Below are 144,179 nucleotides of genomic sequence, written 5' to 3'. Positions count from 1 at the left end.
AAGATGATGATGATGATGATGATGATGATGATGATTCTCCCACTGCGCCACCGGGTTGCATCTGCACAGCGGAATTTATGCAGTTTGACAACACTTAAACTGACATGGCTCAATGCTATGAAATCCTGGGATTTGTAGTTTGGTTCAGTACCAGCACTCTTTGACAAAAAAGGCAAAAGACCTAGTAAAGCAACAACTCCTAGAGTTCCAAAGCATTAAACCATGGCAATTAAAGTGGTGTAAAACTGCAATAACTTATAGTATAGATACACCCTTGGTTTATTTCGTCATAGTTCCCCTTGTTTCTCTTGCCAGCTGAGATCTGGTGAATTTGTGTGTTGTGGAGGGCCTGTCTTCCCTTCAGATTGGGAGATTTTCAGCCACGGACAGTAATTGCCCCATTTCAGCTAGAAGGTTCAGCTCCTGCCACCAGAAATAGCATTTGCTCCTTTCTGCAGGACAAACTGTTTACAGCTCTGAGGTTGCTCTCATGTGGATCTAATGAACGGTGTCTCCTGTTAGCAGCTGGTGCCGCACCGCTAATAGCAAGCCTCTATTCGGCAGCAATAGCAGCATCCCACTGTTCGCTCGCAGTGTGTAGGCTGGCAAGAGAGGAAAATAAAAAGAAAGAAAGAAAAGCCTCGGCTCGGCGAACTTGTTGGATTTGAAAGCTAGCCTCCAGTGAGCACCTGCTGGAAAGGATGCCAAAATCAAGAAAGAAAATCCTTTCTTATGGCCTTGAGGTAGTACAGCCAGAATTGGAGTTGGTGGCTGAAATGGAAGGATGCACAGTCTACGTGACGAGTAGGCAAATTAGGTCTTTCCAAAGAAAGTCTTAACCACACTTGTCCTGTACACCAGGCATGGGCAAACTTGGGCCTTCCAGGTGTTTTGGACTACAACTCCCACAATTCCTGGCCTCGGGCCCTTTCCTTTCCCCCCTCAGCTGTGCTGAGGGGGGAAAGGAAAGGGCCCGAGGCCAGGAATTGTGGGAGTTGTAGTCCAAAACACCTGGAGGACCGAAGTTTGCCCATGTCTGATCTACACTGTAGAATAAAAGCAGTTTCACACCACTTTAACTGCCATGGCTCAATGATATGGAATCCTGGGATCCTCAAAATTGGCTTTTTAAAAAATTCAGTTTCCAAGATTAATAATATATTTCATCTGTTTCAATCTTTACAATAATGTTTCTAATAGATTATTGTTAAATAATTCGATGTGAAATCTGCTGGAGCATGCAAGGAATCAGTGAGTGTATGTGTGTCAACTGCATGAAGCTGATTGGTTGGGCAATGCCCGGGGAGCAAGCTGAGCCTGGGGCTTTTGGATACGGTTACATTTTTTCAGGCTTGAGCTGTGTAGGTGCAGAGTGAAAAGAAGAGAGAAGCAGAGAGACAGAATTTGGAGTGTGCTATCGCTTCATGAGTTGATGGAGTTTATCCACATGAACAAAGAAAGACCATTTTAAATCTCTCGTAAAAGGACATTATGTGAGTTGATGCAACTGATCACATTGTATTTGTTTATTGTGGGAGTTGTAGTCCAAAACACCTGGAGGTACGCCCCATTCTTTTCTGAAATTCTATCTTAATTATATTTCACCTGGTCTTGCTCAGCATTATTTTTAATTTTTAATTATTACATTTGGCCCAGCCACAGGTTTTTAAATGTTATTGTGTTATTGTTGATGCTTACTGCCTATTTTCTGTTTATGAGTTTTATTTTTTTGTTTTGTATTACTGTTGTTGTTGTTTTTTTGCTGATGTATTGTGGGCTCGGCCTCATGTAAGCTGCAACGAGTCCCTTGGGGAGATGGTAGAGGGGTACAAATAAAGTTTTATTATTATTATCTATCTGTCTGTCTGTCTGTCTATCTATCTATCTAAAACATTTATATCCCGTTCTTCTCAACCCCCGAAGGGGGACTCAGGGCAGCTTACAATTGGCAATCATTAGATGCCGACAAAGAACAATTATAGCACAGCAATTAACATAAACAGGTCAACAACAGGAAAAATACATTTAAATACATTAAAAATAATGGCCCTTAAAATATTAACACAATGAAGTCTGAAAATCCAAATCTTTGTCCAGAGTTCCAGTCCAAGATCTCTTCACTGACAATTCTCACATATGTTGTTCTACAAAGAGTAAACTATTTGTTCTTTATTGTTCACCTGCATGGCATATTTTCTTTCTCTGACAAGGCAGTGTGTGGGCTGATCAAACATGAACTACATGTGGTTTATTTTACACTAGCTGTCCCCTACCACGCATTGCTGTGTGTGTGTTTGTGCATATATTTACGTGTATGTGTGAATATGCGCATGTGTATATGTATATGAGTGTATATTGTGTGTGTGTGTGTTTTTAGGGGTGATGGACACTTGTTGGACTGTTAGGTGTATTGTATCCAAATTTCGTGTCAATTCATCCAGTGGTTTTTGAGTTATGTTAATCCCACAAACAAAAATTACATTTTTATTTATATAGACTAGCCATCCGCTGCCACACGTTGCTGTGGCCCACATGGGGGTTCTGTGTGGGAGGTTTGGCTCAATTCTATTGTTGGTGGGGTTCAGAATGATCTGTGATTGTAGGTGAACTATAAATCCCAGCAACTACAACTCCCAAACGTCAAGATTCTATTTTCCCCAAACTCCACCAGTGTTCACATTTGGGCATATTGAGTATTCGTGTAGAGTTTGGTCCAGATCCACCATTGTTTGGGTCCACAGTGATCTCTGGATGTAGGTGAACTAAAACTCCAGAACCAAAGGACACTGCCCACCAAACCCTTCCAGTATTTTCTGTTGGTCATGGGAGAACTGTGTGCCAAGTTTGGTTCAATTCCATCGTTGGTGGGGTTCAGAATGCTCTTTGATTGTAGGTGAAATATAAATCCCAGCAACTACAACTTCCAAATGACAAAATCAATTTTTTTGAGTGAAGGACATACATTGGGTTGTTAGATGTCTTGTGTCCGAATTTGGTGTCAATTCATCCAGTGTTTTTTTGAGTTCTGTTAATCCCACAAACGAACATTACAATTTTTATTTATATAGATTACACCATAAAGTTGACCAGAAATCTTCAGATTTGGATTTCACCTGGCAAGTCCTCTAGATCTGGCTACTTTCTGAGGACATTTTTGAGACATGGAACCAATCCTTCATTAGCATCTTCTATGAGAAACCCTGGCATTCCTTTAGTTCCTAAATATACGGAGCAGGAAGAATAGCTGTGAAATGCAACCTACGGGGCAACCAGATGGTGTCCTTAATGGGACACTGAAACACCTGCCCGACAACTTTTCAGCCTATTCTGGTGCTACGAACAGCTGTGTGTGAATGCCAAACAATCCCCAAGGACTCACACAATAGCAAAACCCCAAGTGGAAAGACACATTGCTGAGAGCCAATTAAGACTAAGTGGAGATATTAAAGCATTGGTACTGAGCAGATCCAGACCTGAAGGAGAAGTGGAGGATGACAGGTATAAAAACCCCATCCTGCTAACCAACTCTAGAAAGATGTAGATCAAGAGCGCATCTACGCGGTAGGATTGATGCAGTTTGACACAACTTTAAAGTCATGGTGCAAAGTTATGAAATCCTGGAAGTTGTAATTTGGTGAGACATCAGCACTTAGGAGAGAAGGCTAAAAACCTCATAAAGCTACAACTCCCATGATTTGTTGTCGAAGGCTTTCACTGGGTTGTTGTGAGTTTTCCGGGCTGTATGGCCAACAAATTTTAGAGTTATTAAAAATACTGATTTTGTTCATTTTCATGGTTTCCTCCTTTCTGTTGAAATTATCAATTGAAATCCACAAGTATGTGGACAATTTCAACAGAAAGGAGGAAACCATGAAAATGAACAAAATCTGGCTACCAGTATTTTAAAAAACTCTAAAATGAGAACAGTAAATAAAGAACAACACTCTGAAAACAGGGGAATTCCAGACATGAAACAATCAGGGCCAGCTAACATATCAGGGCCAGCTAACACATCATGTATAAATATGTGAGAGGAAGCCACAGGGAGGAGGGAGCAAGCTTGTTTTCTGCTTCCTTGGAGACTAGGATGCGGAACAATGGCTTCAAACTACAAGAGAGGAGATTCCATCTGAACATTAGGAAGAACTTCCTGACTGTGAGAGCCGTTCAGCAGTGGAACTCTCTGCCCCGGAGTGTGGTGGAGGCTCCTTCTTTGGAAGCTTTTAAGCAGAGGCTGGATGGCCATTTGTCAGGGGTGATTTGAATGCAATATTCCTGCTTCTTGGCAGGGGGTTGGACTGGATGGCCCATGAGGTCTCTTCCAACTCTTTGATTCTATGATTCTATCCCAACGAAGGATTCCTCCAGGCAGGAATCATCCAGGTCTTGAAGCTGCAAGGATTTGCAATGCTAATCAAGGTGATTAGATATTGCACAGATATATAAACCTCTCTTGCTTAGTTTCCAGTATACCGCACAACCACTGGACAGATTGACACCAAATTTGGACACAATACACATATCAGGGCAACAAGTGACCATCATTCATAAAAACACTGAAAAACACACCAGAAGAGACTTAAAAAGCAAAAGAAATAAAAACTACATTACAATGCATTCACAAAACCACACTCACGCACACACACACATATAGATGCAAACACACATATACATACATATACACAAAAATATGCACACACTTATACACACACAAAACACATTTACACAGACTGGACCACAGCAATGCATGGCAGGGGATGGCTAGTCTAAATAAATAAAAATGTAATGTTTCTTTGTGGGATTAACATAATTCAAAAACCACTGGACGAATTGAAAACAAATTTGGACACAATACACCTATCAGGCCAACAAGTGACCATCACTCATAAAAACACCAAAAACACAGTGGAAGAGAATTAAAAAGCAAAAAATAAAATACATTACAACGCATGTGCAAAACCACACATATATACACATATACACATATGCACACAGAAAACACATATACACAGACTGGGCCACACATTATAATGCATGTTGAAAACCACATATATAAACATAAACATAAATACATACACACATAGATACACACACAAAACATATATACAGACTGGGCCACAGCAATGCATGGCAGGGTGCGGCTAGTTTCATTTTAAATATATATGTCTTGGTGTGTCTATATGTATGTGTGTGTATAGATGTACACACATGCAAATGTATGACTTTTTTTGGTTACAGGTCTCTACAGAAAATCCAGCACTGTCAGTTTTCAAAACAAGAATGCGTGTGGGTTCCAGATCAGGTTACATGTATGATCTATATAAGCTTGTTTTTTAAGTTTAGAGACTATAAATACTTGCTTCAGCTGCACCAATATCCCCTCATCCTTCTTTCCTTGAAGGCACCTGTTGATATTAATGCTGTAAGTTAAGATTAGCTGTGCAGGAGGGAACAGAAGCACTAAATCGGCAGGCACTTGCAGCTACGAGCTAGAGACAGTATTTGCAGAGCCTGACTTTCAGCTGCAACATTTCAAAAGGCTGCATTGGTTAGAGAAAAGGGGGCAACCCAAGAAGTATCAGGGTCCATTTAAACTATAGAACTGATGCAGTTTGACACCACTTTAACTGCCGTAGCTCAGTACTATGTAATCATGAGAGTGTGGCAATGTGCCAGCATTCTTCGACAGAGGTGGCTAAAGACCTCATAGAGCAATGGTTCTCAACCTTCCTAATGCCGCGACCCCTTAGTACAGGTTCTCACGTTGTGGTGACCCCCAGCCAAAACGTTATTTTCATTGCTACTTCTTTAATTTTGCAACTGTTATGAATCGTAATATAAATATCTGATATGCAGGATGTATTTTCATTTACTGGACCAAATTTGGCACAAATACCTGATACGCCCAAATTTGAATACTGGTGGGGTTGGAGGGGATTGATTTTGTCATTTGGGAATGTTGGAGTTGCTGGGATTTATAGTTCACCTAAAATCAAAGAACCTTTTGAACTCCACCAATGATGGAATTGAATCAAACTTGGCACACAGAATTCCCATGACCAAGAGAAATACTAGAAGAGTCTGGTGGACACTGACCTTGAGTTTTTGGAGTTGTAGTTCACCTACATCCATAGAACACCGTGGACTCAAACAGTGATGGATCTGGATCAAACTTGGCACAGATAATCAATATACCCAAATGTGAACACTGGTAGAGTTTGGAGAAAATAGACCTTGCCATTTGGGAGTTGTGGTTGCTGGGGTTCATAGTTCATCCACAATGAAATAGCATTCTGAACCCTACCAATGATAGAATTGGACCAAACTTCCCATGCAGAACACCCATGACAAGGAGAAAATACTATGTTTTCTGATGGTCTTTGGTGACCCCTCTAACACCCCCTCACGACCCCCACAGGGGTCCCGACCCCCAGGTTGTGGACCACTGTCATAGAGTTACAAGTTCCATGACTTCTTTGCATTGAGCCATAATAGTTAAAGCAGGGTCAAACTGTGTTAATTCTAAAGTGTAGATCAGGCATGGGCAAACTTGGGCCCTCCAGGTGTTTTGGATTCCAACTCCCACAATTCCTAACAGCCTCAGGCCCTTAAGCGTTTCAGTCTTGTATGTACCTTGATACAGTTATCATATCATAGGCAGTTACTCGTGGCCAAGTATGATTGTCTCCCAAAGGTAGTTGTGGCCCCGACGAGAACAAGGAGAATGAGCCTTTTGAATTGTCTCCAAGAGGTAGAATATTGGTGGGGGTCTTTCACATCAAGGACATATATTTACAAACAATGATTTGGTTGATATGCTTTCATCTCGACAGACTGGCTTTTTTCTAATCAATATGTATTAATTTATTATTTATTTACAGTATTTATATTCCGCCCTTCTCACCCCGCATGGGACTCAGGGCAGATTACAATGTACATATACATGGCAAGCATTCAATGCCATTTAGACATACAACATATATAGACAGACACAGAGGCAATTTAACATTCCAGCTTTTCCAGCTTCATGAGGGTATGCTCCATTCCAGCCACAGGGGGAGCTGCCACTTCACCGTCCCACTTGTGACACCGAGTCACTTGATGGAGTACTTCCTCACTCTTCTACATGCTGCTGGAAGGTTTTAGGGCATTGTAAACTAGTTAAATTAGCCTCCCCACATAAAGTGGTATCTAAATTTCCTACTTGACAGATGCACTGTCTTTCGGGCTACATAGGTCAACAGCAAGCTAGACTATTAATGTTTGGGAGCTTATTCCAAACTGGGCTGGCTTCAAACTCATGACCTCTCGGTCAGTAGTGATTTAATGCAGCTGGCTACTAACTAGCTGCGCCACAGCAGGATCTGTTAGTACCAAACTGCTGTTACCAAACTCAGAAAAACAAACAATGTCTTTCTCAAATAATCCAAGCACCACCAGAAATTAATACATTTCTGCTGAAACAGTACACAAACATTTTATAGGCAGTTGTTTTTGTTGAGATTAATTTCACAATTCAGCAGCAGATCAGTTGCACAACTTCAGCACTTTCCAGTAGCTTCTTCCTGCACAGTATTTTCAGTCAACTGCTTCCACAGCCTGCAGTCACTCTGGAACCTTTTACAGACACTTGAGCATATGCCCGGCCATTGTCAGTTTTACCATTGTCTTTCCCCCAGTCTAGATGATATTACAAACTTACCACAGCATACAGTTATATCTTGTCTTAGCAGACAGATTCTTTTTATTACATATAGCCTTCGACGAGCAACATCACAGCACAAGGAGAGATATACACTGTACATGACTTCCTTATATACAATTCATTTACACATAGCAATCACTGATTGGTTCCCAACTCATTGACTCAACTCAAACCCAGGATTACATCATTCACAATCACCTGGACTAGACCAGAACACATTCCCCAAATGAAGTTCTATATACAGTTAATGCATGACTCAGCATTTCCAATAGAAGCCCATTAGCAGTGCATGACTCAGCTATATTACATTACAATACATTGTAAAACCTGACAGTTTTGGTGTCACCCACTCTGACAGAGTCACCAATGTGGATTGTGTTACAATAAGTCATAGAAGGATCAAGTGTGTGTGTGTGAAAGAAAAACCTTATGTTAATTATTATGTGCAGCTGGTAATGTAGATTAGCCAACATGTTTGAGCCACATCTGGTGGGGTATAACTGTATGGATTTTAGAATACAGCTTGGAGATGTAATATTCTGCTCAAAGGGGAGAAGCAATATTCTGCTCTGAAGGAGATGCTGCAATGCTGCTATCTCTAACAGCGATGCTCTTTGCTATGGTGGAATAGCCATTTACTCAAGCTTTATGTTTTGCTCTCTCATTTGAATGAAGATGAAGAAGCCTTATTCTGTGTTACTTACAAGGACTGTGTAAGTTTGTTGCACTGTTTGATCTTGTATGCAACACTGCAAGTTTATTACTTCTGCTTATTTATTTCTCATGTCAGGGCAGCCAGTCAATTATATTACATTTCTAACAGAACAAAGCAAACAAACAGAGAAAATACAAAATGTGTGAGTTTGGTAGTTGATTAAATGTCCTTTGACCAGTATCTGGCCACTTGGAGTGCTTCTGGTGTTGCTGCAAGAAGGTCCTCCATTGTGCATGTGGCAGGGCTCAGGTTGCATTGCAGCAGGTGGTCAGTGGTTTGCTTTTCTCCACACTCACATGTCGAGGATTCCACTTTGTAGCCCCATTTCTGAAGGTTGGCTCTGCATCTCATGGTGCCAGAGCACAGTCTGTTCAGCGCCTTCCAAGTCACCCAGTTTTCTGTGTGCCCAGGGGGGAGTCTCTCATTTGGTATCAGCCATTGGTTGAAGTTCTGGGTTTGAGCCTGCCACTTTTGGACTCTCGCTTGCTGAGGTGTTCCAGCGAGTGACTCTGTAGATCTTAGAAAATTATGTCTGGATTTAAGTTGTTGATGTGCTGGCTGATACCCAAACAAGGGATGAGCTGGAGATGTCACTGCCTTGGTCCTTTCACTATTGGCTGCCACTTCCCGGCGGATGTCAGGTGGTGCGATACTGGCTAGACAGTGTAATTTCTCCAGTGGTGTAGGGCGCAGACACCCCGTGATAATGCGGCATGTCTCATTAAGAGCCACATCCACTGTTTTAGTGTGGTGAGATGTGTTCTCTGCTGATAAGAGTAAAGATTTTTTTCTGTTCCTTTTTCCTCTTCCTTGTGTGTCTTTTGCAATTGGACCTGGCTAAAATCCGCTTCTGTGTAACAGACCGCACCTCCTGTACATCCCTAATGACAGTGGTGAGTGTGCCACAAAACATTGTCCTTTGTCTCAGGAAGCACAATATCATAAGCCAACCCCAGCGTTGAGGACAGAGGTGCTGTTTCTTGTGCCCTTGCTAATAATCCCAGCCCGGGGTGTGCGTGAGAGTAAGAGTGGGCTCCAGGATTGGAAGTAACACAGAAGAGCCCCGATTGGTGCTTTACCTTCGCAGTTGCTGGTGGAGCTGCCCGGATACAATATTGTGATTGATGCGCAATTGGTGAGGACTCTGTGGCAGCCAACGATGTGTAACAGTTCATAACATTGAATGTGTCTGTCCAAGCCAGACGGTGGGTTTGTTCAGCCCATTTTTCTTCATAATGTAAATAAATCGTACCTCTTAAGAACAAAGAGACGGTTCCTGCAACTATGTGGATCTTTTTTTGCTTCCTTTGAAATGAGTGCACGTGACAGGTAATGCCATACAGGTGAAATTCAAAAGCCTTTATTTAATGTAAAGCCTTTGGGCTTCACTGATGCACTTCAAATGCTGCATTCCAGGTTTTTAGATCGTCTTAATCTTTGAAACCTGTTTTAACTTGTTAATGCGTTTTAATATGTTTCGGTCATTTTAAATCATTTTCATTGTTTTCACCTATTAGTTCTGATTTTATCTGCATGTTGATCTGAAATCTTTTGATTAAAGGAAGGATGCCAATGTTTTAATGAAGGAATAAATAAATTTAGAACATGGACTTATTTGCAATTTTGGTATTTCAGTTTCAGTATTTCCTAGAAAACACATCCCTACTCTTTATTCGGCAACTTGTAGAAGACCTGTCATCTTCAAATATAAATAAATCAGGAGCAGAAAATGGTTAACAGATCGAAAATGCTGGAAATATTGCACACATCTTACATCTTATAGCAATGTAAGATATGAAAATGAAGATCCATTATGTTCCTTTAAGTTGCTGGATCGAAGATGGGTGGGTGTGTGAGTAGGAGAATGTTCCCATAAATTAGAACGTGGTTGTTTACAAAAGTTATAACATTTAACAAAATACTCTGAACTTTGTCCATTAAAGGTAAAGGTTTCCCCTTGATGTTAAGTCTAGTCGTGTCTGACTCTGTGGGTTGGTGCTCATCTCCATTTCTAAGTCGAAGAGCCGGCATTGTCCATAGACATTTCCTTGGTCATGGGGCCAGCATGACTGCATGGAACGCTGTTACCTTCCTGCTGGAGCGATAGCTATTGATCTACTCATGTTTTCAAACTGCTAGGTTGGCACAAGCTGGGGCTAACGACAGGAGCTCACCCCATCCCACGGATTCAAACTGCCAACCTTTCAGCCAGCAAGTTCTGCAGCTCAGAGGTTTAACTCACTGCGCCACTGCTGCCCATTACTTACTCTTTAATAAAAATCAATTTGGGACATTCACAGCATTTCGTTTTCTTAATTTCTCTTTTTACTAACTACTTTTTACACATTACTTTAGCTTTTTAGTTTTGTCGCTTTGGAGTAGAACCATAGAGTTGGAAGAGACCTCGCAGACGATCCAGTCCAACCCCTTGCCAAGAAGCAGGAAAATCACATTCATACAGGAAACATACTACCCCTCTGTTATGTCAGCTCCACTGGCTGATGATCCAGTTCCGAGCACAATTCAAAGTGCTGGTTTTGACCTATAAAACCTATATGGCTCCGGCCCAGCGTACCTGTCCGAACGTATCTCCTTCTATGTCCCCACTTGGAGTTTAAGATCTTCTGGGGAGGCCCTGCTCTCGGCCCTGCCTCTATCACAAGTGAGGTTGGTGGGGATGAGGGACAGGGCCTTCTCAGTGGTGGCCCCTCGCCTGTGGAATTCACTCCCCGGGGAAATTAGGTCATCAACATCCCTCCTCTCCTTCAGAAGGAAGCTGAAAACATGGATATGGGACCAGGCTTTTGGGTAATCTGGCAGACTGAAAAGGTAATGACGACCAGAATTTGGAAAGGACTATGGTAATGCTGAATGGACTTACGGATTTTAGAACGCGGTGAACGTTGGCCACTAGATTGGCTTTTTAGTTGTTATTGTATTAATTGAATGTTTTAATTATTGTGGTTATTGCTGTCATGTATTTTATCTGATTAATTGTTGGCATCGAATTGTGCCGGTTGTAAGCCGCCCTGAGGGCCCCCCCCCTTAGGGGGTTGAGAAGGGCAGGGTAGAAGTGCCCGAAATAAATAAATAAATAAGGTACCCCCAACAGATGGCCATCCAGCCTCTGATTAAAAGCCTCCAAAGAAGGAGCCACCATCACACTCTGGGGCAGAGAGTTCCACTGCTGAACAGGAAGTTCTTCTTAATGTTCAGGTGGAATCTCCTTTTCTGTAGTATGCATGAGAATGTCTATAAATAAAATGTTTCAAAACATTCATTTGAAATTTTTGCTTTATGGATTTTTAGCCATGGGGACACATTAAAGCCTGCCCGCCACCCCTCCCCCTGACAAGGTTGAAAACTAGCGAATCACTCAAATCAACAACCTCATAGCAAAAGTGCTTTCAAATACCACGGGGGAACTCCTCAGCTTCACAGGATATTCTAGTAACAATTTTAAGGTGATCATTCTTGAACAAAAGAGCTTCAAAGGCAAGTTTTAAAACAAAACTAGTGGACAACCAATTAATGGAGAGATTTTACATCAACTCCTGTTGCTTGAACAAGGCAATGATTATTCGACATACAATCAGTATTAATCAGTTCACTAATGCAAAAATGTTTGTTTTATCACTCAACAATTTACTTTGTTGTGCACTTTCAAGTCCTTTCTGAACTTCGGTGACCTTAAGGCAACCCTATCATACGGATTTCTGTAGCTGAGAGTGTGCAACTTCCCCAAACTCACCCAATATGTTTTCATGACTGTGCAGAATTGTAGCCCAATGCTCAAACCAGTACAATAATTGAGCAACTTTCAACAGCCAGAATACACAATTTGTATAGCTGGAATGACATATAAATGGGGATGAACCAAGACGTTATGCTGGCTGAGATACTGCAATTGTACTAGTGGTCCAAACTCTGTTGCTTCCTTGGAGCAGCTACAGGTCCTGCACTGACCCAGCAAAACTGATCCAACTTTTGCAAGATTTCAACAATGTCTTGCAATACTTTGCTAATCCTGTGCTGAATCTCCATGAGCAGCTGTCATGTCTCATTAGATTCAGAAACACCTTCTGAGACACAGCCAGGTGAGACATGAGACAGGCCTATATAAGGCACCTGCCCGCATGACCCAGACTTAGCCTGTGGGTAGCCGCTGTCTGATCTGATACTCTGGCTGTAGGATTGCCAAGTTAAGCGCATCCCAAGCCCTGAAATTTCACTGCCAAAGCTTGAGGTGTCGAGAGAGCCATTACTGGGCCCTGTAAAGACGTCGTTATTAAATCTGCCACCAAAAATATGTAAGGAAGTTCCAAAGACTGTTAAATTAAACTGCCACCAATATGTATAGAGGCGCTGGTCTTAAAGTCTCTGTTTAGTCTCTGTTTGCGTTGTGAGGTAACTTTGGTAGAGTGGAATGCACCGAACGTAAAATCAATGGAGATGAGGCAGGTTTAAAATAACAAAGAGAACAAGTTTATTGTTAAACAAAGCTTATTGTTGCAATATGAAGATGTTGAACTTGGAATATGCTTGATGGTTACAATATGGCTTGGTTGAGATACATTCAGGCTTTTGATGTTACAATCTTATAAACTCCTTCTACAGTGAAGCGCTTTATTATTTCAGTGTTCCCTGTTGTGAATATTCTCACTGTTTGTCCTATACCGGATCAAACCACTGATCTCCAGTCTTCCACTACTGGCGATCCTAAAACCCCCTCTCTGTTAGATTCTTTTTAACTCAAGCAATCTAACGAGGTTTTTCCCTTCAGCTCCCTTGCTGAAGAAATATTCACAAACACTCAAAACTAACTGCCTCTACACTGCTTCACTCCACAGAGCTCCTAACTGGCTCTGCTCCTCTTCTCAGGGTCTCTTCCTCCTGACTGAACTACTTTCTCAGAGTCCTTTCCCGACTCTTCTACTCTCCCAGAGTCCTTAACTGACTCTATTCCTCTTCTCAGGGTCTCTTCCTCCTGACTGAACTTAACTGTCACTTTCAAACCTTTTTCTCTTTAAGCTCCGCCCACCTCCTCTTCTGCCTTGTCTCCATGGCAACCTATCTCTCACAGCTAGGCCATGGCAACCAATGTAAAACACAAATACAGTTTAAACACAGTATAATAAACACTTTATAATAAACATATCTCTACACCTTCCCCCCCAGAAAAATTATTTTTGGACCATTCTCAATCCTAGAATGGCAAAAATAATTCCACATATTATTCAACAATATATACATATACACCAATTCTGAAAGGGAAACATATTATGGTTAAATACATTTCAATTACACATACATACAAACCTTTAACCTACGAAATTCTAGATAAGGCGTCCGCAACTATATTTCGTTTACCTGAAACAGGTTTAATTTTAAATATAAAATCCTGTAAACATAAACTCCATCTTAACAATTTGTTATCCGTACCTTTCACATTATCTAACCATTTTCATTTGTTGACATACTACATTCATCAGAATGCCATTTTTTACTTAAAACTTCCACAACCTCTCTACGCTGTGGTTGGGACAATTCTCTGTTCATATCTACCCGATCCAAATTTTTGTACTGTTCACGATCACCCTCCCAAAAAGAAAAGGGACCGGATTCTTCCTCTTCCGAAACAACAAAACATACATTAGCAGACCTTACAACATAAGGCTTTAACATGTTTACATGGACTCTTCTTTCTACATTGGAATGTTCATCATAAATATCATAGTTTATCTGGTTGTGCTTTCTGATGATCTTCCAGGGTCCAGACCAATCCAATTGAAGTTTGTTGGTTTTGTTGGGAGATAAAAATAAAACTTCATCTCCGATGTTGAAGATCTTTGGTTTAGCAGTAGAATCATAATAGTCTTTTTGTCTCTGCTGAGCCGCAAGCAAATGTTCTTGAGCAATGTCCCTAGCTAGTTGCATTGTTGCTTGAAGATCCTTTAAATACTCCGACACTGGAACTGGATTTGTTGCTGGACTTTCTTCCCAATATTCTCTTATCAGGTCTAATGGACCACGAGCTTTCCGTCCATATAACAATTCAAATGGACTGTAGCCAGTACTGTCATGAGGGACGGTCCTGTAGGCGAATAACAGTTGTTGCAATTTGACGTCCCAGTCGTATGGCTTCCTTTGACTGTAAGACTTTATCATTTTGACTAAAGTCTTGTTCATATTTTCAACTAGTCCATTTGTCTGTGGATGATAAGCTGTTGAAGTCAGGTGTCTGATTCCACATAACTCAAGCAATTTCGACATAAGCCTGGAAGTAAACTGGGTTCCCAAATCTGAAACCAATTCTCTAGGATAACCAGTTCTTCCCCAAATGGATAACAGTGCATTTGCAATCATTGTTGTCTCGATGTTAGTCAGAGCTACAGCCTCTGGATATCTTGTGGCGTAGTCAATCATGGTTAAAATGTATCTGTAACCACGTCTGCTTGGTTTACAAAGAGGACCTACTATGTCAATGCCTACTCTGTAAAATGGTTCTCCAATTATTGGCATAGGGATCATAGGAGCTTTAATTTTATCCCTTCCAGTACTCAATCTCTGGCAGATGTCACAAGACTGGCAAAACTCTTTGATCTTCTGGAACATGCCAGGCCAATAAAAGTTCTTTGTGATTCTCTTTGTGGTTTTCCTCACACCCAAATGTCCACCTTGAGGGTTTTCGTGTGCCACCCTCATCAGCTGTTCTCTAAAACTTTGAGGCACTACAACTTGACTCCATGTCACTGATCTTTCTGTCGAGTTCACATTTCTGGTTTCTCTATATAAAACACCATTCTTTAACACAAACTCGGAGGGCTGTTCTTTTGCCGATACTGTGGGGTTTTGAGCCAAAGCAAATAGAGGTTTAAGAGAATCATCGGCTCCTTGTTCCTGCCGAATCTCTTCAACTCCTCCCGTCTTCTTAACAAGCTCAGCCACCGTAGCGCTGGATTCCGGACTCTCATCCCCATCGTGTTGTATGGCAAAACACATGGCTTTTTTATCAGGGCTTTCGTTGTTATATTCTTTCTCCTCACAGGCCATCCTCCAGCTTTCAATCTTCTTAGCCAAATCATTTCCAATTAAACATTTGTATGGTATGTCAGGACTGACTGCAAACTCCCACATACCCTTCCATCCTCCATATTCTATTGGCAAAGTCACTACTGCCGTTGGTATCGCAGGTCCTAACCTTTTAATCTTATTTCAGAGGTTGGCTGCTGAAATTTCTGAGGTATTATTTCGGGGTGCACTATACACACTTCGGAACCTGTATCTCTAAGTCCTTTCCTGTCTTTGTTGTCAATAGAAATGGTTTCTAAGTAATCCTTAGATGGGCTGCCTGACAAGATGAACAAACATTGTTTCTCTTGAGGCTCTGAGCCTGAACTCTCCTTTGACACAGTATCTGGTTCTGCCTTTGGTGTTTCTTTTATTTTATTCACAAATAGGGTTGTTTTCTCTTTTCTTAACAGGGGACATTGATATTTTATATGGTTCCATTCTCCACATTGAAAGCACCATCTTTTTACCTCAGGAGCAGTTTGTCTTGTTACACTCTGCCTCCTATAGATGGTGTTTTCTAAGTCAGAACCCTTTTCTTGCTGTGGGCGCGTTTGTTGTGGATAAAATGGCTGCCTGTTTGTTCTTTTGTCATTTGGCAGATCTTCCCTTTTGAATCCTTCTTTTAGGGTTGTTATTTGATCTGCCATAACCGCTGCCTCTACAATAGTGGATGGCTTGCGATCTTGAATCACCCAGCGAATATCATAAGGCACTAATTGAAAAAACTGTTCCAGCTTTAAAAGTTCCCTCAGCTGTTGATAATCTTCCACCTCAGACGTCCTTATCCAACTATCGAACAGTTGAGACAATCTAGAGGCCACCTGAGCAAAACTTTGAGTTTTATCTTTCTTTAATGTCCTGAACTTAAATCTGTAATATTCAGGAGTCAATCTAAACTCTTGTTGAATCTGTTTCTTAAACAGATCATAGTCTCCATAAGACTCCTCAGGCATCTGTCCATAAATCTGCAAAAGTTTCCCACTTATCTGAGGCCTAAGGTATGTCATCCATTTTTCCTTAGCCACCCCAAAATCTCGACAACATCTCTCAAAAGATATTAGGAATTTCTCTGGACAATCGTCCTTGGTAAATTTTGGGAATTTCTTTGTCAAATCTGGGGTATCCACTCCAGATCTCCCTTCCTGGATATCACTGGATGTTTGAGACAAAGCTAATCTTTGCTTCTCTAGCTCAAACTCCATTCTCTTCAATTCTAACTCCTGTTCCAATTCTCTCTCCCTTTGTCTTTCTTCAAACTCTCTTTCCCTTTGTTTTTCTTCAAATTCTCTTTGTTTTGCCTCCATCTCCAACTCTCTCTCTCTTTGTCTTTCTTTTGCCTCCATTTCCAGTTCTCTCTCTCTTTGTCTTGCCTCCATCTCCAATCGTTTCATCTCTAATTTGTACTTAAAAGCCATTTCTGACATAGGCACTGGCTCTGTTTCTGCTTCAGAGCCCGAACTTGCTTCTTGGTCTCCCTCTGTTTCCTCAGCAAGCTTTCTCTGCCGCCTGGTAGCCATATTCCAACAACTTTTACCTCACAACTTAATCCTAAATTAATCTTAAGGCACTCGATCAGTTGTTACACAAATCCCGTCGTCTGCCACCAAAAATGTAAGGACGTCGTTATTAAATCTGCCACCAAAAATATGTAAGGAAGTTCCGAAGACTGTTAAATTAAACTGCCACCAATATGTATAGAGACGCTGGTCTTAAAGTCTCTGTTTAGTCTCTGTTTGCGTTGTGAGGTAACTTTGGTAGAGTGGAATGCACCGAACGTAAAATCAATGGAGATGAGGCAGGTTTAAAATAACAAAGAGAACAAGTTTATTGTTAAACAAAGCTTATTGTTGCAATATGAAGATGTTGAACTTGGAATATGCTTGATGGTTACAATATGGCTTGGTTGAGATACATTCAGGCTTTTGATGTTACAATCTTATAAACTCCTTCTACAGTGAAGCGCTTTATTATTTCAGTGTTCCCTGTTGTGAATATTCTCACTGTTTGTCCTATACCGGATCAAACCACTGATCTCCAGTCTTCCACTACTGGCGATCCTAAAACCCCCTCTCTGTTAGATTCTTTTTAACTCAAGCAATCTAACGAGGTTTTTCCCTTCAGCTCCCTTGCTGAAGAAATATTCACAAACACTCAAAACTAACTGCCTCTACACTGCTTCACTCCACAGAGCTCCTAACTGGCTCTGCTCCTCTTCTCAGGGTCTCTTCCTCCTGACTGAACTACTTTCTCAGAGTCCTTTCCCGACTCTTCTACTCTCCCAGAGTCCTTAACTGACTCTATTCCTCTTCTCAGGGTCTCTTCCTCCTGACTGAACTTAACTGTCACTTTCAAACCTTTTTCTCTTTAAGCTCCGCCCACCTCCTCTTCTGCCTTGTCTCCATGGCAACCTATCTCTCACAGCTAGGCCATGGCAACCAATGTAAAACACAAATACAGTTTAAACACAGTATAATAAACACTTTATAATAAACATATCTCTACAGCCCCAATATTACAGAAGGTGATGTAATTAAGAAGAAGTCTAACACACTAGAAAATATCTCCCTGGTTAGAAATTATTATTATTTTGTATCATAAAATCTCAAGTCGAACACTTCCCAAGCATCTAGGACTGTGTGATGTATCGGCGAATAATGCGTGCACATCCCAGTAAGGTCGTCTTCTGCAGCTAGCAGATGGTAATTTTGTCAGCGCCGATTGTGTTTAAGTGCAGATCAAGGTCTTTAGGCAGTGTCATTAGTTTTCTTGTTTTTCTGTCCAGATCATCCAGCTCTGCTTGTGTCCAGTTCACAATCCCAGAAGTATATCTAATGATGGGGATGGCCCAGGTGTTGATAGCCTTGATTGTATTTCTGCTATTTAATTTGCTCTTCAAAACAACTCCTTCTCCCTTCTCCCTCTCCTCCTCCTCCTCCTCCTTCTCCTCCTTCTCCTCCTCCTCCTCCGCTCTGCAGTTACTAGAAAATGAACCTTCTCCAACTTGGTTTTCAGGTTTTCTTTCCTTGAGATCTACCTGCTCTTTCTCCATCTCCTCCAAGACCAGATATTGAACCAGCAGCTAGCAAACTCTCCTTTTGAAAGGAGATACAACCTGGCATCTTGAGGCAGTGAGCCAGCAGTGGGCCTGGAGTGGTGATAACATGGGGCCCATACCAAAGGTGTTAGCCCTTTGGAGGACCCTTTCCTGATGTAGATAGAGGGCATGGGTCAGTCTTCCTGTTCAGGAGCAGGGAGAGGCTATATTGGGGTTTTTTTTGTGTCTTGGTCTACCAGAAAAAATAGTTATTTGAAAAATAGGGAAGGAGAAATGAACCAGGAAGTACTGATGTGCTAATAGGCAGAGAAAGGCACAGAGCAAGGAGATAGTCATATCAACATATCAACATAGGAGAGGGCAAAGCTGCAGAAGGTGGTGCCTTCCAAACCATCTTCCATTTCAGGCAACCTGGGTAGCGTGGACTGAAAATGTTGCTGCTCAATGCCAGAAATGGAAAAATGAGCATGTCAACATAGTCCAGCATTTCACAACCTAGGGGTCAGGACCTTGAGGAGTCATGATCCCTAGAGGGGTCGCCAAAGACCATCAGAAAACATAGTATTTTCTGTTGGTCATGAGGGTTCTGTGTAGGAAGTTTGGCCCAATTCTATCGTTGGTGAGATTCAGAATGCTCTTTGACTGTGGATGAACTATAAATCCCAGCAACTACAACTCCCAAATTCCACCAGTATTCAAATTTGGGTGTATCGGGTATATTGAGTAGTAGTGCCAAGTTTGGTCCAGATCCATCACTGTTTGAGTGCACAGTGCTTTCTGAATGTCGGTGAACTACAACTCCAAAACTCAATGTCAATGTCCACCAAACCCTTCCAGTATTTTTTATTGGTCATGGGTATTCTGTGTGCCAAGTTTGGTTCAATTCCATCATTGGTGGAGTTCAAAATGCTCTTTGCTTGTAGGTTAATTATAAATCCCAGAAAAAGTCCCAAATGACAAAATCAACCCCCCCCCCCCCCCCAACTCCACCAGTATTCAAATTTGGGTGTATTGAGTATTTGTGCCAAATTTGGTCCAGTTAATGAAAATACATCCTGCATGTCAGATATTTACATCTTCATAACAGTAGCAAAATTACAGTTATGAGGTAGTAACGAAAATTATTTTATGGTTGGAGGTTACCACAACATGAGGAATTAGATTAAGGGGTCGCGGCATTAGGAAGGTTGGGAAACACTGACCTAGCCTGTATTCCAGAGATTTGTCTGAATGATGTGTGTATGTGTTTAGTTGCGCTCCAACTCCAGGCTTTTGATACCATTGACCATGTTATTCCTCTGAGGTGCCTGGAGGGGTGTCTCACCCCCGTTCTTAACTATGAGTTATTTGTAAGTTGGATGTTTGTAACTAGGGGACTGCTTCTATATGTATTTTAATAATGTTGCATTTTATCTCCCTATTTTAAACCAGTTGCATCCTGCCTCGAGCTACAGGGAGAAGTGGGCAATACATTCCTTCTCCTTCTCCTCCTTCTCCTCCTCCTCCTCCTTCTTATGTTGACCTCTACCTGATAAGGTTGCTAGACTGCAAACTCCAGAGTGCTTGTGTACCTTTAATGGTTGAGCAGAAGCATTTTCAGCAGGTGCTGCTTGATACCTGATGGTATGACAAGCAACACCTGCTGAAACTCCCTCTAGCATGCAATCATTAAAGGTACAGGAACCTTCAGTTTTCAACCTGGCAATCCTACCACCTGGTGCTACCTGCAGGACTGGAAAGTGGCACTGCAGTGATCCATTGCAATTCCATCTGCATCACCAGGTGCACTGTTCTGTAGTTTACTAGTGTGTGTATTTTAAGCTGAATCCAGATCCAGTACCTCCTATCCAACTTCTCAACTGTTTCCCTTCATCAGCTGATGCAGCTGGTCTCAGAGATTGCACTGGAGACCTCTCTAATATTGTTGGGAGCAACCCATGAGTTACACATTCTCCATAATGACCATGGGCCTGTCTTGAGCAGTATCTGGTGCCACCCATGAAACTGATTATACTTTGGACCTAGTTCGTGTCATGCAAAATGCTCAGAAGTATCACTGATCCAATGCATTGTGACCAGACTGCTAAACATGGAAATCAAGATGACATGGGTAGGCCCTGCTCTTGGTCGGACCTCCTTTGCAGACGCGACTGGTGGAGATGAGAGACATGGCCTTCTCAGTGGTGGCCCCTCGACTATCAGAGATCAGATCAGCCCTTTCTCTCCTGACCTTAAGGAAAAAACTCAAGATGTGGCTTTGGGACCAAGCTTTTGACAAGTAATTGGAGCAGTGCAATAGTGATTATGAGTCAATGTGATTGACAAATGGAACGGTCTTGGATTATGTTTTGGATGGCGTGTTTTTAATTGATGTTATAATAATTCATGTTTTAATTATTTGGTTTTTATTGTAATTATTTATTTGATATATGTGTGTATGGCATCAAATTGCTACCTGTTGTAAGGCTGCCTTGAGTCCCCTCCAGGGTGAGAAAGGCAGGTTATAAATATGGTTTATTTGTTGTGTCAGATTTATTTGTGGTGTCAGAACAACCAGTCAAATTATATTACATTTCTAACAGAACAAAGCAAACAAACAAATTACAAAATGTGTGGGTATGGTAGTCAATTAAATGTCCTTTGACCAGTATCTGGCCACTTGGAGTGCTTCTGGTGTTACCGCAAGAAGGTCCTCCATTGTGCATGTGGCAGGGCTCAGGTTGCATTGCAGCAGGTGGTCAGTGGTTTGCTCTCCTCCACACTCGCATGTCGAGGATTCCACTTTGCAGCCCCATTTCTTGAGGTTGGCTCTGCATCTCGTGGTGCCAGAGTGCAGTCTGTTCAGCACCTTCCAAGTCGCCCAGTCCTCTGTGTGCCCAGGGGGAGTCTCTCATTTGGTATCAGCCATTGGTTGAGGTTCTGGGTTTCAGCCTGCCACTTTTGGACTCTCGCTTGCTGAGGTGTTCCAGCGAGTGTCTCTGTAGATCTTAGAAAACTATTTCTAGATTTAAGTCGTTGACTTGCTGGCTGATACCCAAACAGGGGATGAGCTGGAGATGTCTCTGCCTTGGCCTTGGTCCTTTCACTATTGGCTGCTACTTCCCGGCGGATGTCAGGTGGTACAATACCGGCACCAAATATGGTAAATAAATAAAATAAATAGGGCTGAGCACAGAACAAAGAACAAAGAGGTTGGACAGATAAATTAAATATAAAAGAAAAGTCTCAAACAGAAACAAAGGTAATGTCTTATCTGAGAAGATGAGAGGTTTTGCAGACAGAAGGAAATGATGGGCTCCCAAGGTTCCCATTAGTGATATGGCAAGGAAGGGTAGAAAGGAATTTTATATTACATTTATTTATTTACTAGCCATCCCCTGCTACGCGTTGCTGTGGCCCAGTCTGTGTATATGTGTTGTGTGTGTGTATATATATATTTGTGTATATATGTGCTTGTGTATATATGTGGTTTTGCACATGTGTTGTAATATATTTTTTGGGTTTTTTAAACTTTTAAAGTCTCTTCTGCTGTGTTTTTCACAGTTTTTATGAGTGATGGTCACTTGTTGGCCTGATATGTGTATTGTGCCCAAATGGGATGTCAATTCGTCCAGTGGTTTTTGAGTTATGTTAATCCCACAAAAGAACAGTACATTATTATTTATATAGATTTTAGAACCTGCATAACAGAGGGCTGAGAAGGCATGATGATACAGGTTCATCCAGTTTGTTTCAGACCCATTGTACGTCAGTGCATACAAAATGATGATCTAAAAGGCAATCTCCTCTCCAACCCAAGCTTTTGTCTTCCTGTCCAGAGTGTTTAATCTATCTCATGGATGATCATTCAGCCCTTACACATTTTGACTCTTTAATGTGAGCCAAATTACATATTTTCTTCTGCCCCAGGGCTGCTTTCTCTTGTCAGGACTCCTGTTATCTGCCAGCTGAAATATACACTAAATAATTATATTAATTACATAAGAACGCTTTACCTTTGTGACTCACTCCTGCCTTGTTACTGCATGCTGCTCTTTGCAGGGATTGTGTAACCCAGGGAAGAGGATGTGCAGAACTGCAGCTACAGGGATTGACACAGAGGTATCCATTTTCAATTGAGGGGGAAAAATAATTGAATTTTACAACTAGGGGTCATGGAAATTGAGGAGAAAGAATGAGAAGCACTCCAAGCTATAAGGACAACACCCAGCACTGTATTTTATGACAGAGTAAGAGGATGTGGGCAGAAAATTGCCAAAAAGCAGAGCCTTTGTATGAGTTGGAGCAATCTTGAAGAGGCATGAATAACAAAGAAGCTCCTTAGAACTTTGATTTCAAGGTTTCAGAATCATTCATCTGTGCCAGAGCAATCACCTTACAGCTTGCACATTGGGGTGTGGAGGGAGCTGCAGCTTTCTAATAACTAAGGGTGCATCTCTACACACTGTAGAACAGTGGTTCTCAATCTGTGGGTCCCCAGATGTTTTGGCCTTCAACTCCCAGAAATCCTAACAGCTGGTAAATTGGCTGGGATTTTTGGGAGTTGTAGGCCAAAACATCTGGGGACCCACAGGTTGAGAACCACTGCTGTAGAAGCAATGCAGTTTGATGTCACTTTAACTGCCACTGCTCAAGGCTGTGGGATCGTGGGAGTTGTAGTTTCACATGGTCTTCAGCTTTCTCTGCCCTCTCCCAACTCATACACTTCCATTACATTAAGCCAGTATTTCTCAGCCTGGGGATGGGGACCAGGGGATGTTGTGAGGGGGTGTCAGAAGGGTCGCCAAAGACCATAAAAAAACACAGTTGATCATGGGGATTCTGTGTGGGAAGTTTGGCCCAATACTTTCGTTGGGGTTCAGAATGTTATTTGTTTGTAGGTGAATTATAAATCCCAGTGCGAAGACGCTAGCCAATTGTTAAAGGTTGTAAGCCAATTGTACAGGGCTGCCATCAATTTGCGAAGTCTGCACGCACCAGTTGTACAATTGTGGTAACTGCTAAGGTGCTGCAATTCCAACAACAGACCGGGTATAGGGTTTTTAACTTTAAAGAACCCACCCTCTGTCACCAATTCTACAAACTGTTCTTAAATTCTGCAACCAATTATACAGGTGGGGATGATTATGGATGTAATTAAGGTAACTGCCACCAACGTGAGGTATTGCCGATGAGAACTGGCTCCCCAGACGCAGATTAAGGGAGATGATAAGTTAATAAGTTTATTTTGTACAAAGCGTATGGTTGCAGGCTGCTAGTTAACTTGGAATAACTTAGAGAACTTTAAATGTAACTTGGTTTTCAAATACAGTTCACACTTCTAGATGACACAACTTTTGATTGTCTTTTACTGTGGTGAAGCACTTTCTTAAACAATGTTTCCTGAGGTGAATAGCCTTCCTATTTGATCCTTTCTTGATCAAATCCTAGATTTCTAGTTCTTTCCTAACTAGTGATCTAAACAAGCTTCCCTTAGTCCTCTCTGACTAATGAAACTATTTAGGTTTCCCCCTTCAGCCTTCCTAGACTGAAGAAACCTCCGGCTATATCACACACACTGCTTCTCCACTCTCCACTCTCCACTCTCCTCTCTCAACTGCTAACTCCGACTCCTAACTCCCAAATGAACTGCTTCTTTTCAAAGACACAGATAACATTCTCTTGCTAGGCTCCGCCCACTTCTCACTCTCTTGCCTGGTCTCCTTGGCAACGGCACTGTGGATACAAGCAGTTAACTCTAGCTTTCAGCTACTGTTACCAACACGAATATATTCTAACAGTTAAACATATACATAGTTTCAATAACTTCTGCACACCCAGCAACTGCAACTTACAAATGTCAAGTCTAGTTTCCTCAAACTCCACCAATGTTCACATTTGGGCATATTGAATATTCATGCCAATTTTGATCCAGATCCATCATTGTTTGAGTCCACAGTGCTCTCTGGATGTAGGTGAACTACAACTCCCAAACTCAAGGTCAGTGCCCACCAAACCCCTCCAGTATTTGCTGTTGGTTATGGGAGTTCTGTGTTCCAAGTTTAGTTCAATACCATCGTTGGCGGAGTTCAGAATGCTATTTGATTGTAGGTTAACTATAAATCCCAGTAGCTACAACTCCTAAATGACAAAATCAATCCTCCCCAACCCCACCAGTATTCAAATTTGGACGTATTGGGTATTTGTGCCAAATTTAGTCCAGTGAATGAAAATACATCCTGCATATCATATATTTACATTACAATTCATAACAGTAGGAAAATTACAGTTATGAAGTTGCAACGAAAATAATTTCATGCTTGGGGGTCACCGCAACATGAGGAACTGTCTTAAGGGGTCACGGCATTAGGAAGGTTGAGAAACACTGCCTTAATCCTTCATAGGATCCTCAGTCAATATACTTCCTTATGTATTCACAATCCAGATTCACTGGGGTTAGGGGTGCAAGACCCCTAAGAATTAGGGGAAATCACACATTTAAAACATACTATTTCTTCTACATGGGAGAACACTTTCTTTTTCTTTTTTAAAAATGATTTTTATTGCAAGTTAGGGGGAACAACCTCTGAGGATGCCTGCCATAGATGCAGGTGAAACGTCAGGAGAGAATGCTTCTAGAACATGGCCATACAGCCCAAAACACCTACAACAACCCAATGACTCTGGCCATGAAAGCCTTCAACAATACAGTAATGGTGAACTTCCGCTCTTGAGATGAGGCTGCGTCTATTCCAATTCTCCCGATGTGGCAAGGACATTCCCAATTAATCCTCCACCATCCCACTTTCTCAGCTACTTTAAAAATGTCCCAGTTTCTTTCTCTTCCTCCCACCTTTCCCCTTCATCCTCAGCTTACTTCCACTGCAAAGAGAATTCAGTGTTTAAAATGCTACAGGATTTTTGACGAATAAACTTTTTCATGTAATCAGAATCTCCAATCTTCTCCTCTGCAAACATAGCCCCAAAGATAACTCCTACCTCGAGACCAGAGAAGACTTCAGCCCAGAGATGGACACCTACTCAGTTTGTAATATCTGTTCAGTGGGAGGACAAAGTTACTTGCAACCCCACTCCCCCTATTATGCCTCCATCATCCTATTTTTTAAGCTCCCTTTGAAATGTACTTGTGTCTTCTCTTAGAGAAGCTTAAAGAAGACAATTATGCTGGGGAAAATGGAAGGAAAAAGGAAGAGGGGCCGACCAAGGGTAAGACGGAGGGATGGCATCCTTGAATGACTGGATTGACCTTGAAGGAGCTGGGGGTGGTCACGGCCGACAGGGAGCTGGTCCATGGGGTCACGAAGAGTCGGAAACGACTGAACGAATGAACAACAACTTCTCTTCCCACTTTCCCTTTTCATCCTGTTTACATCAGTAGTTGCAGACTTCAAAATGCAAACGTAATCTGCACTTAATTAACTCAGAAGTGAAGGAGGAGAGAGTGGAAATAATTGCCCTTCCCTGTAGACATAGGCAAACATAAACTGCTGTGGCCTCCCCAAGTCTGTATGCCATTTCTCATTTAAAATTTGTGCCATTTGGACTACACTCTGGCCCCATCTACACTACCATATCATCCAGTTTTTGAATTATATGCCAGTGTTAGATCCAGGCTCTGATGTCACTTGATGTGAAATGTTGGAGGGCGTTCAACCTTCGTGGTGATAGATCACTGTCTTCTTCCTACTTAGGTTAGCAGAAAAGCTTAGGCTGCATCTTGGTAGCCGCAAATAGATTCTTTCCTCCTAATGCTCAGGGCCATCAATTATTAATTTGGACTTGAAAACATTACATCGATTGAAGCCAATCTTTCCCATTGCTGTGAATGGAGCCATTGATTCAGTATATGAACCGTACAGGAAATATGTTGCTGGAACAGTTACATACCTGACTCCGAAGGCTGTCTATTTGAAAAGATGAATCTCTGTTGAGGAACGTGCTGCAATGTGAAAAGAAGGCTTCAATAAAAACATGTTTGTTGGTTTTAAACATGTTGTGCAAATTTAATTACGAGGATCACTTTGTTGGCTTCAAAGGGAGAGTCCGGGGGAAGTTCTGACCTGCTGCCCTTAACTAACCGCAAGTTATCGTAGATTTACAGTACACTGAAACACAAAGCATGCTAAGCTGACAGCCCAAGCCTAAACACGCTTGACCTGCTAGTATCAGTAGTCTTACCATATCATAAAGGTGCAAGAAAAGCTTGGGAAAGTTTGCACAATGATTTCATTATTTTCCAGACAACAGCACTCAGATCCTCCTAAGCAACATAGCCTTGGGGATTCTCGGAGCAAAAGTCCACCAAGTAATACTTGTTCTGGTTTCCAGGAGAAATTGTTATTAATAAAACTAAAAATAGGGGAAACTGTTTCAGTTTGTTTGTTTTGAAAGAGTTTTTCAAAATTCTCAGATTTATTCATGGGTGGAAAGAATGCCGGAGTCTAAAAAATTGTATCTGGGTAATCTGAAACTGACATTAGGCTTTAGGGCTTTGAATGCTTCTTTCTTACTAGGGCCTATAAACAATATCGTACGAAAGCTGACTGGAACAACCTGGGGATCACAACAAGACACAGTGAAGACATCTGCCCTTGCGCTATGCTACTCTGCTGCTGAGTATGCATGCCCAGTGTGGAATACATCTCACCACACTAAAACAGTAGATGTGGCTCTTAATGAGACATGCCGCATTATCACGGGGTGTCTGCGCCCTACACCACTGGAGAAATTACACTGTTTAGCCGGTATTTCACCACCTGACATCCGCCGGGAAGTAGCAGCCAATAGTGAAAGGACCAAAGCAGAGACATCTCCAGCTCATCTCCTGTTTGGGTATCAGCCAGCACGTCAATGACTTAAATCTAGAAATAGTTTTCTAAGATCTACAGAGACACTCGCTGGAACACCTCAGCAAGCGAGAGTCCAAAAGTGGCAGGCTCAAACCCAGAACCTCAACCAATGGCTGATACCAAATGAGAGACTCCCCCCTGGGCACACAGAAGACTGGGCGACTTGGAAGGTGCTGAACAGACTGCACTCTGGCACCATGAGATGCAGAGCCAACCTCAAGAAATGGGGCCACAAAATGGAATCCACGACATGCGGGTGTGGAGAAGAGCAAACCACTGACCACCTGCTGCAATGCACCCTGAGCCCTGCTACATGCACAATGGAGGACCTTCTTGCAGCAACACCAGAGGCACTCCAAGTGGCCAGATACTGGTCAAAGGACATTTAATCGAATACCAAACTTGCAAATTTTGTGTTTTGTCTGTTTGTTTGTTTTGTTCTATTAGAAATGTCATACAATTGACTGGTTGCCCTGACACGACAGATAAATACTAGGGCCTGGGGTTGAATCCCTGTATATTAGTGCTGAATTGGGCTTGTATTTTCCCAAGAGGATATTCATTTTAACACATGCATGGTAAGTAAGTACAAAAAGGCGTGGGAGGCCTGGATATGGCCCATTGAGATGGTGAAATGCTAATTTCAACTCATTTTGAACACTTTACCAAAATCTTAAAATGTGAGACAGATGCAAATCTGAAAATTCCCATGTCCAGATATAACAGAGTGCACTTTAAATACATTTATTAGAATCATAGTCATCCAGTCCAACTGCCATGCAGGAACACACAGTGAAAGCACTCCTGGTAGATGGCCATCCAACCTCTGTTTCAAATCCTCCAGAAAAGGAGACTCTACCGAAGCAGCAGTATATTCTATTGTTGAACACTTCTCACCATTAGGAAGTTCTTCGTAATGTTTAGACAGAATCTTTTTTCTGCAATTTGAATCCATTGCTCCATGCCCTAGTCTCTACAGCAGCAGAAAACATGTGTGCCCCATTCCTCATTATAAATGCAACTACCAGTAGCATTGACTAACCCACATTATACTAGTTTTTTTGCAAAAATACCATGGGGGACTTGGTTGAAGACCTAAGATATGCTACATCCACAGCTACCAAGCTTATAACTCAATAAAAAAAACAAGAGATAAGATTAGTCTGGCATGACTAGTTTTTGAGAAACTCATGTTGACGTTTTGTGACGACAGCTTGTCTAAATTCTTACGGACTGCTTGTTTAATGATCTGTTTTAGAATTTTTCCTGGTCACTGATATCAGGCAAACTGGATGGACATTTTGGACCCCTTTCCCCTTATTTTTTTTCAAGATGGAGACATGTTCCTCTTTCCAGACTGAAACTTCTCCTCTTCTTCAGGATTTTTCAGATTGCTGTCAGCATCCTGAGATAATTCTATTTGCTTTGCTATGTTAAGGATTCAAGTTCATCTTGTTTGTTTACCATGCTCTGTGCATTAGTGGAGACATCAAAAATCATGGACCATTCCCTCTAGCTGCTTATTTAGGTTCCCCTCCTCTCGCTAAGTTGGATTCTTGTATGATTTGTCTAGTTCTCTCTGTAACGTTTAAGCGATTATCTCCAGCACTTGATACCCCTGTCATCAAAAATACTGTCTCCCTTCACCACATAACTCAGTTTAAGGCCTTCCTCATCGGGTTTGTGAGGCTCGTAGAAAAAAACATTTCTGCCAACTGCTATGAGGTTCAACCTATCCGTTGCCAGAAGTCCATCTTCATGAAACTACAGACCAAAATCCCCGTAACCAAATCTTTCGTGGTGGAACCATTTGCAGAAACATTTGTTCACCTCCACTCTTCTTCTCTCCCTTCCTGGGCTGTATCCTTCATCTGGGAGGAAAGACAAAACTACAATCTATGCCTCAAGGTTCTTCAGCTTCCTACTCAGAGCCTCATAATCCCTTGTAATATCCGGAAAGCCTTGCAGTGTCATTGGTTCCCACGTGGAGCAAAAGGAAGATTAACAGCCAGTGGGCTTGACAAGTCTTGTCAGTCTATTATATCACAGGTTTTTGCCACAGGGAGACAGTACATCTTTCTCTGGGGAAATAGACACATTTAAAAAAAAAAATAGACATCTGCATGTTTCAAGTTATCACTTCAATGCATACATCTTGCATGTATTTATTTATTTATTTGCTTTATTTCTATACCGCATTTTTCAGCCCAAACAGGCGACTCAATGCAGTTTGATGTATGAATAAGATTCACTTAAAGATACTAGAATATATACCCAGTGTTGCATTTTCTTTGTGGCTCTTTCTTCCCTTCCTCCATTTCCCTCCTATACCTTCTCCTTCTCTCTTTTCTTTCTTTCCTTCTTCCTTTGCTTTCATTTTTCACATTTTTTTAAAATTATTTTATCATAGTGCAATACATTTATTATACATTGTTTATTTTACAGCAGGTGCATATTATTCAATACAACCTACCATACTTTAACTCTTGGCATCTACTGTTATTTTTCTGCTTATACATATTATCTATCCCTCACCACTCTGCTCTCTTCCCCCACTCCCAAGCCACAGCTTTTACATATAATCTGTCCAAAATTTAAATTCTTCTTGTGGAGTTAACTTTCCTTCTTTCTTTTTAAATCCTTTTTCAATAAATTTTCTCCATACATCATCAATATCACTTTGTTGCCATATGCCTCTTTTAACTTTTAATATACATGTCAGCTTATCATTTATTGCCAATTTCTGTATTTTCTTGTTTGCTGTTCATTTGTTCAGTCATTTCTGACTCTTCGTGACCTCATGGACCAGCCCATGCCAGAGCTCCCTGTCGGCCGTCACCACCCCCAGCTCCTTCAAGGTCAATCCAGTCACTTCAAGGATCCCATCCATCCATCTTGCCCTTGGTCGGCCCCTCTTCCTTTTGCCTTCCACTTTCCCCAGCATAATTGTCTTCTCTAGGCTTTCCTGTCTCCTCATGATGTGGCCAAAGTACTTCAACTTTGTCTCTAGTATTCTTCCCTCCAGTGAGCAGTCGGGCTTTATTTCCTGAAGTATGGACTGGTGGGTCTTTTCGCAGTCCAAGGCACTCTCAGAACTTTCCTCCAACACCACAGTTCAAAAGTGGAACTTCCTTGTACCACTCCTCTATTTGTATATTTATTTCTCTTTTTTCAATTCCTTGATATAAACAGTCTTGCTATTGTTAATAAGTTTGTTATCACATCTTTATCCTCTTTTTTCAATTGTTTATTATTATATAATGATAATAAAGTTATACTAGGGCTTCTTTCTATTTTAATGTTCATTATATCTTCTATTTCTCGAAATACTTTCCCCCCAAATTTTTTTTACATATTTACATCACCACATATTTATATATATGTTCCTGATTCTTGGCATCCACTCCAGCAATTTTTAAGTAGTTTTTATTTATATTTGCTATTCTTACTTGTGTTAGGTTTCCTTTGCTTTCCTTCATACAACTCCCCCCTTCTTCTTCCCATATCTTTCTTTCTCTTCCCTTCTTTTTCTTTCTTTCTTTCTTTCCCTCCACATACCTTTTGCCCTTTCCTTTTCTTCCCTTCTTTCCCTCCTTTTCTTTCTCCCTCCCTCCCTCCCTTTTTCTTCCTTCCTTCCTTCCTTCCTTCCTTCCTTCCTTCCTTCCTTCCTCCCTCCCTCCCTCCCTCCCTCCCTCCCTTTCCTCCCTCCGTCCCTCCCTTTCCTCCCTCCCTCATATCTCAGAGCAACAGCCAAATGGTTTCACTCCCATTCTTTCCCATTCACATGAAGGGCAGCAGCCAGTTTTCTCACTGGAGCAGCATACAGGGAGCATACAATCCCCCTGTTGCATCAGCTGCACTGGCTGCCCATCTGCTACCAAGCACAATTCAGAGTGCTGGCCCAGCTTACCTGTCCGAATGTATCTTCGTCTATGAACCATCTCAGAAGTTAAGATCTTTGGGTGGAGGGGCTGCTCTCCTTTGCAAGTGCCGTTGGTGGGGAAGAGAGATAGGGCCTTCTCAGTGGTAGCCCCTTGGCTCTGGAACTCCCTCCTCAGTGAAATCAGGTTAGCCCCTCCTGACTTTCAGAAAGAAATTGAAGACATGGCTCTGGGACCAAATATTTTGGTAGAAGCTCAGTGCAATATGAGAAGATGGAATACGTGCAATCATGACTGGAATGGCCTTGACTATGATTTTGGACTGTTTTAATGTTTATATTGGTTATTTAATTTTTAAAGGTTTTAATGTATATGTTTATATTATTGTTTGTTTGACAAGGCATCAAATTGTTGCCTATTGTAAGGCTGCTCGGAGTCCCCTCTGGGGTGAAAAGGGTGGGGTACAAATACGGTAATTAAAATAAATAAAATAATAATGACAAAAGTCAATCTGCTTTGATCTTTTTCTTTACCCCAGCTCTGGGTCCAAAAGGGTGTTTTTTAGTTTAAGCCACTTGAATAACTAAGGGTATGTGTATCAGGTTTGTTGGTACAAACAAACCAACACATTTATATACATGCTAATATTTATATACCATATATCTTCCATTGTAAGACACCATTGATTGTAAGATGCACCCTAGTTTCGGTACCACCAAAAAAAAAAAGTAAGATACACCTGCAATTCTAAGACACACCTTATTTTTAGAGATATTCCATAGGGAAAAAAGTGTGCCTTAGAAGTAAAGAAATACAATATGTAGATAAATGCATCAGATACTTACACCACGTGATTCTCATGAGAACAAGAGCTCGCAGAAAACTTTTGCAATGCAATGGCTGGTTCGTGAATGTGTAAAAGTAGGGCAATGCTCATATGTTACATATTCATGTCTCATGGCGAGGAAAGAAAGATGGAAATTATCCTTTGTGCATTTCCATTTGTTCCTCATGCTCCATCATGAGAGCCTACAAACCAACGACTACTCTACTGCTCAACCGAGTGCAGGTTTTTCCAGATTTATCTGGAACTAAATCACTTGCTCCTCTTGTTCCTTATCTACATTTCCCAGAGCCAAATCTTGGTTTTGTTTTTGCGTGTATTTTTTAAAGAGCAACTTATAGATTAAGATACAACTGGAAAGCTTACATGCAGGAGAAAGGCATTTGATGTTAAATGGTTCACTGTTCCTGAACATGAAGTCCCTTCACTGAAATGTGTTGGGCTCTAATTCCTATCAGACCTTGAAAGTTGGACAAATACATATGGATGATATGGGTAGGAGTTTTCCAGAATCTGGAAGACCACTGGTCTTCTGACCCTCCTTCAATCCTATATTATATACTAGCTGTCCCCTGCCACGTGTTGCTGTGGCCCAGTCCGTTAATCTGTTTCTAATATATGTAATGTCTTTGTGCTTGTGGGTAAACAGTATTTCTTGCGGTTTCTTTGTCAGTGTTGACGTGAAGAGTGTTTGCTTTGCCCACCCTGGAACATGCAACATATCATTGTCCTTCTTTAAGGGGTTCTGTGTGGGAAATTTGCCCTGATTCTGTCGTTCGTGGGGTTCAGAATGCTCTTTGATTGTAGGTGAACTGTGAATCCCAGTGACTACAACTCCCAAATGTCAAGGTCTATTTCCCTCAAACTCCATCTGTGTTCATATTTGGGCGTATTGAGTGCTTGTGCCAAGTTTGGTCCAGATCCATCATTGTTTGAGTCAACAGTGCTTTATGGTCAGGCGACCCCCTTGGGGGTCATGACCCCCAGGTTGAGAACCACTCAAGGTCAATGCCCACCAAACCCTTCCAATATTTTCTATTGGTTATGGCAGTTCTGTGTGCCAAGTTTGGTTCAGTTCCATCGTTGATGGAGTTCAGAATGCTCTTTGATTGTAGGTGAACTATAAATCCCAGCAACTACAACTCCAAAATGACAAAATCATAGTTTTTTGAGTGATGGTCACTCCTTGTGTTGTGAGAGGTTTTGTTGCCAAATTTGGTGTGATTTTGTTCATTGTTTCTTTTGTTTCTAAGGTACTCATTATGCACAGAGCATTTATATATATATAGGCCAAAAACCTGGGGAGCCACAGGTTGAGAACCACTGAATCTACATAAATAAAAATGTAATGTTTGTTTGTGGGATTAACATAACTGAAAAACCACTGAATGAATTGACACCAAATTTGGACACAATACACCTATCAGGGCAACGAGTGACCATCACTCCTAAAAACACTGAAAAACACAGCGGAAGAGACTTAAAAAGCCAAAAAATAAAAATACATTATAATGCAAGTGCAAAACCACATATATACACATATACACACACAAAACACATATACACAGACTGGGCCACAGCAACGCGTGGCAGGGGACGGCTAGTTATAAATAAACCAATATTATCTAATAATGATTCATCCAATGATAGCTTCATCCTCCATTGATTTGTCTTATGTCCTGCTAAAATCCGAATTACCGTATATACTCGAGTATAAGCCAACCTGAATATAAACCGAGACACCTAATTTTACCACAAAGAATTGGGGAAACATATTGACTCAAGTATAAGCCGAGGGTGGGAAATGCAGCAGATACTGGTAAATTTCAAAATAAAAATAGATACCAATACAGTTATATGAATTGAGGCACCAGGAGGTTAAGTGTTTTTGAATATTTACATAAAACTGTAATTTAAGATAAGGCTGTCCAACTCTAATTAAATAATTATTCTAACCTTCTTCAGTGTAAATGTGCTTACGTATACTTCCAATAATAATAAAGAGAGTAAAATAAAACATGGAATAAAAATAACAATAATAGAGTAAAATAATAAATGTAATAATAATAGAGTGAAATAATAAGTGTAATAATAACAATAATAGAGTAAAATAATAAATGTAATAATAATAATCAATAGAGTAAAGTAATAAATGTAACGATAATAAATACAGTAAAATAATAAATGTAATAAAAACAATAAGCCAAGTAAAAATAATAAATGTAATAATAACAATAAATAGAGAAAATAATAAATGTAATAATTACAATAAATATAGAAAATAATAAATGTAATAATAATAATAGAGTATAATAATAAATGTAATAAAAATAATACTAATGACAGTCAAATAATAAATAACCTTGACTCAAGTATAAGCCGAGAACCTTTTCAGCCTAAAAAGGGGCTGAAAAACTAGGCTTATACTTGAGTATTTACAGTAATTCAAGTGAACTGTGCATTGCAATTGTGCTTGCGTCTAAATCTGCTGCCATTCAGGTTTATAGACTGAATCCAGAAATCCAAAATCCAAAACAGTCAACATGGATGGCTGAGCTAGCAGTACTTTTAGTTCTGATGGTTTGATGCACACAAATTTTCTTTCATTACTAAAAAATACTGTATAAAATTTTCCTTAGGCTATATGCATAAGGTGTGTATTAAATTCAAATGACTTTCATGTTTAGACTTGGGTCCCATCTCCAAGATATCTCATTACGTATGCATATGCAAATACAGGTATTCCAAACTTTGAAAAAATGCAACATCCAAAACACTTCTGGTCCCAAGTAGTTTGATTAAGGGACACTCAACCTGTATTAGATAATGTGAAAATCAGATGTCATGAGAGAAGTAAAGCTCTATCAGCTTTTTTCCATGCCATGAAAATATTTATAAATCTTTACTATGTCCCTTCCTTATCATTGTACAGAACCACAATTTCTCAAGCACTTTATGCATTTCTGCACAAGGAAGATGCTGTTCCGATCCTTCTTTGGAATGCTCCCCTTCAGCAGTCTAATCTGGCACCTGCGTTAATGTATTCTGGCCACCGCTCAAAGGCCGTTTTATTTGTGGAAGTTTTGGGCAGATTAATCCTATACCCTAAATACATATAATGTGACATCTTAAACACCATCAGGTTTTATTTGGCATAAACCTTCATGGATTGCAGCCCAATTCATCTGATACAGAAGGCCATAGAATTATAAAGACTGCAAAGCTGGGCTATCAACACAACTACACTGCAGAATAAATGTGGTTTTATTTATTTATTTACTTTATTTATTTATACCCCACTGTTCTCTCTGTGGTAGCGAACAACCACATACTTTCGTCACAATTTAAAACAAGGTGAATACAGAATATTAAAAAAAATACCAAATAGTACTGTGTTAAAATATAGCTGAAATATAATAAATTAAGTTAAAATACAACTTTTTTTGTTTTGGTCGTGTCAGGAGCGACTTGAGAAACTGCAAGTTGCTTCTGGTGTGAGAGAATTGGCCGTCTGCAAGGATGTTGCCCAGGGGACGCCCGGATGATTTGATGTTTTTATCATCCTTGTGGGAGGCTTCTCTCATGTCCTCATATGAGGAGCTGGAGCTGATAGAGGGAGCTCATCAGCCTCTCCCCGGATTCGAACCTGCGACCTGTCAGTCCTGCTGGCACAGGGGTTTAACCCAGGCCTGTAGCGAGGGGGTGGTTTTAGGGGTTCAACCCCCCCCCGAAATGTTTCATATTTTTTAAAAAAACCTAGTTTACTCATGAATTTTAACTGGTTAACCAAATCCCCATGCTAAGTCTATGAGATGCAAAAAATTAAGAGTCCCTCCAGAACTGTAAGCACTATCTCAAGCAAATATTGATAATTTATTCACACTGTCATTACTTGCAGCAATAGCCGATGTAGCGAAGCAACCAAGTTGGGTGTGTGTGTGTTGAATGCTCTCATTAAGGAGGCCAGACTTGGTGGAGGTGGTTGACAGGGGTGGAGCTGCAGGCTATTAAAGGTTGCTCTGTCCCCTGCTGTGCTCTTTGCTTCAGCGTGAGCTAGGAGGCAGGTTTCACTCCCCCCCCCCCCAATTTTTCAACCCTCCCTGAAATTTTCAACCCCCCCCCCCCAAATTGTCAACCCTCCCCGAAATTTTTTTCTGGCTACGGCCCTGGTTTAACCCACTGCGCCACCGGGGGCTCCAAAATACAGCTGAAATATAATAAATACAACCCCTTCTCCCAAATCTCTCAAACAACTCCAGCAGTGTGCCCCTTATCTGTCTCCAAATGCCTGTTGGCAGGAAAAGGGCTTTAGCTGCTTGTGGAAGATTCAATGCTATGGAATCATGGGAGCTGTAGTTTTACAAGCTCTTTAATTTTCTCTGCCAAAGAATGTGGGTGCCTCCTCGAACTACAACTCCCAGGATTCCATAGCATTGAGCCGTGGCAATTAAAACGTTGTCAAATTGCATTCATTCTACAGTATAGATGCACCCCATAGTGGCCAGCAGTCTAACATTTCTTATGGTAATGGTGGTAATATTTAAACAGTTGTAGAAGTTTGGATTCCCACAAATTCCTACTATTTAAAGAATGATTGGTGTTAAAAGAAGCATGAAAATGCCTTTGAAGTGAGCACTAAAGATACTGGCTTGTTCGTCTAAATCAAGAATAGGAATTGTACATTTCTCCAAATTCTATCAGATTGCAATTCCCATCCGTCCTGGCCAGCATATCCAAGGATAAAGAATATTGGGAGGTGCAGCCCAATGATATCTGGAATGCCACACAATTCTTTATGTACACAGGATGACGTATTACTTAATTTCTTCAATTCTAAGGCACGCACTCCCATATATATTTCTAAAAATTGGGTGTGTTTTAGAATCGTGGATGTGTCTTACGTATTTTTGTTGGTACTGAAATGAGTGTGGGGTCCTGCAGGGCACAATACTGTCTCCTATGTTGTTTAACATCTACATGAAGCCGTTGGGGGAGATCATCAGGAGTTTTGGGGTGTGGTGTCATTTGTATGCAGATGATGTCCAACTCTGTCACTCGTTTCCACCTGCTACTAAGGAGGCTGTCCAGGTCCTGAACCGGTGCTTGGCCGCTGTGACAGTCTGGATGAGGGTGAACAAACTGAAACTGAATCCAGACAAGACAGAGGTCCTCCTGGTCAGTTGAAAGGCCAAACAGGGCATAGGGTTACAGCCTGTGTTGGATGGGGTTACACTCCCACTGAAGACGGAGGTTCTCAGTTTGGGAGTGATCCTGGATTCATCGCTAAGCCTGGAACCCCAGGTTTCAGTGCGCCACCTGCGCCCATACCTTGGGAAGTCTGACTTGGCCACGGTAATTCACACTCTGGTTATATCCCATATAGACTACTGCAATGTGGGCTTGCCTTTGAAGACTGTTCGGAAGCTTCAAATGGTCCAACAGGCAGTAGCCAGGTTACTAACTGGAGCAGCGCTCAGTGAGCATACAACTCCTCTGTTGCGCCAACTCCACCAGCTGCCAATTTGCTACTGGGCACAATTCAAAGTGCTGGCTTTAGCATATAAAGCCCTAAACGGTTCCGGTCCAGCTTACTTGTCTGAACGTATCTCTCCCTATGAACCATAAAGGAATGGAAGATCATCTGGGGAGGCCCTGCTCTCGATCCCACCTTCTTCACAAGCGCATTTGGTGGGGACGAGGGACAGGGCCTTCTCAGTGGTGGCTCCTCGGCTGTGGAACTCCCTCCCTAGGGATATTAGATTAGCCCCCTTCCTCCTGACCTTCCAAAAAAAGTAAAAACTCTTTGAACAAGCCTTTGGAAATGCAGTGCAATAGACAAACATGGAATTATGTAAGTTTGAAACATGGAATGGCTTAAACAACACTATTGGAAAGTGAGATTAACAGTAAGTCAATGGTTATTATATGTTTTTAATTATTTTTGTATTTAATTGTTTTTATATTGATTTTATAATACTGTTTTAGATGTTTTAATTGTGGATTGTTGTAGCATTGAATTGCTGCCAATTTGTAAGCCACCTTCAGTCGCCTTCGGGCTTGAGAAAGACGGGATAGAAATATCGCAAATAAATAAATGTGCATCGTACAATTAATTGAATCTTAGAATCACAGGACTACAGTAGTTTAAATCTGTCCATAGATTCGTTTGCTCTTTCTCTCCATCCAGGTGCTTTTTCATATATGTGTGTGTGTATGTGTGTAGCTGAAATTAGATGCGTTTTATAATAAATGGCATCTTAGAATAGAAAAAATACAAAATACATGTTCCATTATTTCCTGAGGCAGCGGGCAGCTGAGATCCCAATATATGCACAATTCCCCTTTTATTTAAACCTCATAATCAAATTGGAAAAAAAAGGCTCTCTGGGCTTCCTGCTGCCTCAGGACAAAATGGAACATGTAGACCGTATTTCTTCGATTCTAAAGTGCCACTTATTGTAAAACTGGAGCAAAGAGGAAGAAGCAAGAATCAGAAAAATTAGTAAAAATATTGAAATCAACAATGGCACACTATTGAAATCCACTTCCAACCACCTCATATGAGTAAGTTGCAAGCTACAGTAATGTTTCTATTTTGCAAAAAAACATCGAAATGCTTCCTTCCGCCACAATTCAAACAGGTGAGGTGTATTGAAGCTGCTCCTAGCCATTAAAAGGAATTGGCATTGATTCAGTGAGAAATCCTCATCGAGCAAAATGTACAACACCCCCAGGAAATGTGAACAAGGATTGTTGTAAAATACATATTCATGCTGTATGCACCCAAACGTCAATTTCAACATTGCAATTGCCATTGTTATATGATGCATGAAAAGGGGAAATGAAAGAAAACTCAAGGTTTGATTTATGACTCTTTATAGGAGGCATTTCAGATCCGAGAATCGCCCACATATTTGCATAGCAGGTCCCTTGATGATTTTTTAAAAATCCCTTTTGTGTGAAAAGCACTTTATGCGAAATCAAAGCGGGCAGACCTAGAAGCCAAGGAAGGCACACATGGTCAGAATACAATGCTATAGCTCATTTAACGAGGATATAAATGACATTGAACTGAATTCTATGCAAATTTCCAAACTATAGCTTATCAGGAAGTTTGATTCTATTTGTTTTGGACTGAAATAAATTAGATCAGCTGAGCTAGAAAGACTCCAGTTGCCAGCAACTGCTTTCATGGCTTAAAAAGGTCACCACATGTACTCCATTTCTTCAATTGGCATTTTGTTCTGACCACTTACTGTGTTTTTCTTTGTAGGTATCTAGGATATTTCAGACACTCTGGTCATATTAAATTCCCTTTCTTTGGGGGATTTAAAAAAATCCTGACAAAGTGCTTCAGAACATGTCACGGGCAATCAATTGTGGCCAAATGATTGTCTTCCAAAGGTAGAGTCTGAGGCGTAACGTGAAAATAAACCACGTAGTTCACGTTTGATCAGCTCATATGCTGCCTTGCCAGAGAAAGAAAATATGCCACGCAGATGATCTATTAAGAGCAAGTAGTTTACTCTATGTAATTCAGAACAACATATCTACAATTATGTGATTAGTTGCATCGACTCGCATAATGTCCTTTTTTGAGAGATGTAAAATGGTTTAAAGGGAGAAATCTCCCTTCAGCAGCTCTTGAAGCAAGAGCACACTTTAAACCATCTCTCTCTGCTTCTCTCTGCTTCTCTCTGCAAGCACCTGCATAGCTCAAGCCTAAAAAATGTAATAGTAACCAAAATTCCCAGGCTCAGCCAGCTCCCTGGGCATAGCCTTACCAATCAGCTTCATGCTTCTTATTTTACAGTTGACACACACACACTGATTTCTCACATGTTCCAACAGAGTCTTGGCGGTGGATCTGTAAATGACTGTGGAGACTTATTCTAGATCCACATGGTCTTTTGCAGTGAGGACATAGATTTCCAGATGGAAAGCAGTCCCGACAAAGGTTTGCTTGCATTCCACATTTTGTAAGGTTAGCTTTAAGCCCATCTTTAAATCTCTCTTGCCCACCAACATTCTGTTTTCTGTTCTTGAGCTGAGGGTAAAGTAACTGCTTTGGGAGATGGTGATTGGGCATTTGAACAAAGAGGCCAGTCAAGCAAAGTTGATGGCAGAGGATCATCACTTCAGTGCTGGTGGACTTCTGGTGCTTCTTCCAGAACGCTGACATTTGTCCACCTGTCTTCTCAAGAACTTTGCAGGATTTTTCAGAGGCAACAATGATTGAATTGTTCCAGAAGTTGAGTGTGACGCTTGTAGACGGTCCATGTTTTGCAGGCTTATAACAGGGTTGGGAGGACAATAGCTTTAGGTTTTTAAATTTCTCTTGTTATTATCCGCCTGTGAATTATACGAATTGTATTGTTTATTTTGTTTACTGCTTGTTGTTTATTATTGCTTGTTGTTTTTGATGTGTTGTTGTATGCCGCTCTGAGTCTCTTGGGGAGATGGTGGTGGGTTATAAATAAAGTTTATTTATTTATTTATTATTATTATTATTATTATTATTATTACTATTATTTATAAGCAAGCATCTCAGTATCCCTACGAATGTCCCAATCCTCAAACACTCTCTGTTTTATTCGAAAAAATGCTGCACTTGCAGAGCTCAGGCAGTGTTGCACTTGTCTCAATGTTGACTTTGCGGAGAACTGGCTGCCAAGGTAGCAGAAAAGGCCAACATTTTCTAGTGTTACACCATTAAATTGCATTTCTGGCATTGCAGAGGGATTGGTTTGTGCCTGCTGATAGGGCACTTTGGTTTTTTCGATGTTCAGTGAGAGGCCTAGCTTTTCATATGCTTCTGCAAAGGTGTTTAAGTGACTTGTAGGTCTTTCTTTGAACGAGCACAGACTACATCATCAGCATACTTGAGTTCTGTAATGGACCTTCTTCTGAAATTGGTTTTGGCTTTCAGCCTGCTGAGATTAAAGAGCTTGCCATTGGTCCAATATGTGTAGAATGAAATGGAATGGTAATTTGGAGTTTTCCAAATTACCCTGTTTCCCCAAAAGTAAGAAAGGGTCCTATATTCCTTTTTGCTCCAAAATATGTATTAGTGCTTATGTCTAGCTCTCTGGACATTTAAAGATGAGCTTAAAGCCAACTTTAAAAACGGTGGCATAGACACCAAGAACTGGGAAGCCCTGGCCCTTGAGAACTCTAGCTGGAGGTCAGCTGTGACCAACAGTGCTGCGGAATTGTGAGAGGCACAAATGGAGGGAGAAACATGCCAAGAGGAAGGTGCGTCAAGCCAACCCTGATCAGGACTGACTTCTGTCTGGAAACCGATGTCCTCAATGCGGGAGAATATGCAGATGAAGAAAAGGGCTCCACAGCCACCTACGGACCCCACCTCCAAGTCACCACATCTGGAGGACCATCATCCTCGAGCTATGAGGGATCACCTAAGTAAAAAAGCAAAGACAACAAATCCCAAAATTCCTGTACAATTTGTTTTTGCACCAGCTGTTAGGAATGGTGGAAGTTGGAAGTCCAAAACACTTGGAGGGAGAACCCAAGTTTGCACAGGTCTGATCTACACTGTGGAATGAATGCAGTTTGACACCACTTTTATTTATTTATTTATTTATTTAAAACTTTTATATCCCAATCTTTTCTACCTCCAAAGAGGGACTTGGACCGGCTGACAGCAAAGATTCAATGCTAACATTAAAATCTAAAACATATTACAACAACATTACATTACCAAATACAAATAAAATAAATTACATAAAAGCCGTTCGCCAAGATAAAATCGTGTCCAGTTCAGTCCATATATTGTGGTCAGTAACTTTGTTAGATTACCAGTCTCAGACATTATTCTGCAAAGGCTTTGTTCCACAGCTGGGTTTTCACTAGCTTCCTAAAGGTCAGGAGGGAGGGGGCAGATCTAATTTCATTTGGGAAGGAAATTCCAAGGTAAGATCTTAGAAATTAAAATCATGGCTTTGGGACCAGGCCTTCGGACAGTAGATGTTTGTAGAGTTCAAAGGACATGGACTAGAATGACAATATGACTGGCGAGACTGTTTTTATTATTTATTGTTTTAATTATTGCTTATGTACAGTCTAATTATGATTTATGCTTAATTGTCGTTTTATTATTGTGGTTGTTATGGATTGAGATTGCGTCAGTGTCCAATGTATGGCATTGAAGTTTTGCCAGTTATGTGTAAGGAACCCCCGGTGGTGCAGTGGGTTAAACCCCTGTGCTGGCAGGACTGAAGACCGACGGGTTGCAGGTTCAAATCCGGGGAGAGGCGGATGAGCTCCCTCTATCAGCTCCAGCTCCTCATGCGGGGACATGAGAGAAGCCTCCCACAAGGATGATAAAACATCAAAAATCATCCGGGCGTCCCCTGGGCAACGTCCTTGCAGACGGTCAATTCTCTCACAACAGGATGCTCCTGACACGACAAAAAAAAAAAGTTATGTGTAAACCACTTTGAGTCCTCCTAGGGGTGAGAAAAGCAGTATAGAAATACTGTAAGTAAATAAATAGGCAAGGGGCCACCACAGAAAAGGCCCTGTCTCTCATTCCCACCAGATGCGCCTGCGAAGATGGCTGAACCGAGAGCAGGGCCTCTCCAGACGATCTTAGCACTCTTGATGGTTCATAGGGGAGAATACATTCGGACAAAAAAGTTATGTGTAAACGCTTTGAGTCCTCCTAGGGGTGAGAAGAGCAGTATAGAAATACTGTAAATAAATAAATAGGCAAGGGGCCACCACAGAAAAGGCCCTGTCTCTCATTCCCACCAGATGCGCCTGCGAAGATGGCTGGACCGAGAGCAGGGCCTCTCCAGACGATCTTAGCACTCTTGATGGTTCATAGGGGAGAATACATTCGGACAAAAAAGTTATGTGTAAACCGCTTTGAGTCCTCCTAGGGGTGAGAAGAGCAGTATAGAAATACTGTAAATAAATAAATAGGCAAGGGGCCACCACAGAAAAGGCCCTGTCTCTCATTCCCACCAGATGCGCCTGCGAAGATGGCTGGACCGAGAGCAGGGCCTCTCCAGACGATCTTAGCACTCTTGATGGTTCATAGGGGAGAATACATTCGGACAAAAAAGTTATGTGTAAACGCTTTGAGTCCTCCTAGGGGTGAGAAGAGCAGTATAGAAATACTGTAAATAAATAAATAGCCAAGGGGCCACCACAGAAAAGGCCCTGTCTCTTGTCCCCACCAGACGCGCCTGCGAAGATGGCGGGCCCGGGAGTAGGGCCTTCCCAGACGATCTTTGCCCTCTTGATGGTTCATAGGGGAGAATACATTCGGACAGGTACTTTTAACTGCCTGGGAGTTGTAGCTTGGTGTGGCACCAGCCCTCATGGGCAGAGAAGGCTTTAAAATAAACCTGTAAAACGACCATTCTCACAAAACCCCAAAGCATTGAGCTCTGGCAGTGGCAATGGCGCGTACTCTCCATCCAACTCCAAAACACAAAATGAGGGAGGGCATTCTTCCCACGAAGCCCCGCCCACACAGAAGCCCCGCCTTCTTTTCCCATGGCTCGGCGTTTCCTTAGCAACAAGGGGAGGAGGGGGGAGGGAGAGGGAAGCACGCGCTTCTACTGCGCCTGCGCACTTACGCCCTCTGCCTCTCTTTCCCCCGCTCCGCTCCCTTTCAGTGCAAGGGGTGGTCTCTTCCGGTTCACGTCGGCGCAGAGGAAGCCGGGCGGCCATCTTGGATCATCCGGCACTCTTTTGCTGAAGGAGGGAGGGAAGGGAGGAAGCAAGGAGGGAGCTGGCTGGCTGGCTCTGAGGCGGGCTGCGGCCTTTCTTTTTCTTTTCTTCTTGTCTTCTTCTTCTTCCCTCGCGCTCGGATTGAAACATGGGAGCCTAGGCCCGGTGAGGCCTAGGAAAGGCGGAAGGGCGGACGGGAGCCTCCGAGGGACAATCCTGGTGCTCAGCGAAGCAGGGCCATTCTTCCTCCCTCCTCTTTCCCCTTCCTTCCTTTTTTCCCTTTCCTTAGAGCATTGTAGGGCCTGCCTTTTCCTCTCCACCTAGTCTCCCCTTGCTCCCCTCTTTGCCTAATCCCTCCTCCATTCCCCTTTCGTCCCTCCTTGCCCTCCATGAGAGCCCCTCTCCCCTTTAATCCTCCTCCTCTTCCACCTTCCAAGGAGCCTAATCTCCCTGTGGGATGATCCCCCAAGGCTCCTCCATCAGGTTAGGCTATAAATGAGGCAGGGGGCTCCTCTTCGGGGAGGAGGAGGCCCAGAAATCACCCCCCACACCTCACTCCCTCTCACACACTCTCCTCTTTTTTCCCCTTGATGGTGGCAACTCCTAACCACTGTCATGCTGTAAAACTATTCTTTTCTTCCCTTGATGGTGGCAACTCCAAACCACTGTCATGCTGTAAAACTATTCTTTTTTTGTTGTAAATATCTCTCTATATATTTGGAGGAGGAGGGCGTTAGGGTTTTCTTCTCCCCCTTATTTTTTTGATATAATAATAATAATAATATTCCTGGGTTTGGCCATCGCAAACCGGGGCATCAGCACAAGTGAATGAAAATGTCCACCAGAACTCCATTGCCCACCGTGAATGAGCGGGACACTGAAAATGTGAGTGCTGTTCAGGGTTGTTCATAATGAGTGTATTGTAGTTTTATGCTAATTGAGCATCTTTTTGAATGAAATAGCGAATGTTGAATGTCCTAACCTGTTCTGCTTCCCTCTTACAAGGTGCCTCCTGCAGCAGCACTTGGGAGCCCCTCAATATATGCAATATAATTATTATATGCAATATAATAATAACATTGTAAAGTAAAGATACAAATATATTATATATAATGTTAATAATGTTGTATATGTATATGTACTACAACTTACGATATGGTACAATATATAATACTAAAGGCTGAGAAGAGTATACAAATAAAGTAAATAAATAATAGTGTATTATACTGGTAGTGTATTATATATATTGTATGACAATATATTGCAATATAATATATAATACAATAACAATTGTATATTATATATTACATGTATTATCACTAATAAGATTGGAGTATAGTGGTATAGTACAATATAGAAATATATAATACTAATAATGTGCTGTGCTATGATAATATACATATATATTTATATGTACTACAACTTATGATATGGTACAATATATAATACTAATAGTGTACTATACTGGTAGTGTATTATATATATTGTATGATAATATATTGCAATATAATTATATATTACATGAATCATCACTAATAAGATTGGAGTATAGTGGTATAGTACAATATAGTAATATATAATACTAATATTGTGCTGTGCTATGATAATATACATATATATTTATATGTACTACAACTTATGATATGGTACAATACTGTACTACCCTGGTAGTGTATTATATATATTGTATAACAATATATTGCAATATAATAATATATAATATAATAACAATTGTATATTATATATTACATGAATCATCACTAATAAGATTGGAGTATAGTGGTATAGTACAATATAGTAATATATAATACTAATATTGTGCTGTGCTATGATAATAGACACACACATATATATGTAGTAATATTTATTTGTCGTGTCAGAGCAACCAGTCAATTTCTAACAGAACAAAACAAACAAACAGACAAAACACAAAATTTGCAAGTTTGGTAGTTGATTGTATTACATGTATTGCTAATAATTTTGGAGTATAGTGGTATTGTGTATAGTGGTATATATTATATATAATATTAATAATGTTGTAATATAATATATTTTATATTATATGTACTACAACTTATGATATGGTACAATATATTATATACTAATAGTGTACTATACTGGTAGTGTATTATATATATTGTATAATAATATATTGCAATATAATAATATATAATATAATAATTGTATATTATATATTACATGTATTCTATATATAAATAAAAGTGCAATGTTCACTTGTGGGATTAGCTTAACTCAAAACCCACTGGATGAATAGACACCAAATTTGGACACAATGCACATATCAAGTCAACGAGTGGCCTTCATTCATAAAACACTGAAAAACACAGCAGAAGAGACTTAAAAAGCCAAAAAACCAAAAATGCATTACAACACATGCGCAAAACCACACACACACACATATATACACACAAACACACATGTATACACATATACACAAATATACACACACATATACACATATATACACACAGAAAACACATATACACAGACTGGGCCACAGTAACACATGGCAGGGGACGGCTAGTCACTAATAAGATTGGAGTATAGTGGTATAGTACAATATAGTAATATATAATACTAATATTGTGCTGTGCTATGATAATATAGTACAATATAATAAAATGTAGTAATATAATAATTGTATATTATATATTACATGTATTATTACTAATAATTTTGGAGTATAGTGGTATCGTACAGTATAGTAATATACAATACTAATATTGTGCTATGCTAATAATATAATATATTATATATAATATAACCTTGATAATATTATAATGCAATACAATACTAATAATAATACAATACAATTTATAATAATATTGTAATGCCATAATAGTAATGCATTAAATATACTACTGATAATGTATAATCATATATGATATACTTTTATTATTATATATTTGTATATTTTAAGTTGTAATTATTTTATTGTGAGCTACTTTGAGTCTCCATATGGAGAGATAAAGCAGGATATAACTCTCTGCCCCGGAAGCTGGATGGCCATCTGTCAGGGGTGCTTTGAATGTGATTTTCCTGCTTCTTGGTAGGGGGTTGGACTGGATGGCCTACAAGGTCTGTTTCAACTCTATGATAGATAGATAGATAGATAGGGTGTATGCACATGGTTCTTTACAAGATTAAATTTTTCACACATAATGTAAATTCGTTTCATTCATATATGAGAGATACTGTATTGGTATTGTAAATAAAAATAAAGATGTTATTAAGTATTGAAATCCCTTTGTGACTTTTGGCCCACCCTGTATGTACATACACACATACAGTGATAACAGTGATAACTAAACTTCCGTCAGAGCTTGAAATTTTGTAACATATCCTCAGGTTTACTGTTATTACAACAGGCATTGTCTGGCAGCTGGACATGTGATAACAGATGTTTTGCGGGTTGCTATGATGAACATTGTTATTAGGAAAACACCTACTAAGGCCTTCCTACAGTAAGTTGCTGTTCATGTTTAAATTTGGGATCCTCCCCACTCATTCTTATTGAGCCCATCACACTTTACTCTTACGTCTTAGAAATGCAAGAGAGACTTGAACATCCAACATCTTGGACACAACATGTGCTGAAGACTAAAAGCAGATTATGAATAAACATACGGCAGGCAGGAAGGAAGGAGTGGGTCGTTTCCTTTCACAAATAATTCACAGGGTGACCTAGATAACATATCTCAATATGATTTGTATTTCTCTTGAGGGTGCCTTATGCCACCTTCAGTGCTTGAATGTATTGTACATAGATATTAAAGAAAACTGCATTAATTTTTAATTAGCATGATTTTTTTAGTGCTGTGAAACTGTTTTACTTCATTAAAGTAAAGGTAGCCATTTCTCTGTATTTGCTGGATTTAATGAAAAAATCGAATCAAACGATAGCTATGGATATTCCTTCTGTAAAATGTATTGTGTATATATTCATTGATAGAGGGTTCTAAACACAATGCAGATTTTCTTTTACTGTTGAACCAGAAAAGCTGACAGTTTGATAATCTTAAGAATGAAGACTGTTGAGATCTGTGATACTTTTGAAGACGAGAAAGATAGACTAAGCTTATTTTTGTGTTTGTGTGATCTAGTCTGCTTGTCATTGACTGAAAGTACTTGAAACAAGTTTAGATAGGGAGGTGGAACAATTGTTGTATTGTCGGTGCTTTGTATATGTTGACTCAGATAAAATCTCACAGTTTGTTTACTTTAGTTCCTGAAACAAAGCTTATGAAGCTTAAAGGCTGTATTCAATTATAAATAATTCATCGATAGAATATTTGTACATTTTTCAGGCCCACAATGTTTCATTTTAGGGGGAAAACCTGTTCAGTGTTTCATTGTAGTTCATTGTTAACTATGAGATTTTCTTTAGTAGGTTAAATCTTACGGCCACTCAATTTTTTTTACTCTTGTTTAGAATAACTATATCTAGAAGGTCATTGGATAGAACTATGTAGATAATTTTAGTGTGATTATTTAGTCTGGATGAGATGAATTTTTAAATAGGTTGTCAGGTGATGGTCACTGTACTTTAAAATGAAGCAAAGGTAGGACTTATTGGTCTGAAGTATTTATGTTCAGAAGTGGTCCTGGTTCTGATGTAAAAATATAAAATTAATAATGTGGCAGGACTTGTGGCTGGTTTTTGCTTGGCTTGCCATGTCAGAGCTCACAAACAAGGTATAACTGGATTGGTTGGTTGGATGCAGAGTATGAATATAGATAGTACTCTGATGAGTTGTAATTTACACAGAGGCATGCTCTTGACCACAAAAGTACTAGATCACAGGAGGATCCTTAATATGAGTAAAGGTAACACAGGTTAGTGTTGCCCTGATTTCATTTAAAATTTGGAAATTTAGAATTGATACCTTTATGTAGAACTTAATAAATGTTTGCTTCCCTCTTTAATTACTGGGTTTAAAATATTATTCCATTTTAGCTGTGGTGGCAGTAGGAGGGGAATAGCTGAAAAAAGCAGAAAATTCAAGGTATCCTAGCAGTACTTTTGGATTTGACAGTCCTGAATCCTTCATTACATTGCATGCTTAAAAGTTCTCATGATAATAGAGAAGAGAGATAAATGAACCAGTGCTAAATTTTCCAAGGTAATATTCATCAGCTCCTATTGGCAGAAACAGATAATATTTCCGACAGTTTCATATTGATTCTCAGAAAAATGCTGAATGAGCATTGTTCTTGCTTGTGCTTGAAGCTGAACCATGTAAAGTAATTGTTAAAAGGGAAGACAAATTCTACAAGCCAATGTAGAAACCTATATTTCTTTTCAGACACTACTGGGTGTTATGTCATTCTCTAGGAGCAAATCTATAAGATCTACAAACCGAGCAAGGAGAATGCTCATGCTATGAACCAAAATTCCAAATCCAAAAGTTCTCACTTTTTTCTTTAGTGTGTGTGAGTTTAAGATGATTAATTTCTGCTTGAATTTTGTCTGATTTCTATTCTGATAGACTTCATACCTCAAGGCTCTTCCACTTGTATTCTGCTGTCAGGGGGCTGTAGAATGGGCCTCCCCTTGAGGGCTAAGCACACACTTTCTGCGAGCAGCAGCTGCAGAATAGGAAAATAGATGTCTTAATGGCCTTAATTAATGGTAGAATATGAAGTTGTATATATATATTGCATGATGTGGCTCTTAGTTTTTCAACCTGGATAACATTCAGTTCATACACCTTTTCTTTTGCTTAGTCAAAGGTTTAAAAGAAATCGCTATCATATCAAACAGCTCTCACATTGTTTTCAGGCAGAAAGTTGCATTTTAAATAATTGATGTATTTTTGGTGTGTCTCAATATCATTTAGTGGGTTAGACTGACCTAGAAAGCATTGTTCTATGAAGACATCTGTTTCAATAGCATTTTCTTGGGCAGTACTGACATTTTGTAAGTGATGCATTTTGAAAACACATCTGTGGTGTGAAAGTTTCCTGCATGGCAGGAGGTTGGACTAGATGACTCATGTGGTCTCTTTCAATTCTATGGTTCTATGGTAAATTCAGTTTGTTTTGCCTAATATTCTGGGGCAGCTCAGGTTTTGAAATATAATAAAATGGAGTAAGTTTTTTGAATGAAACAAGAATTTTTTTCACTGTGTCCACTGGCTGTTCAGTGTAGCGCATTTGTTATACTCAGTGGACTTCTGATACAGTTGTTGATTAGTGAAAGATAAACTGTCAAGTAGTAACACCTGACAGTGATCGGGGCATTGCTAGAGAATGTACCTGCTGCCATACTGTTAATTTCACAGTGACCTATTATTTACTTACTTTACACAAAAACTGTCCTCATTGTGTCCAGTGGGGCTTACATCCATGCAAGTACCCATAAGCTTGTTCTGTCAGTCACACCTTAAGCTGGAACTAAGTTTTGGTCACATCTTATCAGGCCTGAAAAGGAGACCTTTATATTGCCTTTCTGTCCTTAGAAAATGTCTTTTTTCTCATTCATATCCCTTGGCTGTATGGGTGTCCTTGGTTATTTTAAAGTTTTTAAATAAGCAAGGTTTCATTCTTTTTGGCTTTGAGTTTGGCATTTAAAGTGCTGAACTCCCCAAGCAAGTCTCTGGGGCTCACATCTCTTTTAAATGAGTGTTTTGACACCAAATTGACTTCTTTAAAAAAGCATCTTGAGTCAAGGGATTAATATCTGAAATTGGGTTTCCTAACACAAGACTCAGAATTTTGACCATTGGGTGTCCTTCTGGCTTCATGCATAATTAGTGACAACGGCTATATGGAAAATGGACTTAGTTGGCAGTTTTATTGATGATTCAGGCTTGACTATGTCTTGCTTTTTAGCTGCTATATTTACACTTCAGTGCTGATGTCAGGAAGAACTTGTTTTGATTAGTGAACAAAGTCATTGTGACTTAGATGTAGCACCTCAGATGCAGAACCCACATTACCCCATTAAAAATCATCAGAGTGTTTTTGAACTATAAAATGGTTGTTTCCTATCTTTCTTTTGGAATAGAAATGTTTTTTAAAGTTTCTCCCTATCCCTTACTTGAGATAACCCATATATTATATTTTGGTAGTTGACGCTCTGCCACTTCAAGCATCCATATTCCTCTGGTTTTGCTGTATCCTAGTATAAATTCAGATTCAGAGTTGAGCCCCCCAAGACTGTTGTAGCATAGTTGTAATGATTCTTTACAACATGTTGTTATTACAGTTCAAGCATGGCCCAAAGAAACAATAGCTGCAGCTGATGTAACTAAACTGGGACTGAGTACAAATGAGATAAATTTCTATGGTAGTCTTTTTGTCCTCAGTGATACTTAAGGTCTTTTGGCCGCCAAAGCTTAACAAGCTGTTCCCATTTCTGGATCCTTGGCATGATGGTGGCCAGCTTTGTGACTCTTCTCCTGTCTGCAGGTTGGCTGTAAATTGGCTGTAGATGGGATTCTATATTTGGAATATGTGTGCTTGCCTTTGACCTACATGGTTAAACCTCCATGAGAAATACAGTGACACTGACACATAAGAGGAATTCTGTTGAACTCACATGTTGCTAGCTCAGTGAACTTCATACTTTAGGCGAGGAATGGGGGAGATGGGACCCTCCAAATCTTGTTAAATGCCCCACCCATCATTCTTCACCATTGTCTATGCTGGCTAGGACTCAGGGGTTTCAGACAAACAGCATCTGAAGAGTCACATGTTGCTTTTCCTACCATAGCTTTTGGCCAGTCACTATTGTTAATTTTCTACTGATTTTCATGTTCTGGAATTTGGTAGTTAGCTAGCTAGTCTCAAACTTAAAAAAATTCTTAGGGTATCTTTAATGTGAAGAAAATAAGAATATATGTCAAGATGATTGAGCTATTTGTAGTAACGATTATACTTGCTCTGCTGGTTATCTTTTTAAACTGATTGTTGTTTAGTAAGTATGACCTGGTTAAAGTGGCCAATCAGTTTAGCCATCATAGAAGCTGCATAATTAGGGAGGAGAGGGAATCTATTCATAGAACACAGATATTGTGTTTGTGCTGTAAAATCTTTTAAAAATATAATATGGCTTCAGTTTAAAGCTTCTGGATGACTGTTTTGGCATTTTAAATATCTATTTTTTGAATTTGGGTTTTATTGTCACATTGAGAAGGATTGCAGTAGCCCAAGGTGTGTGTCTGTCTAGAATATGTTCCCTTGATTCTATTTTTAGAGACAGTTTTGTTTACAGAAGTACACTTGTCCCCATACCGAGGATATGGAAGCATATGAAGAAGAGATTGCTAATTAATGGAAATCTTTGACTGAAACAAATAATTTAATTCATATGGAAAAAGCAAAGATAGCATAGATTTTTAATTCAATGTTATCAGTAGTCACGCATAATGAAATCATCCTAATTTTAAAAATATATGCAAAATTTATAATACTAAAAAAATAAGATGTTATATTCAATGTTATATAAAGTATGCATACAAAAGTATCATCCCGTTGAAATCAACTTAAGTTGGTGATAAAGGTTAGTTCAAAATGTACAGATAGATTGCTGGATGATTTGTAATAAATGACTCCCAATTGTTTGACAACAATAAGAAAAAAAAGATATTTTTCTCACATTCAGAGATGGTAACTATCTCATTAGGCTTTTATTTGTATATGTAGGGCATCCCAGTATCTGGCCTGTAGGATTCAGTAGGTGTCTGGAATCCAGTTTCTGATTCAAAAGAATATTATGTCCCAATTCCCCAACAATCATTAAGTCTGGCCAGATGTAGTGTAGACAAGAAAACAACATCCACTTGAGAAAAATGTACCCCACAGTTGTCAGAAGATGTTATTATTTAACACAGTATGATCCTCATATCTGCCACACACACATCCTCCCATGGATACCTGAAACCATGGTTAATAACTGATCCCATAATTTGACTATGCTTGGGTTGGAAGCATGCCATAGAATCACACTGGACTACCTAAAGGGGCCCACAAACACTTCCAGGGGGAAATACTTTTGGGAACATGTCTTAAGTGAAAGGTTGTATGTTGAATCCATGGATCATGTCCTGAGTATCGAATTCTTGGAGATCATACTGTATTACAAAATCTGCAGCTCCAACATATCCACTTAAATTCAGATAGAGTTTCAAAAAGAGTACAAGTGATTAGAACACTGGCAATTAGGGCACCAAACCAAAAACTGTTTAGAGACAGAGAGTTCAGGTAGAAGCTGTCTATCAAATCAGCATTTGATAGAGAGCTTCTCTCTCTAGGAGAGGTGATTACTGGCAAGGATAGGACAGAAGATATTTAAAAAGAGTACTGCATTCACCCCATCATAATAATCATTGGCCACTTAAAACTGTCCATAACCTTTCCAGTCAATTTGTAGATTTGTGAAGTTGTCTGACACTCTATTTTGTTAGAAAGTTTTGTATCTGTTTCCCATTTCCTCCCAAACTGGTATTACTCCTGTCTATTTACAAACACTCGGGTGAAAGGGTTTTGTTTTTCTTTGACTGGATGAATGCTTTTGATGTCAGTTTTATTACAAAAAATCTGTTCAAAGAACAGGAGGTTGTGTATGTATTCCATAGGTTTCGGATAAATAAGGATATGAATTTATAATAAACTTGAAGCATTTTCCCCTGCTTTTTTGACATTTCAAATCTTTGATATACATCATTACTGAAAGGGCCTTATGCTACATACCACAACTGATCATATTAAAATTTAAGAGTGTTATATTATAGGATGAAACTTAAAGCCCTGATATACAGGCCAAGCAGCAAAGATTGTTGTCCAAGGATTGCAGACTGGGAGGGATTTGAACATTTTATGAGCTGGTGTCTCTTTCTCATAACGGGAAATTACTCTCAGAACTTTATCACATGCAGACGTAATGGGAACCTTGCGTGGTCACTAGACTGAACTGCAGAGACATTTGTGCTGGCTTCTTCGTATGGAGCAGAAGGCCTGTGTCCGATTTCTCTTCCAGCTTTACACCTGAATCAGTAGAATTCCTGGACACCCATAGCAATATTTTTGTAGGTTGTCATTTCACTTTTGAGAGCCTGGGACAAGTCATTTAGTTACTCTACTGTATAGAAAGATTCATTCTCTGCAATAATCCCACTGAATGATGCATGGTTTAACCTATCTATCTATCTATCTATCTATCTATCTATCTATCTAAGACATACCTGTTCGACAGGCTTTTAATGTTTGATATTGCTGTTTTTAAATTGTTTTAAATTGCTTTTAAATTTTGTTAGATTTTAACCATTCTTGTAAGCTGCTCCGAGCCCCAGGGGAGTGGCGGCATATAAGTTCAAATAATAAATAAATAAATAAAATCTATCTATCGAGGTGTGTGTATAAATAATAAAAAATTAAAGCCTGCAATATTTAGAAGAGTTGTTATAGAGTAATTTTTTTCTTTATAGAAAAAAAGCTTTTGCTTGTGTTCAAGAATTGTATGTACATCACTTGTGTGACTACTTTCAATTTATAAAATGAAAATATTCTTCTATACTCAATATTATATAATTAATATAAAACATTTCCCCTGGGATGGGGCGTGTGATTATCTTTATTATAATCAGGTAAATTAAGAGATTTTAAAAGATTACTCTATCATATGGTTTGTGATTCTGCAAAATTACATCTAAACAGTAGAATAATCTGTCTAGTTCAGTGGTTCCCAACCTGTGGTCCATGGACCACAGTTTGGTTATTTGGGGTGCTGATTCAGAAAAACGGATAGACCACATCAGTTCTAGTTTTTGATACAGAACATATGTCCGCAAGAACTAAAATATGGTCTGTGGTCTCACTATTACTACACTGTTTCAACAAGAGTAACTTGTCTCGCAAAACCCTCTTATAGTGCTGAGGCTTATTAAATAAGGTTTTCTGTGGACAAGTAGATGGCGACTACTGTATGCCATATGTTCTGTATCAGAAACTCAAGCTGATGTGGTCTATCCGATCCAGCAAAGTGTAGCCCAAATATGATGACAATGTTGCCATTCCCTCCTCCCCCTCTTGCTTGGGGATCATCTTTTTCTAGCAGGTGCACCTCCTCCCAAAGTCTCCTTGGAAGCTAATGAGACTCCTGGCCTTCCATCGTTGGCCACTCCTGAATTAATTTTTTAAAATCACAAAATAGAAGTAAAATCTGTGGAAAGTTTTTTCAAAAATACTTCTTTTGGACATGACATTTCCCATTTGTGGCAAACTTGGAAAAGACAATCATAATAGGTTGCTGCCTTACTGTCCTATTTGCGTTGGAGCTGTGGTTAGGGAAGCAAGTTGTGCAAAGGACAGGAGTGGATGTCATGTGGGTCCATAAGATCTATTCAAAATGAACTATGCCTACTTGTACTTGGATATCTGTTGCTTCAAAATATACCCCTGGGATATTATATCATAGTAATAGCATGCCTGGGTTTGGGGATGGAGTCTAGAGATAATCAATCTGCAGAGAGTTTTCATAAAGGTTTTTCATTGTATAAAGGAGTAAATATTGTATATTGCTGAGTCTAGATATGGTTTAATACAGTGTTTAGTATATCATGATCAGCCTGTATACTTGACTCCTATTCCACTCATGGGTTGATACATATTTACACGGTTTCCTTGAAGAATACAATAAACACGCGGGAAACAGCTTCCTCTCAATCTGCACACTCTTTATTTTGTAACCAGCATTAATATTCAGTGGGTATAAAATTTCATGTCAGGGTTTCCATCTTCTAGTGCTTATGTAGAGTAAAATACCATAAACTTCGCAAGGTTTGCAATTTAATTTTTTGATTTAATGTATTATTGCTGTAATTGTGCATGCAATGCCTACATATTGACAATGAGCACAAGCATTTCTTTAATAAAATTCCACTACCACCTTGCCCAAGTTTTTATTTTGTTTATCTTTCTCTTCTTTTCTTGCTCTCATCATGCTTATTTCTTAATGCGAAAGGATGCCGGAACTTCAGTAGGGGAAAGCTTTTGTGAAAAGGTGGGTTATAAATTTTGTTTGCAAAATTACTTATTTATAGCTTTCCTCTGTGTGTATATGTTGCCCAATTTCTTTCTTTCTTGAGTTGGCTGACTTTATTCCTGACCTTCCTGAAGATAAGATCTTATTCAGTTGCTGACACTGTAGTTGGTTGCGAAAGCACTAACCCCCTATCCACTAGCATTTTTGTAGGCTTGGGGGTTTTTTTAACTGTGAAAGGTAGTGACTCTATCACAAATTCTGTGACCCTCTTTGCTTTTTCAGTAGTGGTTCTTATAAGCAGAGTGTGTCAGCTTTGCTTCATTCTCCTTATATTCTGCTGACTTCTCAATGCCTACCTATTTGGAGTCAGATTCTGGATCAGTTTTCTGCAAGGAAGGATTTGAATAGGAATGAATGGCGTCTTGACTGCTTCCATTTAATTTTAAAATGCTGGCTGCCTTTCTGTTTTTTACCCCGTGAGCTACCCTGTCCCATAATTCCCACCCTTGAGAGCTTTATAAATGCCCAGAATACATTGGGTTTCTTGTGGGGAAAAAACCCCACAAGAATGATATCTCCACATGTCCCGTGAATGATATACACTATAATCTTAAATTAGCCTTTTACTGTCCTTCAGTGGTACCCTCAAATAGGTAGCTCAAGAAGCAAAACCTGGGTTCTCTTACCCTGCCAGTTGGTCGGGAGCCCAGGAAGAGATGACTCACTGAATGCATTTTTTCTTTGTGCAGTGATATATTCAGAATTTACTTCTGCACTAGCTTCTTACAAATTGTGTGTGTGTGTGGGGGGGGGGGGGTATTTTCTGAGCTCACAATGGAAACAGGAAACTGGATAATAGCAAACTCCATTAAATGACTTCTGCTGGAAGTTGCCATACAGATGCCACAGAGGTTGCTAGAAAGGTATTATAGGGACTTGCTATGCTCTGTTTATTAATTTCTGGGGAAGTAGACCATGGAATCGCCTGGAGGATTTAGCAAAATCCTAGATAGGACATATTTTGCCAGATGTGGATAGGTGAACCACAGTTCCAGATCACACATGTACAGGGGTCATAGTTATAGTGACTTCTCATTTGACATTGAATGATGCAGAACTCAACAATAAATTTAAACAATTGAATGAAGACTATCAATTACATTCTATTATATTATCTTGGCCTAGATGTAGTTGTTAGTCCTTACTAGACTAGACCTTTGAGTCAGGGGATTTCCCTGAGTCATCATTAAGGAACTGATTTAATAGGTCTGTTCCAGTTGGGACAGCAACACGATGCTAGGCTATTGCATGACTTTTTTTTTCATTTGCTCAGATACTCCCACTGTTTTCTTGTCATTAAAAAAAAAAACACAACCACCCATATATATGGGGAAAGAGCTTTTGAACCAGAGTCTACTCAGTAGAGGAACCATGGATGTAATGATGTTGCAAAGACTGGGGAGAAGGGACGGGAACAGGTGGAATAGCATTTGAACATCAGGTTTGTGATTGGAAGACATAAGAGAAGAAAACTGAATGAAGTGTATGGAGAAAAATTAAAGAATAAAACTAAAAAACTAGAAGAATCATAGCAGAGTTAGAATATGAATATCACTGCTAATTTAGGCTATTTAAAGCACTACAAAGAATTCTTTAACTTCAGGTGCTCTACAGTAATCTCCTTGCAGCATTCTTCCTGATTTTTTTTTTTAAGTGCTGGCTGTTCTGTTTTCGCAGTAGATACGGTTTGGGAGGGGGGAATAGAAACCAGATGCCACTGAACTGAAATAGGTCCTCTGCAGTTGCCTTGGTGGCTACTGTTCACTCGTTATGAGACACTATAACATAAAAAGTATTTAGTTGCAGTTTGGTGAATGTGTTTAGGTGTATGTTTGTAATATAATATTATCACAACAAGATTGTTTTTCCAAATTACCTTAACTAGAGTGTCTATTAAATGACCCAGTTAAATTTTCTGACACCCCCCCCCCCAAAAAAAAGCAAAACCCCAAACCATCTTCATTCACTTCCACTTTTAAAGCAATCTAATGGGGTGTGATGAGTACTTCAGTTGTTTTTCATATCAGCCATTTTACTTCCATATATTGTGTGCTTCATATATTTTTTTGTGTTTACTCTTGTATGTCTAGAAATTTTAGACAGAAATTAACCTGAAAGCCTGTGTTGACTTATCTGCGGGTCAGTGTAAGAACTGTGCCTTATCATTTATCAAATAAGACCCATCCTGTTCTCTGAGTAGAGTGGGAAGAGCTTAGTCTGTCCCAGAAGAACCTAAACGAAGCACCAACTCTATTAACTCCCCCTCAGAGGCAGTAGCATTTTTCCTCTTCATTGAATGGCCGTTGGCTTAACTCTTAAGTTATACTGTATAAAAATTCATAATAATGGTCCCAAAACAGGTGCTCACCAGTGCGTCCTCTTCATCCTGGAAAGAAGTGACGAGTGGAGGGTTGCAGGGTTCCGTCCTAGGCCTGGTTCTGTTCACCATCTTTATTAATGACTCAGCTGAAGGGTTAGAAGGCATGATCATCAAGTTTGCAGATGACACCAAATTGGGAGGGATAGCTAATACTCCAGAAGATAGGAGCAGAATTCAAAACAATCTTAACAGGTTGCAGTGGTTCTCAACCTGGGGTCCCCAGATGTTTTTGGCCTTCAACTCCCAGAAATCCTAACAACTGGTAAACTGGCTGGGATTTCTGGGAGTTGTAGGCCAAAAACATCTGGGGATCCCAGGTTGAGAACCACTGAGATGGGGCCAAAACTAACAAAATGAAATTTAACAGATACAAATGCAAAATACTCCACTTAGGCAGAAAAAATGAAATGCAAAGATACAGAATAGGGGATGCCTGGCTCAACAGCAATACATGTGAAAAAGATCTTAGAGTTCTTGTGGACAACAAGTTAAATATGAGCCAACATGATGTGGCGCTAAAAAAACCAATGGGGTTTTGGCCTGCATAAATAGGAGCATAGTGTCTAGATCCAGGGAAGTCATGCTACCCCTTTATCCTGCCTTGGTCAGGCCACACCTGGAATACTGTGTCCAATTCTGAATACCACATTTTAAGGCAGCTGGAATGTGTTTAGAGGAGAGTAACTAGAATGATCTAGGGTTTGGAGAACAAGACCTATGAGGAGCGACTTAAAGAGCTGGGCATGTTTAGCCTGCAGAAGAGAAGGCTGAGAAGAGACATGATGAGGGCCATGTATAAATATTTGAACGGAAGTCATAGGGAAGAGGGAGCAAGCTTGTTTTCTGCTGCTCTGGAGTCTAGGACGTTGATTCAAACTATAGGAAAGGAGATTCCACCTAAACATGAGGAAGAACTTCTTAACTGTGAGAGCCGTTCAGCAGTGGAACTCTCTGCCTTGGAGTGTGGTGGGGGCTCCTTCTTTACAGACCTTTAAACAGAGACTGGATGTCCATCTGTCGGGAGTGATTTTAATGGGATTTTCCTGCTTCTTGTAAGGGGGTTGGACTGGATGGCCCATGAGGTCTCTTCCAACTCTATGGTTCCATAAAAACCAGTCCTCATGTTATACATGAAGTTGACTTATCCCAAGTACATCTTGGAAGTACATAATTTTCCTTGTTATAGAACAGCAGTGGGCAGAATTGATCCATGAGGTGATGTGGATCACTTAGAGCTTTTTGCTGTGTGTTCTTTTCAAACTCTTCTCCCCCTCCCCAAAATTGAATTGCCTTTGCTAGCACCAATCTTCCTTTTATGGAAGTAGTAGAACTCCTCTGCTGTTTTGATCTACCTTTCCTAGTTCTTCAAAATTGGAGATTGATTTCTGGCCACTTTCAGATGTGTTTCTGTGTTTGTTTCTCTGTATTTTGTTTTTGTATGGAGCCCACTGAGGTTCTTAACAGACAGAAAAATGGCTGTTGGACCCATGGCAGTCATGTTTCTTGTTGTGTGCCTTCAGGTGATGTGGAACTTATGGCAGCCCTAAGTTAAACCTATCACAGGCAACAGTTGTTAAGTGGAGCCTTCCTATTGCCTTGCTCTGTGACAATATTTATGAATTGTTTATGGTCACCCAGTAGGTTTCCATGGCTGGGTGCGGATTTGAACCCTGGCCTCCTGGAGTCCTAGTGCAACATTCAGACTGGCACACTGCTGATTTTTGGAGGAGATTTGTGTTTCCTTAAAAAGTATTGAAAAGAGCAGAATCAAGCTTTCATTGTCAAAGGAGGTCTAGCAATTCCATGCTTCTGTTTAAACTTCTCAATTATATCAATTGTGCAAATATATGGTTTCCATTATACATTATTATTTTGGTATTCATTGGCTTATGTTTACTTTTTATTCTTTCAACTGTGATAGTATTTGAGATGATCTTATATTGTTAGTATTATATAGCTGAGGCAAAAAAATAGTGGTATTGAACACCTGAAGTGAACTCCTTTTTAGTGTTAGGAAGCTTCAGGAAGGATTATGTTTACAATTAAACCAGTGTTGTTGCAAATGTTAATTATGCAATCCTAAGAAACATGCTTTATGGATTCTTAGAGAAGGGCCCTTGGATGAAAGTAGAAAAGTGATCAGTTACTATTTTATTAATTGGATTCTATCAGAGCACACTCTGCATTACTGAGAAAAAATAAACAAAAAGCAGATCCTTGCCACAAGGCAGTTTGAAGGAAAGTGAGTGGAAGAGTGAGGCAAAAATAGTGCGGCAGACAAACAGAAAAATGAAAGTTACAAGGGTAATGGAGTGAATGTGAGTAAATGAAATTAAGCACACTAAGGCTCTGTTTTGGTTAGAGATGTGGACCATCTCTACCAGTGCAATCTTTTGCATGGTACTTCAAAAGTAAGTTCCAGTTTTCACACTGTACTTGATCGTTCCCTAGATTTTTCTCCAAATTTTGACATATATATTATTCCAAAAACACAATAATTATCTCTCCTTTTGGGACGAGAATTACAACTCTTACTGTTGAAGACTTTGGATAATATTGAGGAAATGTTGATGGCCTTGAGAAAAACTGCTATATAAAGGGTTAGGAGCGAAGACAGAATATAATAGTGCAAAATTACTAAATCAAGAATTTGGTAATAATTAGTTCACTAGGAATTTTGGGCCCCTTTTTTACTTTCTAAAATGAAACTTTATGAAGCTAAACAAAGAATCTATGCAGTCCCTATCTTGTCCCCAATTTTAGCTATTAAAATGATTTAGTAAACCTATAAGTAGTGAAGTCTCCACATTTCATCTTTGTTCCTCCCCCCCCCCCCCCCCAGCAACTGTTCAGAGGTGCAAAGTTTGTTATCGTGGAGATTTAATTTAACTGCCAGAGCAAAAATGCATGTTTATTATTTGTTTAGTCCCCTTTTCAAGCTAAGCCATCAGTCATATCTATAATGATAGCAAATCCATGTATATTGAACATTGTGTTAAGTAGTACTTTGTGTGTCTTAAATGGTTGCTCCATCAGTTTAATTGTGACTCCATTATTTAGTTTATTGGACTGCAATTTTATTTCAGTACCTTTTGTTTCTTCATTACAGCACACCTCTCATGGTGAAGGACGGCAGGAAGTCTCCTCTCGAACTAGTCGCTCTGGGGCCCGCTGCAGAAATTCTATAGCTTCCTGCACAGACGAGCAACCTCATATTGGGAACTACCGACTTCTTAAAACAATTGGAAAGGGGAATTTTGCAAAAGTGAAGCTGGCAAGACACATCCTTACTGGCAGAGAGGTAAAGTGTGGTGCTACTGTTGGAAACTAAAATTGATTGAAATAGGTTCTAAGTGTGAAATTATTTCGTTTTAGCAGAATGAAATCCTTAATGTAATGAATTCTAGTAAGGAAAATAATTCTGTGTATGTTTAACAAAATTGTGGATTCTTTTGTCTTTGAAACTGATACAGAATCAGTAATGGTTGAATCTGAAAAATAATTGAAACATTTCTGATGAGATGTCTAAATCAAAACTTCTTTAAATCAACACAGAATAAATAGTCCTTCATGTAATAAGTGGAAGGTATACTAGAAGCAGGGTTTTTTTCTCTTGACATGTAAATATTCAGTGCTTTACACCCATTCCTCATAATATTTAGCATATGCAGTATTTGCCTATGTCTTTTTGTTGATGTTGTTAGAAACTAATTCGGATCATTTTTTATATAATTATTGGAAATAGGTACATAAGAGGCTTCTGATTCACACCAGATGCCTTTCTAGTGCAGCATTGTCTGCAGAGTGGCCAGTCATATGCATCTGAGAAGCTTGCAAACTGAATTGGAAATCAGGGGCAAACTGGCTTTGATCCTGGAGGGAGCAAATAATTAATACAAGTTGTAACCGTTAATTATTTTTCTCTTACCTCTCCATCATTTTCCCCCCATCAGTTTGTCTGGTCTAGACCTGCAAAACATGTGGCCCTTCAGATGTTTGGGACTCAGACTCCCAGAAAACCTAGCCAATTTGTCCAATGGTCAGGAATTCTGGGAGCTGAAGTCCAAAACACCTCAAGGTCACAGTTATTCTAGCCTGGTCTAGTGACTAACTTATTGTCTGTCATCAACATATTTTAGTATAACTATGTTCTTGTGTACTTCCTTTTGTCCTGAATCCCCCATCGTTTAGCTTAATTGTATAGCACTGGATGCTTTTGAGCAGGAGAAAAGTTTCTAACCATTTTTCTTACCACTCTTGCTTTTCTTGATGTTTCCCATGGCTTTCCTTTCCCTTTTTCAACACTATAAACAGTCTCAGATATGATCGTGTTTCTTCATAGGTGAGCTTCTCCAGAACCCTTATGTGGTTTTTTTCATTTTTCTACAATTTTACATTTAAAAATTTTCACAATGTTCCAAATATAGAATTGTATGAAAATATTATTATACTCATTTTATTTGGACCCCCTTTCTAGGGTTCCTAGTGTGAACCAATTCCACAGTTGTTATTCAGCTGTGCTCCCAGGATACCTTTTTGGTCAGTCATTGCAGACTTTCTCCCCATTGGTACATGTGTGATATTGGGATTTATTATTCATACGTGCATCACTTTAATATCTTTACATGAAAAGGCACTTGCAATTTTAATGTCCACTCCACAGTGCTGTTGGCAATCCTTTTTTGACTGAACTACAATAATTAATTTGGAATAACCCAATGGAACTAGTTGCCGTATTGTAGGACTTTGTGTTTATGTGCCTATCAAGTTGCCTATCAAAATATGTGATTAGGATGAATTCAATAGAGTTTTGACAAGGAACTCTCAGAGATGTGTCCGCCAGTTCCGATGAAATATAACTTTCAGCACCTGATATTTGTAGCAGTCACTCATCCAAGTAGTAACTAGGGCTGCTTAGCTTCCAAGATCGGGCAGGATATGGTGCCTTTAGGGATAGTTACTTTTAAATATATAGGCTTGTTTTCCACTGTCCTGTGCCAGGAACAGCTGGGGGTAGTGTTCTAATTAAGCTGTAGTGTTTTTTCCCCTTAAGTTGAATGTAGTTGGGATCAGCTTTTCCCAATTTTGACCTTCAAAATGGAAATTTAGGCTACCTTCCTTTTCCTAACCTAACTGTGCTATGCATGATTAAAGCAAAAGAAGCCTAAATGAACAGATGCTCCACATTACTTTTGTATAACTTAATTCATAATTTCCTTTTGCTTATGTCGCATTTTAACATGGTGCATAGGTACCTTTATATTTAGTTTCTCTCACAGTCAGCAGACTGATGATATAGCTTAGTGTTGACATTTCCTAGAAAGCCATTGTGGTATAATGGTCAGTGGGAGACTGTGTATAGTGTAGGCTTGCACAGAATTCTAAACTTACTTGGCAACCTTCTGACAGTTGTTTGTGCCCTGTCCATTTATATGCATAATTTATGAAGATAAAATGTATATATTATGTGCATCTCTGAAGCTTGCAGTGTAAAAAGACAAATCTCAGCTGTCTGAAAAGAGAATGTTTAAAAACAAGAGATGTTGAAGCAAATTTAGTTAGCTTGATGACTGACTTGCTAACTTCAAGGATTCTCACTACTTGTTAGTGTGTAATTTGTTATTAATATTGGTGTGGTAGGTGCTTAAAGAATACTGATTACTGCTGCGCGCACACACACACCTGACACACACATTTTGTATATAAGGTTTTTGGCCAAATGTACTTGGTTGTACTTGGTTTTATCTTAGCAGATGATGATGATTGCTTATGAGCTTAACAGCTCATTATACTCTTGGTTCATATATTCGTCGTTTTACACATAGAAAGGCTATGCCTTGGCCTTTGTGGCATATGTTCCTGCAGGAGTAGATCAGTGAACTAATCTCCTGTGAAGTTCAAGAAGTGCCTGTTTCATTCCAGAATAGCAGAACAAACATCCTGGTTTCATCACCAAAGAATTAGGAATAATGTATTGAACCTACTAGACTGGTGGTCTTTGATTTCACAGTTAAAACTATTCAATGATTCCTAGTATTAAAAGCACTAGAAACATAGTAGAACATGGTGCCTATCACATGTAAGTGTTATAACATTACTTATAAGGTAAAAGCAACTCTTTGGAAAGAGACAGCTGCCTTAAACCTGCTGATGTTTCTGAGTAGCTTTGCATTTTCTCCCACCCCACCCATATGTTACAGTTAATCCAGTCTGAAGGTGATAAAGCTTCTGTTCATCTGCTGAGTAACAGAAGGAGGTTGCATCTTGTCCTATTGTGTTGTCATTTTGAGGATGAGCTGGCATTGCTCTGTGGGGAGATTGTCTGTGTTGAACACATTGTAGAGAGTTGAATCAAGGGGAAGAGGCTTATTGCCCAGGGTGGGGTATTTTAAAGCCGATTGATTGAGGCATACCAATAACAGGAGAAGAGGAAATACAATGTTGTCATAATCTACAGGCAGAAAGTCTTACGTATGCCATACAAAACATTTTAAAAGCTTTGATCTGTTAAAACCTCCGTATCTGGCATATACAGGTGGATTTAGCTATAGGACAAGCAAGGAAGACAGTGTTAGAGGTTTATTAAACTACTAGCTGTACCCGCCATGTGTTGATGTGGCCAACCTTCCCTCCCTCTTTCCTTCTTTCTTTCTCTCCTTCCTTCCCTTTTTTTCTTCTTCCTTCCTTCCTTCTCTTCCCTTCTCCCCCCCTTTTCTTTCTCTTCCACTTTCTCCCCGTTCTTCTTTCTCTAACTATTCTTGGACTGCAACTCCCAGCAGTCCTCCTGACCTACCTACCTACCTATCTCTATTTGGAGGATTGCTGGGAGTTGCAGTCCAGGAATAGGAAATTGGAAATATGCAGGGATTTGGATGCTCTCAAAGGAATCCAATGAGAAGAAAACTTGCATCTTGGAAGCCATGCATTTGGATCATCCTCCTCTCCTAAAGGGCCTGGTCTAGGGGATGCTGGGAGCTGTAGTCCAGAACAGAGTGTGGATATGCTATTGTGTCTGTGTTTTTGGGGGGGGGGGGTTTGCCCGGGGAATTGTTTTTGTGCATGTGCTGTAGCATCTCTTTGCTTTTTTGGCTTTTTAAGTCCCTTCCGCTGTGTTTCTCAGTGTTTTTATGAGTGATGGTCATTCATTGGTCTGATAGGTGTATTGTGACCAAATTTGGTATTAATTTGTCCAGTGGTTTTTGAGTTATGTTAATCCCACAAACTAACATTACATTTTTATTTATGTAGATGTAGTGTGGAGAAAATTAATAGAGAGATACTGAAACCAAGATACACTACATGTGCACTATTTTCCTACTGTACCAAGCTTCGATCTCTACAATTGTACCTTTAGTATTTCACTTTTTAAAGATGTTTACTTCCTTCCCTTTGAGCATTTCTGACCATGGGATCTCATCTAGTATTCCCTCAAGCTTACAGAAAATTCTTGAAGTCTGGAGTGCGTATCCAATTTTTTTTTTGACATCTTTCCACCTCTGTAAGACAAATTGCAGGAGAACATGATCACTACCATGCTACCAGTTCATTAACAAGTTATTTTCTGTTGGTTAAGATTAGAGTCAACATAGTTGTTCCCTTTATTGCTTATTTATTTATCCCCCAGTATGGAAGCCAAGATTCATCTTATACCTCCCACCCCCAGATATTCTTTCAGACATTCTGGTAAAGTGTGGCCTAGACAATGTTAGTTCTTCCATCTTCTAGACCAGTGTTTCTCAAACTCTGCTCCTCCAGGTGTTTTGTACTTAAGCTCCTAGAAATCCCAGCCAGCTTACTAGCAATTACGAATTGTGCGAGTCAGAATCCAAAATATCTGGAGGAGCAGAGTTTTAGAAACACTGTTCTACACAATGATATTGGCAGAAGGCCAAGTGAAGAAATTGCTATACCTGAAATTCTTGGTATAATTTGATTTCTGTAATTATCAGAGTGCTTGAAGTCTCCTACTACTACTATACCTCTTCATTGTGCTGTAGAATAAATCCACATTAATTGCCTTGATTCAGTGCTATGGAATCCTGGGTGCTGGAGTTTTTACAAGATTTTGAGCCTTGTCTCCCAAAGAATACTGATTGCTCACCAAACTACAAATCCTAGGATTGTATAGCATTGAGCATAGCATTGAATTAGAGATGATGTCCCTCAAATAGGAGCTCCAGGTGCAGCTCCTGAGGCACTTTCCCCTTTTGCTTTGGCTCAGCACTAACATTACTATATGATGCAAATCTAATGCACACCCCAATTTTAGCAAGGTCATTTAGTCAAAAAAGAAAAAAATAGCATTAGATTCGAGCAAATGTGGTAGTTGGTGGAACATGAATCTTTTCTCCCCTTGAGATAACTGCTTTTATTTCTTTCAGCTTCATGATTTCTTATTAAGGGGAGGCCTTGGAATCAGTTTTATAGTTCTATACTCAGAGAATGGTTCCTATAATTCTATTTCTGTATATCATGTTTTTCCCATGTGTCTGCCTCTTGCATTTTGTAATTCCCCTGCTCTCTAGAAGCATCCTCTAGTTTTCATAGAAGGTGTCAGGAGAAACTACCCATTTCTGTCAAAAAAGTCACTCTCCTGATAGAATGAAGTGTAAGTATGTGGGCCTCAGATTGTTGGACTGTGACATTCAGCTTGCATTTGCTGCAACTATAGCTTCCCATGTGCACATGAAGGAAAACAAACATAGCGAAGGTATTGGAAGTCACTGCAGCAGCTCCCCCATTGTCTATGTTGAGCTGTCTTATAAAGCACTATCACACCACTCTTGGCTGCCCACGTTTTCCATTTCATATGCTCCTTCCAATCTGCAGGACCTTCCAAGGTACAATTGTAGAGATCGAAGTTTGCTCCTTCCAATCTGCAGGGCCTGAAGCAGCAGATCTAGAGAGCTAGTGATTCATAATTCCGCCCTCAACCAAGTCAATGATTTTTTGCCTATCACCACACACTTCTCATCAGAAGCCGATTCTCTTAGACCATGTCATCAGACAGAGCACATGGTCCAAAACACACACCCACACAAAATCACACACAAGTTTCCAAAACAACCACCTTATTGCCTTATCCCGTTTCTTACAACAATCCTGTGCAGAATGCTCCCATTTCACAAGCTTGTATTGTTGAGGGAGTAGCTATGGAAAGGTGGAAGCTACTTGTTGTTGTTCATTCATTCAGTCGTTTCCGACTCTTCGTGACCTCATGGACCAGCCCACGCCAGAGCTCCCTGTCGGCCGTCACCTCCCCCAGCACCTTCAGAGTCAAGCCAGTCACTTCAAGGATGCCATCCATTCATCTTGCCCTTGGTCTGCCCCTCTTCCTTTTTCCTTGCATTTTCCCCAGCATCTACTACTACTACTACTACTACTAAATAAATAAACAAATAAACTTGATTAATACCCCACCATCACCTTCCCAATGGGGACTAGAAAGTAAGATGGGAAAAAAATGGAAGTGTTGGTCTTACAATGTCTTTGTACGAATCCACGGTGAGACTACATAAAGAAAACTAGTCACCCCATCTGGGAAAATGTATACATGAAAAAAATGGTTTGTAGTGGGAGAGGGCTGTTATCCTCCTGTCCTTTTAAACTTACCAGAGGCATGTGGTTGGCTACTCATCGAATAGAATGCAGGACTAAATAGGGCTCTCAGTTTCTTCAACAGCGATATTCATGGTCTTCAGTAGAGTACAGTGGCCTTTGGAATTTGCTTCCAGGACCCCGCATGAATACCAAAATCCCTGAATATTAAAGTCCCATTATATACAATTGCACAGTAAAATGATGCCACTTATAGAAAAACAGCAAAGTCTGAGTTTGCTTTTGGGGCTTTTTTTGAAGTTGTTGCATAGTTGAATCTGTGAAAGCAGAATCTCTAAATATGGAATGCCAACTATAATAATGAATAGTTATTTTTAGGACAACATAGAAATTTGTGTTGAAAACTGTTTTTGGGCAAATGGAGAGCTTTTAAGGAATTTCATGAAGTCTTAACTCACCTTCACATATTTTTGAGAGACTAGACTCATAATTCATTTTCCTTCTTAAGAGTCTACCCCTATTCTGCTGATGCTACAATATCTATTCTGTAGAACACATGGCTACATTATTTTTTTTATGGTTATTTATTTATCGTGTCAGGAGCAACCAGACAGTTGTATTACATTTTTAACAAAACAAACAGACAAAGCAGAAAGTTTGTAAGCTTTGTAGTTGATTAAATGTCCTTTGATCAGTAGCTGGCCACTTGGAGTGACTCTGGTGTTGCTGCAAGAAGGTCCTCCATTGTGCATGCAGCAGGTGGTCAGTGGTTTGCTCTTCTCCACACTCACATGTTGTGGATTCCACTATGTAGCCCCATTTCTTAAGGTTGGCTCTGCATATCGTGGTGCCAGAGCCAGTCTGTTCAGCGCCTTCCAAGTCACCCAGTTTTCTGTGTGCCCAGCGGGGAGTCTCATTTGGTATCAGCCATTGATTGAGGTTCTGGGTTTGAGCCTGCCACTTTTGGACTCTCACATGCTGAGGTGTTACAGCTTTTATGGTTGATATTGGAAGACCCCTTTTGCTTTTCCTTTACTACATGTGAAACAGTTTCTGCCTGAATTGTTGTGTTGGGTCTGTAATCTCTTTCAGTTGTCCTATTGTTGAACTGTATTTATCTTCTAGATCAGTGATTCCCACACTTTAATCCTCTAGGGGTTTTGGACTTCAATCCACAGAAGCCACAGCTGTCTTAACCAATGATCAGGGATTCTGGGAGTTCAAGTCCAGAACACTTGGAAGGCCAGGGTTTGGGAAACACTATTCTAAATTAAAGAAATAGTGGCAGCAACCTCTCCACAGATTGTCGTTCTTGCCTGCTTCTTTTAAAAGTGAATTATCTCCTAATTTTAGTGAACTGTTTGGAGAGGAAAACCGGTTATTACACATTGTTGTTACTCTTTCTGCCGTCGACTGGCAAAAATGTGGCATTGTTCATATTTTTAGTCTGTTACTGCTAAATAAATTGGCTTGCATCCAGTGCTAAATACAGTCAGACTTCCACTGTTTTCCAGAATTTCCACCCTCACAACCAGTCTAGAGGGCTCCAGATCTTTAGTGTAGTTATGTTATTGCAGTTTCACCCACTTTTGTATTTAAGGTGTTCTCTAATGTTTCCTCCCTGCGTCTCATTCCTGCTGAATCATAAAATACTTTAACATATAGACCAGCCATATTAAATTTGACCTTCACTGCTTCATTTTGTCACTATCCTTAGAATTTGATTCCTTTGACATTCTTGTATCCTTTACTGACCAATGTCAAATGTTGTTCAGCATGCGAAAGCATGACAAACAATGCAGGAGAAATGTAATAATTTTGCTAGAGTCTGGTGGTCCTGCAAAATGACATATCTTTTGAACTTTAAAATAAAGCTTTTTTGTGTTTTCTTCAATAGAGTAAAAAAAAAACTACCTAACCTGGAATCTTCTAGAAGATTTCAAAATGATTCTAAAAGGAGATAATGCTTCTGGAACATAGCCATACAGCCCGAAAAACTTACAGCAACCCATTTTCTAAAATGTTTATTTAAAGAATTAGAAACTGTCACTGCTAATTGACGACACTAAAAATGTATTATGCGAAAAAAAGAGTCTTACTGAAACAGTATATTGTAGACCCTGCTTATAAAAGTAATACTTAGTGTTTAATTTACACCCTTTTTTACACCTCACTGGTGAAAAGCTAGTATGATCCTTATTATTTTGCTGCACAGTTTGAAGTATATTTTTGTGTATGGTTCTGTATTTGGGGGTGGACAATTTTTGTGTTTGACTTTGAGCACCAGTTACATTGGAGTCCCCCTTATCCAACCTTCACTCATCCAACGTTCTGTATTATCTAATGCAGTCTGCCTTCCGCTTGGATCCACAGCTGTTTCAATACATTGCGATATTTTGGTGCTAAATTTGTAAATACAGTAATTACTACATAATGTTACTGTGTATTGAACTGCTTTTTCTGTCGGTTTGTTGTAAAACATGATGTTTTGGTGCTTAATTTGTAAGATAATAACGTAATTTGATGTTTAATAAGCGTTTCCTTATTAAATAAACCCTATGAGGAGATGCTTTGAACTGTGGTGTTGGAGGAGAGTTCTGAGAGTGCCTTGGACTGCCAGAAGATCCAACCAGTCCATACTTCAGGAAATGAAGCCTGACTGCTCATTGGAGGGAAGGATATTTGAGACAAAGTTGAAGCACTTTGGCCACATCATGAGGAGTCAGAAAAGCTTAGAGAAGACAATTATACTGGGGAAAATGGAAGGAAAAAGGAAGAGGGGCTGACTAAGAGCAAGATGGATGGCATCCTTGAAGTGACTGGCTTGACTCTGAAGGAGCTGGGAGAGGTGACGGCTGACAAGGGAGCTCTGGCGTGGGCTGGTCCATGAGGTCATGAAGAGTTGGAAACGACTGAACAACAACAAATGAGGAGCGGCTTAAAGAGCTGGGCATGTTTAGCTTGAAGAAGAGAAGGCTGAGAGGAGACATGATAGCCATGTATAAATATGTGAGAGGAAGTCATAAGGAGCAGGGTTTTCGGCTGCTCTGGAGACTAGGACCCAGAACAATGGCTTCACACTACAGGAAAGGAGGTTCCATCTGAACATTAGGAAGAACTTTCTGACTGTGAGAGCTGTTCAGCAGTAGAACTCTTTGCCTCCGGAGAGTAGTGGAGGCTCCTTCTTTGGAGGCTTTTAAATAGAGGCTGGATGACCATCTGTCAGGGGTGCTTTGAATGCAATTTTCCTGCTTCTTGGCAGGGGGTTGAACTGGATGGCCCATGAGGTCTCTTCCAACTCTATGATTCTATGATTCCTCCTTATTATCCAACATTTTTGCTTATCTAACATTTTGCCCTCCCATTTATGTTGGGTAAGTGAGTCTCTACTGTATATTGATATTGATCTGATAATAGCTTTTCACAATTTCAGTTGACTAAGCAGTAAGGCACATGGTGTGTTACAACCGTAGTTGATTTTGGTGATAAATTAATACTAAGTATATTTTTGTAATACATTCTAATTCTACAGATTGTATTTTCAGATTTCACATTGGTTTGTTGCTTTGTTTGTTGCAGTGTGCTTTCAGTATGTGATTCACAATAAAAAAAATGTCTCAGCATGTTAATATTGGCAAAACTCAATCTAACACTAATATTACTTCTTATTTCAGGTTGCAATCAAAATTATTGATAAAACTCAACTGAATCCAACTAGTCTACAGAAGGTAAGTTCACTTAAGATTAAAACAGGGAACATATTGACCAGCCTGGATCTCCATGGCCATTTTTGTGGTTCTACATGGATCTCTCTCCATTTACTTTTCAAACTTGATTTCCAGTTTCAAATAGACCTACACATTTGGAAAATTTCTTTTCAATGTCATGTGATGGTTTGTTAATTACTTCGCTTAAGGAGATGTTCAGATTTTAAAGTGTGTTAATTCAGTTCTTTTATCGCCTGGTCTCCTATCATTCTCCTGTCTGTTCTGTGTGGATTCATTTTAAATATTGCATGTGTCTTAGTTAAAGAACTTCACATCCAGAAGTGGTTTCAAGTTAATGCTGACTCTTCCATCCAGTGGATACATTGGGAAATTTTGGCTATTTCATCAAATTAATTCCCTTTTGAACTAGGAATTTATATAAAAGGGGCTTGGAAAATCACCTCTTCGCCACAACGTTGTATTCTAATACTTCCACACTGCTACATAAACTGCACAAGATCTCTGGTGCCCTTTGCTGTTTTATATTCTGTGTAGACTCTACAACAATGACAACTACAGTGATTAGCTTTCTCAGACTTGAAACTATACTGCAAATGACAGATTGAAGTTTGGAAACTCAGTTTAATGACTAAAAGGCAACAGTGATTGTGGAAGATTTCACCCTGATAAATATCTTCTGTAATCTCTATCCTTTCCTCTTAGATATGTAGTTAATGCAAATCACGATCCTTCCCTGGGAAAAAGCAGCTTTGAGAGTGTGGGGTTTCAGGAGAAAAAGGCAAAAGGATGTAGGAATCCATCCAGTCCACAGCTTCTGTGTTGGCAGTCACCTGCTGCCTTTCAACTATTCAGTGTTGCCAAACTAACAGCTCCAGGCTGTGAAACTATGCAGCATTTTGAGCAGTGATTATTGTAGTTGTTTGGATACTGACTTCTTATGTTTTTCTCTTCTGCTGTTCTGGCGAGTTAATGATAGTGTGCGAGTATAGCTGAGGACAGTAGTTGGTATAAAATAAAATTACTTGATTCCCTTTCCTCCTTTTGCATTAAGAACAGCTTTTAGAAAATAATCAAGAAAATGCTTGGGAATGCCAACCATCTGGAGTGTTGGGCCACTTGAAAAAGATGTAAGAGCCAAACACTGTTTTGAAGAGGATTAAAAACTACTGCACTTCCTTGGAATCAGAATTTGTATTCTTGGGATACTACCAGCGACTGAAACACACTCACACGCAATATATACAGGCTGTATTTTATTAGCATTCAAATACAAGTGTCTTTGGTTCTGATAGCAAAAACACACATCTCAGCTTTGTATATACATTGCAGTTAACCATCCATTTAATGTAGGAGGAAATCACCTAAAGCACAGTAAAGGAAAAGGCATATCAAATATATATGCCTGGTCATTTTAAAAGAGCACCAGGATTGTTTTGAATAAAAGAAATATGTGATACAGATGCCTTGAGAAACATTTCTTAGTTTCATAAAAGTTTTGTTTGCTTTTAAAGAGGGATTATATCTGCAAATATTGTGTAAGGATTTGTTGGGGCAGGGCTTACTTCCTGTTAGCATGCTATGGATTGTATTAAGTTGATTTCTTTCATGTCAGGTGTGACTTGAGAAACTGCAAGTCACTTCTGGTGTGAGAGAATTGGCCGTCTGCAAGGACGTTGCCCAGGGGAGGCCTGGATGTTTTACCATCCTGTGGGAGGCTTCTCTCATGTCCCCGCATGAGAGGCTGGAGCTGACAGATGGGAGTTCACCCTCTGCCTGGATTCAAACTGCTGGCCTTTCGGTCAGCAGTCCTGCCAGCACAAGGGTTTAACCCATTGCGCCATAGAAAAGGATATGGTTTTTAGCCGTAATTGTTCTTGGCCAAGCTCACTGCCTCCTTTTAAATCTGCTTCAGTGTGTCATCCATTCAGAGAAGATTTGGTGATTGTATTGTAGTGGAGAGGAGGGACTTACAGAAAATTGGTCCCCCATTCCACTGATGTATCTCTGTTACCTGTAAAATTAGTAGACTTGGATTTTATAATCATGTAATCAATAGAAAAATCTGTCCTTGTTTTTGTATAATAATTTAAAGTAGTAATTAATCTGTATTTTGGCATGGTGCAAGCTTAACTTGCAGAGTCGCACAAAGGACTTAGGTTTTATTAAATATATATAGACAGTGGGAATTCCTTGAATTAAATGGTCGACTTCTTTGATAAAAGAAAGGCAATTATCAATTAAAATATGAGACAGAGTTGTGCTCTCTCTCTATATATATACCCACATACATACATACATACATATACATACATACATACACACAGAGTGTTTTCCCCACTCTGCAACACCACCTAAATAATGTTGAAAGAGGGAATTGTGCAGTCTTTGTAGAGAATGAAAGCAAATGAATCATTGATGGGAGTTGTCTTCATTAGGCAGACATCTGGCGCTATATGCAAATGCTCATTTCCAACATGTGTCACATTGACATTTTCTGCAAACCCTGCCATTTTTCTGTTTTTGTGCCTCAGTTTTCACTACTGAAAATCTTAGCAGCAAGAAAAAATCCTACTTTCCTTCTCCATTACCTTTCTTGAATATTTGGGCAGGCTTGTTGGCAGGATCACAAAATCATTTTGTAACTTTTTTAGATAAACACTTGATTTTGACCCATTACTAGACAGTTTTCGGATAGCTATCAAAACTTAAAGCTATGGCTGGAATGTTCAGCCCTTGGCACTTGGAGCACTGAAGTATTTCTAGAATCCAGATTAAGAAGACCCATAAGCTGTTTGAATTTCTTTCTGAAATCTCTTTAGCTTCTTATAGTTTTGACTTCAGTGAGTGTCGTTTGCATGGTGTCAGGGGCTGAGGGAGGTTCTTTGCTCTAAACTCCCTTCTGATACAGCTTTAGTTTTCTAAGATTCTAAAAATGTGATTACAGTCTTTTAAAAGAAAATACAGTTGCTGGCCATGTTTGTTATTAATCACTATCACTATATTGTCTTTTGTTCTAGCTTTTCAGGGAAGTAAGGATAATGAAGATTTTAAATCATCCCAATATAGGTAAATCAACTCTTTATATATGTATTTATGTGTATTTTTTGTTTATGTACGTGCTTGTCAGTTCAAACATTATCTATAAAATCTATGTATAAGCTGAATTGAATGAAGTTACTTTGAGTAGTTTCATGAACTGCATTTTGTAGGGGGGGGGGGAATTCTCTAACGTAGTATTCAGACTACTCGTGTTGTTCCTGCCTGTCCTCAGCGTGTCACAAGCACTTGCTTGGTATAGAAACTCAGTCATGTGATTATCTGTATAGTAGCTTAACACTGTCCTCAATCACTGTCCCTCCCTCTGGTTTTGCTGCACTGCAGAATAACAGGCTCATCATAACAGTTCTCAGGATACCACAAGCTCCTGATAACTCAAGTAATTGAGGCGAGTTGATATTTGACAGGAAATGCGGCTGTTAATGAAGTCGGAAGCCAACCTGATGTATATGAATTCTTTATTACCCACAAAAACCAGTGTAAGAAATTCATTAGTGCTGTCTCAGAGAAATCTGCTGGACAGATAAACCTGAGATAATTTAAAATTACTGTTAATATGTTCATTTATAAATAATAATGATTTATTTGTAGCCCGCCCTATCTCCCCAGGGGGACTCAGGGCGGCTCACAACATAATAATGGCAAACATTAAATGCCAGTATAAAACCAAAAAGATATATAAAAAACACAATACATTATACAGTGAGTTTGAAACAAGCAAGATTAAAAATTATCCTTAAATAAACATCATTTAAACATTTAAAGCCAGTTAAATTAAGCACCAAATTGTGTCAAGCATGGATGTTCCTTACCATGACACCCTTCATTAGAACCTATTCGTTGCCCCTGCCGTCTCCACTCCATTAGCTCTTCTTTATTATTCCACCTGCCTTTCCTCATTGAGTGTGATTTGACTCTGGCCTCTACTGTCATGCCATCACTAGAGAGTTACTTATGGCATTGTCGTCACCATAAAACATTTATTATCGTGAAGACACATGATAATAAATATTTAATATTATATGCCTTCACTATGGAAAGTTTCAGATTTTCCTACAGGTAAACTATGTAGAAGAGGCTGACCAGCTTGAAAGTCCTCTTTTCCTTTCCTGAACAGAGTGGAAAGTTGGGGATAGTGAAAGATAATAGAGTGATACTCTGACTCCCAAAGATTCTCTGTTGCTTATAAAATAAATCCCATGACTACTAAATAAGGGCTTCAACTATTTCCTGACTCAACATTTCCTAATCTCCAGACTCAACTCAGGTTTCTCTTGACAGCTTTTGCATCATACTCACCACTCGCCTCCATCACACGTACTGTGAAGATTCAAGTCAACTAAAAATTATATCCAGTTTAAAAAGTTACAATTGATAATTTCATTTACAATGCTGGTTTAAGAAGGTATTAGTAATTCAGGATACTTGGTGCAAGAAGTATGCCTAACATACAGTATAAAAAAGAATGTACTGATAAAACAGTTTCATTCTTGAGGAAGTTAATGCTTTGTTGCACATTCGGAATTTAAAATTTAGGCATGTTCTTGCAAAAGCAAGTGGCCCCTAGTCCTTGTGGATAAGGGGACAGGATATAAATAAAGTTTATTGTTATTATTATAGCCACAAGGATTCCCAACGAAAATAGCTTGGATTCTATTAAACTGTTTCATTGGATAGACTTTGTAGGAGCTCTGACACCTATTCATTGGAGAGAACATTGAAGGAAAAAAGTTGTAACTCATCTTAACTAACAAGAAATTAATTGCTCTTTCAGACTGAAGTCTAATCAGCTGCGACCGCATTAAGAGTTTTAGAGTGTAGAAACATTTTGAAAATCTGGTTGTTGTTTTTTAATAGCTTTTATGATGCCAATCGTTTATTTCTTCGGAATGAAATTACAGCACAATTTGAACTTGCTTGGTTATTACATAGTAGTAGTAGTAGTAGTAACAACAACAACAATTTTATTTATAGACCGCCTTCTCTCCCTGAGGGGACTCAGAGCGGCTTATATACAAAAAAGGCAAACATTCAATACCATAGTCAACAAAAACAAACAAATCAAAAACATAATTTACTAAAAAATAGAAATAGCACACAGAAATCTTTAGTATAAAAGGCAAAAGATTTAAACGATCCAAAGAGAAACCAGAAATAATATGGAAATAATATAAAATAATAATGAGAAATACAAATATTTAAATAGACATAGTTACACTAAAAATACAGTGTCCCGGGGAGTTAAAATGACTAAGATGTATAAGAAAATGCTATTTATTTATCGTGTCAGGAGCAGACCAAAAAGTTGCATTGCATTTTTTAACAAACAGACAAACAAACAAAACATAGAGTTTGCACCAGAAGAAAATGCTAAAAACATATCAATAAATTCTAAAATGTACCATAGCAGCCTATAATATTCAAATAAATTTGCCACAGTCCTAGTGGGATTGACATAAGATGTGCTAGTCCTCCTTCTCTCCATACACTAAAGTGCATAAGTGCATTTTCAAAAGGTTTTTAAGGGAGAGGAGAGTAGGGGCCATTTTTATATCTTTCAGCGGGGACTTCCAGAGGTTGGGAGTGATCACAGAGAAGGCCTCCTCTCTCATCCCCACCAACCACACTTGAGATGGAGGTGGGACCGAGAGTAGGGCCTCCTCCGCTGACTGTCTACTTGAATAAAATGTTTATTAGATTTTAGGTTCAAAACAAAAACTGATGTGTATGTTCACTTGATCTTCACTTGATCTTTATTTGCCACAAACCCTCCTTTCAGTCACAATGACAGATTATAACACTGGCCAATATACATTTTGATGCCTTGAATGTTAGACCCATTTCTGGGTATATTTGACCTGCTGATTCCAAAAATAGCTCCAGTTTTCCCCCCATCAGCTCTTGAGATACAGAACATATATCATATACCAGTCTTCATCTGCTCATCTATAGAATATCATGATAACCATATCTAAGATAGTAGAGGTGATGCAGTCTATCTAATGCAATTTTCTGAATCAATACCACAAATAACACCAGAAATAGGCCTAAAAACCTTGTACCTATTGAGTCGTGTTCCCTGCCTTCTTTTGTTAATGTTGCTATTACTCTTAGAAATTCTAAGCGCTTCCACCAAAGGTTGTTATTCCGCCTCTCAGAAATCGAACTCTTGGTCATTCTAGCAAATGGCAGTGGCTACCTTGATAAAACAGAGTGGCTTAGTAATTGATAGTGTTTTTTGGTTACACATATTCTCCATAATTTCAGGTTAGAAGTCGAATCTTTTTCTTTATTAGTTTTTTCCTTTTAAGAATATATAGTTGACAGCTCAATTAATCCATTTTCTAACCTCGATATTAGTCTTCCTTTGAAACACGAGTAACAATTGCAAGTGTTGTTTTTAAAATGTAAAACAAGGCTTCTGTTGGAATAATGAGATCTTACTCTGTCTAGGCACAATCCAGAACACATCTTTGCATGAGATAGGAACACATACAAATCAGAGCTTAAAATAAAAATTCGTGTCCGTATGTTTGTTCATTAGTCTTTTCTGAGACTTTTCTTGGTAGACTTTAAAAGCTTTATTATTCGTGCAATACATATTGAAAACTGCAGTATTTATTTTATGTAGACTAGAGAGTATTAAACTCACATTGATAATCATATAACGGGTGGTTTCGCTTGGATGTTTCTGCATTCGTCTTTGCTCTTAGCAGAGAAGAGTTCTGTCAGTTTCCTAAAATATAATCAATTGATGCTTCCTGAAACCACTTAGCAGACCTGCTCCATTGATTTTGAGAGTGGTTTCAGTATTGCAACATTCGTCTACATCACCAAACATACCACAGATAGTTGCAGCTGCACCACAGAGAGCTCACTGTAGTTTTATTTCCAGTAAGGCTTCTAATACTTCTCTGGCATCATTCAGTCTGTGTTGTGAATGGCCACTGTAGTGACTCTTAAGGTTTGTGGTCCTTGTTGTTGATTGGGGAACAAATGCTTTTAGTGTAGTCAGTCCCCTCATTCGCTGGGTTTAGGAGCTATTGTTTTTAACCTGAGAGAACATCTCTTTAGGAATTTCTAGCTTTCCAGCACAACTCTGTCGTCAGCTTTCAAGGACCTAGAAATTCCAAAACAGATGTTCTCTTAGGAATTGGTAGGTCCTCCAGTGTGGTACTGTGGTTGGTTTCCAGCAGAGTCTATGGGATAGTGGTCATTCCTAGCAGCTTGAATGAAATACTTCAAGTAGTTTTGAGAAGTTAATCCCCCTCAGTCCTCTTGGAGCGGAGAAATCTTTTGCCATCATGGTAGTGGAGGCAACAAGAGATATTATAGAATTATGGAAACATAGAGTTGGAAGATACCTCATGGGCCATCCAGTCCAACCTCCTGCCAAGAAGCAGGAACATCGCATTCAAAGCATCCCGATAGATGGCCATCCAGCATCTGTTTAAAAACCTCCAAAGAAGGAGCCCCAACCACACTCCAGGGAAGAGAGTTCCACTTCTGAACAGCTCTCACACTTAGGTAGTTCTTCTTAATGTTCAGGTGGAATCTCCTTTCCTGTAGTTTGAAGCTGTTGTTCTTCATCCTAGTCTCTAGGGCAGCAGAAAACAAGCTTGCTCCCTATGAGTTCCCCTCACATATTTATACATGGCCTTCATCATGTCTCTTCTCAGCCTTCTCTTCTTCAGGCTAAACATGCCCAGCTCTTTAAGCCACTCCTCATAGGACTTGTTCTCCTGACCCTTGATCATTTTAGTTGCCCTCCTCGGGACACATTCCAGCTTGTAAATATCTCTCTTCAATTGTGGTGCCCAGAATTGGACACAGTGTGATTGCAGGTGTGATGTGACCAAGGCAGAATAGAGGGGTAGCATGACTTCCCTGGATCTAGACATTATACTCCTATTTATGCAGGCCAAAATCCCATTGGCTTAATCCTTCAAATGGAAGTTAATTTGCTATCAAATTTTAGAGCATCAAACTTTTTTAAAAAACAAGGAGGTATAAAGGAAGTATATACTTTGTTCTCCGAGTACATTGTCTTCTCTGGAGGTTATGATTTTGCTGGATAACAATTTGTTTCAAGGGAACATTGCTTTTTTTTATCAGCTGCTTTTCGGCATCAAAATATCTTGCTTGTAAAGCAAACATGCTCCCTATTGTTGCTGTAACAGAATTTAAAACACTAGGAAGGAGCACATGCATATTGTTCTCTCCTGAAATTGTCAATTCACTTGAGTTTATATAAGATGCCACCTTCCACATGCTTTGTGCTATTTTATGTGTATGTTCCCAGTAAGTGATTAACTTAAAGACACATGTCCTGTAAATGTTTACCCTGCCTCTGCTCAATATTCACTGTGATAGTGTGAAACATCAAATGAAAAATTTATGAATAAAAATATTACTTATAAAAAGGAAAAGATACATCAAGTGGGAAAACAAAGGCTGGTGACCAAATAATGTGTAACCTAATTGATACTGATCTCTTAAATAAGTTTTTTTCTTCCAGTTAAATTATTTGAAGTCATTGAAACAGAAAAAACACTCTACTTAATCATGGAATATGCAAGTGGAGGTGAGTACAACAAAGTTTTGAACAAAATGGAAACCTTTTTGTGAAGATTGAAGTAAATTTGTTATGAGTGTTGAATGCTTCTGAGTTGCACTCTTTCCAATTATAAATGTAAAGTTATTTACATTAGACCCCTGACTTTTATGGACATTAGAAATAGGACTCCCACAAAAGTGGAAAAACAACAAATAAAATACACTTTTTTACTACAGAGTTGCCCTGGAGGATCTAGAGATTTCTAGAGAGAACATTTTAATCAGATCTGCAAAAGTTAAACCCACAAATGTGGAGGGCCAACTGTAATTACTTCAGAAGTCAATAAGAACTTATCCATGTGCTTTTCAATAGTACATTAACCTTCTGCAACAAGCCTGTATATTAACATGCTGTTTATTAAAATGTGAGTGAATAGATTTGCTGTTATCTAATCCATCCTTGTTCTGCAGAAGAAGTAAAACATGCTCTTTGAGAAACAAAACACAGTAATGACAGTGAAAGACTGAAAGGTGAATTGCCAGAGGACTACTACTGATAACACTGATGGCATCTCCTGAGAATTTCCTGTTTTGGGTTGCCTGTTTAGATATAAATCATTTAATTTCTGCTGTACTGCGATTGTAGTCATCACCTTGTATTTTTAATTGGCTCCCATGACTTATTCCATTAAGTGATGCAAGACTTTAAAAATATCTTTTGGGAAGTAATTGAGTTGCTACAAATCTTCAGGCAGTGGGGGTGCCCTCCCTGTCAAGTAGTGCCTTTAGTGAAGGAATAATTTTGATGGCTTTCTCACACATGAATGCAGATAACACATAACTTTTGCTGTGTCTCACCAACCTGCAGTAGTGAATTTATTCTTTGATTCTATAAATTTATTTAGCTAAAATGGCTCCATCCATTCACAGCAATAGATAAAATAAACATTGAAACTCTAAAACGGAGTGGGTGGTGTAGAAAATTGCCCAGTGAAAACAGAAAACTGGCTGATTAGACTAGGAGAACAGTGGTCAGAAACTGCAGATGAGAAGGAAACCGATTACCTCAAGTTGGATCTTGAATCAGATTTAATCCCGCACTATAGCATTTCACTGTTTCTCCCAAACTTGTAATTGCCAAGGGAGTTGAAAATTGTTTTGGTCAGTATATGTGCGGTGCTTGGTCCAGATCCATTCTGAGTGGGATTTATGTGGCACTCTGAATGTGGCTTGACAACAATTCTCGTTATGCCCTATCATTCCCACCAAAACCTTCCAGTATTTTTGCTGGATCATGAAAGGTATGTGTACCAGGTTGGTCCAAATCCATGAAGTCATGTAGGAGCCTCTGTGAATCAAAGATACCTACAAGCATTCTGTTTTGCCAATGGCAAAAAAGTTCTTTTTTGGATCTGAAGGAATAAGCACATCAAGTAGTTATTATGCCAGAAAGAATTCTATTAAAAAAGCAGGTGTGATAACAAAAGCATAAGAAAGAAATACAAACCAAACAAGCTGTCCTCAATCTGTTCCTGGGATTCCCTTGAATCAGTAACAAATATGGCCTCAGGTTTTGTTCGGTTATGCAATACTGTGTCTGCATCAAGGTTCAACGTTAGGCTTAAATGTAAAGATTCTTAGACCATTCTCAAGCCAAGTAGCTACTGTGCTGCTCAGAACAATATCCTAATTAATTACATCTGTTTTCCATCAGCCAGCTGGTTTAAGGTATCCTCCCTCATTCCATCCCAATTGGTTCTTAACAATGAAAGTTGGCAAATAAAAAAGCAAAATTTCCCTTAGAGACTTCATTTCTTTAGGGCAGGCCTTTTTAAAGAAGCATAGAAAGAAAAAGGGGCAATTGGCATAGAAGAAAGATTGTGCCCACCACCTGACTTGCCTCCTAGAGATAACATTATTATTATTATTATTATTATTATTATTATTTACAATATTTATATTCTGCCCCTCTCACCCTGCAGGGATTACAATGTACGTTTACATGGCAAACATTCACTGCCATAGATACACAACATATATAGACACACAGAGGCTGTTTAACATTCCAGCTTTTTCATAATGGTATTCTGGCCCCCAAGGGAGTTGTCGCTTCACTGTCCATTTGTGACACCAATGAAGTACTTCCTCATTCTTTGCATTCTTGCTGGAGATTTTTATGGTGTCGTAAATTAGCCGCCCCACATAAGCAGTTCCTAAATTTTCTACTTGACAGATGCAACTGTCTTTCAGGCTACAAAGGTCAACAGCAAGCTACACAAATTGGTCAGAAGCTCACTCCAACCCGGGCTGGCTTCGAACTCATGACCTTTTGGTCAGTAGTGATCTAAATGCAGCTGACTCCCAGCCAGCTGCACCACAGTCCCTCAAGACTTCCTCAAGATTTCCCCTTCAGTTGCACTTTTAGATAGATACTTGGGTGGATGGATGGATAGATAGATATTCAAGTAGAATGGCATTATCACACAGCTAGTTTGGCAACCCCTTGTAAGGCCTGTAAACACTTTCTAAAGAGTTAGAAATCTCATGAGCAGCGAGTTCTGTGTTGCATGAAGTGTGATAGGGAATAGCCTGAATTTAGAGGGAGAGATCTTGCCGTCGGAGGACGAGGCTTTCAGGGCTACTATGGAGGAAAGAAAACATAATCATATAACTGTTTCATACATTCATTCCAATGTGAACATCTTACTTGAAATTATGTTTATTCAGCATTAGGTGTATTAAATTCTCAAGATTCATAGACCTTTTTTTGTGTTTCTTGTCCTAACTTGTTGGTGCAGTGAAAGTGCCACTTACATGTTCAGAAGTAAACTAACTTCTGCTGTATTCAAGAAACCCTGTTTTATCTTTTACGTATCTTAATTACAGGGGAGGTGTTTGACTATCTAGTTGCACATGGAAGAATGAAGGAAAAGGAGGCAAGAGCCAAATTTAGACAAGTATGTATGGACTGTTCTAGATTTCTAAATAATCTATTTTTGAATATTTTCTCTAGTTAACACCACTGTTTTCTATTAAAAGGGTTTTGACGATGGAAAGTAATGACGAAATTGACTAAACCGCCATGTCTGCAATTTGCATGCACTTGTGGTATATCCATATATATCAAGAAAATTGTGCTTCCTAGTGACATAATCATTATCTGGAGTGAGAGTTGCTTGTGGATGTTGTGCTGCAGAAGGAGTGGGATTAGAAGAGGAAGTGCATGATTTCTGATTAACAACTGTAATCAGAAATACATTATGGCTGTGGTAGTCTTAAGAATCAATCCATATGTCCATTCTTACATGATGAAATGATGCAAAACTAAGGGCAATCAATTTGCAATAGTTAATCTTCATCCATACATTTTTGAATATGTAGTGTGAATTAATAGTTTTTTTTGTTTTCAAATAACAATCCTAACTGTGGTTTTTTATTTCTGAATATAAATGATTTTTAACTGGGATTTAAAAAAAATACTTTTTATATTTAATCCTGTTTTAATATTTACATATTGGTATATTTTAAATTGTATGCTGATGCTTTTATGTTAAGCCGCTTTGTGTCTCCTGCAGGAGAGATAAAGTGGGGTATAAATAAATATAATAATATAGCTTCTTTCACCAGTTTCATTGGCTAATTTTAAGTATTAATTACACGATTTACAATTGCTTTGTAAATTACAAACACATTTCAGTAAATTACTTAAAAATATGAATTACAAAATGTGGCTTGTAGTGGAATCATTTCTCATTTCTAAGATGTTGTAAGATGGATGGATGGATGGATGGATGGATAGATAGAAAGATAGAAAACAAAGAGTTTACTTTCATCAAAGCTTAAACCTAAAATATGTTTTCGAAGAGCAGGAATCAACTAACAATACTCCAGAGGACAGGAGCAGAATTCAAAACGATTTTAACAGATTAGAGAGATAGGCCAAAACTAACAAAATGAAGTTCAACAGGGACCAATGCAAGATACTCCACTTAGGCAGAAAAAAATGAAATGCAAACATACAGAATGGGGGGATGCCTGGCATGAGAGCAATGCGTGTATAAAAGATCTTGAAGTCCTTGTGGACAGGAAGGTGAACATGAGCTAACAATGTGATGCAGCAACTAAAAAAAACCAATTGGATATTGGCCTGCATAAACAGGAGTATAGTGTCTAGATCCAGGGAAATCATGCTACCCCTCGATTATGTGTTGGTCAGACCACGCCTGGAATACTGTGCCCAATTCTGGGCACTGCAGTTGAAGGGAGATGTTGACAAGCTGGAATGTGTCCAGAGGATGGCAACTAAAATGATTGCGGGTCTGGAGAACAAGCCCTATGAGGAGCGGCTTAAAGAGCTGGGCATGTTTATTTATTTATTTATTTATTTTATTTACTTCATTTTTATACCGCATTTTTCAGCCCTTAGCAGGCGACTCAATGCGGTTTACAGTGCAATTAAAACACGACAGTACCACAACAGGATCGGCGACGTTGATCCACAACAATTAACGATCAGAAGAGGAGGCTGAGAGGAGTCATGATGGCCATGTATAAATATTTGAGGGGAAGTCATAGGGAGGGGGAAGCAAGCTTGTTTTCTCCTGCCCTAGGGACTAGGACGCAGAACAATGGCTTCAAATTACAGGAAAGGAAATTCCACCGGAACATGAGGAAGAACTTCCTAACTGTGAGAGCTGTTCAGCAGTGGAACTCTCTGCCCCAGAGTGTGGTGGAGACACCTTCTTTGGAGGCCTTTAAACAGGCTGGATGGCGATCTGTCAGGGGTGCTTTGAATGCATTTTTCTTGCTTCTTGGCAGGGGGTTGTACTGGATGGCCCACAAGGTCTCTTTGAAATCTATGATTCTATGACAAGGAATTTCTAGTAATGCCTTTAAATCTCAGAAAATTTGCAGTCTCTTCTATGAAAATACAGTATTTAGTTTCTAGTTGCGATAGACATCAGCAACCTGACACTCTTCATGGGAGGAGAATAATAGAAGTGCAAAGGGTGAGACTGGGGCTTGTCCACTCCTTTTTAATACATTTATTATTCCTGCTTTTTAAAAAAACCTGTTTGGGACATCAGATTGGGGTAGTTCAATTCTTTGGCTAAGAATGTAGGAATGCTGTGTTTACACTATCTTTACCTTCTTGGAAACTGCTGAAAGCTGGATAGGTCTTAAAGATACTCATACGAGTTAATGTGTCACTCTTGCCACATATTGTCTGACTGTTAAATCTTGTTTACTAGACAGACAACCATAATAATATGTATTTGAAGGCTACAGTAGCCTAAGTAATAGACTTGCCTTCACTTATCTCTCTGACTCCTTTCCCAAATGTACTTAATTGAATAATTCTTATTGATTTCAGTGGGACTTAACCACAATTAAGAGGGTTTAAGTTTGCAATTTACTTGTAATGGGCATCATATTGACTGCATAATTGCTTCCTGGTTTTAGCAACTATTGTTGAAATGTATGACTGCAAGTCTCTTTCTTTGATATATGCAGCTTTGTATAATTAAACTTGTTTTCTATCCAGATAGTATCTGCAGTGCAGTATTGCCACCAAAAGCATATTGTTCACAGAGATCTCAAGGTAAGAAGAAAATACCAAAAAATTGTATGTGGACATTATTCATATTTATTCATATTTTATTCTGTAGGTTATTCTGCTCTTGGGCAGATATTGATTCTTGCATATTATTTACTGAAAGAATAAAAGGTGATGTCCTATAAATGTGAACTACTGTTTGAAGTATCAAGAGTAAAATGCCTATCTAATGTATCACTGCCAGATACCATATTTATAACGCAGGATGAGAAGAACATATGAAAAAATCCTGGGGATAGCTTTTGGTTATAAATGAACTCTTTCAGTTGGGACAGGTTTTGCCAGCAACACAAGGGGATTGCTGAGACAAAGCCAGCACAGTATTTCTGCCAATTTCTCACTTTGAGTTTTATAGAAGCTGTTTGGAGTACGAGGGAAGAAATAATTGTCTTGCTGTTTCTTATTCCTTCACTGGCGGTCTTTAGGACAAAGACACTGCAATATTAGGACTGTAGTCCATTTCCAGACTACAATAGTAAAAGTTTTTATCCTATTGCACCCTTTCTTGTCCTCAGAACATCATCTTTTGGGGCTTTGGGGTCGTTATATCTGGATCTTAGTCTGTCTCATCATTAATTTACTTTTCATACATTCTCTTCCGCTTCTCAAAGGTTGTTTCCAAAGCCTTTTCTCAGTCTCCCATTTGTGTTAGTATATGGTCCCTTCTTCTTTTCTCTCTGTTTTCTAAACATCTTAATCAGGAACCTCAGGGCCCTTCCACACTGCTCTATATCCCAGAATATCAAGGCAGAAAATGTCACATTATCTGAGTATAGACTCAGATAACTCAGTTCAAAGCAGATATTGTGGGATTTTCTGCCTTGATATTCTGGGATATAGAGCTGTGTGGAAGGGCCTTCAGTTCCGATAACTAGTACTAGTTTCAGCCATCCAGATAATTTTACATAAATTCATTATCCAGATAAATTTACATACATTCATTATAACACTTCGCCTTTCAGAAAAACCAGAAAATTCTGTTTGCTGTATTATCATAAAAGTTTCTTTATAAGCAGTAGAAGCTGGCACATACCAAATATTTTTAAGTCATTAGGAAAAAGAAGTTTGAAAACTGACTTTCCTACAGTTCATATAAACAACCAATTGACTAAAGATAGAGGCAGAGAGAATCAGTGACTATATACCGGCAGGCTGTTAGGAATTGTGGGAGTTGAAGTCCCAAGCACCTGGAGGGTCGAAGTTTGCCCATGCTTACCGTATACTGTAGTTCTTCAGTTCTAAGACACATTTTTTCCTGTATGCATATCTTTAAAAATGGTATGCATCTTAGAATCAAAGGCGTATCTTAAGTATTTTTGTTGGTGGTGATGGTGGTGCTGAAATTAGGAAGCATCTTACAATTGGTGGTGTCTTGCAATTGAAGAAATTCTGTAATTTATGTTGTACAGCAATAAAGTAAATGACAGTGGTTCTCAACCTGTGGGTCTCCAGATGTTTTGGCTTTCAACTCCCAGAAATCCTAAAAGCTGGGAAACTGGCTCGGATTTCTGGGAGTTGTAGGCCAAAACACCAGGGGACCCACAGGTTCAGAACCCTGGTCTGTGAAATTCCTTTGCCAGCTAAATGTTATTGCTTAATAAAACTTAATGTCACTACATATTGGATTTTGAAATGTTTGAAATATGGAAATATTTTTTGAAAAAAATGTGGGTAGAGTATTTATATCTTATTACATATTTTCCCATCTAGGCTGAAAATCTTTTGCTTGACGCAGATATGAACATTAAAATAGCCGATTTTGGTTTTAGCAACGAGTTTACAGTTGGAAATAAACTGGACACATTTTGTGGCAGCCCTCCTTATGCTGCTCCAGAGCTCTTCCAAGGCAAGAAGTATGATGGACCTGAAGTAGATGTTTGGAGTTTAGGTGTTATTCTTTATACTCTTGTGAGCGGATCTTTGCCTTTCGATGGGCAAAATCTAAAGGTATGTGTCTAATTTATGTTTAAAAGGCCATAGGAGGACCTTGTAGCATACTTTTAAAAGTAACTATATATTGGACACATCTGCAGCTGTTACCTCCTATTATTTGTTCAATGTGATTTAAGGAACTGAGAGAGAGAGTGCTGAGAGGAAAATACAGGATTCCTTTCTACATGTCAACAGACTGTGAAAACCTGCTAAAACGTTTCCTGGTGCTAAACCCAACCAAAAGAGGCACTCTTGAGGTAATTTAATTTTTTTGTTTTCTCTGAATTTGTTTTACTGAATTTGAAGTTAAAAATCCTTTCAGTAACAAGAAATACTATATTTGGAAATTAATTGAAAAAATCTTCCATCTTTGCCAAAATACTTTTCTGCAGTAGATTAAAAAAATCACTTGCTCTAACGCTCATACAGACTCCACACAAACTGCTGTTGATCTTATGGATGAGTTCATACAAATACAATTGTGTTAATTAAATCCATTATTCTGTTAAGAAGTTGGACATAAATTAGTATATTGCAGCAATTCATGATTGCTCTGATTAGTTATGAAAGGTGTTGTGCTCCACCTAGAGGGTGCTCTTTGTCTTAATCAATGGAAACTGAACTAAGTAAATGTTTTTATAGGACCAAACTCATACCAGCAACAACAAAAAAGACAGTATTTTCTCGATAACCTAGATTCCAAACACTGGAACTTTGGTTCTAAAACACATTGGAGAGTTGTATGGCTGTGTTTTTACTTCTTTAAAAACCTTTTGGGGCAAGTAGTTAACTGGAAACTATGCCTTTTTCAAGCCAAGTTATTTATTTATTTATTTATTTATCGTGTCAGGAGCAACCAGACATTTGTATTACATTTTAACAAAACAAACAGATAGACAAAAAAAAGTTACTATGAAGATGCAACTATTTTCTGTTAAGACATGATATATTGTAGCAGAATCATCATCTTATGTTGGTTTCTGTGAAATGAAGACAATATGAGGTTGAAGTAGAGAACTTTTTGATTAAGTCAGATTTCTTCACTGTCGGTCACTTGGATTTAATAGGGTTTTTTAATTTCACTACTACTATACTAACATCAAAATTTGTCTTTCCAGCAAATCATGAAGGACAGATGGATCAATGCAGGGCATGAGGATGATGAACTTAAACCATTTGTTGAACCAGAGCTAGACATCTCGGACCAGAAGAGAATAGGTATGAGTTGATTGGAGACTGTTGGCATAATGCCAATTGTGTGTGTTGTGGAAAATCATTGATATAATAACAATATTGTCACAGTGATCCGCAATGTATTGGTAACCACTTAATGTTACGAATTAAGATAGAAGTTTGGCATTCACATTTTGTTCCATGCCAAGAAGTTGTATTTTATTATGTTGCTAAATTTTATTGGGACACAATCATCAACTTGATGTAATAATCTCATAAAGTAGCATTTGAATCTTTGTATCTGTTTTAGATATTATGGTTGGAATGGGATATTCTCAAGAAGAAATACAGGAATCTCTTAGTAAAATGAAATATGATGAAATCACTGCTACGTATTTGCTACTAGGAAGGAAATCATCAGAGGTGAGTAAAATACATAAAGTACTGTATGTTAATTTTGGATAGTCAAGGTCTCAGTCTGGGCAATATGCCAGTGATATTTGTGTTAACTCGTGGAAATGTGAGTGGGGAGGTAGAGTTTCATTTACATCCTGATTGTGAGTTTCCCATATTGCTACTCTGTGAACATCCAAAGGACTTGTGCCTACAAGAACATACTGACAGTAGGAGGTATTCAACAGTGGAGTAGACTGCTCCAGATAGTGTTGGAGGTTCGTAAATAGAGGCTAGATGACTGTTCTTCAGACAGTGATGGCCTCTCAGCTCCAGGGATTTTTAGATGATACTGATTATCTGGATCTGTCGCAGTCTGTTTTAGGCCTGGCTACAGTATGGAGACAGCTTTGGTGAATAACCTCAGCAGAGAGCTAGACAGGGGAAGTGTATCCTTGTTGGTACTCTTGAGCATCTCAGAGGCTTTTGATACCATTGACATGGTATCCTTCTGGGGCTGCTCTCTGGAATGGGTCTTGGGGACGTTGCTTTGCAGTGACTCCCCTCCTTACTGGAGGATCACACCCATTTGGTGAAGTTGGGGGATACCTGCTCGGACTCCTGACCATTGACCTGCGGGGTCCTGCAAGGGTCCGTTCTATCTCCCGTAGTTTTCAACATCTTCATGAAACCACCGGGTGAGGTCATCCAGAGTTTTGGAGTTCGGTGCCATGTATATTCAGATGACACTAAAGTCTAATCCTTTCCACTAAATTCCAAGGAAGCCTCCTGGATCGTGAACCAGTGCCAGGCAGACATGATGGATTGGATGAGGGCTAACAAGCTGAAGCTTAATCCAGACAAGAGGTCCTTCTAGTCAGTCATGAGGCTGATCGGGGTATAAGGTGGCAACCTGTGCTTGATGGGGTTACACTCCCTCTGAGGACACAGGTTTGCAGTTGGGGTTCCTCTTGGATTCAGCACTGACGCTTGATGTCCAGGTGTCAGCAGTGGCCGGGAGGACCTTTACACAGTTGAAGCTTGTGTGCTGGGTGTGGCTGTACCTCAAGAAGCCAGACATGGCCATGCTGGTCCATGCCTTGGTTACATCCAGATTGGATTATTGCAATGCACTCTATGTGGGGCTGCCATTGAAGACTGCTCAGAAACCACAATTGGTACAAAGGTTGGCGACCAGGCTTCTAATTGGAGCTAATTCTAGGGAGAGCATGATACTTCTATTAAAGCAGCTCCACTGGCTGCCAATAAGTTTCCGGTCCTAATTCAATGTACAAGTTACGATCTACAAAGCCCTGTATGTCTTTGTGATTGCATCTTTACCTATGAAACGCCATGGGCTCTGAGATCTGCTGAGGAGGCCCTCCTCTTGCTTCCGCCATCATCACAAGCCTGGTTGGTGGGGACGAGGGAGAGTGCCTTCTTGGTGGTGGCCCCCCGACTTTGGAACACCCTTCCCAAGAAGATTAGGCAAGCCCCCACATTGTCCATCTTTCATAGGGACCTGAAAACCTGGATTCTCCAGCATCTTTTTGAGAATGATTTGTCCCTAGGCCCTGTCCATAGTTCTTCAGTTAGTACTCTGTTCTGCACGTTCTCCACTTCCCCAGCCCTGTGATATGCTGTTTGCACTATCCCTTGCCCAGCCCTTTTATAGTTGACCATGCCCATTTTGTAGTCCTGGCTATTGGTTTTTGTTGAACTTTGTCTGATAGAGTTATAATTGCAGTTGGTTTAAATTTTTATTGTTGTGTTTTAGTAGGATTTTTGTGTTTTGTGGTGCTTTTATTTTAAGCTATCTGTCTGATTTTCTTCCTGGCAATTGAATGTTTTGCCTTATGTGTTCGAAACCATCCTGAGTCCCTTTTGGGAGATAGGATGCTATATAAATAAAGTTTTATTATTATTTTATTATTGTCTGTACTAATGTATGGCGAGGTTGGTGTAGATAGCTGTTGTCCCCTCCGGCTGTAAGATTCTATTACTCTAATTTCAATAATTTTTAGTGTTGGATGCACTGATAAAAATTCTGGATCTAATCTGTAGATTCCATCTCTTAGTCTCTGCACCCACAAAAACAACTGATTGATTGATTTTGCATATTTTTGCCCTGCTCCTATAAGGCGGTATACAGAAATGTATTCAGTGTTTCCCAAATCACTTTCTATTTGTAATTTAAGACATAATTACAAAACAGTAAAATATCCACAGCATCCCAAACTTTGCATAGGTCCAATTACTTTGGAATACTTAGTATCAGATAAATTATTCTGGGCTTTCTCAGTTTGGATACTCTTAAATTTAGGCAATAAAGATACTTCAGTAACATGGCTTGTAGATATGTTTAAGAAAAGTGATGCATGCTCAATAAGGACATTTAAGTTGCTGTGGTTATTTGTTGATGGCCGAGAATCATTTAAGTGAGTAATGTGCAGATGAAGCCATATTTTATACTGTGGTGAAAAGACTGCAGTACAAAGATCTTTTGACAAATTATTGCAGCTATAGTTTGATTAAGTTTCATTGAGTTCAGAAGAAATAAAAGTACATCATTCTTTTACTGTTTTCAAGTTCAAGCAACAACACTTTGTTTTGTTTCTCAGTGCAAAAACAATGATATCCAGACATTATTCCCTCCCCTCTTTATTTTTATACTTGTTTTTTTTTTCCTAAATGGGCCAGCAAACGGTCAAGACAGTCTCGGTATATAATGCCTCTGCCTTTAATTTGCAACATTTCTCAGGTTTCAAGGAAAGTTTCCTTCTGAGATTCTTTAACTTGAATTGTCTGAGGACTGTTCTGCGATAGTTGATCACAAATCTTCCACTAAACTGCAGCTGCATTTGTGTTGCTCATCCAAAGACTTCACGGGCAAAGAATGATCAGTTGCTTCATGTTTTGAAAGAATCAGATCTGAAAGAATGTGTCACATGACCTCATTTTCGTAATTGATTGTATTGCTCATGCCTTTTACTTTCACCTTCATATATTAATAATTTCCATAGCACATTAATCTTACCATTCAAACCTGTAAAGTTTCAGAAGTAGCAAAGGGTGAAATGCATTCTGTCAGATATGTTAATTAGCTCTTTAGACCCATGAAGCGATGAGTTGCCTTTATCGTTTTGCCACATCCAGGACAAGAATACTGACAGTACAATCATTTATCCTGTCTGCTTATATTTTAGTTGGATGCAAGTGACTCAAGCTCTAGCAGCAATCTTTCACTTGCTAAGGTCAGGCCAAGTAGTGACCTAAACAACAGCACTGGACAGTCTCCACACCACAAAGTACAGAGAAGTATATCTTCCAGCCAGAAGCAACGACGGTACAGTGACCATGGTAGGTGACATCATCATTGACTTAGAACTTTTGTTAAGAGGAAACAGCTAATAATGTGCTGATCTATTGAATCTCAGGCTCTATTCACACTGCAAAAGTACACCTGTTTAATACTGTGTTAACCGTGGTTACTACATAATGTGGAATTCTGAGGCTTCTGATTTTGTGAAAATTTGCCCTTCTCTGTCAGAGAGCACTATTGCCACAATGATAAATGATAAATCCCAGAATTTCAAAGGAAGGGGGCCATGGCAGTTAAAGTGGTATCAAATTGCTATAATTTACAGTGTGGGTGATCTCTCAGTATCTAGAGTCAAAAGAAAAGACTTCAGAGGATAAAGCTTGTGTATACAAGTCAATAGAACCTTTGAGGTTGGTGTTAGAGACCAACTACTTTATTGCTGGTCCAAAGTATTGACCAAAACTGGAATCCTGTTGGTGCACAAAGCTAGTAGTTGTATTTTTCTGGTGCTGTCGTTGTAAGGGATAGAAGATAGCATCTGCCTGTTTATTTCCTTCACAATCAGTGTACTCGTTGCTTTTTTCCTCCTGCAACTAACATTTACAACCAGGACTGTAGCCAGAAAAAATGGGGGGTGTTTTATTTTTTTAAGGGAATCATAACACAAAATAATTTAAATAATATGATTCATTCTATATTTTATATAGACTTAATTAAATCAATTTCTCGTTTCCTTCATGGGGGGCTTCAAATCTCTCCCATGCCTTAGGCTTCTCATAGATTTTTTGCTTCTCATAGACTTAGCAACAGTTAAAATTCATGAGTAAACCAGGGTTTTTTTTTAACCTCCCCCCCCCCCCCCGCCCTGTTTACAACACTGTGGTTGCACCAGCCGTAATCAGCCAGGAGGATTCTGGACAGGGCATCTATTTTACTGTGCCAAATTCTGATCTTTAGAGAACTATATGAGTTGATATTTTTCAAACACCTGTGTGTGGATTTTACTTAATCCAAACAAAAGCACCTGTCTTATTTATGAAAAAATAAGAGCTGTGAAGACCTTTCTAACACTGCTTCTAAGTTATCATTGCATCTCCCTTTCCAGTGAAATAAAAACCTGCTTCACTTCATAGATTTGATCTGATGCTGGTTTCTGGTTGTTCTGAAGCAGTGGCCCAACCTTTGGGCCTCTAGTGTTTTGAACTTCAGCTCCCACAGTTCCCAACAGCTGGTAAACTGGCTGGGATTTTTGGGAGTTGAAGTCCAAAACACCTGGAGACCCAAAGGTTGGGGACCACTGTCTGAAGACTAAGGAAGTTCCACTTTTTGTTCTGTCATTCTTATTGGCATCTTTAGTATGCTTCACATAGAACCTCACATAGTTTATATTAGCTCGTGGTAGCAGATGTCTTCAGAGTAATTTAAGTTACATCTCTTGGATTCAAAAATGACGTCTGAAATGTTCACTAATCTGGAAATTATAAGTACATTAGGGGACATTTATGTAAATTTTAACAGTGAAATACTAGATATACGAAAATTTATTTTTAAAATTCCAAGTATGGAGGATCAACTATATATTGCTCCATCAGGTGTTACCCCAGTTTTATTATTTCATTTATCAGCTTAATTTCCAAATGAGAAAAAATTGCAGTGTGTTTTTACCAATTTTATTGTATTTACACTTGCTAATTGAACTCTGAGGTGGCTGCCAAGAAATAATAAGGGTAAATTCCATATGAAACAGTTGTTGCCAGAATGAAAAACTAAAGGCAGTTTGTGAAAAACATAATCAGTTATATGACTCCACAAAAATGAATGTATCACACATCAAGAAGTTTAGATGACTAATATATTGCCTTACTTTATTAATTAGTTAAATCAGATATGCTTACTTCGCAGCGTGTCCCTGTGGCATTCATTTTTGTCCTAGAAAACACTTCTGCGGATTTCTTTCAAAAAGCACAAAAGTTCCTTCTCTTAATCCTACTTTTTGTGTGCCTTTTTGTTTTTGAGACTATTAGGTCAGTCTGTGTTTAAAAGAACTTGGGAGAACTGTGTGTTCACTAGTATTTCTTTTCACTTCCTCTTTCCTGGGGGATTGTCATCGCTTCTACAAAGTCTATTAGTTATGCAAAGCAGCAAAACACAGGCTGGTTCTCAGTGTGACCTAGTAAAATTTGACCTTATTTTTGATCTGAATGCACCACAGGGCTTAATCTCAACCTCAAAAAGGTCAACTTTTTCCTATGCAGTCTCTTAAAATCATCTTAATTGGTTTGAAGTGAGAAAACAAATGCTAAAACCTTGTACTTGTTTCAGTACTAAGAAAAATAAAGCCTAGCAGAAAGTTGTCATCTTTTGCAGAAATATCTTCATACCTAGCTCAGTATGTGAGAAGTAGCAGATCATTGTTTATAATTTTGGTCATCTAGCAACTTGATATCTGAACATCAAACAGTGTAAAGAGATATTTAGCTTTATAAATTTAGTGGGCATGATTGTATTTACTGTTTCTAGAATCCCAAATGTACTTGCCAATGCATGTTACAGTATTTAGTGTTGAACACTCTCTTTATAGTAAGAGATTATTAAATGTCCTGGCTTTAAAAAAGTTTTACATTTTAGATATAGGCATAGAACAGTACTTTGTAATCAGTTTTGTTTTGGTTTTTTTTAGCTGGTCCATCTATCCCTCCAACAGTGGCATATCCAAAAAGAAGTCAGACTAGCACTGCAGACAGTGACCTCAAAGAAGAAGGGACTCAATCACGAAAATCTAGCAGCAGTGCTGCTGGAGGAAGAGGAATTGCTCCTGCTAGCCCCATGCTTGGAAATGCCAGCAATCCAAATAAGGCTGATATTCCTGACCGTAAAAGAAGCTCTGCTGCACCCACTGTGAGTAGACCATTACATTTTTGGATCTATATACTTGTGGATAAGTCACTCATGTAGAAGTCAAGGGCAGGTTTTGGAGCCAAAATTATGAAGGTTGATAATGACTTACAGATAAGTCCTATAAATAACCACTGACCTCTATTCTCTCCACCCTGGTGGGGGAATGCCAAAGATTTGCTGTTGTAATGGAGAAATCAGTGTGGATTCGTTCCCGGCCCCCCCCCCCCCACTTTTCCGGGCCCTTTCCATGTTCTCTATTCCTGTGGGGAAGAGCCAAAGATCCACTGTGACAGTGGAAAGAAGAGAGTGAATAGGAGCTTTTTTCAACTTCTCTCGATCCTTTCAACTCCCATGCCCCAAATGGGGAAGTGCCAGAGAGCCAAGGCTTCTCCCAGGACAGACTAGGGTGGAAGTTAGTTAACCCAGATAGATCTTAAGAGAAACACCATGACCCCCCTCTTCTCTATACCGCAGGACGGGGAAACACAAAAAAGCTACTGTGGCCTTTATTTCAAGCAGGCATTATTTAAGAACAAGAGTGCTGCATATATTTACCCAGATTTGGGTAACTGATTTTTTTTGGTATAAAATTTTCAATTTTAAAGAAATAGCTTACAAATCTCATCGGTTAATCCAGTAGTTTACTAATCCAGAGCCTGTTTAAGAGCTTTACTTGGGGTTTGAGAGGGTTGAGATTAATGCAAGCAGTGTTGTGATATTCCATTGTGTATTTTCCTTCCACCTCTATTGTATTTCTGTAGTCTTTGTCTTTTGGCTAATTATATGAGTTCCTGTTTACTGCATTTATGATGGAAGAACTAACCCTTTTGTTTGGTACTTCTGTGATGCCAGAATTTCTCATTTAGGACACATTTAGAGTGTATTATGTTACCCTGTAGCAACCCAGGCAGTGCTGCTGAAATTTGTGGTAGCACTGCCATTGTTAAAACTATACTGTCTGTAACCCTCCATTCTTTGCAAAAACCTAAAAAAAATCCCATACTCTTCCTATATTTTGTTTTGGTTCTGCATGTGATGGATATGAATGATGGATTGCTTATAGTTCCTCCAGGTTACCCCCATATATGTGCACACTTATATCATAAAGTTGAATAATTGTGGTTCTCCACCCAATTTCTTTGGAGTGATGGATGGAACTTTTTTTGCCATTTTTCAGCTAACATGTATCTATCTGGAGTTCACTTTTATCACCTTCTGGTCATCCAATTTGAGACTAGCAATAAAATCTAAAAAGGCATAGTTAAGAGTCAACACTCCATTTCTTCAGTATTGGGATTTCAGTATATTCATGTGGGAGAATGAGCAGGCTCTCTGTTAGTTTTTTACATTGCTTATTATATACAGAAATACACACACATACAAACAAACAAACATACACATTCCCCTTAATGCAAAAAAAGACATTTTGACTTCTAGAATCATCATTTTCCTTATATTACACTTCTAAAAAGGTGTTATACTTTCAGAAGAACTGAATTTTTATATCATCAACACTTTTTAGCAGGCTTCTGTATGCGTTATATATAGAGAAACTTTGTTATCTTACTATAACTTAGCCATTTCTTCATTAAACAATATAATTTCATCTGCTAAGGAACTATAAATCTCTCAGCAGTCATCTGTAGACAGCCAAACATCCAAGGGGGTTAATATTCCTGGACATTTATTTATATAGCAGCATTCATTACAGTCAGAGACATAACTATTTAGGATATCCTAATTGAGAACAAAGGTTCTTTTACCAGCATGGTTCATCTGTCAGTATGGTCTCATCAATGAACAGCTTGGAACAGCATTACTGTTTATTCAGCAGCTTTCTTTATATGGTGGAGACTGACTCTTGGGTTGATCCCTCCCCCAGGGGTTCCTCTCAGCTTAGTTTTTATTATTCCTAGCTGACAGATCTTATCCAATAAGTTTAGAGTTCCCCACTTATGTAAACAATGAGTTCCTTCCTTAGAGGTGACATAACATGGCAGGTACACTTGGGCCTTGTCTTCCTTTCATCAGATTGTGTCAGACATCTGATTAACTCAATCATCTCCTTTAATATAACACTTGTCATGGGTTCATTATAGGTCAATTCACTGTTTATACTAGCTTATTGTTGTTTATGGGTATGTTGGCTTGTTTCCTAGAACTAGACTCTAGGTGAGACACACACTTCACAATTCACAGAGCTTCATAATTTATGTTTAATACATAAATTGCTTATTTTAACACTGGAACCCAAATAATTATGCAGCCTGTGATGACAAAAGCATTAGAAAAATAGCAAATAGAACCCACAGATATCAAGACACGATTTGCCATGCAATCCCTCCCCCCCCCCCCCCCCCCCGGATCATTTCAGATCAAAAAGGGCCTTTCTGGGTTTCAGACAAGGCCAGAGGATTTCATAAACTTGAGTGGTGAATACCACCCAAGGTGGCTGGGGATTCTATTTCACAAATCTTCAGGAGAAACCTTTCCAGCATGGGTGTTGGGTGTATGGATTAATGAGGTCCACCGAGGTCAAAAATACCCCCTGGATTTCCTAAAGTTACCCACCCCATTGTATGATATGAGGAAATGTTCAAACATTCTCCACCCCAGTTCCTTCCTTGTTTTTTGGGGGTGGGGGTTGATTACTATTTGAGTTTGCATACAATAAACTTGATTTTCCTGTAACATTGTGATTTTTGCCCCAGAACTTGTTGTTCCTCTGCCCTTTAGAATACTTTGCCCCCCCCCCCCCCCACCACAACCCAGGGACCATTCACACAGCTAAATAAAATTTCACAATATCTGCTTTGAACTGGGATATATGGCAGTGAGGACTCAGATAACCCAGTTGAAAGCAGATATTGTGGGTTTTTCTGCCTTGATATTCTGGGTTATATGGCTGTGTGGAAGGACCCCCAGTAAGACTCCTGGCCCATATGGTCTTACCAGTTGTTGGGAGGTGCAACCTATCTTTTCCCAGCAGTCCTTCTTTATGAATAGTAAATCTTTCCTGATAACACCATTTCCGATGTTAGCTGTTCACTTCCAGTGTATGTCAGGGCCCTGCCACACAGCCCTGTATCCCAGAATATCAAGGCAGAAAATTCCACACTATCTGCTTTGAACTGGAATATATGGCAGTGTGGACTCAACCCAGTTCAAAACAGATATTGTGGGATTTTCTGCCTTGATATTCTGGGATATAGGGCTGTGTGGAAGGGCCTCCACTCTCTTCCTAGGCCATGTCCTTCAGTAGGAAGGACATAGAAAAGCAGTCTGCGCCCCAAGATTTTTCAGCTTCCTACTCAAAGCCGCTTTTATTTGTTCCAACAGGGATCAGAAGAGAGAAATAATTGTTGGTGGATTCGAGTTTCTCTAGTATCCTCTCTTTTATTATTATGGAGCTTACTTAAGGCATTTTAAGTTCCATGCAGTACTGCTTCTATTCTTCTCAGCAGGGAATAATTTACCACCACCAGATCTCTCTTTTTTCCTCTGAGAAGAGGCAGGGAGAGTCCTCCAAAGTTCCTACCATGCTATAGAAAACCCTCCAAGATCATCACCATGTTCTCCAAGGATAGAGGCTTTTATCCTTGATACAGTGATTTGTAATCACTAGTTCATGGGAGAGCTTGAAATCATCTGTGTAGCTCCAAACTCACAGCATGGTTCCCGTAGTCAAGTGTCTACCTTGTGCGTTTGAGAATTGTCTTCCTCTCTAGAAACAGGACATGTTTGTCACCTTCCAAGAAAGTGTTTCTTGAAAAGTTTCCTCTTCCCAGATACGTTGAAGTGTAGTCGCAAGCAGACACACTTTCTCTTCCAGCTCATCAGCCAATTTGCAGCCTTCAGATCCTCTGGCTACCCGGTCTGTTCTTGTTTTAGGTAGTGTCAGTTATTGTAATACAGACATTAATGTCACTTACGTTTCTACGGTTTGTCCTGTCCCTTGGGATTGTTCTCTTGAGTGGATGGAGAGCCGGCCTCTGTCTCACAATTAATTCTTCCCTCCTCACAGGGAGAGAAGCAGTAGACAAAATGGCAGCTCCCTCATTCAGATTCAAGAATAATATCCCATTGGTTGTTCATGTCTCTCCTACAGTGGCCCAATCTTACAGTCTCCCCCCCCCCCCCCCAGGAGGGAGTGAAAAAGAAAGCTGAGTATATTTATGCAGGCTCAATTGATAATACAACAAATTGGTTTGGTGGTAAATTTTGTTTTGGCTCTTGAAGTAGTTTTGGAAAAGACAGTTTTGTATGCTGCAGAATTCCAAGGACTTTTACTTATGTAGACAGGATAACAAGCTTGCCGGGTGTCATATTGCCGGGAACAGAAAAGGCTTCCATGTTTCAATTACTTTCCTACCTAGAAGCAGTTAAATCAGTGTTTGTCAACCTGGGGATTGGGACCCCGGGGGGGGGGTCGCAAGGGGGTGTCATAGGGGTCACACAGTATTTTCTGCTGCTCATGGGGGTTCTGTGTAGAAAGTTTGGCCCAATTATATCGTTGATGGGGTTGAGAATGCTCTTTGATTGTAGCTGAACTATAAATCCTGGAAAGTACAAGTCCCAAATGTCAAGACTAATTCCACAACTCTCCACCAGTGTTCGCATTTGGGCATATTGAGTATTTGTGCCAAGCTTGGTCCAGATCCATCATTGTTTGAGTCCACAGTGCTCTCTGGATGTAGGGGAACTACAACTCCAAAACTCAAGGTCAATGCCCATCAAACCCTTCCAGTATTTTCTGTTGGTCATGGGAGTTCAGTGTGCCAAGTTTGGTTCATTTCCATTGTTGGTGGAGTTCAGAATGCTCTTTGATTGTAGGTGAACTAAAATCCCAACAACTACAACTCCCAAATGACAAAATCAATTCCCCGCCAACCCCACCAGTATTCAAATTTGGGTGTATTGGGTATTTGTGCCAAATTTGGTCCAGTGAATGAGAATACCTCCTGCATATCAGATATTTGCATGATTCATAACAGTAGTAAAATTACAGTTATGAAGTAGCAACAAAAATAACGTTATGGTTGGGAGTCACCACAACATGGGGAACTGCATTAAGCGGTTGCAACATTAGGGAAGGTTGAGAATCGCTGAATTAAATGCTGTTTACCTTTTTTCAATGTCATCTGGTTTCCTTTTCTTGTGTGTTGATGCGCATTGGTCTCCAAATCTTTTTCTTTAGTATTTGTTATTTTAATTTTTTGGACTAAAACTTCAAAGCTCAATATTTTTAAGGGAGATTTGAATCTCTGATCAGCCAGGGAAATCCACGGAGTGGCCTTGAACAAGTCACTCCCTCTGAGCCTCAGAGTAAGACAAAGGTACCCCCCCCCTTAAGAAACCTTCCCAAGAAACCCATGATAGGTTTGCCTTAGGGTTTCCATAGGTCATAAATAAGGTGAAGGGATACAGCAACAAATTAATGGAAAGACATTTCCATGGAATTCCTGCAGAATAATTGCAAATGGTGTCTGCCGTCTGTGTTTGTGTTCCCAAACTATGTCTGTCATCATATAATCAGCCTGTTCTTATCAAGGTGTTTTCTCAGAATAGAACTTAATCAGATTTCAGTGAGGAAAAAACCTTCCAAGACTTCTTTACCAGTAAAAAATGCTATTGACTTGGAGGTCTCATTCTTAGATTGTTTCAAGTTAAGAGTGGGTGAGGAAATAAATGGTAATGGAGTTGCTTGTTGCTTACGGGGATTTATCCTTCTTTTGATTTGTTGTTCTATTCAGGAAAAAGAGAGATCACAAAACTTTCCAATTTTCTTTATTCCTGAATAAGGAAGGTGATATCTTATTTGTTTTGACCATATGCTTTGTCTACTTTCAGTGCCTCTCAGACTTTTAAAAATCATTCTGTTATCTGCTAGCTCTTCTGTCGTTCCTGGAAAATTGATCAGTGGCTTGGGCCTATCTCCACACTCTTTCTCTATAAAGACAGAGGCAAAGTAATTATTTAAATTTCATTGTGCTCCTGTCCCCCCAGTGCAATTTTACAGTGGGCTTATGCTTACTTTTTCCTCTGTTATGTCATCCTCTGCTCTTCTACCCCTTTTTGTTTTTGTTTTTTTCTTGTTATTTTAACTACATTTTCTCTCTGCAGCCTTAATTATTTTCTGTTGAAGATTTTTTATTTCTTAGTGTAGTTAATACCAATTTTTAGCATTTTCTTGCAGTCTCCACTAGTTCTCTAAATTGTGTTTTTTCTTAACATATAATTGAATTAGATTAATCTGCTATTATGGATTAGCCATAAACATTTAACATAAATTGGTTTTCACATAATAGAAGGGTAGTATTAGGCCAGGGAATATGATGTTCTTATGACTGAGCAATTACTGAGTAATGAACAGTAGCAGAGTTATGACTATTAGTAAGTGTGTGTAAGATTTGTGTGTTAAGTTACAGACTGTACATAATCAAATAGACCCTGCTAATTGACATCTATGTTCCATTTCCTTGTAGAATAATACTGCACCTGGAGCAATGACACGACGGAATACATATGTCTGTAGTGAAAGAGCAACTACAGACAGACATTCGGTCATTCAAAATGGCAAGGAGAGCAGGTAAGAATTTTCTGAGAAGATAAAGTGCATACTAAAACACTTGTATTCTTCAGGATGTTGTTGTAACAGTGAAAGGATGTAGATTTTTTCCCTCCCTAAAGTTAGAGAACATGAAAATTATTTTTAGCATACTCCAAATAAGCTGTGGTATTAGATCTTAGAATTTCTCAGCTAGGTAAGCCTTAATTTGCTATTTTTGGAATTGCAGAGTGGGACAGTTCAATAATAAATATCTCTGGTTTCAATCAGAGTACAATGCAACAGCATATCTGCTCACAGATCAAATCAGTGGGAGTGTTCAAGGTGAACCAGTATGGAATTACTACTACAGGCAGTCCCCAACTTATGAATAAGATAGATTCTGTAGGCTTGTTCTTAAGTTGGATTGGTTTGCAAGTCGGAAAAGGTATATTTTTAAGTGTAACTCCAGCCAGAAAGATATCTGTTTTACCTTTGCATAGCACAGGGAAGAGCTAATACCCATGTGGTGCTTGTTTTGCTGTCTCTGCCCCTGTTTCACCACACTTTCTGTAATAATTGGATTTTGGAAAAAAAATGGCTTGTTTTGGAAGCAAGGATTGGTGATAAAGCTTCAGTGGAGACACCTTTCCCCCATGATAGCTCCTTCAGGATGTAATTTCCCTTCCAAGGGGTAGATTTCTCTCACTTCTGTTCTTAACTGTGAGTCATTCGTAAGTCTGATGTTTCTAACTCAGGGACTGCCTGTATAAGGACATGCTAAACTCTTTCATATTAAAATGAATAGGCCAATAATATACAATATTACTCTTTTATGTTATAATTTGGTAGAGGAATTGTATCAAAAAATTATAAAAGAGGCTAAGCCAAGCACTGATGTTCAAAAAAATGTTTCATCACACTAGAGAATGAACCCACTTTAAATCCAGTTTCTGCCTCTTGCAGAATTCTGGGGTTTGTAGTTTAGTGAGGCTGTTAAAGCCTCCTCCCTAAACTACAAACCCCAGAATTCTGCAGGTGGCAGCAACCAGATTTAAAGTGGATTCATTCTGTAGTGTAATGTATGGTACATAGTAATCCAAAGCCATGCAGCATAGACCAAAAACAGTGGCATATTTCATTCTGAAAAGGGCCCCAGTCATCGCAGATTTTAGGTATATTCTTTTGTTTCCTGTGTTAACGAGCTGTTCTGTTTGCTGAAAGAGCATCAATCATCTTGCATCTGTCAAATGAATGAAATATGAGAGTGAAATATGATTCTAAATATGTTAGGTATAGAGAACACCGCAGTAAATTACTATATTCTCTTCAAACACATCCTGAACATTTGAAAAAGTATTGAAACCTGTGAATTTATATCAACATCCTGCAGGTTTATGTGGATGCCATTTTCCTTGGGGAAATTACCATTCTTACTATTTTATATTTTGACTTTGGCACTAGTTCAGGGGTTGCAAATCAGATTTTGTTTAGGCTGAACTTCATCCTCAGTTCAGAGTGTGATCCAAAACTATATGTATGCAGCCCTTCATTTTTGCTGTTAGAAAACTCTGTGAAACAATCCTCTTGCCATCAATGAGTTCTGGGCAAGTATACTACTAACCCATTTCCCCCAGCTAGTAATCTGCTGGAAACTGATTGCATTCTGATGAGGAAACCAAAGAGACCCCAAACCAATCCCTGACTGCATTCAGTCTTTCATTTTGGAATCCCCTGCTTCTTCCTTCCCAGTTGTGAAAAAAGAGATATGTTACTAAGCTACAGACCTACCTTCTCTTGAACGTAACTACCTGTGTTATTTCATGTATATATGGAATTTAAGGACTGTCAGAAATACTAGGCTGCCTACTTCGTATTAGACTCTTGCAGTTTTATGACTGGGGTGGGAGGATAATACTTTAAAGTCTGTTTCTGACATTAGACCCTTTGTATTCAGAATTTTGTTAGTTGTGAATCTTGAAACCTTGAACCTCCTTATGTGATTTTCTATTCCCAGAGCAGAAGTTGAGGTAGATGAAATATGACTGATTGTATTTGAATAGAGTTGCCTGTAGCATGAAATATGGTTGTGTATATTTCATAGAAGTTGTAAGATAGTTGAAACTGAACAAGAGATTCTTTGGATGAACCATTTCAATGTAACATGGGAGGGGGACAAAAGGGGGGGGGTCATCTAGCATCTCCTTTGACATCAATTGCTTTATTTTAGTGTGAGTTTGGTGGTACTAGTTCATTTCTTCAAATGCACTGAAAGGAAAGGGTATCTTTGCTTCTGCAGCTGGGCTGCGTGGTTAATGATGTAATTGTGAATGTCATACTTACTGTGTTTTGTTTCATTTTGATGGCACTGTTTATTCCCTAGCCTCTAAAAGGCTACAGGCAAAACTCTGATTTGCTATTGATCTCATGCACCATAGGAGCCTTTATGTCTGGAGTGCATGATAAAAATTCTTTATATATACACACATATTGCACATTTGCCCCCTATAACACTTCAACATATCTGAACTGTAGAGTAGTCCTCTAGTGACTGTATTCTTATATCCACATAAATTTCCTAGACCAAAATGCAATTGTTAGTCTCAGCTAGAATGGAATGAGTGAATCTGTGGAATTAGCATATGTTTCGATTTAGTACCCATCAATTCAATGGAGAGAACAATTGGATTTATGCCATAAAATTCTATTTGGATGCAAGGTAAGCTCTCTTCCCTAACAATATGCATATTGCTGATTGTTCAAACAGAAGAGGTAAATCAGGTTGCTAAGTATTGGAAGACTTTCAGATCACATTTTGTTTCACTGGTGTCTGATTTTTCTACTGGTGAGAACCTTTTGTCCATAGGCCTCATTCAGACTATTTTGGTTTTGGTTATTTAAAATACTTGCTTGTGATTATATATCACTATGTACCAAGTTCTCACACATTTGACTGGGTGAAAAATAGCAGTCATAATTAATTGTGTGAGAAATTCAAATGCTTTGAAGTGTAGCCAACTGTTACAGACTGGCAGTACCATCCTTTAAATGGATGGAAAGAAGTGATGAGTGGAGTGCCATAAGCAGGGTTCCATCCTGGGCCCAGTACTGTTCAACATCTATTCATGACATGGATGAAGGTTTAGAGGACATGCTGATCAAGTCTGCAAATGACACCAAATTAGAAGGATAGCTAATACTGCAGAGGACAGGATCAGAATTCAAAATGACCTTAACAGGTTAGAGAGCTACACCAAAATAAAAAAAATGAATTTCAACAAGGACAAATGTAAGGCAGAAAAAATTAAATACAAAGATACAATATGGGTGATGTCTGGCTCAACAAGAGTCCATGTGAGAAGGATCTTGGAGACTTGGTGGACAACAAGTTGAACATGAGCCAACGGTGTGATGCAGCAGCTAAAAGGCCAATGCGATTTTGGGCTGTATCAAAAGAACTAGAGTGTCTAGATCAAGGGAAGTCATGGTGCCTTTTTATTCTGCTTTGGTGCAATTCTGGGCACCACTGTTCAAAAGGGATATTGACAAGCTGGAAGGAGTCCATAGAAGGGTAACAATGATAAAAAATCTGGAGACCATGAATAACTATGGAAAGCGTCTTAAAGAACTGGGTATATTTAGCCTGCAGAAGAGAAGATTGAGAAGAGACATGATAACCATGTACAAATATGTGAAAGGGTGTCATAAGGAAGAGAGAGCAGACTTGTTTTCTGCTGCCCTTGAAACTAAGACTAGGAGCAATGGGTTCAAATGACAAGAAAGGAGATTCCACCTGAACATTAGGAAGAACTTCCTGATGGTGTTAGCTGTTCAACAGTGGAGCTTTATGCCTTGGAATGTGGTGGAAGCTCCTTCCTTGGAAACTTTTGAACATAGGCTGGATGGCCATCTGTCAGGGATACTTTGATTGTGCTTTTCCTACATGGCAGGGGGTTGGACTAGATGTCCCATGTGGTCTCTTCCAACTCTTATTCTATTATTCTAAGCAAGAAACTATAGCAGTGTTTCTCAACTGGGGGTCGGGACCCCTGGAGGGGTCGCGAGGGGGTGTCAGAGGGGTCACTAAAGACCACCAGAAAACACAGTATTTTCTGTTGGTCATGGAGGGTCTGTGTGGGATGTTTGGCCCAATTCAATCATTGGTAGGATTCAGAATGCTCTTTGATTGTAGGTGAACTATAAGTCCCAGCAACGATAACTCCCAAATGTCAAGGTCTATTTTCCCCAATCTCCGCCCATGTTCACATTTGGGCATATTGAGTATTTGTGCCAAGTTTGGTCCAGATCCATCATTGTTTGAGTCTACAGTGCTTTCTGGGTGTAAGTGAACTACAATTCCAAAATTCAAGGTCAACGTCCACCAAACCCTTCCAGTATGTCCTGTTGGTCATGGGAGTTCTGTGTGCCAAGTTTGGTTCAATGTCATCGTTGGTGGAATTCAGAATGCTCCTTGATTCTAGGTAAACTATAAATCCCAGCAACGACAACTCCCAAATGACAAAATCAAGCCCGCACCCCACCAGTATTCAAATTTTTGTGTTTCGAGTATTTGTGCCAAATTTGGTCTAGTGAATAAAATACATCCTGCATATGTGATGTTTACATTACGATTCATAACAGGAGCAAAATGACAGTGATGAAGTAGCAACAAAAATAATTTTATGGTTGGGGGTCATCACAACATGAGGAACTGAATTAAGGGGTCACGGCATTGGGAAGGTTGAGAAACACTGAACTATAGTAACCAGGGACACATGTTCCCACTTAATTTAGCTAGATTGTGTTCCTATTTTAGCTAGGTTTCATATCCAAACTAAACTTTCATTTCCATGGCCCAGCTTTTTCCATCAGTTTCTCCCATTACAATAGCTATGGTTCTCTTTTTTCTTTTATTTGCTACCTTGTTTATTTCTTTTGACTTCATCTTTGTTGTTGTTGTTATGCTTCTTGGCTTTTGTATCTCTACTCTCTGCAGCTCCAGTCACCAAAAGGATAGTTTCTTGTTTTCCTTTTGTCAGTTTTCTATTTTCTGAGTTCAACTTTTTTTTTACTTTTTGTTGAATTTTAAAGCTTAATGTGCTTTCTTTGCTGAGGCTTTTGTTGCTCCATTCCCAAGGCTAAACTTTCTAAATCAAATTATTAACCTTTGTGCTGAAACTGACTTTCACAAAAACAAAGAATTGAATCTTACTTTACATTACAATAAAACCCAATTAAATTCTAAATGGAGGAAAAAATCTGTACCTCAACAGCCACAATAATAAATATCAAATGCCTGCCAGAAGAGAGGATGTTCATTCACCACTGAAAATTAGTGGTGTAGGCATTTTATAATGTCCTAGAGGGGGCATTCAATAAACGGAGCATGCAGCTTAAAAGGCTCTTCTATGTCTTGTTGCCATTCCAGCTTCTTTTCTCATTGGGATCCAGAGGAGGTCCTCTGAATGATCACCTAAAAACCTAAGAGGAGATGTTTAGAAAATCTCACCCTGAACCACAATGTTCAGAATTGTGGTACAGATTAAGTACTCCTATTCAAAAAGCTTGTGCCAGGAGTATCTGGGATTTCAGATTTATTAAAGTTGCTGCTGTTGTTGTGATGATGATCATGATGGTTTTGGTATACCTATATTTGTATAGATGTACATATGGGAATATCTTGGGAAATGGGACCCAAGTCTAAACACAAAATTAATGTATGTTTCATACATACCTTATACACATAATCTATAGGTAATTTTATCAATATTTTAAACAATTTTATGTCTGAAACGAATATTTTGTACATTGAGCTACGAGAAAACAAAAGGTGTCACTGTTTCAACCACCCCATAGGCATTTTTGTGTTTTGGAACATTTTGGAATTCCAGATAAGAGATACTCAGGCCTTATTGATCTTGAGAGCCATATTCATTTATAGTAATGAGGCATACTGTTAAAACTTCTGTCATGCAAGATAATTCTCAATTGTAAAAGGCGTGCTATGGTGTAGCGTCACCAGCTAAACCATAAACCCTGAAAGTCCTGGTTATTATCTTCGCATGAGGAGAAGAACCTTACAAACAGCCTTTTCAACAGTCTCCCTCCCTCTCTATTTGCTATATGACAATAAAATAAAGTATATTGTCAAGATGACAAGATAGGTAGGTGGAGAATTCTCCTCTATGCTGTTACAGAGCTTAACATGGCACGCAAGTATCACTTCTTTAGGTTGTTGTAGGTTTTTTTGGGCTATATGGCCATGGTCTAGAGGCATTCTCTCCTGACGTTTCGCCTGCATCTATGGCAAGCATCCTCAGAGGTAGTGAGGATGCTTGCCATAGATGCAGGCGAAACGTCAGGAGAGAATGCCTCTGGACCATGGCCATATAGCCCGAAAAAACCTACAACAACCCAGTGATTCCGGCCATGAAAGCCTTCGACAATACATTATCACTTCTTTAGCTAGGCATACTTACTGTAGTATGTATGCAGAAGTATAGATTAAATACTACAATTAAGGGTCTGCCAGAGTAAAAGTGTGTTAAATTTTGAGAGAGAGCTTTCTTTGTGTGGAGGCACTTGCAGTATTGGTAATTATGTAGTAGTTGCAGAAATTTGTCTTGCATGATGGTGGGAAGAATGAATTTCTATGTAATGCTGAACATAGTTTAGTGTTACTTTTGTGAATCTCTTGAGTTGTGCATTCTCTGCTTCTCTGTACTCAGTATTACTATTTTACTGGCATCTCTAGCTGGGCCAGTTTCTGTCTGAGAGAGACCTTAAAGAATCTCTGTCGGTCAGAATCCACAGCACCAGACAAACTAATGATGTAGTTCATCACAAGAGAACTCAAAATCTCAATGTCTAGCAAGACAAATATGTCTGTACTGCCTGTAGCCTCTGATGGAATTACTTCTGGAGGACTCTTTAGCCATAATGGATGGTTTTTATGGGAAGAAAGGTATTTGTTTTTTTTCTACACAGTAACCCTCAAGTTTGTCATTGGTCCATCATATTATTCTTTCTGCCTCTGCCTAAACCCGACCCTCTCGCAGCCTGACTGAAACGTTCGTTTATGCAGCTAGCCCTGATACGCTTTATGCCACGTCCTCCACCTGTGTTCGGCTGCGACCTCAGAAGTCTATGTCGATGTCAGCCTCTATGCATGCGAAGATGATGTTACCTTCATTAATCAATGGCACAGATAACCTCAGGTCTATGTAAGACATGCTGGCGTTTATTATGAAGCTAATAGGTATCTGCTGCTGCTTAGCTCTGTGCCATGAAACTTTTAGTCCTAGAGAATGCTAGAGGTTATCTATGGAGGTGCATTCTGCTTTTAGTCATGTTGTTCATATTTGTCTCATAGTCCAGATTTTCTGTGATGTGATCCCTTCTTAATAAAATGTTTTGAGTATACCTTGCTTCTTTAGTACTGCATCAGTACCACTACCACTCTGCCATGTATTGTGATATTCCTGAATTAATATTTTTAAATGATTGGCTTTCTTTAAAGGATTATGGCTATTTTTCCTCTGCAGTAATATCCACAAATTATTATCTCGAGGAGAAAGTGGAAGAAAGAAACATTCTTACATTCAGGGTTGTTGTAGGTTTTTTGGGGCTATATGGCCATGGTCTAGAGGCATTCTCTCCTGACGTTTCGCCTGCATCTATGGCAAGCATCCTCAGAGGTAGTCACTACCTCTGAGGATGCTTGCCATAGATGCAGGCGAAACGTCAGGAGAGAATGTCTCTAGACCATGGCCATATAGCCCCAAAAAACCTACAACAACCCAGTGATTCCGGCCATGAAAGCCTTCGACAATACATTCTTACATTCACATTAAAAAGGAAAAGTAACATTTCCTCTGGGTTGTTGTAGGTTTTTTGGGCTGTATGGCCATGTTCTAGAAGCATTCCCTCCTGACGTTTCACCTGCATCTATGGCAGGCATCCTCAGAGGTTGTGAGGTCACACTTCATAACCTCTGAGGATGCCTGTCATAGATGAAGGCGAAACATCAGAAGAGAATGCTTCTAGAACATGGTCATACAGCCCAAAAAACCTACAACAACCCAGTGATTCCAGCCATGAAAGTCTTCAACAATACATTGGACATTTGATCTTCCTTTCCTTGCATTAATGTTTTCAGGGTTTTGTAAAAAGAAAAATCCATATGAAGTCAATTTAGGGTGAGCTTTTCTCCTACATACACAGATTTGTTGCTTCTTTTTTTTTTTTTTGCTTGTAATGCATTTATGTTTTAAAAGTTATGAATAATTTATATTTTGAAATAATGCTTCCTCTAAATTGTAATCTATAATCCCTTTTTGTCCTGCATTGTAAAGGTCCATTGCACTCTGTAAAATTTATTTTTCTAGCTTGGTGAGGGTTGAATTTCTGCAGACAAAGGATTTAACTCACCTCTGATCTTCTTCTAGCGCTATTCCCGACCAGAGGACGCCAGTAGCTTCTACTCACAGTATCAGTAGTGCAACGACGCCTGACCGCATCCGCTTCCCAAGAGGAACTGCCAGCCGTAGCACTTTCCATGGCCAACTTAGAGAACGGCGTACTGCCACTTACAATGGACCCCCTGCATCACCCAGTCTATCGCATGAAGCAACACCACTCTCACAGACACGAAGTAGGGGCTCCACTAACTTGTTCAGTAAATTGACTTCAAAACTTACAAGAAGGTATGTATCTTTAAAAAACAATCTCAGAAATTTGCTCAGTGCAGATATTCTCATTAACCTAATGCTGAATGTTAAGTGCTAGTCATCTCAGCAGGGCAAGATAGAGAAAGCAGATACATACATAAATATCAGGGGTATTAGAATTAAGTTTGTAACATCTGCCTAGCCTTTCTCTTCAACCTGTCTGAACATCTTGCTTCATTGGTCAATGAGGTGGGATCTGAACCTGCAAAATTACTCTGATTCACATAGTTAAGTGATAAACTAACTCAAATTAAGAGGTTAGAGGTATAGAAAGTATTTTAAGATGATCCATCATTTTAGGGGATTTAGGATACTGAGAAACAGTGGCCTGTTGTAATACTGAGCAGAGCAACCAGTGATCTGACATTTACATTGAGAATTTTCTCATCTGAGATCTGTTTCAGCCTCGTTAAAGAGACTGAAACAATGATTTTGCATAATACCATGCATGGGACCACATGCAGCTTGCAAGGATGCTTTTATGGCCTTCGATACCTTCAGAATCACCATATTGAATTGTTGCTCCCAGATCTAACAATTTACGTTAGCAAGATCTCTGTGCTGATTGACATAAAGAAACACAATTTTCAGGATGGCATGAAGAGCATCCCACCATGATTGTGTTCATCCTACATGCCAACCCAACTAGAAATATTAAAGTAATATTAAAGTAGCTCCACTCACCCATCTGCTTGCAGTTGCTCTTCCCATTGTAATATTAGGCCAACCTCAAGAATTTTGACAATTCAAAGGCTAGGTCATTGCTGTCTTCACTCCAGGTTCAGCTCTAAACCGAGAGCAACATGTCAATGTGCCTTATTTTATAGAAGATAGTTTTTCAAGTAAGAGGACTATCTAAAGTTCAAAGATAAAGGACCCTGAGAATGAAGAAAGACCCTTGATGTTGCCCATTGGCAATCAGCTGTGTCTTGGCAAGCAAAATCAGCAACAGGCACATTGCTCCCTTTTTTCAGTATTTGTCATTTTACAAAGTTCTGCTGTATTTTTATTAAAATTATGTTTTTAATAAATAGGGTTGTTGTAGGTTTTTTGGACTGTAACGCCAGGTTCTAGAAGCATTCTCTCCTGGCGTTTTGCCTGCATCTGTGGCAGGCATCCTTAGAGGTTGTGAGGTCTACTGGATGTTGTGAGGTCTATATATCTGCGGAAAGTCCAGGGTGGGAGAAAGAGTTTCACACCTAGCTCCAACAGACAAGAGTTCTTTCGCCCACCCTTCAATGCCGCTAGACTGGCTCACAGCCACACAGTAAGGACAGCTACTAAGCACACTAAGGTTCAGCACTGAAATATTTTTTTTCCTCAAGTCACTCCTGACATGAAAAAAAGCACTGAGATATGTGGCCTGTGCAGATGGACCCTAAGTGAGCTTTTTATTTACTTGTTGTGACTAGTCTCAACTTAAAAGAATCTACTTGAAAAACAGAACTAGTACACCAGTTTTGATCGACTGTTGGTTTTGCTCAGCCCATTCCAGTTTTGTCATTGAATAACTAATATATTCATACCATATGAATCATTATTTCGCATTCGAAGGACTTCATACTACATAGAAGTCTATCATTGTTGCCTATATCTGGTGATATGGATGAGAGCAGCATCTCATACATCTGGAAGGGAAATTTGAACACAACACACTTTATTTGAAATTAGAGCTGTGTGGATGTGTTCATGGACTTCAGCGCATGCAGACACCACCAACTGACAATTTAGAAGGTGCTTTTGTTTCCAAGGGGATATCAAATACTTAAAAGGTAGTGTCCTATAATACCTATAATAGAAAAAAAATTCTAGAAGGCCTCTGATGTATTGGAGGCCTCCCCACTATTGTGCCATATCAATATTCCAGTTTTCTTTGAAGTTCCTGGGTGATAATTACATGCTGCCACTTGTTGGCAAAATCAGTTATTCCTTTCTGTCAGTAGTCCCATGGAGCATGGAACCATATTGGTAGACATTCATTACCCAGTTATACTGGAGTGTTTACTTTTTCATTTCCAAAGTGGCACTCTCAATCAATGTCAGGAGCGACTTCAGAAACTACAAGTCGCTTCTGGTGTGAGAGAATTGGCTGTCTGCAAGGATGTTGCCCAGGGGATACCCGGATGTTTTACCATCCCGTGGGAGGCTTCTTTCATGTCCCTGCATGAGAAACTGGAGCTGGAGCTCACCCCACTCCCCAGATTCAAACCGCTGACCTTTCGGTCAGCAGTCCTGCCGACACTGGGTTTATCCCATTGCGCCATTGGTGGCTCCACCCTATGAAGTGATGGAGAAACTCATTGAAAACTGGCAAAACACTATTGGCTGATTTACACAAGATGCCATTGCCCAATTTTCTCCAAATCTACCTGTCTCACAATCTATCCCATTCAGCATGGTTCCTCTATTCATAGGTATCATTTGTATGTAGGGATGTGTGTGAGAAAGAGTTGGGTAAGGTTCTTCCACCCCCATATTTCTTCATCTGAGTATCTTAAGTCTAATCTATTTATGCCAAGCTGCCTTCAGGTCATCTACATCATATCTACTTCTTACCGATATTACTGCAGTGCAATTTGCCTTCACAGAAGTACCTTTTTTCAGAATTCCCACCTGGATGGAAGGAGGGTGGGGTTGGCTGACCCACTTAAGGAATCCTGGGAGCCTTTTGGGGAGGAAAATGTCAAAAACCACATCATTCTAATAACCATTCTTTGTTTCCAGAGTGAATTTAAAACTGTTTGATTTCACGTTTCATTGAACTAGTCTTTATCATTATGTGTCTCACATGCTGAATGGATTTTCAATTTATTTCATACCAACACATTTTGTTAATTATTATTTTGGCTTAATTTCTTTTAGAAACATGTCATTCAGGTTTATCAAAAGGTAGGATGTGATTTATATTCTAAGAACCAGCTCTTGCAATTAACCCTGAATTTGGCTTTCCAGCCTTGGTTTTTCCTTTAAAATATAAATTGAAACAAAACTAAACTTTCTGCCGAAAACTAAATACCTTTCACATACCCAAGATAAGAAAAAATAAATTATTGACTAATGATAATCCTTGTGAATCTCTGGCACCTGAATAATGAGATGCAAAGCATGCCTGTGCGCTCTATTTACTTTGATAGTACCAGAAATAATTTTGTTCTTTATACTAATACACTTAGCATGCTAATGGTTGAAGAATGATATGTTTAGTAATACCAATTAAAAGTGTAATACTGCTTGCTTATTGATCTTAATTTAGCTTAAGAGCCTTGTCAGTTTATTTACCATTGATAATAATATATTTGGAATCCAGACCAAAGTTTGTTGCATTAAAAACATCCAAAGAGTACACTGAATATTGATAATGATAAATAAAACAGTCAGTTAGTTTTCTGATAGCAACTTTGTATAGAATTATCTTCATAGTTTTGGAATGAAGATGGAATGTTTCTCAGCTATTTGACAGAGAAATAAATGTTCTAAAAGGTAATGTTAGAAGTAGGGACCTACACACACAGAGAGAGAACTGAAATCAGTACCCAACTAGGAAATGACTGCTAAATGCCTGAGTGGATCAGATATTCATTAGTAGAGCTTTATATTTTTATAGTTCATAAAATCAGTAAGTTGCATTTTAAGGTGAATGAATTCATAGTTTTTACAACTACAGTAGAGTCTTGCTTACCCAACATAAACAGGCCATCAGAACGTTAGATAAACAAAAATGTTGGATAATAAGGAGAAATTAAGGAAAAGCCTATTAATATCAAATAACGTTATGATTTTACAAATTAAGTACCAAAACATCATTTTTTACACCAAACCAACAAAAATTTTAATACATGGTAACATTATGCAGTAATTACTGTATTACAAATTTAGCTCCAAAACATTGCAATGTATCGAAACAACTGTGGATCCAGGTGGGAGGCAGATTGCATTGGATAATACAGAACGTTGTATGAGCAAAGGTTGGATAAGCAAGACTCCACTGTATAAAGAAAAATAAGATGCCCCCGCCCCAACTTTTGCATAGTCCTCTGTTTAAGATGGATATGCATGGCATTGTATTTGAGTTCAGTTAACATTAGTTGGTCCAGGCCCTCTCCCATTCACAAAATTGCTCTAGTTACAACTAAGGGGTAATAGTACTTTGGGATCACTATGCTTACTTTTCTCCAACCTGTGATCTGCCGTGGGTTTTGGACTTCTATTTTCTATATAATTCTCCTCCTCTGAGAACTTTCACATCCACTTTCATGAATCATTAAACTCTTCATGGGTGTATTTTTGAATGCATATATAATTACATATATCAAGTGTTCTTCATGGGGCTCTGAGATGAGGTCACTAAGTTTAGTTTGTGGTGCATTTGACTTAAAACACTATTGTTCTCTAAGTGATTTTGAAGAAAATGTGATCTTTTGAATCTTGGCTTAGAGTTGTTGTAAAAATGGCAAAATCTGTAATGTTTACTTTTGTTGCAGATTCAGAACAAATCTACCGAGTTGAAATAGAATGTGTAAAATGTTATTATTAAATTATTAAGTCCTCCATGGAAATCTTCATGAGCCAAGAGTGTAGTCCAGGCATGAGCAAACTGGCTGGTAGGAATCGTGGTAGGAATTGTGGGAGTTGAAGTCCTAAACACCTGGAGGGCCAAAGTTTGCCCATGCCTGGTGTAGCTTATGTCTTCTTGTAAAACCATTGATTATAAAATAGATTATTTCTAGTACAAATTTTTGTTAGTTTAGGGCTCTGTTTCCAAATGTAGGTCCACAGGGGTGTTTGGACTGCAACTCCCAGAATCTCTGACCATTGACCATGCTAGCTAGGGCTGCTTTTGGGAGATGTCAGAGAACACTTGGGATGCCAAGTTGGAAACCATTGCTTTAGAAGCAGTGAAGTTGAATTACCAATATTACCAATATTACTAAATCATGTCCCTGCTGTTCAAAGGTTAAATGCAAAAATGAAACGTAGTATGCCTGAGTAAACAAAATCCTGTTCCATCTTTCATAGCCTGTTTGAGATACATCCAGACACGGTGATGTATCTCTTGCAGAATTTACAAAAAGTTGGACTGTCTCAGAATATGGTTCCACTGAGTAGGAAGGAACTCTTAAGAGAATATATACAGTAGCTAAAGAGGTCCTGAGAAGTGGTCACTCGGATCTTTTAAACAAAGACCTCAAGCAAAGAGAATACACTTCTCACCATTCCACTGTCAAACTGCACTTACAACCAACAGATTCTTCCTAACGTCTAGGTGGAATCTCTTTCCTTGTATTCTAATCTATTAGTAGAAAGCAAGCTTTCTCCATTTTCTAAATGACATCTCTTCAGGTATTTATTTATAGCTGACATTGCTCAGCAAGTTAAACTGCTAAGCTGCAGAACTTGCTGATCGGAAGGTCAGCAGTTTGAATCCACAGGACAGGGGAGAGCTCCAGTTGTCAGCCCCAGCTTCTGCCAGCCTAGCAGTTAAAAAACATGCAAATCTGAATAGATCAATCGGTACCATTTAGGTGGGAAGTTAACAGCACACCATGCAGTCATGCTGGCCACACAACCTAGGAGGCATCTACAGACTATGTCAGCTCTTCAGCTTATAAATGGAGATGAGCACCACCCTCCAGAGTTGGACTCAACTAGATTTAAACTTTTATCTTTATCGTTTCAAAATCTCAGCCTTTGCAAAGGTGAATATGCCCAGTTCCCAAAGGCGCATTTCTCAGATCTTTTACCACCTTGGTCATTCTCCTCTAGATATGTTTCAGATTCCTTTTTTTTGTCTGCTGCATCACATTATTGACTTAAGTTTATTTTGCAGCCTATCAGAGATTAGTACATTCATGCATTTTCTGCAAATAATGCCTACTTTGTGTTGTGAATTTGTAACATTCACAGTAAACCTGACCTATCTCCTGTTATATCTAATGTTTGATCGAAATACTATACTATATACTCATGTATAAGGTGACTTCATAAGTCGAGGGCAGGTTTTGTAGCCAGGTGTGTATTTTGATAGGACCAATGGATAACTTCAACAGAGGAAAGCACCAATGACTCAGGAAGCCAGTTGCCTTTGGCTTTCACTTCAATTTCTCCATCCAGGCATTTTAAAAGGCCAGAAGCAGTGCCACAGCAGAGAGAGTATATGAGATTGGTGCTTCTTTTAGTTTCTCCTGGATTTACTAAGCTGTTACCTTAGTACAATATGGTAACAATATGTCAAGAAGTCAAAGAAGTTTAGCCTGTGTTGCGTCATTCCATTAGTGTTGAGTACTTCAATGCTATGTGGATATTTAGTATGTATTTAATTGCACTGATAAATATTCTTGCTGTGCAATATCAGACCTTACATTCTCTTGAAGATCAGCATCTCATAGTGAGACAGAATGCCCTGCAGGTTTGGAACACACTGCTGCATAAGGAAAGGATCAGAGAACTGCAAAGAGAAGTGGCATACTTCTCACAAAGTTATGGTATACTTCAGAATTTGACATAGAAACATTGCAAGACTTTATAGTTTGCTTCCTGTTCCTGTCTCTGTCCAAAAGAGAGTGCATAATTTGACTTGTGTACTCTGAGTTAATCAGTAGTTCATATTCTGCAAAAGGCCACTAGACTGGCAGCGAACTTTAATATTCTTTGTAAAGTATATGTGTTCCCAAAGTGCTTTTGGTTTCACTTTTCTCAACAAATCAAAATCATGAGATGGCACTGACCTACTAGTGAAGCGAGAGGATTCCTCTGTTCTGTTGACTAGTTTTTATTTTTGGAGATTTGGAATATGTTGGGGTTTTCATGAACATGGTGTTTTTTGATTATTCATTGTAAAATGAATGCTGTTTTTTAATACCCATTTTGTTTCCCAATTGTTTTTTCACCCCTCCTTGCAATAGCTGAAGTGCATCTTTCTTACACTGTTCCTGTTTCTTTTAGAATGTTTATCCATGACAGGTAAAAGTAAGGGACTATGCGTGACTGGAATTATATAATAATAATTACCTCTTAATTATCTTGGAGGCTGTGGATAACATTTGCTTATCATGAGATTGATATATATATATATTGAAGGAGAGATGAAAGTCTGGAAAAATTACAGCACAAATTTTAAATAAGTGTTATCTTAAAGTGATTTTCAGTTTCAGTGTATGCCTTATATGAGGAATCCAGTTCTTTAATGAGCTCCCCTGCAGCGAATTCTTTGTCAGTAGAGTACTCTGGAGGATCACACATAGCTTTCTTGTTCTTGAATATTTACATATCCTTACAATGTCCTTACCATAAGCATTTGAGGCTTCCAAATATATTTTATTTGGGCAAAGGCATGTTGAACGTCTTCAATCTACCTATCATCTCCATGTTTAAACCCAACACTTAATTGCAATTAATATTGAGTGAGATGTCACTGTGCAGTGTGCTGCCAACCTTAATCGTGCTAGTGTAAGATTTGTCTTTTCTTCCCTGCTTTTCTTTGTGCTTCGGCATTGTTTTCATTGAGGCTCCCAACTGAATATGAGAGGAACGGGAGATATGAGGGCTCAAGGTGAGGGCAATTATTTTTTGTTTCAAATGTTAACTGTAGATTGAGTAGATTAATGCATAGGTCGTAGCGCACTGGTGACGGTGTTCTTAGCTTAGCAAATACATAAAACCAAGAATACCTCTTATCTACAAAGCAGTGATTAACTTAGGTCAATTATATTACTTTGACTTCTCAAGCATACATACACACAGTTTGGTTCACTGGGAAAATATAATAATTTCTTGTTGCTGAGAGATTCCTGGACTACTATTGAAGTCTTCAGTATTTAATCAGAAATCATAAAGGAACACCATTCCTTTGCCAAATGTGAAAAAAAATATGCATTAACTCTCCCAGATTTCAATTTAAAGGAAATAACATCTTTGTTTTCCATTATCTGCCCCGCTGCAACATAGGCCCCCATTTCATTTAACTGATTTAATCACAGAAATGTCAGTAAGAGGATCTTGGTTTTGTGAGTGGTGAGCTCATTTGGCACAGAATTCTAGGATTTCACTGTCATATGACATAAAAAATAATAATTGGATTTCTAAATTAAATACAGCTCCTCTTCTGGAAGGTTTTTGAAGCTATAGATGTCTGGTTTCATCGAGAAAGCTAAATTCTATCGCATAACCTTTTTTTTCTCTCCAAGAGAAAGAGAAAGTTTGGAAACTGCTTGTTTTCAAAGAAGAGATACACCAATTAATAGTGAATGTGAAATTCTAGAAATGTCTGTGACTTTGTTTCAGGCCTTCAAGGGATGGGGATCTGGGTTTTCCCCTCCTATGTTTACTATTGGCTGCGGTCCAGAGAACAACAAGTGCAACACGTTCCAAAGGCTGCACTTGCCTTACTCACTGAATCGCAGTCATAGTGTTTCATTGTGCCAGTTCTGATCATTAGTTGAAAGTAATTGGTCTTTTTGTCTTGATTGTCATTTGATTTTGTCTGTTTAGCAAAATTCAAATAAATGTTTTGTTAACCTTGTACTTCTACTTCAATGTGTAAAACTTTATCTGGCAATTTTATACATAGTTCTCACTACTTAGAAATGTAAGCAGTTTTAAATCTTCCGCTGTGTAGGTTTGAATGTCTGAGCAATAGGCAAAGTTAGAGAACAAAGAGGTCCTCAGTTACTTTTTTGGAAGACTATTTCTTTATTTCCTATATTTATACCCCACACTTCTCACCTCCTAGTGATTTCAGCAATTAATATATTCATGTTGGACATGTACCAAAACAAAATACAAAAAGAGTGATACCTTTAGTGGCCAAGCAAAATGCACAAAACATATGATGTATCATGTGTTTTGCGCATTTTGATTGACCAGTAAGGATACCACACCTTTGTGGATTTTAGTGGTGCAATTACTGGACTGTTGCAGATACTTAACTCATCACTGGAAACTTATGGAATTCTTCATTTTGAATTTGCAATTCTAGAGTCATTTCAGTTCTACATTTGGAGTTTGCCATATTAGCTTCCATAAATGCAATAATTCATGATAGACAAGGAGGTTTATTTGCTACTGTGTTTACCTTTGGATCCTGCTGTTATGGTGGGGCGAGGCATTAGGAAATTATGTATTATATAATAATATAAATAAATAATATAAATAAACTTTATTTCTTACCTGCCCTAACTCCCCAGGGGAACTCAGGGTAGTTTCCAAAGAAAAAGTGACAAATATTCAATGCCATAATAAAAAAACGATCAGAGAGGCACACCAAATTAATACAATAAGTAAAACAACATCAATATAAACTTATAATGATGAGCCAAATTATAAATGCTAAAATAAACATAATGAATCTCATCAAATTTATATCAAACACATTTACAACATAATAACATCTAAACAACTAAAATGCATTAAAAGTATAGAATGGTTTCCAGCAGCCAACCAAGCCAGGTTTCCAGTATCCAAGCGAGGTTGTATATTAAGATGTATATTAAGATGTTCTAGTCGTCCTCTTCTCCATAAGCTAGAGCATATAGATGGGTTTTTGGAAGTTTTTTAAAGGAGAGGAGAGAGGGGGCCGTTGTTATTTCTTTGCGGAGGGAGTTCTAGAGGCAGGAGGTGATCATGGAGGAGGCCCCCTCTCTTATTCCCATCAACTGTACTTGGGGTGGGACGGAGAGCAGGCATCTTCTGCAGATCTAAGCGCTCATGTTGGTTTATATACAGAGATATGGTTTTTCAGATAGTCTGGGCCCAAACTGTTTAGAGCTTTATAGGTAATAACCAGCACTTTGTATTTAGCCTGGAAGCGGACCGGCAGCTAGCGGAGCTGCCGTAACATGGGAGTAGTTCTCTTCCTGTATCACGCTCCTTAGTAACCTGGCTGTTGATCTCTGAACCAGTTGCAACTTCCGAACTATCTTCAAAGGGAGCCCCACGTAGAGAGCGCTGCAACAGTCCAGATGGAATGTGACAAAGGTGTGGACAACAAAGGCCAGATCTAGCATCTCAAGCTATGGGTGCAGCTGGCGCACAAGTTTTAGGAATGCTCTCCTGGCCACTACCGATACCTGGGGTTCAAGAGCACCCTAGACTGCGAACCTGTGTCTTCAGGGGAGTGTGACCCTATCCAACACAGGCTGTAACCCCACACCCTGATCCACCTTCCCACTGACCAAGAGTCTGGATTTAATTTCAACTTACTAGCCCTCATCGAGTTCATTACTGATGATGGGCACCAGTTTAGGGCAGGACGGCATCCTTGGCTTTGGGTAGAACGGAGTGTTGGGTATTATTGGCATAAATTTGACACCAAACTGCAGAACTCAGGTGATCTCTCCCAGCGGTTTCATATAGATATTAAATAGCATGGGGGACAGAATGGAGCCTTGAGGGACCCCACAGGTCACGGGGTCAAACAGGAGTTCTCTAGCACCACCATCTAGGTTCTGACCCTCCAGGAAGGATTGGAAGCACTGTTAAACAGTACCTCCCAATCCAGAAGGATACATACCATGGTTGATGATATTGAACGCTGCTGAGAGGTCCAGGAGAACCAACAGGGACACACTCCCCCTGTTAGCTCTCTTCGCAGAGCATCCACCAAGGCGACCAATGCCGTCTCTGTTCCATAGCCAGAAACCAGAAAGATCAAATAATCGGTTTCCTCCAAGAAACACCACCTCTAGGACCTTGCCCAGAAAGAGGGGATTTGATCATGGCCGATAGTAGTTCAGTTAAGTGGAATCCAGTGCTGGTTTCTTTAATAGAGGTCTTGATACTACCTCCCTGAAACTAATTGGCATTATGCCTTGGGTCAGGGAGGCATTCACCAGCACCTTCACTCACTCTGCCAGCCCCGCCCCGCTGGCCTATTTAATTAGTCAGGATGAACAAGAGTCCAGAGAACAGGTGGTCACCTTCATTCCTCCCAAGATGTTGTCCACATCCTCGTGCAAAATAAGTTGTTGAGAATCCGTAGAACAATAACAAGCAGATGCCTCAGTTACATCCATTGAGACTGCACTAACACTGGTGTCTTAAGTCAAAACAGATCTGAGCAACCTTATCTGTAAAGAACAAAGTGAACTCCTTGCAATGAGCTGCTGATTGCCTTGGCTGGGCAGGGTTTTACAGTCCTCTGACCACTCAAAACAGCTCTCTTGGGAGGTTCTTTGCAGATGCAATGTTGGCAGCAATAAACAATTTTTCTGCTACCTTCATTTCCACAGACTAGGCTTTTAAATGAGCTCTAGACCGTGCTTGGTCAGATTTGCTGTGAGATCTATGCCAACACTGCTCTAGTCTCCGTTTCACTTACTTCATTGCTGCCAGCACCCTGGAGTACCAAGGAGATGATTTTGTGAAGTATGCACCATTAGTTTCTCCTCTCCTACCACACATTGCACCCCATGAGTTCTATTTGCATCTACGTGCCTCTTCCATTAGAGCAGAGGGAGGACAACCTATTTGCCCATTGTAATTTCACAAAAGGAACACTCTGAGCCTGCATAGTATGGCATTTTACGCTCACTTAGATCATATCAATCATACAAATACAAAAAGAGTTTGCTCTTGTTACACTAATGTAAATAGCACCGATTTTCTGTCAGAAAGGGAGATGCAGCCCTCAAAGTATGAACATCTGAATTATGAACAACTCATCGTTATGAACGGGCCTCTCCTCTTCCCTCCTTGCCATGAAATCTTCCTATTGATATCTCTTCATGCCTCTTTCTTCCTATGGATCTCTCCAAACTTCTTTCTCTTTTTTCCCTATGGATCTCTCCAAACCTCTCCCACCCCCTTTTTTTTCCTATCGATTTCTCCATCCCCATTTCTTTTTCCCCCTATCAATTCCTCCTTCACCTCTCCTCTTTCCTTCATGTCTGACACCACTTTTAATTGCCCTGGCTCAACGCTATGCAGTGCCGGGATGTGTAGTTTGGTAAGGCAGCACCATTCTTTGTCAGAGAAGGCCAAAGGCCTTGTAAAATACAGCTCCGGAAATCCCATAGTAATGAACCAGGGCAGTTAAAATAGTGTCAGACTGCATTCATTCCACAGCATAACTACATAAACAGGAGAAGCTCCTTGAGGAAAGAGTTATCTGTTTCTTTGGTTTTCCTTTCCATTGTTTGGAAACTTTAGTGTTCTTTAAAAATGGGATTCAAATCACATAGAAACTATATTGTGCACTTTTTGGCCAAATTGCAAAAAAATACACGTTTTACTGGGACTGTTCAGACTTACAAATAAATTTAACTTAAGAAGAAACCTACAGACCCTATCTTGTTTGTAACTTGAGGACTGCCTGTAGTTTTTAAAGTTAAAATTACAATGAGGATATGTAAACTTATTTTTCCTCAATTATCCCCTGACTATGTAACGCTTGTTAATAAGAGTGATAATAAAATAGACTGTAGTAATAGGTGAGAAGATGTTTAGGCATCTCCACTCCTTCCAGTCCGTTCTGCAACTCAAAGCCACTTTTTTGGGCTGGGAGGAGAGAATTGATCCTTGGAGTTGTGTGACTCATTTGCATATAACCTTTAGTTCCTCTAATTCAGACATCTCTAAGAGCTGACAGGAGCTTTTAATCACAGCTGGAATTGGTAATGGGCACAGAGACTCTCTATGTTTTAACAATGCATGTTGCAAAGATTGTCGCTTTTACTAACATAACTTTTTAAAAAATGCGATTCATCTGTTGCGTACTAAAACTTGGTTTTCTTCCAGTCGTAACGTTTCTGTTGATCAGAAGGATGACAACAAAGAAGCCAAGCCCCGTTCACTACGATTTACTTGGAGCATGAAAACTACCAGCTCCATGGATCCAAACGACATGATGAGGGAAATCCGTAAGGTCCTGGATGCCAACAACTGTGATTATGAACAGAGGGAGCGCTTCTTGCTTTTCTGTGTCCATGGGGACGGTCATGCAGAAAACCTGGTGCAATGGGAGATGGAGGTGTGTAAGCTGCCAAGACTGTCGCTGAACGGAGTCCGCTTTAAACGGATATCGGGAACATCCATAGCATTTAAAAACATTGCTTCCAAAATTGCCAACGAATTAAAGCTGTAATGAGAAGAGCAATCAAGTTTGTAAATTTAAAGTAGCAATTTCAAGTGGTTTTTTTTTTTTTTGAGAACATCAATGAAAATGTATAGAATAATATTTAGGGCAATAACTTCTGCATCTTCTGAATCATGATATTAAAGCAAACAAAACAGTTGAGACAAGCTGCTGAGCTGGGAAGGGAGAGTTGGACTTTTTTTTATAAGTGCACTACAGCATTAAAGTTGCCTACTATGTAAAATATTATTTCCTTCTGCTTTATTTACAGTGCTCTTGAGTCTTGGCGAACAATCTGAAACACACAATATATACATTTGAATATTCCTCCTGTTTGTGTGGATGTGTGAATGTACAGTATGTGTGTATAATTATAATATAAAAAAGTATTATATGTAAACAATTCATTTATAGCATCGAAGCTGTACCAGTCCCTCTGTTGAGGCTAATTTTGGTGCTAAAATTGAAATGGCCAAGGTGGAAACACTTGAAAATAATTGACTAGTTAACCAGTAAATGCAGGTTTTGCGATTCACTGCTGTGTTTAAGATTAGTATGAAGGGTTTTGGCTTATGGTTGTGAACATTATTCCTGTGGGGATTTTTCATTTGCTTTCATGAGATAAATTCAAAACTCATGTTGTTTTTTTTCCAGGTCTTGCATTCTTTCTTCCCACCTATTTATTATTATTTAAGTCTGAAATCAAATTAAAACTACACATTTGTGATAATTAAAATTGTGGGGAAATGCTTCAAGTTTTTTCTTTTCTTTTTGGTTGCAGAGCAGAAGTTGAATATTTTGTCTTCCTGATCTTTTTGTGTCAAGGTTTTACATTTTTGTTTTTCAGCCTTGCTCTCACTGAGTTCTTCTTCACTTCAGTGGAGCAAAAGCAGGAAAACTTCATGGGGGATCATACCCTTTGCTTGTAAGTTAGAGAACGGAAGTGATATCTCCTTAAGTTTTCATCCTTTATTAAAATCCCAGCACTAGCACAAGCCTTCTCCAATTTTCATGCTTTATGCTGTGGTAGCAAACCTACATCTAACCTTACACCAATAGAACATCTCTCTCATTAGTGTCTTTCTTCGAATGACATTTTTTGTAGCAAAATACAGTGTTCCCTCGCCACTTTGCTGTTTGCTAACTGCAGACTCTCTGTTTTGCGGCTTTTCAAAAAAAAATTAATTTAAAATACAAGTAGTGATGGAACACCGGGTGAGAGCCCCATGCCAGTGGTATAGCAGGGAGGGAGGGAGAAGGGTGGCTCCACCAAGGGGAGGGAGGGAAGAAAGGAGGGGGAAAGAGGAGAGGGAGAGAGGAGGGGGAGAGAGGAGTGGATGGAGCTATACTGTACATATACAGTATAGTGTCCCTACTTCGCAGTTTTCACTTATTGCAAGGGTTCCTGCGATGGAACCCCTGCTATAGGTGAGGAAACACCTATAGATAACAAGCAAAAATGTGTGGACAGATAACAAGCAAAAATGTGAGAGAGAACCCTTGGGCTTCAGTTAATAATAATTTCTACTCAGAATTGGTCCATGACTTTAAAATACTATCTTGGCCGTTGATTCCGACACACCAATATATAACAAGGGAAATACATTTTCAGTACTGCTTGCAATAAAATATAAAAGAGAGGGAAACACCAACTGCTTGTTCAGTTTTTGTGACCCATGCTGGGTTTCTTCAGAGCTACCCAGATGTACCGATTCATGATTACCATAATCCAGACCAATATGTTATGCTGATTGACACAGTGATGGTTGCAGTGAACACATGGAGAGGGCCCTGGATTGACAAAGTTGTTACAGCTAGATCTTTCAGTAGCCCAGTTAGTAATGTTCAATGGCATAAACTCATCAGTTCAGCTGTGAACTAATACAACCGTAATAGTTGTGTCCCTAAAGACAAAAAAGTTATTGAGAAAGGGAATACCTTATCACCATCACAAACCTGGAGCCCCCGGTGGCGCAGCGGGTTAAACCACTGAGCTACTGAACTTGCTGACCAAAAGGTCAGCGTTTCAAATCCGGGGAGCAGGGTGAGCTCCTGTTGTTAGCCTCAGCTTCTGCCAACCTAGCAGTTTGAAAACATGTGAGTAGATCAATAGTTACCACTTCGACAGGAAGGTAACCGTGCTCCGTGCAGTCGTGCTGCCACATGACCTTGGAGGTGTCTGCAGACAAACCTGGCTCTTTGGCTTAGAAATGGAGATGAGCACCACTCCCCAGAGTCAGACACAATTAGACTTAATGTCCAGGGGAAACCTTTGACTTTACTTACCACAAACCTTCTTGAATGGTCTCTGATACACACACATATCAAAACTTGAAAGATGCTACATGCATACACATGGACATATAGGCACATGCACACTTGAAAAGCTCAGAGTTTACAACTTCAAGCAGTTCTGCAATTATGTTTTTCTTTCCTGGCAAACATGAGAATTTGCAACTTCATGCCTATTTTATTAGTCCTATTGGAACAAGGAGTATAAAGGTCCTCAGTATTAGCTTTCATGCTGGGATACAGAGATCCGATCCCTAGCCCTCTGCTTCCTCTACTTTCAATGGCACTAGCCAAAGACTTCCAGGCTTTTTCTGTAATAATCTTTTGTTTGAGGCTAACAATAAGGAAAGCACAATCTTCGTATTTCTACTGCTTTGGGTCAAGTGTCTTCCAAGAGTTAGGTTTGATGTGGGTTCCAGATGTTTACCTGGTTTTTTGTGATTTCACTTGATTTAGCACTTTGGCCCATCATGTAGCAGAAGACTTCCATTTAAGTACAATGAATTACATCACACACATACATATGCCAATTTGATTTTGACCCAAGGTATTAATACAAAATCTGTTTCCACCTCTGTAACTCTTCCTTGGTGTTTGGTGAATTGTTATACTAAAGGCTCAGCTCAAAGTATAGAAAAGTATAAAATGTCTGATTTAAAGAAGAAAACACTGACATTCTGTATAGAGATTTGATGATGGGAATTGTTTGACAATGGCTGTAATGAGTACCAGTTTTTTCATTATGTTAAAGCAATAAACAACATTTCAGGTGCTTCTTTAAAATTTCAGGTGAGTATCCAGCTGTCCTTTTTAAATACTTGAGCATTTTCTATAGAGTAGCTACACAAAGAGGACCAATCAAAATATGTTGTAAAGGTCTAATATTTGGTCTTTTAATTGCTTCCCTGAAGAGAAATGGACCAAAGACAGGGAATGCATAAACGGGTTGGTACTATAACTCTTCTTTGCAAGATGTAGAGGGATTGTTGAATGAGCTTTCCCATATCTGTGGTCACTGAAAGAGATACAAATGTTCAATGACCATCTGCTGTGAAGTCTTCTCCTTTAGCAAAGCTGCTTTGCCGGAATAGTTTTGGTGACAGCAATTTGAAATCACCTCCAAAACAATCTTTCTAAGCTTGCCACTATTTTTTTATATCGATTGCCTGTAATCTAAAAACTCTCCTGTAAGCCTTTCATTGTCAGTGACATTTTCTCCTTTCCTTCCTCAATGACAGTACAAACATGCTGAACTTTTTTTAGTACAGTACAAACCTCATATTCACGGGCGATCATAGAGTTGGAAGAGACCTTGTGGGCCATCCAGTCCAACCCCCTGCCATGAAGTGGGAAAATCTCATCCAAAGCACCCCTGACAGATTGCTATCCAGCCTTTGTTTAAAAGCTTCCAAGAAGGAGCCTTCACCACACTGAGGCAGAAAGTTCCACCGCTGAACAGTTCTCACAGTCAGGAAGTTCCTTCCTCATGTTCAGGAGGAATCTTCTTTCCTGTAGTCTGAGGCCATTGTTCCGCGTCCTAGTTTCCAGGGCAGCAGTAAACAAGCTTTCTCTCTTCTCCCATGGCTTCCCCTCACATATTTATACATGGCCACCAAGTCTCCTCTCAGCCTTCTCTTCTGCAGGCTAAACATGCCCAGCTCTTCAAGCCGCTCCACATAGGGCTCGTTCTCCAGACCCTTGATCATTTTAGTTGCCCTCCCCTGGACACATTCCAGCTTGTCATCATCTCCCTTCAACTGTGGTGCCCAGAATTAGACACAGTATTCTAGGTGTGGTCTGACCAAGGCAGAATAGAGGGGTAGCATTAATAATAACAACAGCAACCACAATAATACTTTATTTATATACTGCTCTATCTCCCCTGGGAGACTCGGGGTGGTTTCAAAAAACACAATACCATACAGAGTAAGCAAAAACAGAACAATGCATAAGCATAAAACAGTCAAACAACATATGTACAATAAAACCAATTGACCTTATTCTTTGTGTCAGGATTAACTATTAGGGCTGGACTTTCAGAAAGGACCTAGGCAGTTTGGGATGGTTGGGCCAGAGGTAGTGCAAAGTAAGCCATAGGGGGCCAAGGAAATGGGTAAAATGCAGTAACCAGATTCAATAGTAGTAGCAATGGGGCCTGTAGATGCTCATTTACTGAGCCAATTGAAGAACTGACCAGGATAATAGGTTCTAACTAGTGGCCAGGAGACTGGAACTCGTACTAATAATTCTCGACCTGGTGAAACCACCAAGTCTTCACACTCTTACGAAAAGAGGAGAAGGATGGGACTTGTCTTATTTCCCTGGGGAGGGCATTCTACAGACTTCCCTTGATCTAGACACTAGACTCCTATTTATGCAGGCCAAAATCCCATTGGCTTTTTTAGCAGCCATGTGACATTGTTGGCTCATGTTTAATTTGTTGTCCATGAGAACCCCACAATCTTTTTCACAGGTACTGCTAATGAGCCAGGCATCCTCCATTCTGTATCTTTCTTTGAAAGAGGAGAGTGTGTTTAAAAACAACACAGGAGAATACATGAATACAGGGGTAACATGGCTGCAGAAATGCTAACTTTGCTTAATTAAATACCTTTAAAAACATGGGATCGTGTCTCATCTTGGAAGCTAACTAGGTTCAGCTCCAGGTATTACTTGGATGGGAAAATGCCAATGTATAGAAGATACAGAAAGTAATTGGCAAAATCACCTTTGATTATTTTTGCCTAACAAAACTTCATGAATTTTGTGGGGTTAGCATAAGTTAACATGCAGCTTGAAGGTACACACAGGAATACTGATTGCAGTAAAGCCGGGCCTAGGATGTTGCAATCATGGTGCTGTCCACAGGATGGCTCTCGGGTGCAAAATAAAATGAGATTGCAGGTTTGGTTTGTGCTCTCAGTGCGGATGAAAGAATAGCCATAAACCACAATATTGTAAAAGGAAGAGTTCCTTTGGGTTAATTTGCTCCATAGGCAGCTAAATGCTCTTTCAATTTTTGCAACCTAATGTTCTTTCTCCAGCATCATGCAATTAAATTAAGAGGCAATGAAAATACACACCAAAAAGAAAGTGAAGAATAAAAAATGCATCTATTATATTTTTATTCCTAATTTCTCCCTCAATATAGATCATAATATCAAATTAAACACATTGATAATAGGTATACAAACCCTGCTTTTGGATCTACATATAACTGGAAATAGGGGCATCTACACTGCAGATTCAATGTAGTTTGACACTGCTTTCAATGCTATGGAATTCAGGGAGTAGTAGTTCAGATTCCAGCAGAGAAGACTGAAGACTGTATAAAACTGCAGCTCCCAGAATTCCATACCATTGAACCACAGCAGTTAAAGTGATGTCAAACTCTATTAATGCTATTGTGAAAATGCACAATCACATCTAGATGTGGCAAGATGGATCAGAATTTTGAAATGACTTAAAACAATAACCATGCATTGTTCCACTAAGGAAGGTACAAGTATATTCATCATAGTTTTAATTAGCAGCTAGTAACTTCTCCCCATTTGTGGTGTAATACTTCACGTAGTTCTCTTTATAGGTACCAGGGTGAGGCTTCACTCATCAGTTGAGGAGGGATATCACACACTTCAAGCTCCAGCTCAAGTTGTGACTTGTGAAGCTGTCTTGTTGGGAGATGGAAGTGACCCTGAAGTGAGTGGGATCCAAGTGTGCTTTCCACCATAATCTGTGGAATAGAATAACGAAACATTACTATTTTAGTTTCTTGAGTAAACCAAGATTATGGCAACCAAACTGATTGATAACTGGCAAATAGAGCGAGAAAATGTGAAGGCAGTGACAGACTTTGTATTTCTAGGTGCGAAGATTACTGCAGACTGCAGCCAGGAAATCAGAAGACGATTGCTTCTAGGAGGAGAGCAATGAAATGTAGAGACATCACACTGGCAACGAAGATTTGCATAGTTAAAGCAATCATATTCCTTGTAGTAACCTATGGATGCGAGAGCTGGACCATAAGGCTGAGCGAAGGAATAGATACACTTTTGAACTGTGGTGCTGGAGGAAAATTCTGAGAGTGCCTTGGACCACAAGAATATCAAGCCAGTCCATACCCCAGGAAATAATGCCTGACTGCTCACTGGAGGGAAGGCTATTAGAGGCAAAGATGAAGTACTTTGGCTTCATAATGAGAAGAAAGGATAGCTTGGAAAAGATAATGACGCTGGAAAAAATTGAAGGAAAAAGGAAGAAGGGTCGACCAAGGCCAAGATGGATGGATGGTATCCTTGAAGTGACTGGATTGACCTTGAAGGAACTGGGGGTGGCAATGGCCCACAGGGAGCTGTGACATGGGCTGGTCCATGAGGTCACAAAGAGTTGGAAATGACTGAATGAATAAACAACAAAGAAAAACAGTAACAAAAATAACTTGAATAATTTTGAGATGCCTTGGAACTATAATTAACTAACTTCGGGCTTGAGAAAGGCAGGATAGAAATATCGTAAATAAATAAATAATAAATAAAAGTATTTTTTGGAACTGGATCCACTGCTCTCATTGACATGGATACCTCAAATTGGTTTTCTGTGCTCAGTTGGAATGGATCAAGAAGGCTACTACTCTTTGCCAGAATTCAACTGTGACCACCCAGTTAGATTCTGGATACAGAACTGGTAGTAAAAGACACTATATGCCCCCTCATTCAGGTAGCCAAATGTCTTGGGCCATCCTTGCTGGAAACAAACTCAAAGCCATGGATAGTTCAAGAATCATGATATCTTCCAATATACAAACTTCAGTAGGAAAGCTGCTATTGTCTTCTGTTACAAGGGTATAGGTATAATGCTATGGGAACTGGATGAAAGCTAATTAGCTAGGCGATTGGAGTAAGAGCAATTCTACAAAGTAATGTTTGCAAGCTCTGCAAACAACACTACGAGGCACAGCCACAGTCCCATGCAAGCCAAACACTATCTGAAATAAGTCTTATTTGCCTGGTGCCATGGAAACAGCAGCATTGCCCTCTGGCTTTGCTGTTTCTTGCAGCTGTTTGTGTGCATTTTGTGTTGTTTTAAATCCAGCTGCTGTTTACATGAGCTTAGCAGCGAATGAACCAATCAAATGCAAATCACTGGCATTTCCAGTATAGTCTCCCCAATTTAGCCATTCCTTCTGCTAGGTTGGGGAGAAAGGGAACAGAAAGCAACAACTGAATCTTTGCAGCTAGGAAATCTGTATCTTACCTATATATAGCTATTTGTCAAGGCTGTCTAATTAGCAAGCAGAACAGAGAACCATACATGGAAGTAAAACCCAGTCTGGGTCAGCATGCTAAGGAATAAGCCTTGACCACAAGGGGGTTGAAACTTCTATCTAGTTTAGCACTTGAAGTCAGTTTTTGGAAATGAGACGTTGAAAGATAATACTCACATGGGATGATTTTTTGCTGAATGAAACTTCCTCTTCTTTTATTTATGGTCTCATTATTAATTTTTACATTCTGTTACAAAGATCTGCCAACAGTATATGATTTAAAAGTTAGTGTGTATATAGTAAGGCCTTCAGATCTTTGTCAATAAGTTCTTCAAATTACTGTAGAAACAGGAGACATAATAGAAACTCTACTGTTATGAATTACATCTGCCAGCAGTTACCATAAAGTTACCTTGGAGGACTACGGAATTCCTTTAAAAGGACATATTTTGTCATTGTAGGCAGGTAAAACTATAAGAATAGGGGTCATATTGTATGCCTTCAAGTCCCTTGTTGATGTATGGGGAACCAGATAGCTAATTTCGGCATATAGGAGGTCACTATGACAGACATACCTCAAGGAGAATCTACAACTCGCAGCATTTGTGGTGTAATGTAAAATAAGCACACGCAGTTCACGTTTAATCAGCCCACACATTGCCAGAGAAAGAAAATATGCTATGCCAATGAACAATGAAGAATAAGAAGTTTACTCTTCGTAAATCAGAACAACATATTTACAATCATGTGATCAGTTGCATCGACTCACATAATGTCCTTTTATGAGAGATTGAAAATGGTCTTTCTTTGTCCATGTGGATAAACTTCTTCAGCAGCTCAAGAAGCGAGAGCATAATCCAAGCTCTGTCTCTCGGGTTCTCTCCAAGCACCTGCATAGCTCAAGCCTGAAAAATGTAACAGTAACCAAAAGTCCTAGGCCCAGCCAGCTCCCTGGGCATAGCCCAATCAATCAGCTTAATGCACCTTATTTTACAGTTGATACACACACACTCTAATGGATTTCTCACATGCTTCAACAGGATCCATATCAACAAGTGTCGCAGTGGCACAATGGGTTAAACCTTTGTGCTGGCTGAACTACTGACCTGAAGGTTGGCAAATCGAATCCACAAGAAGCGGTGAGCTCCTGTATATCAGCTCCAGCTACTCATGTGGGGACATGAGAGAAGCCTCCCACAGGATGGTAAAACTTCTGGGCGACCCCTGGGCAACATCCCTGCAGGCAGCCAATTCTCTCACACCAGAAGTGACTTGCAAGTTCTCAAGTCACTTCTGACACAATAAAAAATATATCAGCAAGTCAGTTTTCATTTCCCCAGCAGCATCAGGGATTTTGTAAACCTTGCTGTTGTGTGACATCAATTCATTTATGACTTAGGGCAACCCTACAGCAAACCTATTATGGGGTTTTCTTGCAGAATGTGTTCAGCGGGGTTTGCCCTTGTCTTCCTCTAAAGCTGAGAAAACCTGACGTACCCATGATCACCAGTAGGTTTCCATAGCCAAGCAGAAATTTGAAGCCTGCTCTCCCAGTGTCCTAGTAAACTTCATTGACACCAATGTGGCGCAGCAGGCGGAGTGTCAGCTGCATTAAGATCACTCTGACCAAAAAGGTCATGAGTTCGAAGCCAGCCCGGGTTGGAGTGGATTTCCAACCAATTGTGTGTAGCCTGTTGTCGACCTTTGCAACCCGAAAGACAGTTGCATCTGTCAAGTAGGAAAATAAGGTACCACCTTAAAGTGTGGGGAGGCTAAAATTAACTGATTTATGAGGCCATAAAGAAGACTCCAGCAAAAAATTCCAGCAAGGAAGCATGCGAGAATGCAGAAGTGCTTCATCAGATGGACGATGAAAGCGACAGCTCCCCTGGCGGCCAGAAAAAGTTAAATAGCCTCTGTCTATGTCTGTATATGTTTGTATGTCAAAACTGGCATTGAATGTTTGCCATATATGTGTACACTGTAATCCACCCTGAGTCCCCTGCGGGGTGAGAAGGGCGGAATATAAAAGCTATAAATAAATAAATAAATAAATAGTCTTAATTGCCTGTTCAAAAAACCAACCTGATCCAAAGGTAGTGAATGAATTCGATTTCAATTTATTATTCACAGTCCATTACAGATTGAGCCCCTTGTTCACAATTCAAAACCAAACCAAGCCATCCCAAGAACTTTGCATTATAACAAATACATATCATCATAAGGAGAATCTAGCCATCCCACCCACATCTACATCCATCACACATCACACATCCAGCTACTCTGAAGATGGCAACTCAGCTCTTTTGGCATAGAAACGTCTGTGATGGGGAGCCAGATGATGTTTTCATCCCTGTTAATCAAAAGTGTTAGCGCTTTGACCCAGTAAGCCTTGACTCCGTTACACCCCTGTGCCCCTGGTAAGAGGCTTTGGTACATAAAGGATTATCTTTGACTGTATGAACCCAGCTGGAGATAGAGTTTAGTCTATGAGGCCAAAATTACACATTATGAAAAACACACCAGGGGCGGAGGGAATCCACCAGAACCATTCTATTTCTGAATATAAATCAGCTGCAGGATTCTGCCCACCATGGTACTACCTTTCCACAGTGGTGAGATTGTGTGTTCCTGTGAGGCAGGAGGCAATGTTGATGGCAGCAATGCTGCTGGCAGGGTCTCCTGTGTCAAACTTTTGATGAGGAGCCAGATGAAATGTGCCAGACAGCTACTGGATAGCAAGCAGTAGTGGGTGTGTGACACTGGCAGAAGATCTGTCAGTGATAATGGTGATGGCACCATAGCTAACACAGAAGGACACACAGCAAACATGTTTTGAATTTTTAACATGAAAATCCTATGACGTGACAATCTAAAACTAAATGAAACGTGGTGCCAGATAATGAAATAGCCAGGTTAAAAGGCCTCAGCAAACTACTAGGGTACAGCAGAGGACAACTATGAGTAGTGCTGTAGCTAATGGTGCAACTGGACATTCAGCTGCTGATATGCTCAGAGGAGAAAGAAAACTCTGAAGCTGAGCAACACATAGGAACATGGAGTCTGAGAAGCAGGAATCATGGGTAACTAGACATAGTAAAAGAAGAAATGGAATTTATAAATATTGCAATACTTGGAGTGAGCAAGTTACATGGACAAGAATTTGACATTTTCAGCTTAATTCATGAAACAATATGTGGGGACATGAGAGAACCCTCCCACAAGGATGATAAAACATCAAAACATCCGAGCATCCCCTGGGCAACGTCCTTGCAGACAGCAAGTTCTCTCACACCAGAAGCAACTTGCAGATTCTCAAGTTGCTCCTTTTTCTAATGATTTTTACTGATGAAAAACATAGATAACATTAAACAAACACTTATTGGATACACAATTAAAATATCTTATACTAAGATACTGGTTATTGTACAGTGAAAGTGGGTGAACATCATGAGAAGAAAAGTGGGAGTATGTATACGAAAAGAAACAAAGGAATGGGAAAAGAGAGAGAATGAAAAACAAAAAACAGTAAAAGAACCAGAATTGTGATGATCAAGCAGCTATACATTTTCCCTTATCACTTCCAGATCACTTTCCGTGGTATTACTTAACTCTTTCCCCCTACATGTTCCTAATATATATGCCATTTTGCATTTATCTTTAATCTTATCCAGGATATCCCTCTATTCTGTTGTTATAATCATTTGTATATGTTCTCTTTTTAGAAATTGAATAAAGTTACTCCAATCTGTTCTGTTTGATCTTGATCTGTTTTGGGCACGTTTTTGAGTCAAAAGGTCCATATTCATGATGCCCATTGCTTTTTCAATCCAATTTTCTATTGGGTTGTTGTAGGCGGGTACGTAGGCGACTGAGGAGCCCTATTCTTGACCTGCATGTTCTCCCAAAAGTGAGGCTATTGCTTTCCAGATGGAAGGCGGTCCCAGTCCGGGTTGGCTTGATGCGCCTTCCTCTTGGCACATTTCTCTCTTTCGCCCTCCATTCCTGCCTCTTCAAATTCTATAGTACTGCTGGTCACAGCTGACCTCCAGCTAGAGCACTCAAGGATCAGAGCTTCCCAATCCTCTGTGTCTATGCCAGACATTTTAAGGTTGGCTTTGAGCCCATCTTTAAATCTCTTTTCCTGTCCACCATTCTTGAGCTCGGAGTAGAGCAACTGCTTTGGGAGACGGTGATTAGGCATTCAGGCAACATGGCAGGTCCAGCAGAGTTGATGACGGAGGACCATCGCTTCAATGCTGGTTGTCTTTGCTTCTTCCAGCACGCTGACATTTGTCTGCCTGTCTTCCCAGGAGATTTGCAAGATTTTTCGGAGGCAACGCTGATGGAATCATTCCAGGAGTTGCCTGTGATGTCTGTAGTTGGTCCACGTTTCGTAGGCATATACCAGGATAGGAAAGACAATCGCTTTATAAACAAGCACCTTGGTATCCCTACGGATGTCCCAATCCTCAAACACTCTGTGCTTCATTTGGAAAAATGCTGCACTCGCAGAGCTCAGACGGTGTTGTATTTCGGTGTCAATGTTGACTTTTGTGGAGAGGTGGCTGCCAAGTTAGTGGAAATGGTCAACATTTTCTAATATTACACCATTAAGCCATATTTATGGCATTGCAGAGGGATTTGCTGGTGACTGCTGGAAGAGCACTTTGGTTTTCTCTATGTTCAATGACAGGCCGAGCTTCTCGTATGCTTCTGTGAAGGTGTTTAGAGTGGCTTGTAGGTCTTCTGAATGCGCACAGATGACATTGTCATCAGCATATTAGAGTTCCATAACAGAAGTTGTTGTAATCTTGGTTTTGGTTTTCAGTCTGCTGAGGTTAAATAGCTTACCATCTGTCCTGATGACATCATCTCATCATCATCATCATCATATCTGACAATGGAAACGGTATTATATATCAAATAGGTCAACTGGCTGATGAACCAATTGCCTCTTGTGCTGACTGGCCGTAGGTCTCTGAGGTCTCAGTCAAGTATTTTCTGCCTTCAGATACTAGGAATTTTGGAGATATGCTTTTGCCACTGAACTCTAACCCCAAGATCCTTGCTTTCTAAATTTTTAAAATTGAGAATCCTTTTTTCTCCACCTGAATCTTACTGTGTTTTATCTCATCCCATTCCTCTCCATGAAAAATTACCTTAAAGTGCATCCAGTTGGGACATGTTGGGATAACCTCATTTAATGAGGGTGACACATCAGTTTATTGTTGGACTTGCGCAAACCTATTTCTTATGACAAACCAACTCCTACTATTTTGTTATTAAATTTAGGATGAGATTTGCATGGCATTTGGATATTGCCTTCTTACTAGATCTCTTTATTCTTTTGTTTGTATTAGTCTTCTTCCGTCTAGGGAAAATGACTGGGAATTATGGACAGTGTTGTCCAAGATATCTAGAAGGCAACAAGTAAAGAGCTATCCTATACTTGTCAGAATTGTAAGTAAAAAAGAGCATGATAACTCCTTAAAACAGCATAATGTAAAATAGTTCCCTCTACCCACAACCAGAAAAAGTAAGAACCATCTAATACTCTGTTTCCATTGTTGCCCAAGTCATGCAAATAACCTTTCCCACAAGCTGTAAAGAAATATAGGGCAAGGTGTTTTGGAAGTTAGTCTTGGTGTGAATCACTATGATTTTATTGAGAGTCTCAGCCATAAAAAGTTGAAAGAATGCCATTACACATTAGGAGCCACCTTGAATTTTGAGAGACCATAATAAAAGGGGTTTAAGTGTTGGACTGTGGACACATCTGTAATCCAGTTTCTGAATCCAGATTATCTTCTTTGAACTGGATTGTATGAAAGTGTGGACCAGGCATGGGCCAACTTTCTAACATGAGGGCTGCATGCTAGTACTCCCTGCTAAGAGGACTGGCTTTTCGGTGATTGAAGGAAGGAAGGAAAGGAAAAAGGAAAGAGAGACGGAAGGAAAGATGAAAGAGAGGAAGAGAAAGTTGGAAAGGAGAAAGGGAAGGAAGGACGAAAGGGTGGAAGGGAAGGAAGAATGAAAGGAGAAAGAGAAGGAGGGAGGAAAGAAGGAAGGAAGGGTGAAAGGATGGAAGGGAAGGATAGAAGGAGAAAAAGGGAGTGAGGGGAGGAGGGAGGAAAGAGAGAAGGAAGCAAAGACAAAAGGAAAGGAAGGAAGGATGAAATGGTGGAAGGGAAGAAGGAGGGAAGGGAGGGAAAACAAAGGGGGGAAGGAAGGAAGGAAAGAAGGAAGGAAGGAAGGAAGGAAGGAAGGAAGGAAGGAAGGAAGGAGAAAGAGGGAGAAAGGGAAGGAAAGAGGGAAGGAAGCGTGGAAAGGAAAGATAGAAAGAGATAAAGGGAGCAAGGGAAGGAGGGAAGGAAGAGGGAAGGAAGGAAAGGCAAAAGGGAAGGAAGGATGAAAGGGTGGAAGGGAAAGATGGATGGAAGGAAGGAAGGAATGAAGGGAAGGAGGAAGGAAAAAGAGAAGGAAAGAAAGACAAAAGGGTGGAAGGGAAGGAAGGAAGGAGGGAGAAAAAGGAAGCTAAGGGAAGTACGGAGGAAGAGAGGAAGGAAAGAGGAAGGACGAAGGGGTGGAAGGGAACGAGAAAGAGGGAGGGAAGAAGGAAAGAGAGAAGGAAGGATAGGATGGTGAGAGAGAGGAGGGCTGAGAAAAGAGCCCAAGGGGCCGCATCTGGCCCTTGGGACTGGGTTTCCCCATGGTGTAGACTCATATAATCCCATTCAAAACAGATGATCTGGATTCAGAAACTGGGAGTAAACTGGGAATAATCATATGGCAGTGTAGATCCAACCTATGACTCAAATTCCTGCTTAGCCATGAAACCCATTGGATGACCTTGGGCATTTCACACTCTCTTGGCCTCAGAGGAAAGCCATGGCAAACTTAGGCTGGATCTATACTTCCCTATATCACATGATCTGATTCCAAATTATATGCTTTGAACTAGATTATATGAGTCTACACTGCCATATAATCTGGGATAAGCAGATAATCTGCGATCAGATCCTGGGATATAGGGCAGTGTAGAAGGGACCTTACTGAAAACAAATCTTGCCAAGAAAAACCCTTAGCGTCACCATAGGTAGGAAACAACTTGAAGGCGCTCAGCAACAATATTGATTTTAATGTAGGCATTATTAACTGTACACATGAACAAATACATTTTCACCTCAGTGGGTACCAAACAAGAAGGAACATGTTGGGAACTAGCAAGCTGAGAATTATAAGCCGGGATCACAAGGTAGCTACAGCTCAATTATCCTCCCTTTCTTTCTCAATCTTTTTCTCTGGCACACAAGCAAGAACAACTTTCTCTTGTGCTAAGCATCCCATATCTCTGACGCAAGAGACAGTAAAGATTTAAGCATGCTTTGTAAGTTACATAAACTAGGCAAAAATAGTTTTTTTCCTTCCAGACTGGAATGTATCTTATCTTTTCCTAGGCAATAATTTACTCCATGTCATAAACACACTTCTAATACAGATGTTATTTAGTGTAGAATTTTTGTTTCAGGCTGTCAACAAACATTATTTATAACTGGGGAAAACATCAACAACATAATTTCCATTATGTGTGTGCCAACATTTTACACACACACACACACACACACTTCCCATTCTTTGTGTTCATACCCACCAACATTTCACACACAGATGTTTAATGTGTTGTCGAAGGCTTTCACGGCTGGAATCACTGGGTTGCTGCAAGTTTTTCGGGCTGTATGGCCATGTTCCAGAAGCATTCTCTCCTAACATTTTGCCTGCATCTATGGCAGGCATCCTCACAACCTATGAAGATGCCTGCCATAGATGCAGGTGAAAAATCAGAAGAGAATGCTTCTTCAACATGGCCATACAGCCTGAAAAACTCACTACAAACCATTTCACACGTAGAGAGAGAGAGAGAGAGAGAGAGAGAGCATATGTTTGCAACATTAAAATGTGGTGAAGATGACAAAGGAAGATGAGGAAAAACGCACGAACTAGGAAAGGTGCATAGGATGCTTGCCATAGATGCAGATGAAATGCAGGAGAAAATGCTTTTAGAAGATGACCATATAGCCTGAAAAACCTACAACAACCCAGTGATTCCAGCCATGAAGGCCTTTGACAATACAGAGCAGCAGTTTGTTTTTGCCTGAGCTCCTTGGGAAGGGCAAAATTGTACCCTCACTTTTCATTCTTGTTGAATTAATTGAGTGCAAGCTACTTTTATACTTCGTTTGCAGCAGTTAAAGTTGAAGATGAAGATAATGGAGGGAAGTGGAAGGACACACAGGTTTCACATACACTATGCTGATGGTGCCGTCACCGTCCAAGCAGGGAGCTTTGAAATGATTGAGCAGAAGCTCTCTGAAGCTTTAGATGCTCTTACTGCCTATTACAGGGAAAAACTGCTGATTCCTAATTCATCTAGAACACAGACGTGTGCTTTTCATCTTAAGAACAGACAAGCATCTCGAGCCAGCGTTGTCCGTAGACACCTCCAAGGTCATGTTGCCAGCATGACTGCATGGAGCGCAGTTACCTCCCTGCAGAAGTGGTGCATAGTGATCTACTCACATTTACATATTTTCAAACTGCTAGGTTGGCAGAAGCTGGGCCTACCAGCAAGAGCTCACCCTGCTCACCAGATTCAAACTGCCAATCTTTTGGTCAGCAAGTTCAGCAACTCAGTGGTTTAACCTGCTACGCCACCAGGTATCTATAAGCATGCATAGATTTTGGAATATATGGGGAGTTCTGGAACTAAACCTCAGCGAATACCAAGGGGCGGATGTATATTGACACATTGCAAAGAAAGATACTCACCCATCTAAATCAATTCAAAGTACATAGCTGCTTACTCATGAGACACATTCATGTCTCTCATGTAATACATACCATTTCAATAATCTCCTTTTGTGAAAGTAATGAAGAGCTGAGGTATATTTGCCATTCCATCTACCGAAGCATAAGGATTTCTTTGTTACCAAGCAAGTTAAGTCTCATTTTCTGGTGATATGCTCTGGGCAACTGCAATGTCCACCACATGCTTCCCAAACACACAGCATGAAATACATTTATTCTTGTTTTAAAGGCACCCAGGAGTTGAGATTCTAGACAGACAAGTCATCTGGCAATGAAAACGTTCCTGATGAAAATAATAGGTGAGGCACCGCATGACGGAGCTCTTCCCCATGAGAGATATTTAAAACTCCCTGTACCTCAGGAATGAACGCATTACAGATGGGAGAATTTTAAAATATTTCTCTGCTATCTCTTCCTCTCAGTGTTCAGTGTATTTTAGGAGATTCGGCTGCCTGAAGCATAAAAACAAGATGTCACCATGCTTCCCATTCTATCTAAACAAGCTGACTGGTAGTTGAATCTTTATTGGATAGCATCTTCTCCTGTACTGGGAGGCCAGAGGCTAACTGAAGCATTTGGCCCCATCATTTCTAGAACCAGTGGTCTAAATGCAATGTGCAGAGGGAAATGAACATCCAAGCCTTGTGGCAAAGAATATCATAAATCACTGTTGAGCTGCCAGTGGAAATTATCATGTCTGCCCAAAGGTTGTGAGTGTTTCTGCCTTTACTAAAGAATTCAAGGTGCTATAGGATATAGTTCAGAGGAAGAAACTATTTCTCGCCTGAGCAAAACCATTAAAATCTACAGTGTTGTCTGTTTGCTTATGGCAATGACACAAATTTCATATAATTCTGAGGAATGCTCAGAGGTGGTTGTGCCAGTCCCTTCCTCTGAAATGTAAGGTTGTTCTGTGCTTACCAGTCATTTCAATCTAATGCAGACCCTAACACAAACCTATCATGAAGTTTTCGTGGCAGGATGTGTTCAGAGTAGGGTTTCCTTTGTTTTCATCTGACGCCAAATGAGTTTGACATATCGAAAGTTATCCAGTTAGTATCCATGCCCAAGTTTATTTATTTACAACATTTATAGCTCGCCTTTCTCAACCATATGGCGACTCAAGGCAGATTACAGATTGGCACGATTCTATGCCATGCATTCGTAAAAGTGCGATTAAAAACAGTCAACATAATAATATAAAAACATATTAGAACTGGGAAGCCCCGGCCCTTGAGTACTCCAACTGGAAGTCAGCTGTGACCAGCAGTGCTTTAGAATTTGAAGAGGCACAAATGGAAGGCGAAAGAGAGAAACATGCCAAGAGGAAGGCGCCTCAAGCCAACCCAGACTGGGACCACTTTCCACATAGAAACCAATACCCTCACTGCGGGAGCAGATGCAGATCCTTTCACACCTGCCTCAAACAGACAAGAATTCTTTCTCATCCCCCCCCCCCCCCGCCGCCCCCAGATATTCCACAGATATATAAAACCCCCCTTCCCGGTTTCCAATAGACTTCACAACCTCTGAGGATGCCTGCCATAGATGCAGGTGAAATGTCAGGAGAGAATGCTTCTGGAACATGGCCATACAGCTTGGAAAACTCTCAGCAATTCATCTAATTTAATGTGTTGGCTAATTTAATGTGAAAGGACCAAGGCAGTGACATCTTCAGCCCATCCCCTGTTTGGGGATTAGCCAGCGCGTCAACGACTTAAATCACGAAATAGTTTTTTTAGATCTACAGAGACACTCGCTGGAACACCTCAGCAAGCAAGAGTCCAAAAGTGGCAACTTAAAACCCAGAACCTCAATCAATGGCTGATACCAAATGAGAGATTCCCTCCTGGGCACACAGAAAGCTGGGCAACTTGGAAGGCGCTGAACAAACTGCGCTCTGGCACCACGAGATGCAGAGTCAACCTTAAGAAATGGGGCTACGAAGTGGAATCCACGACATGCAAGTGTGGAGAAGAGCAAACCACTGACCACCTACTGCAATGCACCCTGAGCCCTGCCACATGCAAAATGGAGGACCTTCTTGCGGCAACACCAGAGGCACTCCAAGTGGCCAGATACTGGTCAAAGGACATTTAATCAAATACCAAGTTTGCAAACTTTGGGTTTTGTTAGTTAGTTAGGTTGTTTAAAAATGCAATACAACTGTTTGGTTCTTTCCTGACACGATAAATAAATAAAATGTGTTGGCTGTGGAGAGAGATTCTTCTTATTCATGCCACATGAGAAGTTTCCTACATAAAGTTTCCATAAGCATAACTAGAACTTGGAACATTATTTTTTCACATACATTTGTACCCATTGCATTGTTCAAAGATTAAATCCTTCTCATCATGTGACAGCTAAAAGCCAGCATGATGTAATAATGTGCAACTTAGAGTCAGAGTCTAGGAGACCAACATTCAGCTCTCTGCTCAGCCATGGAAGCCCAGTGGGTTCTTTGCCAAGTCGTACACTCCCAGCCTACGAAAAAAGCAATTGCAAACTTCCTCCAAAATAATCTTGCCAATGTAACCCTAGGCAAGGATCAGCCTAATTTATTTATTTATTTATTTCGGGTACTTCTACCCCACCCTTCTCAACCCCCTAAGGGGAACTCAGGGTGGCTTCCAACCGGCATACGTTTGATGTCTACAATTCAACATAATAAAATACATACTAGCAATAATTGTTCAAGCAGGGTTTAGAAAAGGCAGAGGAACGAGAGACCAGATTGCCAATATCCGCTGGATAATGGAGAAAGGCAGGGAGTTTCAGAAAAACATCTATTTCTGCTTCATTGACTACTCTAAAGCCTTTGACTGTGTGGATCATAATAAACTGTGGCAAGTTCTTGGTGGGATGGGCATACCAAGCCACCTCGTCTCTCTCCTGAGGAATCTGTACAAGGTCCAAGTCGCAACAGTAAGAACTGACCACGGAACAACAGACTGGTTCAAGATTGGGAAAGGCGTACGGCAAGGCTGCATCCTCTCACCCAACCTTTTTAACTTGTATGCAGAACACATCATGCGATGTGCGGGGCTTGATGAATGCAAAGCTGGGGTAAAAATTTCTGGAAGAAACATTAACAACCTCAGATATGCAGATGACACCACTCTGATGGCCGAAAGCGAGGAGGAGCTGAGGAGCCTTCTAATCAAGGTGAAAGAAGAAAGCGCAAAAGCCGGGTTGCATCTAAACATCAAAAAAACCAATATTATGGCAACAAGAATGATTGACAACTGGGAAATAGAGGGAGAAAACGTGGAGGCCGTGACAGACTTTGTATTTCTAGGCGCAAAGATTACTGCAGATGCAGACTGTGGCCAGGAAATCAGAAGACGCTTACTTCTTGGGAGGAGAGCAATGTCCAGTCTCGATAAAATCGTAAAGAGTAGAGACATCACACTGGCAACAAAGATCCGCCTAGTCAAAGCCATGGTATTCCCTGTAGTCACCTATGGATGTGAGAGCTGGACCTTACAGAAGGCTGAGCGAAGGAAGATCGATGCTTTTGAGCTGTGGTGCTGGAGGAAAGTGATGAGAGTGCCTTGGACTGCGAGAAGATCCAACCAGTCCATCCTCCAGGAAATAAAGCCCGGCTGCTCACTGGAGGGAAGGATACTAGAGACAAAGTTGAAGTACTTTGGCCACATCATGAGGAGACAGCAAAGCCTAGAGAAGACAATTATGCTGGGGAAAGTGGAAGGCAAAAGGAAGAGGGGCCGACCAAGGGCAAGATGGATGGATGGCATCCTTGAAGTGACTGGACTGACCTTGAAGGAGCTGGGAGTGGTGACGGCCGACAGGGAGCTCTGGCGTGGACTGGTCCATGAAGTCACGAAGAGTCGGAGACGACTGAACGAATGAACAACAACAAGCAATAATTATCAACAGTTAA

At 39.7% G+C, this 144,179-nt stretch overlaps 1 protein-coding gene across 12 annotated transcripts; it reads left to right on the top strand.

The window, feature by feature from the left end:
- The first annotated feature begins 43,802 nt into the window (after positions 1-43,802).
- MARK3 (microtubule affinity regulating kinase 3) lies at positions 43,803-124,096 on the top strand. 12 transcript variants are annotated; one of them, XM_060754774.2, is made up of 21 exons: positions 43,803-44,711; positions 55,813-55,851; positions 61,383-61,574; positions 71,506-71,559; positions 74,577-74,625; positions 80,135-80,200; positions 83,059-83,129; positions 85,718-85,774; positions 87,500-87,736; positions 87,859-87,978; positions 88,840-88,939; positions 89,205-89,317; positions 92,494-92,647; positions 95,290-95,507; positions 101,398-101,475; positions 101,993-102,096; positions 109,113-109,277; positions 110,502-110,759; positions 113,646-113,672; positions 118,288-118,332; positions 123,516-124,096. In XM_060754774.2, exons 1-21 carry the CDS (start codon positions 44,655-44,657, stop codon positions 123,859-123,861), a joined length of 2,550 nt encoding a protein of 849 aa, XP_060610757.2. In that variant the 5' UTR covers positions 43,803-44,654; the 3' UTR covers positions 123,862-124,096. The 12 variants fall into 12 exon arrangements, with proteins under 12 accessions (XP_060610757.2, XP_060610773.2, XP_060610765.2 ...); XM_060754790.2 differs by lacking the exon at positions 55,813-55,851; XM_060754782.2 differs by lacking the exon at positions 113,646-113,672.
- Positions 124,097-144,179: the final 20,083 nt, after the last annotated feature.

This window comes from Anolis sagrei, chromosome 1 (genome assembly GCF_037176765.1).
Source record: "Anolis sagrei isolate rAnoSag1 chromosome 1, rAnoSag1.mat, whole genome shotgun sequence".
NCBI classification, from domain to species: domain Eukaryota; kingdom Metazoa; phylum Chordata; class Lepidosauria; order Squamata; family Dactyloidae; genus Anolis; species Anolis sagrei.
Note: the sequence above shows the minus strand (reverse complement) of the source record. Positions and strands in the feature narration are given on the sequence as shown.

What these genes read in the sequence shown, in the direction of transcription:
- MARK3 (XM_060754774.2), top strand. Translation starts at nt 44,655, where the DNA reads ATGAAAATGTCCACCAGAACTCCATTGCCCACCGTGAATGAGCGGGAC. An exon ending in ACATCCTTACTGGCAGAGAG is followed by an intron (nt 61,575 to 71,505) that starts GTAAAGTGTGGT and finishes TTCTTATTTCAG; the next exon opens with GTTGCAATCAAAATTATTGA. An exon ending in TCATTCAGGTTTATCAAAAG is followed by an intron (nt 113,673 to 118,287) that starts GTAGGATGTGAT and finishes GTTTTCATTGAG; the next exon opens with GCTCCCAACTGAATATGAGA.